The sequence below is a fragment of the Phocoena sinus genome, chromosome 12, assembly GCF_008692025.1.
Source record: "Phocoena sinus isolate mPhoSin1 chromosome 12, mPhoSin1.pri, whole genome shotgun sequence".
In the NCBI taxonomy this organism is placed as follows: domain Eukaryota; kingdom Metazoa; phylum Chordata; class Mammalia; order Artiodactyla; family Phocoenidae; genus Phocoena; species Phocoena sinus.
In genome coordinates this window covers 55,297,006-55,441,184 of record NC_045774.1, presented here as the reverse complement: position 1 = coordinate 55,441,184, position 144,179 = coordinate 55,297,006, and positions in this window count along the sequence as shown.

Below are 144,179 nucleotides of genomic sequence, written 5' to 3'. Positions count from 1 at the left end.
ATTTTTTAAGCTTGTGTTTTCATTGTCATTTGCCTCTAGGTATTTTCTGACTTCACTGCTGACCTATTGGTTTTTAAAGTGGGTGTCTTGTAGGCAGCATATATATTTTTTAAATCCAATCTGCTACTATCTTTTTTTTTTTTGTGGTACGCGGGCCTCTCACTGTTGTGGCCTCTCCCATTGCGGAGCACAGGTTCTGGAGCACAGGTTTTTATTTGTGGTTACCCTAGTTTTCAAGTATGCTAACCCATAACTGTATCTACTTGTTTTAAACTGATAATAATATCAGTTCAAACACATTCTAAGAAAACTACATTTTCTACTTGCCTCCTCCACACTTTGTGATTTTTTTTTTTATGTCCTGTTTTACATCTTCATGTTTATCCTTTTGCTGCTAGTTGTATTTATAATCACTTATACAAAACTTGGGGGGAATGTTTTCTTAATCTGTATACTGGTGTTTTTAAGTGATCTTCATTCCTTTTATATATTTGCCTTTCTTATTGTGATTTTCCCTTCCCTATAGATTGATTCTTCTCTATTTAGAGAAGAACTGTCAATTTAGGTTAGGTTTAGTATTGCTGTTTTCTTTTAGTTTTTGCTTGTTTGAGAAATTCTCTCTCCTTCTATTCTAAATGATCTTGCTGGGTAGAGTATCTTAGTTTGCAGGTTTTTCCCTTTCAGGACTTACATATTTTGCCACTCACTCTGGCCTGCAAAGTTTCTGTAGAGAAATCAGCTGATAGCCTTATGGGGGTTCCCTTGTAACTCCCTTCTTACTGCCTTTAGAATTCTCTCTATATCCTTAAGTTTTGCCATTTTAATTATGATATGTTTTGGTGTGTCTGTTTGGGTTCATCTTCTTTGGGACCCTCTGTGCTTCTTGTACCTGGATATCCATTTCCTTTTGTAGGTTTGGAAAATTTGCAGCCATAATTTCTTGAAATACACTTTTGATCCCCTTCTCTTTCCTCTCCTTCTGGAACCCCTATAATGCATAGGTTGGCATGCTTTATACAATAGATCTCATATGCTGATTTCATTTTTTTTAATTAAAAAAATTCTTTTGGCTGCATTGGGTCTTTATTGCTATGCGTGGGCTTTCTCTAGTTGTGGCGAGTGGGGGCTACTCTTCCGTTGTGGTGCGTGGGCTTCGCATTGTGGCTTCTCTTGTTGCAGAGCATGGGCTCTAGGCGCATGGGCTTCAGTAGTTGTGGCATGTGGGCTCAGTAGTTGTGGCTTGTGGGCTCTAAAGCGCAGGCTCAGTAGTTGTGGTGCATAGGCTTAGTTGCTCCATGGCATGTGGGATCTTCCCAGACCAGGGATCAAACGCATGTACCCTGCATTGGCAGGTGGATTTTTAACCACTGCACCACCAGGCAAGTCCCTTCATTTTTTTTTGTTTGTTTATTTTGTTTTGTTTTTTTGCGGTACGCGGGCCTCTCACTGTTGTGGCCTCTCCCGTTGCGGAGCACAGGCTCCGGACGCGCAGGCTCAGCGGCCATGCCTCACGGGCCCAGCCGCTCCGCGGCATGTGGGATCTTCCCAGACCGGGGCACAAACCCATGTCCCCTGCATCGGCAGGCAGACTCTCAACCACTGCACCACCAAGGAAGCCTGTCCCTTCATTTTTTAAATTTGTATTTTTGTCTATTTCGGTGGCACCTTATTCTTTAACTTTCCGATCTTCAGAACTGTGAGAAACAAATTTCTATTGTTATGCCACACAGAACCCAGAGCTGCCTAAGACAGTATCTTACATGATTATTTTAAGTTCCAAACCTGGCTTTGAACTTCCTAACAGTGTAATGATTCAGTTACATGAATGGTATATCAAAGAAAGATTGCACCCCATGCAGATAAACAGGTAAGGAAGACTTTATTCAGAACCACTGTACTAGGGAGAGAGATTGAGCTCAACTCGGTTGAAAGAGAAAGCAAGATGACTTTTAAGTGTTGGGTTGAGGTAGTGGGAAGGCTGGTCAATGTGGTTAAAACATCTGCATTTGCTAATTGGCACTTTATGAAGTTAGGTTCCTAGGCTCCCACAGAGACTGACAGACAGACAGGGGCAGTATATTCTTGATGTCTTCAAAATTTGACATTTGAAAGGGATGGCTCCCAGCTTTCTGAGAAAGATTTTCTTAGTTATGAAACTGGCAAGAGGCCGGCCCCCTTACATAGCAAAGGGCAGAGAAACAATACGTAATTACAAGTATTCTAAAGTAAGTGCTATAAGAAAATGGAGGTTAGGGCATAAACCCCTTAGTCCGGAAGTATCCTGTCTAAAGTTTAGTCAAGCTGAGGGGAACTTTAAGGCGTTCTTGGTCACCACAAACAATATTAACATAATTATTCTTCCTGGTGAAAAAAGTTTTATAGCAATGCCCATTTTTAAAAGAAACTTATGTGTATTTCAATGAAGAGTCAATACCATTCAGAAAAAGGATATATTTACTTTTATGCCAGAATTTTATGTGAATAAGAAAGTCAATAATTAACCTTCACCTTACTGAACTTGTACAGTCTTTAGTGGCAGAATTTTGAAGTTCCAAGAACAGATTAAAAACTACTAAAATTAGTAAGAAACAAATGGACTACCCTTCTGATTTAGTGAATCATTTATTCAAACAGAATAACTAAGAATGCCACTGCATCTTTTCATTGTAGCTCAGTCTCTGATCTCTAAGTCTTGTTAATACAAGGAAAGATATATCCAGCTCCAAAGCCACTGGTTTCCTATCACTTATTAAATGATTAGAGTCATATAACATTATAAAAGAATTGTAATGTATATAGAAGTGTCTTAGGACTCTTGATAGGTAGGGCTTTCAAACAATTTAAAAATAAGTTTTCTAGTTTATTACTCTAAATCAGTAGAGCACAGATAATTTCCCAAGTAGTTTTGCATATACAGTTAGTATTTTAATCTTCATAGCAGTATTTAAGGTGGACAGGGCATGTATCCACTTTACTGTTACACAAACAGGACTCAGAGAAATAAAAGATTACTTTGAGTGGCTACCAAACTTGAAGAGACAGGATGTGAAACAGTAGAGCACCTAAAAGAAATACTGATGGTAGAAGTTACAGGAAGAAAGGAGTTGCATATCAAAATCTCTTTTATTTGGTCAGTAACATGCAGCAAACATACTTTTGCATCATTTTTTATTCTTGCTTTTTAATGAATGTTTATATCAGCAAAAACTGAGGACAGACTAGGAGTAATTGAATTTAGGCTGTGTCTGTAAATTTCTTATTTGTCCCAGAAATATTCTGCAACCAAGAGACTAAGTTGTCTTAGTCTACCATGGGATATCTGAAGTAGGTGGAATATTTTATCAAATAATGTTAAAACAGTGGATAGCAAAGAATCATGTAATACTAAGACCTGCAGTTATGTTACTGAACCAAACTTGGATCCTCTTGCCCACGAACAGTAAAGCCAATCTACTGACACGGGGTTGTGATGAAGGAAAGCACAGCATTTATTGCAGGGCACCAAGCAAGGAGAATTGGCAGCTTGTGCTCAAAAAGACCTGAACTCCCCCAATGGCTTTCAGGGGAGAGTTTTTAAAGGCAGTGTGAGGGAGGGGGCTTCAGGGTGCATGATCTGCTCATGCACAATTCTCAGATTGGTTGACATCAAGGTGAGGTTTTGAGTATCACCAATCTTCTGGTTTCAACTAGACTGGGGTCTAGGCTCTTGCAGTGAGTAGTTTTCACCTGGTGGGTGTCTGCATCCTGTAAAAAAACAAAAAACACAATGTAGGAGTGTGTGCCAGACCTTTATACCTTTCAGGGAACTGGAAGTTGGGTGATTCTGCTATGTCGCTGGTTTGTAGTCTAAATTGTTACCAGTTTCCCGGTCCAACAAATACTGTTTCTACATCTTCACACTACCTAATCATTAATTCCTGAGCCAGCCTTTTGAGACTTAGGGGATGCCTGGGAGACTAAAGCAAAAGCCTTTCCCTTCAAAGGACAGGGACAAAGGGTCTTGTATACAGTCTTTTTTTTTAAACATCTTTATTGGAGTATAATTGCTTTACCATGGTGTGTCAGTTTCTGCTTTATAACAAAGTGAATCAGCTATACATATACATATATCCCCATATCTCCTCCTCCCTCTTGCATCTCCCTCCCACCCTCCCTATCCCAACCCTCTAGGTGGCCACAAAGTACCTGAGCGATGCAGCTGCTTCCCACTAGCTATTTTACATTTGGTAGTGTATATATAAGCCCATGCCACTCTCTCACTTCGTCCCAGCTTACCCTTCCCCCTCCCCATGTCCTCAAGTCCATTCTCTACATCTGCACCTTTATTCCTGTGCTGCCCCTAGTTTCTTCAGAAACTTTTTTTTTTTAGATTCCATACGTATGTGTTAGCATATGGTATTTGTCTTTCCCTTTCTGCCTTACTTCACTCTGTATGACAGACTCTAGGTCCATCTACCTCACTAAAAATAACTCAATTTTGGTTCTTTTTACGGCTGAGTAATATTCCATTGCATATATGTGCCACATCTTCTTTATCCATTCATCTGTTGATGGACACTTAGGTTACTTCCATGTCCAGGCTATTGTAAATAGAGCTGCAATGAACATTGTGGTACATGACTCTTTTTAAATTATGGTTTTCTCAGGGTATATGCCCAGTAGTGGGATTGCTGGGTCATATTGTAGTTCTATTTTTAAGTTTTAAGGAACCTCCATATGTTCTCCATAGTGGCTGTATTAATTTACATTCCCACCAACAGTGCAAAAGGGTTCCCTTTTCTCCACACCCTCTCCAGCATTTATTGTTTGTAGATATTTTGATGATGGCCATTCTGACTGGTGTGAGGTGATACCTCATTGTAGTTTTGATTTACATTTCTCTAATAATTAGTGATGTTGAGTATTCTTTCATGTGTTTGTTGGCAATCTGTATATCTTCATTGGAGAAATGTCTATTTAGGTCTTCTGCCCATTTCTGGACTGGGTTGTTTGTTTTTCTGATATTGAGTTGCATGAGCTGCTTGTATATTTTGGAGATTAATCCTTTGTCAGTTGCTTCATTTGCAAATATTTTCTCCCATTCTGAGGGTTGTCTTTTGGTCTTGTTTATGGTTTCCTTTGCTGTGCAAAAGCTTTTAAGTTTCATTAGGTTCCATTTGTTTATTTTTGTTTTTAGTTCCATTTCTCTGGGAGGTGGGTCAAAAGGATCTTGCTGTGATTTATGTCAGAGTGTTCTGCCTATGTTTTCCTCTAAGAGTTTGATAGCCTTAAATTTCGGTCTTTAATCCATTTTGAGTTTATTTTTGTATACAGTGTTAAGGAGTGTTCTATATTTTTGTATACAGTGTTAAGGAGTGTTCTAATTTCATTCTTTTACATATAGCTGTCCAGTTTTCCAAGCACCACTTACTGAAGAGAGTCTGAAGTCAGGGAGTCTGATTCCTCCCGTTCCGTTTTGCTTTCTCAAGGTTGCTTTGGCTATTCAGGGTCTTTTGTTTTTCCATAAAAATTGTGAAATTTTTTGTTCTAGTTCTGTGAAAAATGCCAGTGGTAGTTTCATAGGGATTGCATTGAATCTGTAGATTGCTTTGGGTAGTAGAGTCATTTCCACAATGTTGTTCCTTCCAATCCAAGAACATGGTATATCTCTTCATCTGTTTGTATCATCTTTAATTTCTTTCATCAGTGTCTTATAGTTTTCTGCATACAGATCTTTTGTCTCCTTAGGTAGGTTTATTCCTAGGTATTTTATTCTTTTTGTTGCAATGGTAAGTGGGAGTGTTTCCTAAGTTTCTCTTTCAGATTTTTCATCATTAGTGTATAGGAATGCAAGAAATTTCTGTGCATTAATTTTGTATCCTGCTACTTTACCAAATTCATTGATTAGCTCTAGTAGTTTTCTGGTAGCATCTTTAGGATTCTCTATGTATAGTATCGTGTCATCTGCAAACAGTGACAGCTTTACTTCTTCTTTTCCAATTTGGATTCCTTTTATTTCTTTTTCTTCTCTGATTGCTGTGGTTAAACTTCCAAAACTATGTTGAATAATAGTGGTGAGAGTGGGCAACCTTGTCTTGTTCCTGATCTTAGTGGAAATGGTTTCAGGTTTTCACCACTGAGGATGGTGTTGGCTGTGAGATTGTCATATATGCCCTTTATTATGTTGAGGTAAGTTCCCTCTGTGCCTACATTCTAGAGGATTTTTATCATAAATTGGTGTTGAATTTTGTTGAAAGCTTTTTCTGCATCTATTGAGATGATCATATGGTTTTTCTCCTTCAATTTGTTAATATGGTGCATCACATTGGCTGATTTGCATATATTGAAGAATCCTTGCATTCCTGGGATAAACCCCACTTGATCATGGCGTATGATCCTTTTAATGTGCTGTGGGATGCTGTTTGCTAGTATTTTGTTGAGGATTTTTGCATCTATGTTCATCAGTGATATTGGCCTGTAGTTTTCTTTCTTTGTGACAGCTTCTTCTGGTTTTCATATCAGGGTGATGGTGGTCTCATAGAATGAGTTTGGGAATGTTCCTCCCTCTGCTTTATTTTGGAAGAGTTTGAAAAGGACAGCTGTTAACTCTTCTCTAAATTTTTGACAGAAGATGCCTGTGAAGCCATCTGGTCCTAGGCTTTTGTTTGTTGGAAGATTTTTAATCACAGTCTCAATTTTCAGTGCTTGGATAGGTCTGTTTATATTTTCTATTTCTTCTTGGTTCAGTCTCGGAAGGTTGTGCTTTACTAAGAATTTGTCCATTTCTTCCAGGTTGTCCATTTTATTGGCATATAGTTGCTTGTAGTAATCTCTCCTGATCCTTTGTATTTTTGCAGTGTCAATTATTACTTCTTTTTCATTTCTGATTCTGTTGATTTGAGTCTTCTCCCTTATTTTCTTGATGAGTCTAATGGTTTATCAGTTTTGTTTATCTCCTCACAGAACCAGCTTTTAGTTTTATTGATCTTTGCTTTTGTTTCCTTCATTTCTTTTTCCTTTATTTCTGATCTGATCTTTATGATTTCTTTCCTTCTGCTAACTTAGGGTTTTTTGGTTCTTCTTTCTCTAACTGCTTTAGGTGTAAGGTTAGGTTGTTTATTTGAGATGTTTCTTGTTTCCTGAGGTAGGATTGTATTGCTATAAACTTCCCTCTTAGAACTGCTTTTGCTGCATCCCGTAGGTTTTGGGCTGTTGTATTTTCATTGTCATTTGTTTCTAGGTATGTTTGATTTCCTCTTTGATTTCTTCAGTGATATCTTGTTTATTTAGAAGTGGATTGTGTAGCCTCCATGTGTTTGTATTTTTTACATATTTTTTCCTGTAATTGATATCTAGTCTCATAGTGTTGTGGTCAGAAAAGATAATTGATACAATTTCAATTTTCTTAATTTACCAAGGCTTGATTTGTGACCCAAGATATGATCTATTCTGGAGAATGTTCCATGGGCACTTGAGAAGAAAGTGTATTCTGTTGTTTATGGATGGAATGTCCTATAAATATCAATTAAGTCTGTGTTGTTTAATGTGTCATTCAAGGCTTGTGTTTCCTTATTTTCATTTTGGATTATCTGTCCATTGGTGAAAGTGGGGTGTTAAAATCCCCTACTATTATCGTGTTACTGTCGATTTCCCCTTTTATGGCTGTTAGCATTTGCCTTATGTATTGAGGTGCTCCTATGTTGGGTGCATAAATATTTACAATTGTTATATCTTCTTCTTGGATTGATCCCTTGATCATTATGTAGTGTCCTTCTTTGTGTCTTGTAATAGTCTTTATTTTAAAGTCTATTTTGTCTGATAATGAGAATTGCTACTCCAGCTTTCTTTTGATTTCCATTTGCATGGAATATCTTTTTCCACCCCCTCACTTTCAGTCTGTATGTGTCCCTAGGTCTGAAGTGGGTCTCTTGTAGACAACACATGTATGGGTCTTGTTTCTGTATTCATTCAGCCAGTTTTGGTTGGAGCACTTAATCCATTTATAGTTAACGTAGTTATCAATAATGTATGTTCCTATTACCATCTTCTTAATTATTTTGGCATTGTTATTGTAGGTGTTTTCCCTCTCTTGTGCTTCCTGCCTAGAAAAGGTCCTTTAGCATTTGTTGTAGAGCTGCTTTGATGGTGCTGAATTCTCTTAGCTTTTTCTTGGTTTTAATTTCTCCATCAAATCTGAATGAGATCCTTGCTGGGTAGAGTAATCTTGGTTGTAGGTTCTTCCCCTTCATCACTTTAAATATGTTCTGCCACTGCCTTCTGGCTTGCAGAGTTTTTGCTGAAAGATCAGCTGTTAACCTTATGGGGATTCCCTGTATTTGTTGTTTTCCCTTGCTGCTTTTAATTTTTTTTCTTTGAATTTAATTTTTGATAGTTTAATATGTGTCTTGGTGTGTTTTTCCTTGGATTTATCCTGTATAGGACTCTCTGTGCTTCCTGGAGTTGATTAACTATTTCCTTTTCCATGTTAGGGAAATTTTCAACTATAATCTCTTCAAATATTTTCTCAGTTCCTTTCTTTTTCTCTTCCTCTTCTGGGACCCCTATAATTCAAATATTGGTATGTTTAATGTTGTCCCAGAGGTCTCTGAGACTGTCCTCAATTCTTTTCATTCTTTCTCTTTATTCTGCTCTGCAGTAGTTATTTCCACTATTTTATCTTCCAGGTCACTTATCTGTTCTTCTGCCTCAGTTATTCTGCTATTGATTCCTTCTAGAGAATTTTTAATTTCATTTATTGTGTTGTTTGTCATTGTTTGTTTACTCTTTAGTTCTTCTAGGTACTTAAACATTTCTTGTATTTTCTCCATTCTATTTCCAAGATTTTGGATCTTCTTTACTATCATTACTCTGAATTCTTTTACAGGTAGACTGTCCTTTTCTTTTTTATTTGTTTGGTCTGGTGGGTTTTTACCTTGCTCCTTCATCTGCTTCATCTCATTTTGCTTAACTTACTGTGTTTGGGGTCTCCTCTCTGCAGGCTGCAGGTTCATAGTTCCTGTTGTTTTTGGTGTCTGCCCCCAGTAGCTAATTTTCGTTCAGTGGGTTGTGTAGGCTTCCTGGTGGAGGGGACTGGTACCTGTGTTCTGGTGGATGAGGCTGGATCTTGTCTTTCCGGTGGGCAGGTCTGCGTCCATTGGTGTGTTTTGGGGTGTCTGTGGACTTATTATGACTTTAGGTCATAATAAGTCATAATAATAAAGTCATAATAAACCTCTCTGCTAATGGGTGGGGTTGTGTTCCTGTCTTGCTAGTTGTTTGGCACAGGGTGTCCAGCACTGTAGCTTGCTGGTCATTGAGTGGAGCTGGGTCTTAGCGTTGAGATGGAGATCTGTGGGATAGCTTTTGCTATCTGATATTACTTGGAGCTAGGAGGTCTCTCATGGATTAATGTCCTGAACTCAGCCTTCCCACCTCAGAGGCACAGGCCTGACACATGGTTGGAGCACCAAGACCCTGTCAGCCACACGGCTCAGAAGAAAAGATGAAAAAAAGAAAGAAAGAAAGAAAAAAATAAAATAAATTTATTAAAGAAAGAAAAAAATAAAATAAATTTATTAAAATAAATAAAAATAATTATTAAAAATTTAAAAAATTAAATAGTACTAAAAAAAAGAAAGAAAAAGAGAGCAACCAAACCAAAATATAAATCCACCAATGATAACAAGCACTTAAAAACTATACTAAAGAAAAAGAAATGGACAGACAGAACCCTAAGACAAATGGTAAACATATACAGACAGAATCACACAAGGAAGCATACACATACACACTCACAAAAAGGAGATAAAGGAAAAAAAATATATATCATTGCTCCCAAAGTCCACTGCCTCAATTTTGGGGTTATTCATTGTCTATTCAGGTTTTCCACAGATGCAGCGTACATGAAGTTGATTGTGGAGATTTAATCCACTGCTCCTGAGGCTGCTGGGAGAGATTTCCGTTTCTGTTCTTTGTTCACACAGCTCCTGGAGTTCAGCTTTGGATATGGCCCTGCCTCTTCATGTAGGTTGCCTGAGGGCATCTGTTCCTGCCGAGACAGGATGGGCTTAAAGGAGCAGCTGATTAGGGGGCTCTGGCTTCTTCAGGCCAGGGGGAGGCAGGGGTACGGATGCGGGGCGAGCCTTGGGCAGCAGAGGCTGGTGTGATATTGCACCAGCCTGAGGCGCATTGTGTGTTCTCCCGGGGAAGTTGTCCCTGGATCATGGGACCCTGGCAGTGGCAGGCTGCACAGGCTCCCGGGAGGGGGGGTGTGGATAGTGACCTGTGCTTGCACACAGGCTTCTTGGTGGCGGCAGCAGCAGCCTTATTGTCTCTTGCTCAGTCTCTGAGGTCCCTGCTGATAAATGTGGCTCACACCTGTCTCTGGAACTCGTTTAGGTGGTGCTCTGAATCCCCTCTCCTCATGCACCCGAAAACAATGGTCTCTTGTCTCTTCGGCAGCTCCAGACTTTTTCCCGGACTCCCTCCCGGCTAGCTGTGGCACAGTAGCCCCCTTCACGCTGTGTTCACGCAGCCAACCCCAGTCCTTTCCCTGGGATCTGACCTCTGAAACCCAAGCCTCAGCTCCCAGCCCCCACCCGCCCCAGCGGGTGAGCAGAAAAACCTCTTGGGCTGGTGAGTGCTGGTCGGCAATGATCCTCTGTGCGGGGATCTCTCTGCTTTGCCCTCTGCACCCCTGTTGCTGTGCTCTCCTCCGTGGCTCCGAAGCTTCCCTGCCACCACCCGCCATCTCCACCAGTGTAGGGGCTTCCTAGTACGTGGAAACTTTTCCTCCTTTACAGCTCCCTGCCAGTGGTGCAGGTCCCATCCCTATTCTATTGTCTGTGTTTTTTCTTTTGCCCTACCCAGGTACGTAGGGAGTTTCTTGCCTTTTGGGAAGTCTGAGGTCTTCTGCCAGCATTCAGTAGGTGTTCTATAGGAGTTGTTCCACATGTAGATGTGTTTCTGATGTATTTGTGGGGAGGAAGGTGATCACCACGTCTTACTCCTCTGCTGTCTTGAAGGTCTCCTCTTGTATACAGTTTCAATCCCCCCTTTTCTTTGATATTCCTCAATCTTGAGAGGAACAGGTTCGGGACAAGAAAGGGAATAAAATTGGGGATAGAGGGGTTAATGATAAACTCAGCAGAGGAATTGTTTTAAGAGGACTTGGCTTCAGTTATAAATAAAAACTAAGAATTTCTAATTAGAGGTGACCAGGATGTTAGCAAAGGATCCAGGTCTTTGCTGGTACAGATGGATTAGTGGCATTCCCATATACACATGGGAAAAGTAAAGGTTCATTGGAGAAGATGAAAATAAGGGAAGGACATCATGTAATCTTGAATACATGGATAAATGTGTTAGAATGAAGTATAAGCTTAGTAAAGTAGGGGAGAAACATACACACACCTATGTATATACACATAATCCAGCAAGTGTCATAGTAATTAAACAGCTGATTGGATTTACAGAACAGGGAGGAAAAGAAAGTAAGGGCACCTGATAGAGAATATGTATTTTGAGGAAGATACAGAAAATATAGTAAAAGAAAGAAACTTCAAATCTAAGATAAAGGACTCAAGGCTAAGTAAAGCAAATATTTAACTTTGGTCAGATATAAATGTCTTTGTTCCAAAACCCAAACAAATACTTGATAGTATTTTTTTAATTTCCACTTATTTTCATCAGTATATATTTTAAAACTTTTATAGTTAGGTAATATATCTTGTGAGCCATACAAATTTATCTTTGTTAAATGTTTAGTTCCCTGTTGAAACTACATATAATATTCAGAAAAGAATCTTACACCAAAATCTATGATTTCAAACTAAGAATAATAATATCCTCCAAAGCTAACAGCATATAGTAAAATATTCCTTCAAATTTAACACAGAATTAAAATAGGCAGTAACTTAGTATTTGAAATAAAGTTTCCTCTAAAACTGACCATTGGGAGACCATTTGATTTTGAATGACTCATTTAACTTTTAACTTTTTATTTTGAGCCAATTTTGAAATAGATGAATTGCAAATCTATCACAGAATTTTGGTTTATCTTTGCCTGTCAGCACTTTAGAAATGTTTCTCCATCTTCTGGCTTACGTAGGTTATGATAAGGAGTCTGCTATAATTCATATTTTTGTTCCTCTGTACAATGTCTTTCTCTGTCCTCAAGAGTTTCTTGTTGCCTTTTGTTTTCAGCAATTTCTGTGATATACTTAGGTTTTTATTTCATTATTTATTGGTGTTCTGATAAATTTGATCTGTGGCTTGGGAGTTAACATATTTGAAAATTCTTGGCCATCAGTTCTGCAAATACTTCATCTGTCCTGTTTCTTTTTATGAATTCTAATTCATCATGTCAACTATTGATAGTCTTGGGTGCACTGTTTTTTGTTTTTAGTGTTTTTATTTCTCTTTGCGTTTCAGTTTGGATAGTTCCTACTGACTTCAAGTTTGCTAATTTGTTCACCAGTTATAGTGAATCTATTGATAAGTGAGCCCCCCCAGAAGTATTCTTTTTCTGTCACCAATTTTTCATTTGTAGCATTTTCACTTCATTCTTCTCTATAGGTTCCATCTCGCTGAAATTATTCACCTGATCTTTCATATTGCTCATCATTTTCTTTAGAGTTTTTAATATTTTAAACATATTTACTTTAAGTTCTGTGTCAGCTAGTTCCAACAAATGTGTCATATCTGAGTCTGATTCTGATAATTGCTTTGTCTCTTGGGAGTATGTCTCTTGCCTTTTGTGTGTCGAATGTTTTTGATGCAAGCCAGATAAACTGAGTAGAATGCTACTATTTTGGTATCCAGTTTTTAAGCCTGGGAATAGTAACATGTCTCCTTCTGCCATATTTTTAATATGAGGATTTGCATTAATCTAGTTAGGAATTCAGCTGGGTTTGAGGTTTGTTAATATGTCATGCTCAGTGCACCACAGTTTTGTTATTCCTCAAGCAGTACATTGTGTCAGGATAAGGACTAGTGTTTTAAAGGGGTTTTATTTGTTTTTTGTCTCTTTGTTCCACCCGTGGCTTTAGGTATTTCCTCTGCACTACACCTCAGAGAGGGTTTCTTCCCATCCTCATATCCCTCCCCTGTATCTCTCTCAATAATATTTTGCTGTTATTACTCAAATTTGTTAACCTGAGAGGGAGGGGTTGAGCATTAGGAAGACCTTCTCTGTCATTATTTATTAAGGCTCAATTTTTGGAAGGCATAGTATCCCTTGTCTAAGAAGTGTGGCTTCCTCATTGTTCCTGCCCTTCTCCCTGCTATAGTTCTGGGTCTAGCACATGTTCTGGCCTCTACCTCAGGAATAGTTATTTTCTGTTTCCTTCCACATGTTCTAATACGTTTTTCACTAGGAAGAGTGACAGTGTTTTCTGTCATTCCCCTATAGATAAACACTTACTCCACAAGCAAGACAGGGGAGAAGTATCCCTGTGGAGTTTCATGACCCTCCCACTGTGGCTGCTTTCCCACACCCATAAACCCATACCACACACTCAGAAGTTTCTCCAGTGTTCAATGTGATGGGAGCACAGCCTCCAATTCCTGCAGCATCCTGGGTTTACAATCTCTTGCAGGGCACAATTGACCTCCACCAATTCATCAAATGTGCTTTCTGACTTTCTCTATCTGGCACTAATTGCATCTATCCCAGGGATCTCAGGTAAGGCTATGTTTGCTTCTCTTCTATTTTGACATAAATTTCTCTTTAGGTTTTGCCCCAGTTGGCTGCCCTGCTCTTCTGTTTCTGATTCGAGAAACCTCTTGAATTTATAATTTGTCCAGTGTTCCTTATCCTTCCTAAGAGGTGGAAAAACACAATTCACTAGGTTCAGAGGACTGGGGATAAGTAAAGCATAAATAATCAAGGCTGATCTCTAGTCCTAAAAGATTCTACCAACTATTGAGGAATTTTAGCATACTTATAAAATACATATAAAAATTGAATATTTTTATTAAACAATATTTTAAATAAATTTCTTGAGGAAATTGCATTCTGAAAATATTTTAGAAATTAAAATTTGAACAAGACCCATGAAATAAAAAGGGAATATTCCTGGTCCCACAGAGAGGGGTGTTTGCCTCTTAATTTTAATTGTACTTAAATTATTTTTATTGTTGAGTTAGTTGCTATCAAAAAAGATACAAAATATTTGTCAGCTCTAAGCACTACACATGGGTATCTCTAGTGGATTCATGTTTCCCTGTTTTCAAATTTTGCTAGGAAAATATTTTATAAAGGAAAAGAAATGTCAGGATATTGACCCTAAAATAGTTATACAGCTCTAAGTGATTAGTTACATTTTATTCAATTTTATAAATGATAGTTGTAGATAAATGCAAATGTCATTTGTTTACAACAAAGTCTACAAGATTACATTTCCTCTAATGCACACTGGTTAATCTGAAAAAGCTTTTATATCAATATAAATAGGGTTTTCATTTCTCATGATTATCCATAAAATAAAACTTGAATTGCTCAAATATATACCAGTTGGTGTTTTAGTAATGAAAAAAATTTAAAAACTATCACCTTTCTTAATTTTATAAGATTAAGCAAATTGAACATATTTTTTTATGGCTTCCATTTGAATTTTTATAATATTGTTGGGTTTGGATTTACAAACTCCAAAACCCCATTAGACCAATTATCTTGGGCCCAGACCACAGAGACAATGCATTTCTTTTCCAAACTCTCCTACCATGGATTCTGTGAGAATAATAACAAATTATCTTAAGCTACTACATAATTTACCATAAAAGTTAGTAGCTTAAAATATAAGTGATAGGAAAAAGATTTTATACATTATGAGGAAAAACAACTGCTTATAAGTGTGGATGGCTGAGACAATATTAATCAAAACAGAAATTGGAATAGGAAAGTGTTACTTTAAAATTAGATGATGGAAGGAGATGAAGAGGTTAATGTCTAGTAGTTCTTAGCCATAGAGTGGCTTCTTGAATCTTTCCTCAGTAAATACATGAAAAGAGGAGAGGAAGAAATATTCATAGAATTATAAGAGAAGGGCAAGCTGTAGAAAATGAGAAAACCAGGGAATTTACAAATTCCTTGAAAATAAGAGTAGAGAGAGGATGAGTGATAATGAATCAAAAATACTATGGAAAGGGCACTTTTTACTTGTTTTACTGGATGTTTCAAGATAGATAGAGATATATAATGGAAAATTACCACATGTGTTCAAACACATAGAAGTCCTATAATAATGCAATAGAAGTAAATTAAGTCTTCTTGTGTTTTATTGCAACCAAAATCTGTAATATTTACATGCCAGTCACTTTGATAGGTACTGGTGATACAAAACAACAAGCCTATCTTGCCTTTGAGGGATGGAGATTTAAGAAGCGAGTGCATCTATTTGAGTCATACAGTAGGATACTTCAGAAACGAATGAAACATGAGTCTGTTAAAGGGATGTTGCTCCTGGGAAATAGCCCATCAATTCAAAAGTCTCACTTAACATTCAGGGTTTGAACAGCATGCAGCCACTACAGAAGGCAGGCATTTAGCCAAAGTTTTCCAAACATTCCCAATGTATCAAAAAAATGAATCAGAGTGGCACAGGGAGATTTGTCAAGGTCCCATCCCAATCCTACTTCAAGTGAGACAGTTTCTACTTTGGCCCCTCTGTAAAGATTTGCACGTGTGGAAGTTTGCATCCTTATCAGCTGTGCAATCATGCTTTCCATTTTGTGTGGGTGCCTGTGGGTAAATGAGTAAAAACCTTTAAAGAAAGATTACATGTACTCCTTGGTATTGCACGTGTCTGTTGTCTTTCGTTTGTTTTTTGGTGTTTTTTACATCAATCTAGCTCTCAAATTTAACCTCTTAAAAAGCTTGCAGCTAATAGAGAAGGGAGTTAGAGAAGGGAATTCGTATTGAGCCAGAAGTCAAGTCTTATTAAAAAGGTAACTTGACCTGAAATAGCTAATTTGTCCTGTGAGTGGAGGAGATGGTAAATATTTCTGGTCACAGTGTGAAGTTTGTTAAAAATCAGAGATATCTATAACTTGACATTTCTATAGTCTGGAAAATGTCACATATAACTAGCACATAGGCAAAAGGGACAGGAAGGCCATATCAAACTTCTTTACATAAATGGAATTTGACTCAGGAGACTTTTGCAATGTATGTAGGGATCCTGAATTCCACTAGAAATGCCTTAGCAGTCCCTACAGTCAAATACCCACCTCAAGAATGTTATAGGTACTGAAGCTTCAGGCTAACCAAATATGATGATTTAAATATTTTCCCTAGATTTGTTTCAGGATAGAAAATTATAATTAATAAAATTGCTTTAGTTCCTTTTAGGGACAGAGAGCCAGACTAAATGTTTTCATTAATTCAATCTACCTTGCAGACTATTTTCTTTAAGTGCATCTAATTATAAGATTATTAATGTTTTCATAACTAAATAAAAACGATATTTTTCACTTTTAAAGCAACTTTGATTCTTATACATGATTAGGTGTGGGTTTAATTTTTTTCTAAAAACATAATATTACTCCTAATGGTAAATAAATGCTTGGTGAAAACCATTGGGGTGAAAGCCTAAAATGTATTATGGCGAAAACCCAACACATGTAAAAACATAATGACAGGAGAAGGGCCAAATGGTGGAGTAGAAAGACCCTGAGCTCACCTCCTCCTATAAGCACACCAGACTTTTGCAGAACAACCATTGATGGAGATCCTACCCAAAAAGATCTTATGCAACTAAAGACATAAAAGGAACCACATCAAGACAGGTAGGAGGGGTAGACTAAGAATATAGTCAAGTCCCATAACTCCAGGTGGGCAACCCACAAACAAACGAGAGGAAAAAATAAAGAAGATCTATAAAAACAAACCCCAGGGACTTCTGGTGGTGCAGTGGTTAAGAATCCGCCTGCCAGTGCAGGGGACATGGGTCAGAGCCCTGGTCCAGGAAGCTCCCACATGCTGCAGAGCAACTAAGCCTGCATGCCACAGCTACTGAGCCTGCACTCTAGAGTCCGTGCTCTGCCACAAAGAGTAGCCCCTGCTCACCACAGCTCCAGAAAGGCCCGCACGCAGCAAAAAAGACCCCCAAAAATAAATTCATCTTAAAAAACCTCAATTAATAAATGGCAATAAGAACATACATATCAATAGTACCTTAAATGTAAATGAACTAAAATTTGCAATCAAAAGAGTGAGGGCTTCCCTGGTGGCGCGGTGGTTGAGAGTCCACCTGCCGATGCAGGGTACATGGGTTCGTGCCCTGGTCTGGGAAGATCCCACATGCCGCGGAGCGGCTGGGCCCATGAGCCATGGCCACTGAGCCTGCGCGTCTGGAGCCTGTGCTCCACAACGGGAGAGGCCACAACAGTGAGAGGCCCACGTACCACAAAAAAAAGAGTGGCTGAATGAATATAAAAACAAGACAAGTATATAAGCTGCCTACATGCAACTCACAGCAGATCTAGGCACAAAGAGACTAAAAGTGAGAGGATGGAAAAAGGTATTCCATGCAAATGGAAATCAAAAGACAGTTGGGGTAGCAAAGCTTACATCAAACAAAATCTACTTCAAAATCAAGACTGTTATGAGAGACAAACGAGGACAATATATAATGATTAAAAAATCAATCTAAGAAGTTACAACTGTAAATATACATATACCCAACATAGGAGAACCTTAATACATAAATATTAATGGACATAAAGGGAGAAATTTACAGTAACACAGTAATAGAAGGGGACTTTAACACCCTACTTACATCAGTAGACAGATTATCCAGACAGAAAACCAATAAGGAAACACTGGCCTTAAATGACACATTAAACCAGATGGACTTAATTTATATTTATAGAGCATTTCATCTGAAAGCAGTAGAATACACATTCTTTTCAAGTGTACATGGAACATTCTCCAGGATAGATCACATGATAGGCCACAAAATAAGCCTTAGTAAAGATAAGAAAATTGAAATTATATCAAGCATCTTTTCTAACCACAATGCTATGAGAATAGACATTAACTACAAGAAAAAAACTGCAAAAAAACCCACAGGGAGGCTAAACAATACGCTTTCTAAATAAGCAATGGACCACTGATGAAGTCAAGGAGGAAATCAAGAAATGGCTAGAGACAAATGAAAACAAAAACACAATGATCCAAAAACCTAAGGGACACAGCTAAAGCAGTTCCAAAAGGGAAGTTTATAGTGATATACGCTTGCCTCAGGAAACAAGAAAAGTCTGAAACAACCCAACCTTACACCTAAAGCAACTAGAGAAAGAAGAAAAAACGAACTCAACGTTAGTGGAAGAAAATCATAAAGATCAGCACAGAAATAAATGAAATAGAGATTTAAAAAACAAGAAGAAAGATCAATGAAACTAAAAGCTGGTTCTTTGAAGAGATAAACAAAATTGATAAACCTTTAGCCAGACTCAAGAAAAAAAGGGAGCAGGCCCAAATCCATGAAATCAGAAATAAATATGGAGAAGTTACAACCAACATCACGGAAATACAAAGGATCATAAGAGACTACTACTAACAACTATACACCAATGAAGTGGACAACTTAGAAGAACTGGACAAATTCTTAGAAATGTACAATCTCCCAGGATTGAGCCAGGAAGAAATATAAAATATGAACAGACCAATTACCAGTACTGAAATTGAATCAGTAATTTAAAAACTTCCAATAAACAAAAGTCCAGGACCAGATGGCGTCACAGGTGAATGCTACCAAACATTTGGAGAAGAGTTAACACCTGTCCTTCTCAAACTATTCCAGAAATTTTCAGAGGAAGGAACACTCCCAAACTCATTCTATGAGGCCACAATCACCCTGATACCAAAACCAAAGATATCACAGAAAAAGAAAATTACAGGCCAGTAACACTGATGAACATAGATACAAAACTCAACAATGCATTAGCAAATCGCCTCCAACAGTACATTAAAAAAGAGCATACACCATGATCAAGTGGGATTTATCCTAGTGATGCAATAATTTTTCAATATCCACAAATCAGTCAGTCTGATATACCACATTAACAAATTGAAGAATAAAAATCAGATGATCACCTCAACAGGTGCACAAAAAGCTTTTGACAAAAGTCAACATCCATTTATGATAAAAACTCTCCAGAGAGTGGGAATAGAGGGAACATACCTCAACACGATGAAGGCCGTATATGACAAACCCACAGCCAACATCAGACTCAAATGGTGAAAAGCTGAAAGAATTTCCTCTAAGACCAGGAACAAGACACGGATGCCCACTCTCCCCACTTTTATTCAACATAGTATTGGAAGTCATAACCACAGCAATCAGAGAAGAAAGAGAAGTAAAAGTGTCACAGTTTGCAGATGATATGATACTATGCATAGAAAATCCTAAAAACGCCATCAGAAAACTATTAGAACTCATCAATTAATTCCATAAAGTTGCAAGATACAAAATTAATATACAGAAATTGGTTGCCTTTCTATACACTAACAACAAACTATAAGAAAGAAATTAAGGAAACAATTCCATTTACCATCACATCAAAAAGAATAAAATACCAAGGAATAAATATACCTAAGGAGGTAAAAGACGTGTACTTAGAAAACTATTTCACACTGATGAAAGAAATTGAAAACAACATAAACAGGTGGAAAGATATGCTGTGTTATTGGATTTCACGTATTAATATTGTTAAAATGACCAAACTACCCAAGGCAGTCTACAGATTCAGTGCAATCCCTATCAAAATACCAATAGCATTTTTCACAGAACTAGAAAAACTACTATTAATATTTGTATGGAAACACAAAAGACCCAAAATAGCCGAAACAATTTTGAGAAAGAACAACAGAGCTGGAATCATAGTCCCTGACTTCAGACTCTACTACAAAGCTACAGTCATCAAAACAGTCTGGTACTGGCACAAAGACAGACAGATAGATCAGTGGAACTGAAAAGACAGCCCAGAAATAAACCCATGTATTATGGTCAATTAATCTGTGACAAAGGAGGCAAGAATACACAATGGAGAAAAGATAGTCTCTTTAGTAAGTCATGCTGGGTAAACTGGACAGCTACATGTAAAAGAATGAAATTAAAACATTCTCTAACTCCATATACAAAAACAAACTCAAAATGGCTTGAAGACCTAAATGTAAGACCAGAAACTATAAAACTCCACAGGAAAACATAGGCAGAACACTCTCTGACATTAATCATTACAACATTTTGGGGGGGGGGGGGGTCTATCTCCTAAAGCAAAGGAAATAAAAGCAAAAATAAACATACTGTACATAATTAAACTTAAAAGCATTTGCATGGCAAAGGAAACCATCAACAAAACAACAGACAACCTACTGAAAGGGAGAAAATATTCGCTTACTGATATGACCAATAAGAGGTTAATATCCAAAATATATAAACATCTCATACAACTTAACATTAAAAAAAAACGATTAAAAAAATGGGCAGAAGATCTGAAAAGATACTTTTCCAAAGAGGAAATACAGATGGGTCAACAGGCACATGAAAAGATTCTAAACATTGCTAATCATCAGTGAACTGCAAATCAAAACCAAATGAGGTATCACCTCACACCTGTCAGAATGGCTATCATCAATAAGAACACAAATAACAAACATTGGCGAGGATGTGGAGAAAAGGGAATCCTTGTACACTGTTGGTGGGAATGTATTGGTGCAGCCACCATGTAAAACAGCATGGAGGTTTCTCAAGAAACTAAAAATAGAGCTACCGTATGACCCAGCAATTCCACTCCAGGTGTATATCTGAAAGAAAATGAAAACACTAATTTGAAAAGATACATGCACCACAGTGTTCATAGCAGCATTATTTACAGTTTCCAAGATATGGAAGCAACCTAAGTGTCCATCAAAAGAAGATATGGTGTATATGTGTGTATACATACATACACATACACACACACACACACAATGGAATACTATTCAGCCATTAAAAAGAATGAAGTTTTGCCATTTGCAACAACATGGATGGACTTGGAGTTTATTATGCTAAGTGAAATAAGTCAGATAAAGACAAATACTGTATGATATCTCATATATGTGCAATCTAAAAAATACTATGAACTAGTGAATATAACAAAAAAGGAACAGATTCACAGATACAGAGATACAGTGTTTACCAGTCAGGAGAGAGAAGGAGGGAGGGACAATATAGGGGTAGGGGATTAAGGGATACAAACTGTTATGTATAAAATAAACTACAAGGATATATTATAAAACACAGAGAATGTAGCTAATATTTTACAATAACTATAAATGGAGTACAACCATTAAAAATTGTGAATCACTATATTATACACCTGTAACTTATATAATATTGTACATCAACTATACTTCAATAAACTTTAAAGAATGAAGTAAAAAAAATAAAGGATACATTTTAAAGATAAGATATTCCCTATTTTAACTGAGTTAGAAGACTATGTCTTATAGCTAAATTAGCTTCTGTTATAAACACTTTAAATCTTTGCTTGAAGTTTTCTTTTGCTTATGGCTTTGTTCTAATTCACTATTTGATCACTTAACTGTGAAATCATACAATCTGTGCTGAAATCGGTAATCAAGTGTGTTTTATTATTCACCAAAGATATCTCTAATGTTCCTAGGTTAATGGTATGCAGTACTTTGCACTTTATTTTTCTGTATAAAAGTTTTAAAGAAAGACAACTAGCCTAAGTGTTGTGATTTGTTGATACAGAATAGATACATTGTGACGGGAAGGAAAGGTGTTTACTAAGACAAGCTGAATAGTGAACTAAGAAACAAACAGCTTACACATCATCTATTCTAATATTTCTCCCAACGGAGAAATTCCTCCTATATGCCAAGAAGACAGTGTCCTTTACAGGCCCAAATTCTTCCAGCAATGGTAAACTCTCTACTCTGTGTATCCACTCATCCTTTTTTAATATAGTGCTGACTTAGCAGGACTTCATCCAAGTGACCCAAAACCTGCTTGCCTATAACTTCCAAATGTTGATCCTGTTCTTTGGAGATACACAAAATAAGTGTAACCTCTCCCTTAAAGCATTATGGTACAGGGAAAACATGTTTTATTTTGATGAATATTTGCGGCCAAGTTCAACTTATTTTCCTTTCTACAGGAATTTTTTTGTGTGCATAGTTGTATAATTGATCACCCAATGTTTCCTGAGGTAGTTTTTCCCTTCTTTCTTCCTTTTTCTCGAAGATATTTTTGCATTTTACCATTTACTATCTTACTTATGTTTTAATTACTAGTTTAATTACTGGTTTAATTTTTTGATATGTATGTGAAATAAAAACATTACACACACACATAGACATATAGATATAGATACATAGATGCAGAGGTACATATATGTCTATCTACCTGTCTATCATCTATCATCTGTACACACACACACATATCAGAATATCTCTGCTAGAGTTTAACTTCTCTTTTACTGTCTCACTGTTTCAATCATCCTACTATTGATACCTCTCAAACCACTCACAATTTGGTCACCTTCCAGGAGAAAAGTTCTTTATGGAAGCCATGTTGTAAGGAGGGACAGAAGAGCCAGTAAGAAGAAAAAACATTTACCATAAGTGCATAAGGAATTTGTCAGGCTTCATTACCTCTGTGTAATTAACTAATTGCTCATATATCTGCCTTGTCAAAATGCTTTTAGAATAGGAGTAGGACAAAAATACTATTTTGGACATTGCTGACGTAATACAGATTTTCATCCTAATGAACCAAAGCCTGCCTCACTATAGCTTCCAACCACTGATTCTTTTCTTTGGAGATGTACAAACTTAGTGAGTTTGTATATCTTCTTTGGAGATATACAAACTCACTCCACCTCACCATCTGTCATAAAACTCTGTGATACACTTACTTCAACTCCTTGATACAGAAAAAAATTACTGTTTATTCTGGAGAATATGTGGTTAGATTGAGGACTCACAGATAATTCAATTCTTAGTTTTCCTGCTTGAATGAATAGTGATAATATTTAACTTGATGAGGGAGACATGAAGTATGAAACAGGTTGGTGAAAAAAAATCAAGATTTCTGTTTTATACATGTTAGGCTTGTGGTATCTGAATTGTGATCTCTGGAAGACATTTGATTGGAGATATCAAGAAGAGCAGTCAATTGGATATTCAAGTTTTGGGCTCAGATGAAAGGTTTTGGCTGAGGATATGAATTTGGAAGTCATATACATAAATATAGTATTTAAATCTTTGTGAAAGGATGACACCCTTTAGAGAGAGTATATAGTGGGCAAGAATAATTCCAAGGGCCAGTCCCTGAGAAACCCAACAGTTTCAGTCAGAATCAATAAAGGAAACTCAAAACGTTACATTAGAAGGAAATCACTAAGTATGACAAAAATATAAAACTCATTATTTCTGAGCCAAACTCATCCAGCTATTCCTCCTTCATTGTCTACTTTAATATTAACTCTTGAGTCAAAATATATGTTAAGTAGAATCTATAAATTCTGGTTTGAAAACCCTCCTGGGCTAAGCTGACTGGCTTTTCAGCAGGCATTTCTTTGAACTTAAATGGTGAAGAACATACAGCTATAACTCTGAGGTATCACCCGAGCAATCTCTGAAATAAATAAGAATCTTGAGAAGTAGGAAAGGAATCTCAGTGGTATGTCAGCTGCCCTCTTACTGCACGTGGCTTGTAAAAATCAGGCAATACATATTCCACTGAAATAAAAGAATATGGAAAGCAGTTCATCTTCTCAGGATATTTCATACTTTTCTGACTCTTTCATAGGTACTGATTTTATGCTCTAAAGTCAGAGGTGATAGTTTACTATGAAACTAGATTTAAACCATTTTAAATTAAGCTGAAAGAAAAAGAAGAGACTATAAACATTGGACTGAAAAATCTGTTCTTGAGATATGAATGTATGTTAGTGTTACCTGGAAAATTACATATTTTATTATCCTCCAAAATTCCCCTTATAATTTACTTCCCTTTTATTGCTATCCAATTCCTTGGATTCCCATGGGTTTATTTGTACAAGATCAAATTTTTTGAATAAATGTAGGCATCAAGTTAATCCAAAAGCAATGTTGTAAGTAATAATGAAATAATAGCATATAGCTAAAAGCCAAAGCAACATAATACAACACTGTTAACATTAACAATGCAAAATGTAAGCAAAGTAAAAACTACAAACTCTACTTTGTTTAGAATGCAACCTGGGATAGGCTTCAGCGCTATTTAAATCAAGCTTGTTAAAAGTCAAGAATATTGATTGTAAAATTGTCTCCCTAAACAAAACTTTGACATTGTAAAATTTGAACTATTTTATTTTCATAGCTGAAGTTGTTTATGATAAAATCTACTCTGTGAAAATGTGTTTGGCAACAAACAGTAATCCATCAATATAGCATTACAGACAACAAACAAAAGCTGAATGTCCTTATTTCAAGATAAGAGAAAATGTACTCTAAAACTGTTCAGTATTTTTCTTATATTTGAATGCTTTAAAAATTCTGCAACATCAGGAGTACATAGTTTGTTATAGCAAAGAGAAAATATCAATTATTAGCTAGTGCAGACTGATTTACCTCTGATTTTAGCTGTTTATGTGGGAGAATAAAATATTCAAACTCAGACAACTTTATTTGTGTTCTCCTCACTGAGAGAGGGAGGGAGGGAAGGAAATAAGAAAGGAGGGAGGAGGGGGAGATGAAGACAGAGAGAGAGGGAGGGAGGGAGAGGGAGAGAGAATGAATATGAAAAATTGCCACAAAGCAAGTTTAGCAAGAGAAGGAGATACTAATTATTATTGTAGCTTGTGTTTCCTGGCAACACCAACATTAGGTTTAAAATTAAGCAAAGCTATCACATTATCCCATAGTATTTGTTGGCTTATTTCTCCACTTATAAATTTCAAGATCTCTAGCTTTCATTATCTTCTCCCCTACTGTTCCCTGGAGAAAATATCTTTCAAAATAAAGAACAAAATATATTCAGATAAGTAAAAAACTGTGCATTGAAAATATTAAAGGAAGTGTTCTTAGGCAGAAGGAAGTAAATGATTCCAAATAGAAGCACATTAAAATAAGAAAACATAGGAAAGGGTGAATATCCAGCTAAACTGAAATTAATATTATTTAAAACAATACTATGTTGTAATGTGCAAGTATATGTGAAATTAAAATAGATGACAAGTGAAGAAAATGGTGAGGTAGTGGCAAAGGAATTAAAGTGCAGTAAAATTCATAATGTGAGGTAGTAACAAAAGTAATAATTTAAAGTAATAAGTTACGGGTGCATAGTATAATCTCTAATGTAATTTCAAAAAGACTAACAATCTACTAATGGACAAACAGCATAATGAAAATACTTGATTAAGTCAGGGAAGAGAAGAAATTGTTAACTGCATATACATATATGAATATAAATATAATGCATACATTAACAAGAAGAATTCATCCAGGCAATATAAAGATCTTCTACAAATAAAGATCTAAACCCTAAACCCATCATCCTAAAACTGGATTATTTGCTCTCAGCTTATGATATATTTGGATAAAGAAACTAGCAAATTCCAATTCATTGTATCTAAGTAAGTTCTAAAAACATTGTTTCCTTTTTTTTTTTCTAAATTTCCTTTACACTCTTCTAAAAATTGGTTAATAAAATTAAACATTTCCCACTGAGAGTCTTTTTCAAATAAGGTTCACTTGACAAAATTAGATTTTACTATAATTTTTATCACAATTTATATTTGATCTGAAATGTATAACTAGCATATAAATAAACACATAAAAATCATACTCATGCCTAATGTACATAGTCATACATCAGAAAGAGAGAGGAGAAAAAAGGAAATTATAAATAGAAATCAAATTCTTATGAAGATTATATGAGCAGATAGAATGTCGTATTTTAGATCCAATGGATTTTCTAAATAATAGATTTTCTGAACCACCAAAATATATGAAATGATTAAAACTAATTTTAACATACATAATTGAGGATATAACTTAGGATTTAAAAATTATTTTTCAAATATTAAAATTCAACCAAAATACAATAACTTCACATCTTTTGTTTTTTTTTTTACAGTGCAATACACTCATTCTCAAAATCTGACTATTACCTCTGGAATGAAAGCGTAAGTTTCAAGAACAAATTTGTGACACAGAAAAAAATAACTTGGAGAGTAGGGAACCACTGAAGATGGCCAAGAGTGTATTTCAGAAAGCAGTTTTTCTAGATTTCTAGAAAATGTTTTTCTAGATAATCTCTTGTATACTTAGTGGAGCATGCCAGCTTATCATGTAGTTTTTTGTTTGCTTCTTTTCATGGCCTAATTAACTAAAAGAATCAGGGAAGAATTCCAATTTTAAATCGTTATATAAAATGGGAAAGCCAGATCATACATTTATAGAAATAACTAGCTCAGTTATTGACCTTCACATTTCTTGATTTATAGAAGTATCCATAAATAGCTCCTAGAGATCAATAAGGACAAGTTAAAATACATAGTTAAAAATGGACAAATACTATGGAGACAATAAAAAAGATCAGCGGTTGCCAGGGGTGGGGCAAAGATGAATAGGCAGAGCACAGAGGACTTCTAGAGCAGCAAAAATACTCTATACAGTATTATAACAGATATATGTAATCATACAGTTGTCCAAGTCCAGATATAGGTATTCATACATTTGTCCAAACTCACTATGAGTGAACCCTAAGTTAAACTATGGACTTTGATTATGATGTGTCAATTTACATTCATTACTGGTAAAAAAAAAAAAAAAAAAGTACCATTCTGGAGAGTGATGTTGATAATTGAGGCTATGCACGTATGGGGTACATGGGAAATCTATCTCCCTTTCAACTCTGTTACAAAACCTAAAACTCCTCTAAAAAAATAGTCATAAAAAATGGATGAAGAACATGAATGCTTCACAGAAGAAATGCAAATTTAAATCTGATCAAATGAATACATATGTACATGCAAACTGAAACAATAGGGCATCCTTTTAGCTTCTTAAATTGGAATATAATTTTTAAAAATGATAATACTTAACATTTGAAAGTAAATGAGAAAATAATTTTGTACATAAATAATGGAAGTATAATTTAACTTTGCTCTTTCACATATTTTCTGAATTCTGTTTTTACATGTGTCTCTTGTATACAATGTAGAGTTGTGCTATGATTTTTCTAATGTGATCCTTTTTCTTTTTAAATGGGGTAAAGTCATTTTACATTTACTTTATGACAGATATGTTTCTAACCTATTCCATATTATTCTGTGATATATTTCTGTTCTCATACTGTGTTTTATTGTCTTGTTTGCATTTGAATATTTTCTGATATTTAGCAAGGTTTTGTTCTAAGTCTGGTAGTTACCTTTATAATTGTTACTATATAAGGGTACTTCCTAGCTTTCTATTTCTTTAAGGATCATAACTATTAATTCCCTATGAGAAAAAAGCAGAAAAAAAGAAGAGAAAAAAGTGAGTTTCTCTTTTTCTCCTTTACATTCCTTTATTTCTCTAAGATAAGTATATACAATTATGTACTTTCTGTGTTTACCTTTATACTGTTATACTATCATGGGTTTTATAAACAGAGTAATGGTAGCTTTATAGATGTGATAATCAAACTTCTCTGCATCTCTTCTTATGTATCATTTTTCCCTTCTACACCACCTTTCTACATTGTAGAGTATGTAATTCTGATTTTTACATCTTTACAAGATTATATATTAACATCCTACTTAATGATGAGAAAGCTAGAAGCATTTCCCCTAAGATCAGGAACAAGGTAAGGAAGTTCCTCCCTATTACTCCTTTTCAATATTGTACTGGAAGCCCTAGTTAATGCAAGAAGAAAAGGAAAGGAAATACAAGATATACATATTGAGAAGGAAAATATAAAAGTGGCTTTGTTCACAGATGCCATGACTGTCTACATAGAAAACATTTAAGAACTGAAACATACACACACACACCTGAAACTAATAAGCAATTACATCGAGGTTGCAGGATATAAGTTTCTTATACCAATCAATTGCCCTCTCATAAACCAGCAATAAAAAAGTAAAATTTGAAGTCAAAACACAATACCATTTACGTTTACACCCCCAAATTACTTAGGTATAAATGAGGAAAATTACAAAACCCTTATGAAACAAAGACAAACTAAATAAATGGAGAGATATTCCATGTTAATGGATAGGAAGACTCAATATTGTCAAGATGTCAGATCTTCCCAACTTTATCTATAGATTCAATGCAATCTCAATCAAAACCTCAATGTATTATTTTGCGTAGATTAGCAAACTGATTCTAAGGTTATACAGAGAGGCAAAAGACCCAGAATAGTCAACACAATATTGAAGAAGAACAGTTAGTGGATTGACAATGACTTGCATTAGAAAAATGATAAAACTTTTGTCATACTATGTGTTACTGAAACATTTATTAAATAGCAAAATATTTACCAGCTGATAATTTTATAGTGTTGTACTTCACACTAGAATATGAATGCCCTCTTGAAGGACTTTTAATATTATCATATAATATGATCAATAAACATTTTATTTGAAAATGGAGCCCATATAATTTTTTCTGAACAACATAAACAGGAGTTATTTTCCTCATGAATGCAAGTGTGTGTGTGTGTTTTGTTGTTTACAGTAATTAATATGCAAATTCAGGGATTATTTCTCTAAGCTGTTGCGTGGAGTTTAAATTAATGCATTTTTTTAATTGGCACCAACTATTTAGTTTTCAATCAACTTGAAAAATATACAGTTGACTCTTCATATCTGCAGATTCTGCATCCACAGATTCAACCAACTGCAGATTGAATATACTACATGGTCCATGGTTGGTTGAATCTGTGGATGCAGAACCCGAGGAAAGGGAGGGTTGACTGTAAGAGACTTGAGTATCTACAGATTTTGATATTCGCAGTGTGTCCCGGCACCAGTCCTCCCGTGGTTGCTGAGGAATGACTGTATTTTTAATTCAGATTTCCTCAGAGTAAATAAAGCATAGCCCATCCCTTTTCAGCAGAATTATTTGAAGGTCCTAAAATGCCACCATTAAAAGTAATATAATATGCCTCTGATGTATCAAAGGGGAAAAAAAACTTGCCTTGGCTTACTTAGGAATGTGAGAATTGTTTACATTATCAAATATATTAACAGATTAAAAGATCATTTCAGTATACTCTGGATAATGTTTTATTAAAACCATTGATGATAAATACTCTTAACACACTAAGGAAAACGTCCTTGTCCTTATGAAGCATAATCTAAAATGTCAATAGGTAAGATTATGTAATAGCAGTATCTCATTTTGCATAAATTTTTTATAAGGCAGCTCAGGGCTCCAAAAGGAAGTATGCCTGCAAACAAGGTGAAAACTACATAACCTTTTACAACCTAGCCTCAAAAAACAGCAGCATTTATTACACATTCTCTTGGTTACTAATAAGTAACAAGTCTGTTCTGGATACAAGAGGACATAACATAGATCCACCTCTTGAGAGACGAACTATGAAGGCCACATTGTAGAAAAGCATTGGCTAGACAGAATTTTTCACCATCAAAAAAAAAAAAATCTGCCATAGTCTGCTATTTGGCCACAATTCATATCATTTCTATATGCAAAATATTCTCATTCTTTCCTCTAGGACCACCAGTCTCAGCTTATTACAACAGTAGTTCAAAAACTATCTGCCCAAAGTTCAGATACTCGTGAACTGTTTCAGGTCTACATGTGGAAAAGACTCCTCAAGTACTGTTCCTCTGGTAAACTAAAAAGACAATATATCTCCCACTATTACAGCCAACATGCAATTGTGTGAAAGGCATAGAATAGCAACCACAGACACTCTTATTAGTCTGCTTGGGCTACCATCACAGAATACCACAGACTGGGTGACTTAAACAAAAAGCCAAAAAAAATTACTTTTTCACAGTTCACTTAGCTTGGAAGTCCAAGATCAAGGTGCCAGCGGGGTTGGTTCCTGGTGAGACCTCTCTTCCTGGTTCCTCACTGTGTCCTCACATGGCCTTTTCTCTGTGAGTACGCATCTCTGGTCTCTTCTTAAAATTACAATAGTTCTATTGGAGCAGGGCCCCAACCTTATGACCTCATTCAACCTAATCTCCTGGAAGCTCTATCTCTAAATACAGTCAGATTGGGAGTTAGGGCTTAAACCTATGAATTTTGAGGGGATACTGTTCAGTTCATAACACATTTCTATTCAAAAATGTGGAAAATTGGAAGCACATAGTAGTCACTGGACAACCGCAATTCTAAAATCCAGCTAGGACCAGGTTCCCACTTCCTTGATTAGGGTTTATCTGTGTTTTCTGGGTTCTCTAAGTCTCCTGACTCTGTCCTCTGGGCTCTTCCACTCTCTGTATAAGCTCTCTTTTCTATATAAAGTGGCATGGTCTACAAATGAGTATCTTTCTAAGCTTGCTTCTTATTTGTCAAAGGCTTCTTTTCATTGAATACTCATTAACCCTTTCACTTCAAACTGATACAATTTCTTTACAGTGTTACGGACTTGCTGTGAATCAGTTGATAATCTACTTTGTTAAAAAAAAAAAAGTGAAAACAGAAACAAATAGAAAACATGCCAATAGCTTTAGCCATATGTCCGCCTAAAATATAAAACATATTCCTCAAATCCAGGTTTATCTACAACCACATGACTTGAGCTGACCAGAACACAGCTGAATGGATTGCAGGTATTCAACCAAACTAATAGAAATCACCCTACAGAATGACAGAATCTGAATAGATTATTTTGAACCAATGTGAACTATAAAAAAAGACACAGAGGCTCTAGTCAGTTAATTCTAGAAGCTAAATCTAAAAGACCAACCCTGAGTATAGCACATGAAACCAAAGTCATGTGTATGTCAAATTAGTGGTGAGTAGACATCTGAAGAGATAAATTTAAAATCTTTATAATCCTGTTTCAGAAAGGAGAACAGAACAGAGGACAGAAAGGCAAAGGAAGGAAATAAATGAATCCAGCAGACATTTGAATTTTCTAATCCCCAGTAGTGCAGGCTATAATACTGCATCTGGATTCAATGATATTCTCATGTAGACCAAATTACCCACCCTTTCGTTCTTCAGTTTGAGTAATTTTTATCTCATATTTAATCTCTGAATAATCTCTAATGAGAAAAAATTCCCAAACAGGATGGTCGCTTCAGAGTATTGTCAAATTTATTCAACATAGTTGGTTATAATGGAAACTTTAAAGCTGGGTTAAGGAGACTATACATTATAGGAGTGGAATTCTGACTAAAAATGATCTCCTGAACCTTTAGAGAATGGAATTTTATATCCAGGAAATTATTAGTATTCTCAAAATTCATTTCATAAGAAAAACAATACACAAAGGTGAAACAAAACATACACACTGAAAAAGTGATATTAAAAGTTGGGCATTCCAGAGATAAACCAACGTACATATGGTCAACTTATCTTTGATAAAGGAGGCAGGAATGTACAGTGGAGAAAGGACAGCCTCTTCAATAAGTGGTGCTGGGAAAACTGGACAGGTACATGTAAAAGTATGAGATTAGATCACTCCCTAACACCATACACAAAAATAAGCTCAAAATGGATTAAAGACCTAAATGTAAGGCCAGACACTATCAAACTCTTAGAGGGAAACATAGGCAGAACACCCTATGACATAAATCACAGCAAGATCCTTTCTGACCCACCTCCTAGAGAAATGGAAATAAAAACAAAAATAAACAAATGGGACCTAATGAAACTTCAAAGCTTTTGCACAGCAAAGGAAACCATAACCAAGACCAAAAGACAACCCTCAGAATGGGAGAAAACATTTGCAAATGAAGCAACTGACAAAGGATTAATCTCCAAAATTTACAAGCAGCTCATGCAGCTCAATAACAAAAAAACAAACAACCCCATCCAAAAATGGGCAGAAGACCTAAATAGACATTTCTCCAAAGAAGATATACAGAATGCCAACAAACACATGAAAGAATGCTCAACATCATTAATCATTAGGGAAATGCAAATCAAAACTACAATGAGATACCATCTCACACCAGTCAGAATGGCCATCATCAAAAAATCAAGAAACAATAAATGCTGGAGAGGGTGTGGAGAAAAGGGGACACTCTTGCACTGCTGGTGGGAATGTGAATTGGTTCAGCCACTGTGGAGAACAGTATGGAGGTTCCTTAAAAAACTACAAATAGAATTACCATATGACCCAGCAATCCCACTACTTGGCATATACCCTGAGAAAACCAAAATTCAAAGAGAGTCATGTACCAAAATGTTCATTGCAGCTCTATTTACAATAGCCAGGACATGGAAACAACCTAAGCGCCCATCATCGGATGAATGGATAAAGAAGATGTGGCACATATACACAATGGAATATTACTCAGCCTTAAAAAGAAATGAAATTGAGCTATTTGTAATGAGATGGATAGACCTAGAATCTGTCATACAGAGTGAAGTAAGTCAGAAAGACAAAGACAAATACCGTATGCTAACACATATATATGGAATTTAAGGGAAAAAAATGTCATGAAGAACCTAGGGGTAAGATAGGAATAAAGACGCAGACCTACTGGAGAACGGACTTAAGGATATGGGGAGGGGGAAGGGTGAGTTTTGACAGGGCGAGAGAGAGTCATGGACATATACACACTAACAAACGTAGTAAGGTAGATAGCTGGGGGGAAGCAGCCGCAAGGCACAGGGATATTAGCTCGGTGCTTTGTGACAGCCTGGAAGGGTGGGATGGGGAGAGTGGGAGGGAGGGAGACGCAAGAGGGAAGACATATGGGAACATATGTATATGTATAGCTGATTCACTTTGTTGTAAAGCAGAAACTAACACACCATTGTAAAGCAATTATACCCCAATAAAGATGTTTAAAAAAAAAAAAAAAAAAAAGAATCAGGGAAGAATTCCAATTTTAAATCGTTATATAAAATGGGAAAGCCAGATCATACATTTATAGAAATAACTAGCTCAGTTATTGACCTTCACATTTCTTGATTTATAGAAGTATCCATAAATAGCTCCTAGAGATCAATAAGGACAAGTTAAAATACATAGTTAAAAATGGACAAATACTATGGAGACAATAAAAAAGATCAGCGGTTGCCAGGGGTGGGGCAAAGATGAATAGGCAGAGCACAGAGGACTTCTAGAGCAGCAAAAATACTCTATACAGTATTATAACAGATATATGTAATCATACAGTTGTCCAAGTCCAGATATAGGTATTCATACATTTGTCCAAACTCACTATGAGTGAACCCTAAGTTAAACTATGGACTTTGATTATGATGTGTCAATTTACATTCATTACTGGTAAAAAAAAAAAAAAAAAAGTACCATTCTGGAGAGTGATGTTGATAATTGAGGCTATGCACGTATGGGGTACATGGGAAATCTATCTCCCTTTCAACTCTGTTACAAAACCTAAAACTCCTCTAAAAAAATAGTCATAAAAAATGGATGAAGAACATGAATGCTTCACAGAAGAAATGCAAATTTAAATCTGATCAAATGAATACATATGTACATGCAAACTGAAACAATAGGGCATCCTTTTAGCTTCTTAAATTGGAATATAATTTTTAAAAATGATAATACTTAACATTTGAAAGTAAATGAGAAAATAATTTTGTACATAAATAATGGAAGTATAATTTAACTTTGCTCTTTCACATATTTTCTGAATTCTGTTTTTACATGTGTCTCTTGTATACAATGTAGAGTTGTGCTATGATTTTTCTAATGTGATCCTTTTTCTTTTTAAATGGGGTAAAGTCATTTTACATTTACTTTATGACAGATATGTTTCTAACCTATTCCATATTATTCTGTGATATATTTCTGTTCTCATACTGTGTTTTATTGTCTTGTTTGCATTTGAATATTTTCTGATATTTAGCAAGGTTTTGTTCTAAGTCTGGTAGTTACCTTTATAATTGTTACTATATAAGGGTACTTCCTAGCTTTCTATTTCTTTAAGGATCATAACTATTAATTCCCTATGAGAAAAAAGCAGAAAAAAAGAAGAGAAAAAAGTGAGTTTCTCTTTTTCTCCTTTACATTCCTTTATTTCTCTAAGATAAGTATATACAATTATGTACTTTCTGTGTTTACCTTTATACTGTTATACTATCATGGGTTTTATAAACAGAGTAATGGTAGCTTTATAGATGTGATAATCAAACTTCTCTGCATCTCTTCTTATGTATCATTTTTCCCTTCTACACCACCTTTCTACATTGTAGAGTATGTAATTCTGATTTTTACATCTTTACAAGATTATATATTAACATCCTACTTAATGATGAGAAAGCTAGAAGCATTTCCCCTAAGATCAGGAACAAGGTAAGGAAGTTCCTCCCTATTACTCCTTTTCAATATTGTACTGGAAGCCCTAGTTAATGCAAGAAGAAAAGGAAAGGAAATACAAGATATACATATTGAGAAGGAAAATATAAAAGTGGCTTTGTTCACAGATGCCATGACTGTCTACATAGAAAACATTTAAGAACTGAAACATACACACACACACCTGAAACTAATAAGCAATTACATCGAGGTTGCAGGATATAAGTTTCTTATACCAATCAATTGCCCTCTCATAAACCAGCAATAAAAAAGTAAAATTTGAAGTCAAAACACAATACCATTTACGTTTACACCCCCAAATTACTTAGGTATAAATGAGGAAAATTACAAAACCCTTATGAAACAAAGACAAACTAAATAAATGGAGAGATATTCCATGTTAATGGATAGGAAGACTCAATATTGTCAAGATGTCAGATCTTCCCAACTTTATCTATAGATTCAATGCAATCTCAATCAAAACCTCAATGTATTATTTTGCGTAGATTAGCAAACTGATTCTAAGGTTATACAGAGAGGCAAAAGACCCAGAATAGTCAACACAATATTGAAGAAGAACAGTTAGTGGATTGACAATGACTTGCATTAGAAAAATGATAAAACTTTTGTCATACTATGTGTTACTGAAACATTTATTAAATAGCAAAATATTTACCAGCTGATAATTTTATAGTGTTGTACTTCACACTAGAATATGAATGCCCTCTTGAAGGACTTTTAATATTATCATATAATATGATCAATAAACATTTTATTTGAAAATGGAGCCCATATAATTTTTTCTGAACAACATAAACAGGAGTTATTTTCCTCATGAATGCAAGTGTGTGTGTGTGTTTTGTTGTTTACAGTAATTAATATGCAAATTCAGGGATTATTTCTCTAAGCTGTTGCGTGGAGTTTAAATTAATGCATTTTTTTAATTGGCACCAACTATTTAGTTTTCAATCAACTTGAAAAATATACAGTTGACTCTTCATATCTGCAGATTCTGCATCCACAGATTCAACCAACTGCAGATTGAATATACTACATGGTCCATGGTTGGTTGAATCTGTGGATGCAGAACCCGAGGAAAGGGAGGGTTGACTGTAAGAGACTTGAGTATCTACAGATTTTGATATTCGCAGTGTGTCCCGGCACCAGTCCTCCCGTGGTTGCTGAGGAATGACTGTATTTTTAATTCAGATTTCCTCAGAGTAAATAAAGCATAGCCCATCCCTTTTCAGCAGAATTATTTGAAGGTCCTAAAATGCCACCATTAAAAGTAATATAATATGCCTCTGATGTATCAAAGGGGAAAAAAAACTTGCCTTGGCTTACTTAGGAATGTGAGAATTGTTTACATTATCAAATATATTAACAGATTAAAAGATCATTTCAGTATACTCTGGATAATGTTTTATTAAAACCATTGATGATAAATACTCTTAACACACTAAGGAAAACGTCCTTGTCCTTATGAAGCATAATCTAAAATGTCAATAGGTAAGATTATGTAATAGCAGTATCTCATTTTGCATAAATTTTTTATAAGGCAGCTCAGGGCTCCAAAAGGAAGTATGCCTGCAAACAAGGTGAAAACTACATAACCTTTTACAACCTAGCCTCAAAAAACAGCAGCATTTATTACACATTCTCTTGGTTACTAATAAGTAACAAGTCTGTTCTGGATACAAGAGGACATAACATAGATCCACCTCTTGAGAGACGAACTATGAAGGCCACATTGTAGAAAAGCATTGGCTAGACAGAATTTTTCACCATCAAAAAAAAAAAAATCTGCCATAGTCTGCTATTTGGCCACAATTCATATCATTTCTATATGCAAAATATTCTCATTCTTTCCTCTAGGACCACCAGTCTCAGCTTATTACAACAGTAGTTCAAAAACTATCTGCCCAAAGTTCAGATACTCGTGAACTGTTTCAGGTCTACATGTGGAAAAGACTCCTCAAGTACTGTTCCTCTGGTAAACTAAAAAGACAATATATCTCCCACTATTACAGCCAACATGCAATTGTGTGAAAGGCATAGAATAGCAACCACAGACACTCTTATTAGTCTGCTTGGGCTACCATCACAGAATACCACAGACTGGGTGACTTAAACAAAAAGCCAAAAAAAATTACTTTTTCACAGTTCACTTAGCTTGGAAGTCCAAGATCAAGGTGCCAGCGGGGTTGGTTCCTGGTGAGACCTCTCTTCCTGGTTCCTCACTGTGTCCTCACATGGCCTTTTCTCTGTGAGTACGCATCTCTGGTCTCTTCTTAAAATTACAATAGTTCTATTGGAGCAGGGCCCCAACCTTATGACCTCATTCAACCTAATCTCCTGGAAGCTCTATCTCTAAATACAGTCAGATTGGGAGTTAGGGCTTAAACCTATGAATTTTGAGGGGATACTGTTCAGTTCATAACACATTTCTATTCAAAAATGTGGAAAATTGGAAGCACATAGTAGTCACTGGACAACCGCAATTCTAAAATCCAGCTAGGACCAGGTTCCCACTTCCTTGATTAGGGTTTATCTGTGTTTTCTGGGTTCTCTAAGTCTCCTGACTCTGTCCTCTGGGCTCTTCCACTCTCTGTATAAGCTCTCTTTTCTATATAAAGTGGCATGGTCTACAAATGAGTATCTTTCTAAGCTTGCTTCTTATTTGTCAAAGGCTTCTTTTCATTGAATACTCATTAACCCTTTCACTTCAAACTGATACAATTTCTTTACAGTGTTACGGACTTGCTGTGAATCAGTTGATAATCTACTTTGTTAAAAAAAAAAAAGTGAAAACAGAAACAAATAGAAAACATGCCAATAGCTTTAGCCATATGTCCGCCTAAAATATAAAACATATTCCTCAAATCCAGGTTTATCTACAACCACATGACTTGAGCTGACCAGAACACAGCTGAATGGATTGCAGGTATTCAACCAAACTAATAGAAATCACCCTACAGAATGACAGAATCTGAATAGATTATTTTGAACCAATGTGAACTATAAAAAAAGACACAGAGGCTCTAGTCAGTTAATTCTAGAAGCTAAATCTAAAAGACCAACCCTGAGTATAGCACATGAAACCAAAGTCATGTGTATGTCAAATTAGTGGTGAGTAGACATCTGAAGAGATAAATTTAAAATCTTTATAATCCTGTTTCAGAAAGGAGAACAGAACAGAGGACAGAAAGGCAAAGGAAGGAAATAAATGAATCCAGCAGACATTTGAATTTTCTAATCCCCAGTAGTGCAGGCTATAATACTGCATCTGGATTCAATGATATTCTCATGTAGACCAAATTACCCACCCTTTCGTTCTTCAGTTTGAGTAATTTTTATCTCATATTTAATCTCTGAATAATCTCTAATGAGAAAAAATTCCCAAACAGGATGGTCGCTTCAGAGTATTGTCAAATTTATTCAACATAGTTGGTTATAATGGAAACTTTAAAGCTGGGTTAAGGAGACTATACATTATAGGAGTGGAATTCTGACTAAAAATGATCTCCTGAACCTTTAGAGAATGGAATTTTATATCCAGGAAATTATTAGTATTCTCAAAATTCATTTCATAAGAAAAACAATACACAAAGGTGAAACAAAACATACACACTGAAAAAGTGATATTAAAAGTTGGGCATTCCAGAGATAAACCAACGTACATATGGTCAACTTATCTTTGATAAAGGAGGCAGGAATGTACAGTGGAGAAAGGACAGCCTCTTCAATAAGTGGTGCTGGGAAAACTGGACAGGTACATGTAAAAGTATGAGATTAGATCACTCCCTAACACCATACACAAAAATAAGCTCAAAATGGATTAAAGACCTAAATGTAAGGCCAGACACTATCAAACTCTTAGAGGGAAACATAGGCAGAACACCCTATGACATAAATCACAGCAAGATCCTTTCTGACCCACCTCCTAGAGAAATGGAAATAAAAACAATAATAAACAAATGGGACCTAATGAAACTTCAAAGCTTTTGCACAGCAAAGGAAACCATAAACAAGACCAAAAGACAACCCTCAGAATGGGAGAAAATATTTGCAAATGAAGCAACTCACAAAGGATTAATTTCCAAAATTTATAAGCAGCTCATGCAGCTCAATAACAAAAAAACAACCCAATCCAAAAATGGGCAGAAGACCTAAATAGACACTTCTCCAAAGAAGACATACAGATGGCCAAGAAGCACATGAAAGAATGCTCAACATCATTAATCATTAGAGAAATGCAAATCAAAACTACAATGAGGTATCACCTCACACCAGTCAGAATGGCCATCATCAAAATATCTACAAACAATAAATGCTGGAGAGGGTGTGGAGAAAAGGGAACACTCTTGCACTGCTGGTGGGAATGTGAATTGGTACAGCCAATATGGAGAGCAGTATGGAGGTTCCTTAAAAAAGTACAAATAGAACTACCATATGACCCAGCAATCCCACTACTGGGCATATACCCTGAGAAAACCATAATTCAAAACGAGTCATGTACCAAAATGTTCATTGCAGCTGTATTTACAATAGCCCAGAGATGGAAACAACTTAAGTGTCCATCATCGGATGAATGGATAAAGAAGATGTGGCACATATATACAATGGAATATTACTCGGCCATAAAAAGAAACGAAATTGAGCTATTTGTAATGAGGTGGATACACCTAGAGTCTGTCATACAGAGTGAAGTAAGGCAGAAAGAGAAAGACAAATACCGTATGCTAACACATATATATGGAATTTAAGAAAAAAAAATGTCATGAAGAACCTAGGGGTAAGACAGGCATAAAGACACAGACCTACTAGAGAACGGACTTGAGGATATGGGGAGGGGGAAGGGTGAGCTGTGACACAGCGAGAGAGAGGCATGGACTTATATACACTACCAAACGTAAGGTAGATAGCTAGTGGGAAGCAGCCGCATAGCACAGGGAGATCAGCTCGGTGCTTTGTGACCACCTAGAGAGATGGGATAGGGAAGGTGGGAGGGAGGGAGGGAGACGCAAGAGGGAAGAGATATGGGAACATATGTATATGTATAACTGATTCACTTTGTTATAAAGCAGAAACTAACACACCATTGTAAAGCAGTTATACCCCAATAAAGATGTTAAAAAAAAATAATAAAGTACCATACAAATTAAAAAAAAAAAAGTTGGGCATTCATATATTTGTGATTCCATTTGTAAAGCCAACTCTTCAATTTATAATATGATTCAATATTGTTATGATTTACATTCACTGTACAGTTTGAAATGTTTTATTAAAAATACAAAACCCTAAAACTCATAAAAATAATGTTATAAATTATTCCAATATGAAACATGGATAGAAGTTTAATTCAGATATTTTAGAGTTGTCTCAGGGTTATCTAAAATGCCACATCTGTTTACTCAGGGGAAAACTAAAAGCAGAAATTAATAACTTTGTCATTCTTATTCGAATAATATGTACAAAGATCTTTGTTTTTCTCACATAGCAAGAATCAGCTAACCAATACTATGGGTAAGAATGATAAAACTCATATAATTGGAAAACCAAGTAATCATTTCTCTGGGGTACCTTAACCAACAGACCTTAAGAATTATTTAAACTACAATTAATTATATTCAAACTTAAAACTAGGTGACAGTGTTTAAAAGTATATCAAATTTTCTAATTTTCTCACTCTGGGTATTTTCTTTCAACCAAAAATGTCACATATGCAACACAGCACACAGAAAGCAAAGAATTGAATAAAACAATTATTTTTCAGGAAAAATTGATCTGGCATTCCAAAAGTGAAATAACACATCTTCAGAACTCAAACTCATATTCTTAGTGTAAGTGAGTAACAAACCTAAATGTATGTGCAGGAGATAATCACAACTATCATATTTCTAATCCTGCCAGCTGAATCAACTTTGGTGATGTGGAATTAGATTTTAGTTAGCCCCTCATTACTGACTATAAGCAATAATGATATTGAGTCTTGATTCTTATAGCATTTCTCTTTTATCTTTTCTCTTTTTTATATTCTTCTTTCCCAGCTTTATTGAGATATAATTGATATATCATGTCATGTAAGTTTGTTTACAACATGTTGAGTTGTTACACTTACATGTTGCAAAATAATTTCCACCATATTGTTAGCTAACACCTCCATCACATCACATAATTACCATTACTTTCTTTGTGCTGAGAACACTTAAGCCCTTTTCCATCTTCTGGCTTGGTGAGCCTCACTATCCCTATAATGTTCCTATGTCATAGTTTTTTTATCCGATACACTAACAGAGGAAAGCTGCCTGATTGTTGTAGGTATGACTCTTTCTAGCTGCCTGTATGTCATGTTAACTGAAGACTAATTTAAATCATGAGACCCCACTGTAATATGCACTGCAGTAATACACACTGGCATATATTGTTCTAGTAATATAAGAAATAATCTGGACTTTTAAGATCTTTGGCTTAAACTTCACTAACGAGCCATCCTTGAAGTAAATTTTTGAAGGGAACTGCTAAGAATGAGTAATATGAATGATATGAAAATGCAATTAGCATGTGGATAGCAATCAATTTATGGAAACATCTCATATGGATAGAAGCTTGGTTTTTTCCTACATGTTTATTAAATATTTATATGAAGCATAGCTATATATCTGAAGTTTTACTTAATTAGATACAATTAAATACATATTTTTCATGTTGTACTTATATTTCAATGTAAGTTAAGGAACTGTCCTGAGTATGGCTTGAGATGATTTTTATAAGACAGAAGTACACAGTTTGCCAAAAAGAGAAAGGTACTGTACTTTTAGATAACATGGGTAAACTGATGCATTATAGAAATTCTGCACATCATTTATACATGTCTAAACGTAATAGCAAAAAATGCATCATCGTACATCATTTCCCTTTCATTATTTGAAGTATACTAAGGTCACCTGCAAAGTTAAGAAAATATTGGCCATTTTATTTATTATGGGATGGAAAACAAAACCAGTAATCTCTTTTAGGACTGCAAGTACATTTTCCCTTTGAATTTTGTTTCTTCCCCCCTCTCTTTTATGATATCTTGATGCTGATTTTACCAGGGAAACAAAGACCACGATAATGTGAAACATAAATTTCCTGAGCTAAATGGAGTCCAGTAAGTGAAACACTGAATGCAAAGCTGTTAGATAAGGAATGGCAGGTTACCATAAATTAAGCAATAGCCATTCAGGAGAGTATGACAGTAGAATTTTAAAAACCTCATTTATCAACTACTAAGAATATATCCTGTTTACATAGACAGAATGTTTAAAGAATGTGAAAAATAAACTTTATAAAATCCTTCTTTCCATCTTTGACAATACATAAGAACATATTCTAATCAGATAGGTGTTAAGTCCATTATGCCTATTGACAGTCTGATTATACAGTGGCCAGGAAATATGGAATCTTTTTATTTATTTTACGTAAGTTAAATCTATTTATAAGTAATTCTGAAGGGCCTGGGCTATTGTGAGAAGTCAAGGAAGGGAAAGTTTTTGCGTGCTAATATGGAAAATAAGAGTCTAATTCTCATATATTGAATGATAAAAAAGGGATATAGACTATAGATAAGGTAGTTACAGAGATGCATAACCAGTTCATACTTTCTTTTATACCAAATGTTACATTTTAACTCTAAAAAGTATGTGTATTGAGATTATGAAGGGAGTGACAGCTACGTTTAAAGATCTCATATTCCAAAAAAAAAAAAAAAAAAAAAAAAAAGATCTCATATTCCTTAGCTACAGTGGATAGAAAATCCCTCTACCCTAAATGTTGAGGTTTTGTTGGTGATGAACTTCCCCAAGAACTGCATTTCTTCTCCAAATTGATCCCCCCCAAAAGAGAAATTAGAGGATTGATAAATGGGCTTAATAAAGACACATGCAAATGCTTTTTTCATAATCCTTATTATAACTCATTACTATCACTCCCACCAACTTGAAGGTTTATAAATTACCAAACAGCCATAGCTGTTTTTTTCATTATTTGACAATTACAGTTGAAAACATTGCACTGGCACCCTCATCCTATTTTGCTCAATAGTTTTGGCACCTGACATCCATTTAATGAGCATAAGTTCACAGGTGGAAAAACATTTTAAGTAAATTTATAAAGAGAAAGATTCATCACAGTTTTTAAATCACAAAAATATATGTTAAAAATTAGTAGCTAAAGTTGTTTCATATCATTGGCAGGCACTATATTTACTGTAAACTCATCGATGGATGTCTGGTTAGGTGACAAATAGCTTGAACTCTATTTCAATTTCATACCCATCAAAATCTTTTCTGTTTATTTCTACTAAGCTGGAAAATATCAACAGCCATAAGTCATTAGGATTCAATATTTTGTAATCTTATTTGAAAAAATTTGGTATTTCAGAAACAGTAAACTCATACAAATTAAAGAGGATTCTCACTGAAATATCCATTGTTTAGAAAAGAGATGTGCATATCGCAACAAAATCTAGAAAGTCAACTGTTTTAACTTTGCAGATAATGCCATAGGTCTGAATCACAGATTTAAAATAATAATTATCTTTTATTATCTTTATTATCTTAATTGATCCCCTTTTCCTCACGCAAGAAACAGACCCTGAGAGAAGGATTATGTACATGAGGTGGAGGGAACACTGGAAGAAGACAGGAGAAATGATTAAAAAAAAAAAAAAAAAGTTTGGGCAGCCAGTATGGGGAGTTACTGAGCCAACTTTACAGTGAGTGACTGAAGTTTAAACTCTTAGAGAAAATCTTGGAAATAGTACAAAATACCTGCTTCAAAATTATCCTCAGGCAAGGGAGCTGCAATAATTATAGTTTTATATCCATCAGTAATTCGTTGGGTAAAGGCTGCCTCCAAAGAGACATTAAATCTTAGCCAATTCTAATCACGTATGCTCACAGGCAAAGCATATGCTAGCAACCCAAGGGTGACAATGACCATGACGTATGTGTTGACCACCAGAAATCAGGCTGAGGGACACTGAAATGGTATGTGGATTTGAGGGTAATTGGCTGAGCACTGAAAGTGTCTGCTACATTTCTTTTTACCAGTAGAATTCACATTCTATATCAACACGACATATGTTTATTATGAGCACTTATTAAGTTCTTACCCACAGATTTTGTGTTACTATTTTTTCATTAATTTTGTATTTCACTTATTCAGTTTGGAGGCAATGGTCAATCTCTGTATTTTAGAGATAAACTATGCAAAGCAATATTGACACACAAGAAAAGTCCATGGAAATTGTATGAGAATGCATTAACAAAACACACTGTATTCTATTAACTAAACATTACCTGAATAAATTAATATATCTATAACATATTTAACATGTTTACAAAGCATCAAAATTCTTGTGCTGCTAGATGAAAGGTATATGAGAGTTCTGTATTACTTTTGCAACTTTTCTGGAAGTTTAAATTTAAGTAGGTAAAATAGTTAAAAATTTTTCTGGAAGTTTACATTTAAATAGTTAATTTTTTCTTTTAATATCAAGAAGAACCTGGTTGTGACAAGTGGGATGATAAAAGCATGAAAAATATAAAGTGAATGCTAAATATTTAATAATAATTAACCATATATTTCATATCTGTCACATAAATGCATCATTGCTTAACTCCCTTTTCACCTTAAAACTGTTTGACACCTGATAGACTTTCAGAATACACCAGTTTTTCATAGGTTTTATTGTGAAAAACACTACCCAAAAAATATAGCATGCAAGTCAGGCTACGATGTATCTTTAAGGTGAAACTGTAGGACAAGAAATTAGATGCTCTGTATTTGCCACTTTTCCAGAACTTAAAACAAAACAAGATCTTGTTGAACCAAAGATCAGATACGGACTGTTTACAACAGCTGTTATTAATTACTTTCTTCCCTGATGACTAAAAAGCAGATGTGATAATTAAATGACAGAAGTGTCATATATCAGTCAGAAGGAATAATATCCTCATAGTACTACTTGTTCACAAGTAGAAATCAATCGGTTCTTTAGAGCAAATTACAAAATCTTATTTGTGTAGACCCTGTTAGCCTGGAAGAGCCTCCTTTGGTTGAAGCTGGTCTTCTGTTGTCACTAAGTCTGATTCTCTGTTGATCAGAGGATGCCAAGGCTCAGCTTCACCTTCACCATCTGGCTGTCATGGAACATTCAAGGGAATGTTCCTACCAAAGAGGATTCCTACCAAATATAAGGCCTAGAAATGTCTCAATTAAAACTCTCTTTCTCATTGTACACCCTTATATATATGAGAATGGCTAAAACTTTTAATAATGAAATATTTCTAAAAAGCACTAAAATAACAACATCCTTAATTTTTCAAACAAATAACAAAGATCCCTCATGATGTTAAAATGATCTCTAAGTAGCTTCTCTTGGATATTTTCACCATAGGATAAAGAGATGTCATATAGATAGGTATGAGAATAAAATCTTATGGTAGGTGACATAATTTATATATTGATTGAAGACATAAGGACACATGCTTAAATCTATTATATAATTTATAGTACAATAAATAAAAAGCAAGTCCCCAACATTTCTTTATTTAATATAGATATGTCAATGTATTTATACACTGAATTATACTATAAAGCTCTTGCAAGCAGTAAATAGCTCTTAGACTAGTGCTCTCTTATTTTTTTTCTGTCACAATACATTTTCTAAATAAGGCATTATGTTTATAGTAGTTGAATATATGAGTCAATAAATAGCTCTTGAAGGTGATGGAATGCCAAAACAAAGCAGAGATGTTTGCTAACCACCAAGCCATCCGTTTGTAATATATATCAATATGATGGACATTATTCCCACTAGTCTAAATATTCACACAATAAAGGAATCAACAATTTAACATAGTCTATTCCAAAGTTGTACTGTTTTGAATCAGTATATTATTTTGTCAGTGAATAAAATAAGTAAAACACATTACAGCAAAACTCATTAAGTATTTCCTATTGCAAATCTGTAGATTAGGGAATTGATCCTTTATATAATATTTAATGTTAGACAATTTCCCTTATTTTAATAAATATGTCTGTTACACCGTTTGCTATTACATGAGTACATAGTCTATCCTTTTGACTTCTATTGCCACGTTTCAAAATTTCACCTATGGACATTTTAGCAACAACTCATGCCTTAAGGACAGGTTAATATTTCTACTTTTATAAGTCACCAAAAGCACAGAAACCTCTAAAGGGAAACCAAAATGAGTTGTTTCTTAGCCTACTGTGGGATCTAAATAGTAAATACAAATTAAATAATGTTTTAATTACATTAAATCCTCATTGTTATTTTACTTTAAATTTTGTGGGAAATTTAAAAAAATACAATCCCAGTTATGTGATATATTTTTCACTCAAACAATCATCTGTAAATAGACCAGTAAATACATAAAGCTTTCTTTATAGATTAAGCATGATCAAAACTTACTGTTCCAGTAACATTACATGTATTTTAGAGAATATGCAGCCAATACTAAAACAGCCTTGAAAATAATCTGGAGAGAAGGAAGAACATATGTATTCCTGTGGATAGAGAATTTCAGAGAAAGGAAGCCTAGAACATTGTAATGCAACATATTAAATGCTGATAAAAGTAAAAAATAGACAGAAATATAATATTGTTTACTAGAGATGCCATTTTTCTCTTGCATTGGTATGTAGCACTACACGTGAAAGGGTAAAATACGAATAGAAATTAAACCATATGATCCAGCAATCCCACTCCTGGGCATATATGCAGAGAAAAAAACATGGTTTGAAAGGATACATGCACCCCAATGTTCACTGCAGCACTATTTATAATAGCCAGGACATGGAAGCAACCTAAGTGTCCATCGAAAGATGAATGGCTAAAGAAGATATATACATATGTACAATGGAATATTACTCAGCCATTAAAAAGAATGAAATAATGCCATTTACAGCAACATGGATGAACCTAGAGATTATCATACTAAGTGCAGTAAGTCAGACATAGAGAAATATGATATCGCTTATATGTGGAATCTAAAAAAAATGATACAAATGAACTTATTTACAAAATAGAAACAGACTCACAGACTTAGAGAATGAACTTATGGGGGGAAGGGTGGGGGGAGGGATAGATTGAGAGTTTGGGATTGATATGTACACACTGCTATATTTAAAAAAGATAACCAACAAGGACCTACTATATAGTACAGGGAATGCTGCTCAATTTTCTGTAATAACCTAAATGAGAAAAGAATTTGAAAAATAGATACATGTATATGTATAACTAAATCACTTTGCTGTACCCATGAAACTAACACAACATTGTTAATCAACTATGCTCCAATATAAAATAAAAATTTTTTTAAATTATAGTCATCCCAGTGGATGTGGAAAAACAAATAAATGAAAGATATAAAATAGTAGCAGAACTGAACAACAAAATCAGATAATCTTATAGCAATATTGTTAGTAAACAGTCCCATGATCTCTTCTAAGACCTTGTCATTAATGAATGTGTAAAACAACCATATTTGTACTTCCATTTTACAGGCAAGAAAACTAAGTTACAGAGATGTTGAATTCCTTTCCCAGAATGAGATATGAATCTTTAGGCTATGAAAATGTTTATTTCAAATTGGAACTACTATGCTATATTTACCCCAGGTGTGTGTTTGTGCTTATGTTTAAATACATTCCTTACTTTTTAGAATTCCAGAGTTAAATCGAAACATCTGTACTTAAATGGCACCAACTCATCTAATTGATCATTCTTTCCACTGGCATACCACCCTGATTATAGGAGGAGGGACATAGCTCTTAGTAATTGATTGATTATTCTTAACATCTTCAAATTAAAATTTCTAACACTCTAAACCCTCAAACATATACAGAACACTCAGTGCTTCCTCTCTTGGTGTGAGACCCTGTAACATTTTGAGGCAGCATTTCAACCTAAAATGATAGCAGTAAACACACACTCACACAGGCATATACACCTAATTAAAGAGACTTTAAATAAAAATATACAATCTCGTAGGAAAGGTGCTAGTATAAGAAATCACAGTATATTGATCTGCAGTTGACAATCAACATAATTTTTGTAGTGTTATATTGATCGTTGCTATTTGGTATTCTATATTCTCCATCTTTATAATTGTGTCTTACGGTTTTCAAAAAGAAATGCAATTTAATGTCCATAGTATTAGCAAACAAGATTTTCTCTTTTTATCCTCCTGCAATATTCAATATTCCTCAATTCAATATTCAATATGGGGAACTATATTTTTGTCTTCTAAACATAAGGCAAAGTGTCTTTTTTTTTTTTTCCTGTTATAGAGACACCACACCACTCTCACCCACGAGAATAACAGAGTAGAAGTCCGTAAGGATGCAAACAACTCCAGCTACTTGTGTTTTGACATTTGTTTACTAGCAGGTGGTCTGTTTCTTGGAATTTTTTTCAAAACAAACGTTCTGGACCAGAAAATTAGTTCACACTAGATTACAATATGATGGGTAACTGAAGCATTTATAGCTAACTGAAGCATTTATAGCTACAGACATTAAAGGGCAGCTTCATCAATTAGATTCTCAAACTTCTGGCAGAAAATCAGTGTTCTGTTTACACTATTTCTTTTCTTAAAGTACTAATCTTCCTGTTCAGAGAGAGCACTATATCTTATATGTTTTACTGTTTCTTTTGTGGAACTGTTTTTAAATAAAATTTTAAATAAAATAAAACTAAAAATAGAACTACCATATGACCTAGCAATCCCCCTACTGGACATATATCCTAAGAAGACCATAATTCAGAAAGTCATGTACCACAGTGTTCACTGCAGCACTATTTATAATAGCCAGGACATGGAAGCAACCTAAGTGTCCATCAAGAGATGAATGGATAAAGAAGATGTGGCAGATGTATACAATGGAATATTACTCAGCCATAAAAGGAAATGAAATTGAGTTATTTGTAGTGAGATGGATGGACCTAGAGTCTGTCATACTGAGTGAAGTAAGTCAGAAAGAGAAAAACAAATACCGTATGCAACACATATCTATGGAATCTAAAAAAAAAATGGTTCTGATGAAACTAGGGGCAGGACAGGAGTAGAGATGCAGACATAGAGAATGGACTTGAGGACACAGGCAGGGGGAAGGGTAAGCTGGGACGAAGTGAGAGAGTAGTACTGACATATATACACTACCAAATGTAAAATAGATAGCTAGTGGGAAGCAGCTGCATAGCACAGGGAGATCAGCTCGGTGCTCTGTGACCACCTAGAGGGGTGGGAAAGGGAGGGTGGGAGGGAGGTGCAAGAGGGAGGGGATATGGGGATATATGTATACATATAGCTGATTCACTTTGTAATACAGCGGAAACTAACACAACATTGTAAAGCAATTATACTCCAATAAACATGTTAAAAAAAATCAATTAGGTTACACATTTTATAAGGCCCACTATTTCCCAGCACTCGCTGTATTAAGTAAAGTACCAAGTACCGCATCTAGATTCAGGGTATGGACTTTGGAATCAGACTGATCTTGGTTCAGTTCTATATGTGACCAGTTGAGTCATCTTCAGCATTTACATCATATCTCAAAGCCAGAATTTATTTATAAAATGAAGATAATAATGGTACTTACCTTATAAGTTTGTAAATAAAAGTGATTTTTATATTTTTAGGTCTGTGTCTTACAGCCTTGAAATTTGAAATGATAAGCTCTTTCTTATGGATAAGGAAATAGTTTCAAAAAATAATGTGGCTGAGTTTTCATCGCTACAAAGTGGAAGAGATAAAACTAAATCCAGGTGTGTCCCATACCAAAGCCCCAGTGCAATTCATTAGATTTGGTTGTAGAAACCTTTCTACAAACAAAAATTATGGAGGGGCTAAATATATTTGGGATATATTTTAAGGTGGAATAGCTCTGGTTGAAGGTGGTGCTTCTAGTTTATTGAAAAGATAATCACACAGCCCTACTCTCTCTACCTATGGCCCTTCTCTGCTGCAATAGCAATGAACAGGGCTCTGCACAATGCCAGGAGCCTGACAGCCACTACATGATACAGTTCTATAATGACATGCAATGGATGAGCCAAAGGGGACCACACTACAGCAAGTTTGCCTAATGTATACAAGTTTGAAGTGTGGCTATAATCTGAAAAAAAAAATACCAGTTTACCAAAGCAGCATCTAAAATCCCCATGAGCCACACTGGATTGAGACTGAGAGCATTATACCATTCCTGGGTATCCCTGAGATTTTGTGCGGTGAAAAGAGACAGGCTGAAGAATACAGCACCCTATGTTTTTGCTCCACAGACTGTTCATTTTGTCTCCCAAGATGAATTTGAATGACTTCAGGAAGTCAAGGCCCAGGATAAATGGATATATATTATCAATATTATATAGATCTATAAATACCATGATCCTTATCACAGGTGTGTCACCATTATAAATAATGCTTCAGTCAACTCATTTACCAAAGTAGATTCAGCGAATAGGTAAGTAAAAATCAGAATGGTTAAGGACTGAAGTGTAGATAGATCCTGAGAAAATGAAGACAATTAGCACAGACTTCATTTGGTTAGAGTTTGGTTGTAGCAGGAAGGAGTGAGAGCTTGAAGGAGAAATAGCTGAAGGTTTTTTCTTTTCTTTTTGTCTTAATGGAATACATTGGGGTCTGTTTATTTCAAGGAAAAGAATCGAACAAGGGTGATAAAGTAGCTTTCCAGAAGGGACAGGAGAGGCCAGGAAAAATAAAATCACGTGGATGACTTACACTTCAATAGGTAGAGGGGCACATTTTCCTTCATCTCTGAGAAAATAGGAAATACCCATGAGATCAAGCGTAGATGAATTTGTAAATAGCAGATGTTAGGAAATTTAGGAAGTTGACATTAATTGTTTTTATTTCATACTGTAAAGTAAGAAGAATATCTCTGGATAATGGGAGAAAAAAAGGCGGTAAAGGAGACTTGAGGAGCACAGTGAAGACTTTTAATAGCTACCAAAGGGAATAATAAGGTGCTGGCTAGTGACTTACAATAGAATTGCCAAAAAGCGTTGAACTGGTAGCTGATATTGGGAACCATGAATTTCTAATGACTCTAGCAGTTTTTGTCTCTGATTTTTCTTCAGAAGCATGGGTATAGAAACAAAGAATATGATTATTGGATTAATTTATTATTGGAATTTTGCTGCAAGGGTCCAGGAAAAGGTAAAGCTGCTGCAAGTGTCCAGGAACAGAGCAGGTGAACATACAGGAAAAAGTGCATATAAACACTGAAGAACTTTAGTGAAGGAAGGAAGGAAGGAAGAGAAATGAGGAAAGGACAAATTTGAAAAACAGACAAAACAATAATAGAACAGCAATGATGATATGAATAGTACAATTAATGTGAATAGCTAAGAAGTATTTAGTGATCACTGTGTGTCAGGAACTGTTCTTACTGTTCTTATTGAATCTTTATAACAAATATAGAAAGTTGATGTCATTATTAACTCATTTTACAGATGAAATAGCTGAAGTTCAAAGGATTAAGTAGCCCAAGACCACTCAAATAGCAAGTGGTTAAAACAAGCTAAAGAGACTGAATGTCAAAATGTCTTTGAAAATATGATGAGTCAATGAGTAAGAGGATGAAAAGATATATGTTAACTGTCAAGTTTAATATGAGAGTCTAGGATTTCAAAAGTAGAGTTTTCAATTAAAATACGCATACAGCCAAGGGCTTGTGTTGGTAAAATGGAAAGTGTTACTATATTAGCGGCTTAATAATGACTATTTTGAGTCCTAAAATTATAAAACAATTTACAGTAACTGCTAGGAAGATTGGTTTTTAAAATCGAGATCTTTTTCCTTATCTCTCAGTTCAAACCAGATATAGGTTTTTTCCTCCGTTTGTTTCATTTTCTAATGGCTCTCTTTATAACAGATTCTACGAGGACAACATTATCTGCATTTGTCCTCGTTGTTTAAGGAATGTGTGTGGAGCATTCTCATTCAGGTTTAATAAGATAATGAAGTTAACAGTGGGAATGTCAGGAACTTATGATAGGTGGAAGAAAGCTCATTTATATGAGCATTAATAAGTTCCTTGAAATTTATGTGTAGAGATAAGATGAGCCATATATTAAAGTCTTCAAAATGCAGGGCAGTGGTCAGGAGGTAGATAACAGTAACCAAGTAATGCAGTAATTAATAAATAAGATAGCAAAGGGATAGGAGCAGCAGTGAGGTAGTCTGAAAACACCTTATTTACATGCAAGATTTTACTAGATGGTGCCAGCACAGTGAACAACCCCAGGGAAGCAGTGCCTACACAGAGAAGTCAGAATTTGGTCAAGGCAAAGAAGCAGTGAAAATATTCTTCCAAAAAATGAGAAATGTGAGGTAATGTTGTTTACTAATTGGATGTGATGTCCTCATAGTATCCAGTGAAAGTTAGAATGGCATTAAAAAATGAGAAATAGAGCTCACTAAAAATACGCAATTGGAGAATCTCATCCATGTATAGACATGGTGATCTGTATATGTATATACTTTTTCTTCAAAAGGGTTTCTTGTCTAGTAGAAGAGAGAAAAAAAAAAAAAAAGGCTTTTTTTTGGAGGTGGCCAAGCATGACAGGAATGAAATATAAATTTAACCAGTCCAATGTCGATTTTTTGTTTTTAATGGTAGTATGTTCTTTTGTATTCATTGAAAGCTCTGAGTATTGGGTCATGTCTGATTATTCCAGCCACCCTCCTGCCTGTAAAAATGCTAGCAATGAAGTCAGACCACCAGTTCCTGAGAGGAACTAACCACCACCCTTGTGCAATAGATTTCAAAGATGCCAAACATTGGTACAAAATGGACTAATCTGTGCAACAGATTAGAACATTTTTCTGTGTACTCTCAAAACACCATGTGGTCTGTTATTAATCATGACAATAATGACCAAATCTATACTTCATAATTGTGAGGATAAATTTGGTGATTTGTCCTTCAAATTTTCAGTCTGTGATTTGTATAAATGATGAAGTACAAGCCATTTGTTAAACAAAAATCAACAACGGTGTTCTTACTATTATGTGCTTAACACTTGAGTTATCTAGGCACAGGTTTCCTTTCGTTAAATGTTTCCTTTCATTAAACAAGATTTATTACCTCATTGATATTTTCAAGGGTCACAATTAAGAATCAGATTTAGTTATATGATAAATCAATCCTTGGGACACCTGGATCTCACCCTGACTGTAAAGGGTTGGAGTAATTGCAGACACGAATTTTAATGCTATTTAAATGACTTGGTTATATAATCATTGGCTCCTGAACTTCCTTCCTTAGGTGATACAGACAATACTAATACTTATTTCATAGTAGGTATTATAATAAAATGATAAATGTAAAATGTTTAACAGCATCTGGTACATAGTAGGCTCACAAAGATGCTATTTGATATTATTAATCTTGTTATTCTAATTTACTATAGGTGTGCTCACAGAAACACCACAAGAATAATGCAACCCATGTGACAAGACTCCTTGTGAACTCAATTTGACTTTAGATTTTGTTAGATGGATGTGAATCGCCCGGGAAGACACTCTATGTTTGCAAGAATTCACTGGGGCTCAGAAAATCTAATAAGGCCAGTATTTCAGAACAGTGAAAGAAAATTCTGGGAGCTCTTTGAATATGATATATTCTATCATGGCAGTTTTTTATCTCTGTTAAAAATGTTGTCTAGGACTCTTTGACTATGTTATTTGAAAACATGGAAAGGCTTTATCCTTGTTACCAAAAAACATAATGAAAATGGATCTTCTGCTTGTTCTTGCAGTATATTACAATACAATAATGAAGCATAACAGTAAATTTCAGTAAAGGTAAAATTAGGCCTATACAAAAGATTTTTCATGGTAGGTAACAGAATCATCATTATCAGAGGTTATAAAGTCAAATAATATGATATGGATTCAAAAGTGGCTGCTTAATTAATTACACAAGCCATGTAATTGCAAACTAAGGCAATTTCACGAAGGGTGAAATTTTTAAAACTGAATATTAATTGTACTATACAATATTAGTATATTAGAAGTTCCAGATAAAACCATTCATGTTAATGATGAGAGAAAGGTGAAAACATTTACATAGACTATTATAAGGAGTTGAATTCTCTTTATTTGATTCTTGAGGATGTTGGAAATGCTCCCTCTGGAGAAAGAGCTAGTTACTTTTTTTTTTTTTTAATTATTCTCTCCCAGAGTTCCCCCTTCATTAACATATTCAGCAGACTATAGGACAGAATGACTGTTGAAGCTATTACCAAATACAAAGAGCAACAGGGATTTAGAGAAGAGATTTGCAGGGAAAGTAATGTGTAATTGGGTAAATGCAGGCTACATAGATCCAGAATATTAGCTTTAGGTAATCCCCTTTCACTCAGTCTTTCAACAATATAGATGATAGCTGATAGAGTGATGATAGATAGATGACTGCCAGAAAGAAAGATATAAATATATATATATATATATTTTAATGTAAAATATATGTGTCAATATTTTTCTAATTATTGGTGATACAATATGCTGCAAACAAGATAGCATCCTTGCTCTCAGGAAGCTTCCTTTATAGTGTGAAAGAGACAGAATAAATCAATGTATAACACAATATAACATCAAGGGATGATTTCAGAATCTGATCATTCCTAGTCTCTTATAGAGAGATAGAGAGAGACATGTAAATATAACTTTCACTTGAAGATGGAGTGTTTTTCATATACGACACTTAGGGTTCAGAAAATCATAGAACACATATGATAGGCACCTTAGGTTTTACCGTCAGTTATTGCTTTATAGTTAGGCATTCAATTTGCATAGGAACCTCCAGCAAACTAAGAGTTGTTTCTCAAAAGAAAAAAGTCATTTACTGAAATAATATATAATTGTGTGTCCTAAAACCCTCATGTTCCTCCTGTATTTCCCCTATCAAAATATGCCATAGGTTTCATAGACCTTCCCGACCTGAAAATGTCAAAAAACAGGGATTCTTGCAATGCAGTCTGAACAGCTTGTAAAACCTTCTTTACCAAGGACCCAACTGGAAACAGGCAGACTTTGAAGTCACTTAGTAAAAAGGTCACAAACATGTTATATTTTGCATTCAAAATTCATAGAAAATCCACCATAAGTCATGCCTCTTTCTGAGTGGTAGTGGATATAAGGAATAACAACTTGTCCTTTACATGATTTTTTTAATCAAAGCATTTAAAGAGCCCAAGATTTGCCCTTCAGATATGCGTGTCAGCATATCTCTAAAGGTCCTCAGATTTGAATCTGCCATATCTATCAGTATGTCTTGGGGCACTTAACTTTTAGTAGAGCAAAAATAATCAGCTTATCTCTAGACTAAATTGCAGCCTTAAATCAGAGAAGTTAGTAAACCTCTTAAACAAGAGAAAGTATACTTCTATCCTGACCAGGGCAGGCCAACATCTGTTTTTGCTATTCTGTGTTTTTGTAATAAAGAAACAAACATTTTCCAGATAAATAGCTGTATATCTGGTGGCACGTGCTGTCGATTAGCTATAATAAAGGGATGTCATATAGAACAGCAGTGGGAACCAACTAAACAACATGAAGCCCATACTGGGAATAAGACAATCTTCCCCTAGAACCTCTATCTCCAGTATCAAGTTTGGGCACAAGGATTAAGATTGCACTTTCCCAGACACCTCTGCCACTATTAACATATGCCTAGGGAGAGTGATAGAAATCACCTCTTCTATGTACAGCCTTACCACCACAATCAGCCTTGAACCTATCAAGATTAATTTAAATAGGACCTGGGACTTCCCTGGTGGCACAGTGGTTTAAGAATCCACCTTCCAATGCAGGGGACATGGGTTTGATTCCTGTCCGGGAAGATCCCACATGCTGTGGGGCAACTAAACACACGCACCACAACTACTGAGCCTGAGCTCTAGAGCCCGCGTGCTGCAACTCCTGAGCCCTCGTGCTTAGAGCCCGTGCTCCACAGCAAGAGAAACCATTGCAATGAGAAGCCCGCACACCGCAATGAAGAGTGGCCCCCACTCGCTGCAACTAGAGAAAGCCCGTGCGCAGCGACGAAGACCCAACTCAGCCAAAAATAAATAAATGTATTTTTAAAAAAAGCTTAAAAAAATTTTACATAGGACCTTTAATCTGTTACGTTAGTCATCACAGCAGGGCCCAGACTTCTAGGTCCTCTCTCACCTTTTCACACTAATGTCCATATGGCCCTTTATTGAGCCATTCATCCCCGATTCCTGAAACCCTTCAAACCCTCTTTAATTTCTGAAACACTTCAAGTAGAACCCTATTCAGCCCCATTATTTCACCCTTTCCCAACTCCTAAAACACTAAAAATTAATGATACATCATCATCAAACTCTTTTTTAGATATTCTCTATACTTTCTTGCCCTAAAGGAAACCTAATTCTTCCCTGAGGACTCTGATTTTTCTGCAGGAGTACTTCTCCAGCCTCCAAAGGTCTGCAGTTCATTGCTGTGTTCATATAATTCTCCCTCCTTTATCCCCAAATCCTCCAGTTTTGAATATCATGTCATCAAATTGGATCATCAAATACACTTGATTGTTGTCATACATATATCCCTAAGATGTTAGTCCTGATTTCTCAATGATTTTATACCCCTCTCACCAACACTAGATTCTACATGTGTTATGCTTAAATTCTTTGTTATTTCAAAATACACCTACATGAAAAAAAAAAAAAACAACAACACCTACATGGTCCTTCCAATGACTTTGGCCTTTCAGGCCCTCGAGCTTCTTTTCCCCACTGATCTGGTATTTCTCTGTATGTCAGCTACCCATTTCCACAGAAATATTTAGACCATGCCATTATCAAGAACTGCAAATACTCCATGATCTCATCTCCAAGTATCCAAACTCTGAGTACCAATCCTTTGACATTAAGATGACCTCCAATCCATGGATTCTATTATTTTTTCACTGTCTATCTTCTGTTGAATGGCCTTTTCCCCCTTCTTCCCAAGCTTAAATTATATGGCATTATGGGCTGAACTGTGGGCCCCTAAAATCCATATGCTGAAGGCCTAACTTCCAGTATCCCAGAATGTGACTGTATTGGAAGATAGGGCCTTTTAAGAGGTAATTAAGATTAAATGAGATCATATGTGTGGGCCTTAATCCAGTTTGACTGTTGTCCTTATGAGGAAATTTTGACGTACACAAATGACCCCAGGGATGTATATGCACAGAGGAAAGACTCTGTGAGGACACAGCAAAAAGGTGGGCCATCTGCAAGTCAAGGAGAGAGGCCTCAGCAGAAACCAAATTTACCAACACCTTGATCTTAAATTTCTAGCCTCCAGAGCTATGAGAAAATAAATTTCTACTGTCTAAGCCACCTCGTCTGTGGTACTGTGTTATGGCAACCCAACAAACTAATATAGATTTTGGTATCGAGAAGTGGGGCACTGCAGGAATAAATCCCCAAAAACGTGGAAGTCACTTTGGAGCTGGCTAAGAGGCAGAGGCTGGAAGAGTTTTGAGTTGCATGTCAGAAAAAAGTCTAGATTGCTTTGAAGAGACTGTTAGTAGAAATATGGAAATTAAAGGTGATTCTGGTTAAATCTCAGATGGAAACGCAGAACATGTTTTTGGAAACCGGAGGAAGAGCAACTTGTAATAAAGTGGCAAAGAGCTTGACTGAACCGTGAGAGAGGCCTCAAGAGAAACAGAACTTGACTATACCTTGATCTTGGACTTCTGGCATCCAGACAGTGAAAAAATAAATTTCTGTTGTTTAAGCCACTCAGTCTGTGCTATTTGGTTACAGCAGCTCTAGCAAGCTAATACGCATGGTAATTCATAAAACTTACTCTTTCATACACTTTCTTCTTCCTTACCCTCTCACAGTTTTATCATATTTGCTTGCAAAACCACAACTCTGGTTAAATCCAAAGTCTGTCTAGTCTACAAATGCAGCATACCTCTCAGCAAGCTTGGAGGAAAGAAAAACCTCATACAAAACCACATTGACTGCTCTTGCTTTAAAATTAAAACCACAGATGTCAACTGGGCCCTTAATTGCATTGCAATTATCCTATACTTGCCTTATGCATTGATTTTTCTACTCTTAGATTATTTCATATATTCTTTTCTCATCTCAAAGTTCTAATACTTAAATATTCCCACTCTGAGATTAAAACTTTCTACTAATCTTACTGAAAAATTTGAACCAATCAAAACATAATTTCCACTATCTCTCATCCTCATATCTCATTTATCAGCATCTACACCTGAATGTGATTTCCCAACTCTTACCAGAGATCTCCGCTTGTATCAGAAGATAATCCCTCCTTTTCTATTTAATATTTTTATAATTCTATGTTTATTTTTTCATCCTTGAATAGTAATTTTTTGAGCAGTTTTAAATTTACAGAAAAAATACTCAGAAGTTCCAAAGAATTTGTATATATACTCACCACCTCCCCACAGTTTCTCCTATTATTAACATCTTGCACTACACTGGTTCATTTATTATAACTGATGAAACAACCTCAATGTACTATTATTAACTAAAGTTCATGGTTTACATTAGAGTTCACTCTTTGTGTTGTACAGTTTTATGAGTTTTGACAAATGCACAGGCCTATATGTACCATCACAGTATCATGTTTCCAAGTTTTGGCAGTTATGAATAAAGCTGCTGTAAACATTCATGTGCAGGTTTTTGTGTGTACAGAAGTTTTCACCTCCTTTGGGTAAAAATCTAGAAGTAAGATCGCTGGATCTTATGGAAGCCTATGTTTAGCTCTGTAGAATTTGCCAAACTGTCTTTCAAAGTGGATATACCATTTGGTGGTCCCACCAGCAAAGAATGAATCGCTCAATATCCTCACAAGAATTTGCTTTGTTAGTGTGTTGAATTTTAGCCATTCTAGTAGGTATGTAGTGGTATCTCATACTGTTATCTTTTCATATGCTTATTTGTCATCCATTTATCTTCTTTGGTGAGATGTCTCTTCAGACCTTAATCATTTCACTTTTAAATCAGATCTTATTTGTTTTGCCAACTCAACAACATTATCCCAATATTTCCTACAATTCCTTTTTGTTCCTCTCTACATAATTACCTCCCTCACCAAAAAAAAAAAAGTATTATTTTTTCCAGCTTAAAAAACTTTTCTTCTTCTACAAATCCTGATAGCTATACTCATTTTTAGTTTCCTTTTGCAGTTCCTCTTTTTAAAAATATTTTTTATTGAAGTACCGTTGATTTACAATATTGTGTTAGTTTCAGGTGTATGGCAAAGTGATTCAGGTATAGATACAGATTCTTTTTTTCAGAATGTTTCCCATTGTAGCTTATTACAAGATATTGAACATAGTTCTCTGTGCTATACAATAAATACTTGTTGCTTATCTATTTTATGTATAGTAGTTTGTATCTGTTATTCTGATACTCCTAATTTATCCCTACCCACCTTAAAATGGTCATACTACCCAAGGTAATCTACAGATTTAATGTGATCCCTATCAAAATACCCATGACATTTTTTTTTACAGAACTAGAACAAACAATACTAGAATGTATACTGAGCCAGAAAAGACCCAGAATTGCCAAAGCAATCCTGAGGAAAAAGAACAAATATGGAGGCATAAACCTCCCAGAGTTCAGACAATACTACAAAGCTACAGTAATCAAAACAGCATGGTACTGGTACAAAAACAAATATATAGATCAATGGAACAGAATAAAGAGCCCAGAAAGAAACCCACATACCTACAGTCAATTAATCTAAAACAAATGAGGCAAGAATCTACAATGGAGAAAAGACCGTCTCTTAAGCAAGTGGTGTTGGGAAAGCTGGACAGCCTCATGTAAATCAATGAAATTAGAACACTCCCTCACTCCATATACAAAAATAAACTCAAAATGGTTTAAAGACCTAAATATAAGACATAACACCATAAAACTCCTAGAAGATGACACAGACAAAACAGTCTCTGACATAAATTGAAGCAATATTTTCTCAGTTTCCCAAGGCAAAAGAAATAAAAGCAAAAATAAACAAATGGACCTAATCAAACTTAAAAGCTTTTGCACAGCAAAGGAACCCATCAATGAAACAAAATGACAACCTATGGAATGGAAGGAAATATTTGCAAATGATGTGACTGACAAGGGGTTAATATTCAAAATATACAAACAGCTCATACAACTTAGGACCATTGAAGAAAGTGGAGAAGGAGACTTTAAATGAAATTTTTGGTTATTACATTATTATAACATGTTTTATGAGAAAAGAAATATCTCACGGTAAAACATTATATCTGTAACATTAAAAAGCCTGTGTGCCACAACTAAGACCCAGTGCAGCCAAATAAATAAATTAATTAATTTTTTAAAAGTCCAATAAAATATATTTGCAGAAGGTTTTAAAAAGTGGACTATAAATCATATCTTCTAATATAAAACAAGCAAAAAAAAATAAGGAAAAAAAGAAGAAAACAGGAAGTTTGTTTTTGGATATCTGAACTTGTGGTAATTTTATTTTTATTTCTCCTTTTTATATGCATTCTAAATGTTCTATAAAGATTTTATATCAATTTTATATTGTGAAAAAAACCTTTTAAACATAATTATGTAATATATCCATCCTTAAAAAAATTGCAAACCAATCTTTCCCCCAAATTCCAACAGTTGACTCTCCTTAATCCTTATTATCTCACCCACATCTTATTTTTCCATTGCACTTATTGCCTTTTTACACAAATTCCTTATTTTTATATTATGGTGTCTTTGTGTTTTTAGGTATATATCCCAGAAAACTATGACTTTCACATAAATACTTAACTGGTATTGTTTAATTAATAAAAATGTGTTGTCATTCTCTAGGACCTATATGTCTTCTGAATTTTAAATGGGAACCTGATTGGCATCCCTCAAGTCTTTGATGATTTGCATTATTTTTTTCCCAGACACATTGTTATTGCATTGGGTTTACCAAGTTTGGAGTGAACCCTGGGAAGCTCCAGGTTTTTTCTTTCATTCCATCCTACCCTAATATCCCTTATCATATAGGTAAGGGAGCCAAATATACCCATTTAAACAATACTCCCAGGGACTTGAGAAATAACTGACCCTGTCTTGCCTCGTTTCTCTGTTTTATTTTGTTTTTAATTACTATTCATGTTCTTCACTTTGGTCTGCCCTGAATTCCAGTTACTTCTTGGGGGCCCTGAAAGTGCCCTTTCAAAAGCCACTTGCCCTAGTAGTCTGAGTTGCATTCCTTGATTTGTCTACAATTTGAACAAGTTGTTTTCCTAAAAGCAGCCCACACACAATGCCTCACTTTGATTACCAGATAACTCATGAAATATTTAAGCCATACCAGACCTCCTGCACCTCTCCCATATCAGTACCTGCAGAATATCCCTCTTGGGCCTTTTCACTGGCTCTTTCCTCCATCCCCATCAATATAATCTAATCAGATCCCAGACCCCATTGCAAATTGAACTTCCCTTTCCACCCTCCCTAAAAACCAATGGTTTTGAGCCATGCTTCATATTGAAACAAAACTTCTACTCTACATTTAAGTCCCATTCTAACCAACCACAATTTATGTTTGTTTACTTACACCTGGACACACCTTTTCATTTGGTGTGGGTTGGAAGGGAGGGCATTGTTTCTCAGCTGGCCGTAACTCTCTTTTCCTTGATTGTAACTATATAGAATGATTGCTATATTCTTTCACACTCTTGAATGAGGTATTTAGATGGCATGGGATAAGCGAACACGACCTATAGTTGAGTTCTGGAAAGACTACGTTACCTGGAGTTGCAGAATCTTCTATATTCAAGAAGTTGCTGTTCTCTGTATAACCGACTCAGGTTGCAGAGCTCACAAAAAGCACTAAACATAAAGAAAATTATTGATGAAATATTTTGTACATGTCCCAAGAGAAGTCATTCTTTTTAGGAAGACTTTTCAATATTTGAATTACAGCTTATCAATATAAATTATTTATAGAGAAGTTAATGTGTATTATATACGTATCATATACATAATAAACAGCATAAAAATACAGCAAGATTGTTTTTTGACTTCTGTATATCATTTAGATTCCAGAAATACTGAAGAATAAGGAGGTAGAGATAAATCCCTGAAGGTCCCTAGATATTGCAGGTAGAAATCAAACTAATTTTAACATACTTAAAACACAAAAATACCAATTTAAAAACTATTTGGAACCATGAAAAATGTTACAAAAACGTAAACGATATAAACACACACGGTTTAATAGCATGTCTAATACTTGGTATTACTAGTGTTCGCACAGCCCAGATATACTTCCACAGTCAGGTTTCTCTCAGAAAAGGAGGATTTTTCTTTTATTGAGATTACACAGTTTTGTTTAGAATTACGTTCAGTCAGTATAGGATATATTCACTAGCAGTATTAATACTAGGTGAGAGTACTGCAGGGCATGACTTTGATAGCATGCTCTCCTTAATAGTCATAGTTTTACTTACCAGATAGGTTCAGATCACGTAATTTCCTAAGAGATATTAATAAGATTTTTACCAACAAAAATTAATAAGATATTTTAATAGGCAAAATTTAAAATGTAACTATAGTCAGCCCTATTTATTGAATGCTTCTGAGGATACTCTAAGAGTACAAAAAGTAATACATAGCCTCTGTCTTCTATTACATACATCAGCTGGAAAGATAAAATATATGTTGTACATTAGAAAAAGCTGGCAAACTGCTACAGCAACTTCTTATCGTGTAAACTGATAGAATCACAGTCAGAGAGAGTCAGAGCAAAGGACTTAAGTACTCTGTCCCGTTAACACAGGCTTTATTCTACATATGTATTTTGATCAGCAGAGGAAAACCTCTCCTCATGGCAGACCCACTGATGCACAAATTATTGGTAGTTATCCTTGCTGGTTCACAAACTGGCCCTCGTACATGGAGGGCAAAGAGAAACCAAAGGAAGAGGCAGACCACTCCTGACTGGTAGGTGGCAGGTTTCATAAGCAAGGAAACTTACTTACCAGGCTTGTCTTGGGCGGCCTCAAGATGAGTCGATCTCCACACTCACCTGCCAGAGTCTTAAAACTTTATATAGAGGCCTTAAACGGGCTCAGTCACATATTCAGTCCAGATGGTTTCAACATCACGTTGCTCTCTCAGGGCTGCATCCTTGAAAACGACTCCCACTGTGGGAACCACAGGCAGAACTTACATTCCAAGGGGAGGGAAGGGGTGAGGAGCCTCTGATTGCCCAGGTCCATCTCGCATGTCAACCAGTGGTCACGTCTTCTTGATGACCTCCTCCAACAATCCTCTCTAGGTCCATTCATATAGTATTTAAGATTATTCACATGTCAAAACTCCTAAGGAAATAAAAAGGATAAGCAGATTTTTTATAAAACCACAAATTTTAAAAAGATAGCTAATATAGAAAAATATATACGAATTAGTGATTTATCTTTCTGATGATTTAAAGGTAGAAAAACAGATTTGGGATAGTTATGCATGCAGTTATATATGGAGTTTCCAATTTTAACACATAACTGAGCAAAACTAAAAAAATTATATGCAGTTTGATCTGTGCTAAAATTCATCCAAAACTAGAAACAAATTCAAGAGGAAGAAACAAAATTTAGAGATTAAAGGTTAAGAGTAGACTTGAGCCAAATAAATCTTGTACAAGAAACAGAGAAGAAAATAGATGAAGTATATTAGGATTTACACCAAAACTAATGCATTATTGTTCACGTTTTTCTCTTCCAGTATACAAATTCCAAATGAGCATCAAAAGTACGGCTCTGTATCCTGACTCTAAGTGTACTCTTTTAAACAAAACAAACAGAACTAGTTTTTCAGCTTAGCGAAGCAACCTATTTATTTAGCACAACAGGAATGCTGCCATTTTAATAGGAGAGGAGACAAGTGGATTTATTCTCAATCCTTTAAGCTTCTACTTTGGGAGGCTAAAATGTGCTAAAAAAAAGTTTCTGATCCAATTTTAGAAAATATTTCAAATCCATTGAGATTCTCCATTCTCCCCCACGTCTGGAACATGATTATTTTGAGAACATCTGTACTTTCAACAAGGCTGCCTGCTTCTGTGTTGAGATATAAAAACAGAAAAAAATATTGAGCAAGCAGATTCATGTGGTTCAATGTGTAGAGGCTAAACAAGGGAAAAAATAATTTTAGAGTGCTAATTACTTAGTTGAAAGATAGAAATTGTCAAGGAAGTTAAAATTTTGCTGAGAACTTTATTTAGCAGTCTCAAAGAGATTTCTGCTTATTACGCATCAGACAACTGTGGTTTTAAATAAATTCTAAAAATTCTTAAAACAACACGTTGATTTTAGTTATAAAAATATAAATATCCTTATTACAAACTTTTTCTATAATAGAGCATTTAAGAAAGAAGAGGGGAATACCTACTCTCAGTCATCTCAAATAATTATATTCTGATGTATTAAGCAACGATTTATAGCCTTAAAAACCTTTGTAAAGAGCTGCTATAAAATATCTATATTGTTTCCTGAGAACAGTTTAACTGAAATATAAATTATAATTTTTGAATGTTGAAAATAATCTTTGATTTTTCCTTTTTTAATGCTTTATATAAATTCTATAAGGAATAACTGGCTTTGATTTTTAAAGGAGTTGCTTCACTCGTGCTATTTTTAGAACACATATACTCATTTATGATTTTATTGCTTTTGGTTTAAATGGTACCCAGGGGCCAATCAGCAAACTCAACCAACCAAGATCTGAAAACTTCATAATGCACTGAAGGAAACAGAGTTAAAATGTTTGACAAAAAGAAAAATGTTGCCACAATCTTTTGGCACTTGGTTTACTATGAGAAGGTCTAGGCCGGTTCTGAGTTGTTCTTGAATTACCCCAATTCTGAGATGTGGTCATCTGTTCTCTACTATTAACTGTCCACATTTTAGTTTTTCCTTGAAATTAAAAAGGGGGGAGGGAAACTACAGTTAACAGCATACTAGCAGTGAGGCAGCATGCATGGGAAGTCACCGAGATATAAGCGATAAGAGTGGGAAGAAACAAAAAGCCCTAATAGACTTTGGTGGAAGTGTCACTGTGTGCCAACTCACCTCAGCACTTCCTGGAGTTGCCCAGTAGTTAATATTCCTCCTGAAGCTCTTTAACTATACTACTTAATTACAACAGGGACATATGTAAGATATTTTGGCAAAGTGTCCATTCTGGCTCACACATGCAAAATCATTTATATATATATATATATATATACACACACACACATATATTATGACATACTTATATGTCTGTGTCTATGTTTTGTGTACATATATGTATATATGCACACATATCTACGTGTGTGTGTGTATATATATATGTATACATACATAAACATATATGTCTCTAAGTATTTACAGTGTTACCACTGTATTTCTAAAACGTCTCAATGGCATTAGACCCTCAATCACTTCTCTGATTATTCCCATCATCCTTTGGTACATGACTTCCCTGATTCTTCCCACTTGTGGCCTTCTCAATTGGTGGATCATTTTTCCCACAAGTCACATACTAATGGTCCTGGATTTTGAGGGTAAGTGCTCTCTTTGCTTCCCATTGCTGCTCTCAGACCATTCTTCTATATTTTCAAAAGTAAACAACGGTGAATTTCATGTCATTGGTCCATATCATTACACCCCAAAGATATTTTTTTCTTTGCTCATGGACCATTCCCAGTTATATTTTTAGCTTCCACTTACTGTCAATTCTTCTGACACTGTTCCTGTATTAATTATAGGCAACTTCATTATACACAAAGAAGACCATTCCTTGAACACTTCTTTTCCAATGATCTTGCCCTGCATACCACCTCAGCTCTTCTCTTCCATAATCACAACCTAGACCTTGCTATTTTATAATAATTTTCCTCCAGTCTTAATTTTAAGCACCCCTCACTATTATGGGCTGAATTATGCTCTCACCACCCACGTTCATATGCTGAAGTCCTAACCCTCAGTACTGTATTTGGAGATAGGGCCTTTAAATGTGACTGTATTTGGAGATAGGGCCCTTAAGGAGGTAGTTAAGGTAAAAGGAAATCATATGGGTAGGCCCTAATCCAGTATTATGGCATCCTTATAAGAATAGATTAAGACACAGATATCTGAATTTCAGAAAACACACCATGTAGAGACAGAAGAAGATGGCTATCTGTAAGTCAAAGGTCTCAGAATAAAAAAAAACAAAACAAAAAGACCCTGTCAATAACGACCTTGGACTTCAAGCCTCCATAACTGTGAAAAAAATAAATTTCTGTCGTTTAAGACATCCAGTCTAGTATTTTGTTATGGCAGCCTTAGCAAACTAACACGAACACTATCTACAACTGCTTACCTTTACAATGCAGTTCTTTTATCATATAATCTTCAACAAGTTTTCAATCCCACTATGACCTAGATCTATTGATACAGTCCTCATCTCCCTGATTTCCTCCTTGCCCTCCTTTCCCAAGTTAAATTCCATATTTAATTATTTTTAACTTTTTATTGAATTATAGCATGCTTACTAGAATATACATACTATATACGTACAGCCTGGTGAATTATTACCAATCAAGTGAATGTTCTCATGTAAAACCCATAACCATGTAACCAGGTACATAATCATATAATACGGTTAATCATTTGATCCCTCCTCGGCCTTCTCTTTCTTCGTTGTACTTGTTTGGCACAAACACAGTCCTGGTTAAAATCAATTCTCCCTCTACTCTGCCTGGGCACCTGTATAGGTAAATGAATCTAGGAAAAAGTCTGCAGCCATCCAGACCATTCTCACTTGAATTCAAGAAGTGCTTTGATGTTGATTAGCATGGTCCACTCTCTAAGTTTCTAGACGAGGGGTCAGCAGACGTTTTCAATAAAGGCCAGATATTAAATATTTTATTCTTTGTGAACCATATGGTCTCCGTCATAACTACTCAGCTGAGCCATGGACAATATGTGAAGAATGATCATGGCTGTGTGCCAATATAATTTCGCCTACAAAATCAGGAAACAGTCTGGATTTGGCCCATGGCCCACAGTTTGCTGACTCCTGCTCTAGGCTATTATGTAAATTCTTCTTTTCTTTCCTCAAATCGATAAAACCTCCTAGCCAGTTCTGATTCTTAAATGATGGCCTTGATTATTAATCCAATTAGAAAGCTGAGGCAATCTTTAAAAGAACATTAACTATCTCCTTCCATCAAATCTAGACATTTAAAAAAAAAAAAAAAAAATCTAGACATTTGCCAGCATCTAGACACATACTGTTTTCTCTCTTCACTATAGGTTACCTTTCTATACCCCAGTCTAAGGCCAACACTTTCAACTGTGCAATGGATTCTATATCTTATCATCTACTAAAAAACATGGCTCAAGCAATCTTCTTTCTTTCTCCCAACTCGTCAATTTTTCTCTTTCTACTGGATCATTTCCATCAATTGCAAAAACCAGAAACAACAACAAAAACCTTTTTTTTAACTCCCACATTCCCTTCCAGCTATACCCCCATTTCTCTGCTCCCTTTTGTACACTTTGACAGGTTTTCTACATTCCCTAAATCCAATTCCCCCTCTCTGTTTTCTTTTTAATCCCCTCTAATGAGGCTTTTTCTCTCACCACTTTTCTACAACTGCTGTTTTAAGGCTCACCAATACTATTCCAATTGCAAAATCCAAAGATCAATTCTCAGTTCTGACCTTTCAGTAGGACATGGTGTGATTGACCCCCTCCTCCTCCCATGCTCCTTCTTCATTTGGCTTTCAGGACACCTTACCCTCCTGATTTTTTTCTCCTAATGCTTCTCCTTTCTGAGCTCCTTTGTTGGGTATTCTATGTGTGATCACATTCACATTGGGGGAGGGCTCAGTGCTCAGTCCTTGACTTGTTCTCTCTTCTTATCAGCCCTCATTCCCATGGTTTGTGGTTTTTAAATACTATTCACCTGATAACACTCCAGATTATTTTGGTTTATAGCCAGAGGTGTCATTTCAACTTCAGAGTCACATATCTAGCTGCTTCCTTAATAAAGTTAGTTTACATTTAAATAGTGCCAAAATACTGTTACTAAGTAACGTGACTAAAACCAAAATACCAATGATTGAGCTAACACTGCTTTACGTACAGCAATTAACTACAGCTCCATTCATCTGGTTGCTCACATCAAAAACGTATCGTCATCGTTGCCTTACCCCTTTTTCTTGCCTTCCACGTGAAATCCATCTGAAAATCCCACTGATTATATATTAAAAATACATACAGAATCCAACTACTTCTGAACTCCACTGCTAACAACCTGCTTCAACCCAGCATAACGTCTCCCGGAATATTGCCAAAAAAAGTTTTTTAAATGATTTTTTTAAAAACATTTTTTAACAGTCTTTTTATAAAGAAGTCAGTACAGGTTTCACTCTGCCACAGATGCATCTGTGAAATCAGAGCCCCTTGTCATCCCACTGGTGGATGTCTGAACAATGTCCCACCTCTTATCCCAGCCAGAGCACCCACCTTCTGTCATCCCTGTTCACTGAATGTTTCCAAATCCAGGTGACCAAATAATCGTTTATCCCCAAAGTAGACCGGACAAACCCCAAGAGGAATAAAGCCCCACCAGATGGCAAACGACCACCCTCGAAGAGCCGCTGCAGCCTCTGCTTGGCCTCAATTTCACTCAGCTTCACCATGGTGATGGCCCAGGCAGCACAGAGAGGACATGCCACAACACTGACTACAACGGGAATCCAAAGGGAAAAGGAGGTGCGCACAAGCCACACGAGGCCTTTAGGGCAGGAGTCGTAAACTGTCGTCCCAAAAGCCATTTAATTAATTTCCCTCTTTCCACTCTTGCGCACGTGTGGTCAATGTGAGACAGGCTGGGACCTGGGGTCTGGGACTCTTTGCTGCAGTGCTTGCAGCTGGAGGAATGTCTCCTCGAGGAACAGAATACAAAGAATCTATAAGGGACTGAAAACAACTGTGTACATATGCAGTTAGGGCAAATTATGTACAAGATATAAAAAGACCAAAAAACCAACTGCTACTTCTGAGGTGTCAGGAGCAAAAGCAGGGTACTGCACATGACCCCTACATGCGGCAACACTAAGCGGGGGTGGGCACACCGCCTACGCTACCCCTCAGGATCTGCCCCTACAGATGGACCAGTTCCATCTGTAGCACGAGTCTCAATAAAGCATTGCCTGAATTTCTCTTCTGGCCTCTTATCAATTTCTATTGATTAAGGAGGCCAAGAACCCTGGTCAGTAACAAATGCTCTGCCTATCTACCAACGTTATTACGGTATTTAAAAATAATCTACCTCATACCACGCTTATGCAGAACCCAAGAATGGCTGCAAGGATAAGAGCTGATGTACTTACAATGGCCTGCAAGAGCCTGCAATGGCCTACTTACTACTCTCCTTTCCTCTCACAGGACACTTGTTACACAAGGACTCCTTGAGTTCCCTTAATATCCATGTCCCAACCTCGAGGATCTTTGCACTGGCTTCTTGCTCTGCGTGGAAATATCTTCCTTCAAATACGCGTATGTCTCTTTAAAGTCTGCGCATTTCACACCTTCTCTTTTGGAGGTCTATCCTGACCACATTGCAATGCAGTACTCCATACACTCCCCCCCACACACAACTTTAGTTTTTTATTTTATGGTTTTCCTTAGCACTGGTCTCCTTTTAACTTACTATATAACTCAAAAATTTATTATATTCAGTGGCCATCTAACCTATTAAGAATGCAGGGGATTTTTTTTAATGTATTTTAATTTCTACAACTAAAGCAGTACTTAGCACATGGACACAGTCAAAAATATATGTGTTAAGAAAATAAATATGAATAAATAAATGTGATAAATAGGAAGACTATCAATATCTGGGCTTAATTTCTGAAACCTTGCACTGAAACTTTAATAAAAGTGCTTTGGGAAGAATAAGAAGTCAAATTACATTTAACTTGATCACAGTTTTAATAATTTCAAAGTTGTTTTTTGTTTGTTTGTTTTTTAACCACTTAAATGGTCTGCAGGTCTATTTTAGTGGAATAATTAAGAGATTCCTGGAAGCTTGAAAAATTTTAATTTCTTCACCATATGCCATGGTGTCGACTCAATTCCCTAATTATCAGGAGACCAACTCTAGCAGGGTTTTACATAAATATACGATTATTCTAGTTGTTTAGTCTGTAGATAAAACTATATATCTACCCCGAAATTTAATAAAGCATCATTTTCAAATTCTTATCCAATAAGCCATTCCTCTCACATCTATGATTTCTCAGTCTCCTACCTCAGCTTCCACTCCTACAAACACATTAAAGTTCAAAATCACATACGTGCTTTAATCACATATACAACTACATATACATGTAGTGATATTATATTATAGAGGCAGAGAAATATTATAGAGGCAGAGGCAGAGAATCTCAACTACATTTAATTTCAAGCACCTGATAGATCATCACAAACAAAATAAACAGTTACCGATTTACCCTTAAGGTACTAATTTAAGAAAGCATTTGATATACACTTACATATATTATAGTAAATATGTAACTACCTTCAAATTTTTAAAAGGAATATACCAGCAGAATCAAAGATGAATCAACATTAAGGAGTTAGAAGTGTGCATGTTTGCAGAAACTCATATTTGAGCCAGAGTAAAATAAATGCATATATTATCAGGATGTTTGATCAAAAGTTTGATTTTGCAAGTAGATATAGTTTTAATGTTGGCAGTTCCAACTCTGAATGAGTACTAATTTGGGCTCCATCTACAGTGTTCATGTAGACATGGAAAAAGAGTAAATCAGTTGTTCATTTCTAATTTTAAGACATGATATTGATTTAGCTAATAATATTAGTATAACGTTTGATCTCTTGGATATATAGTTTGAATTTGACTACTCAGCTTTGTGGTTTGAGGTTAGATTTTTCAAGGTTATCAGAGATTTTATCTGACAAATACTAGAAACCTGGGCTTGATATTCCAATATGTAGATATTAACTATGAATGATATTAACTATTAACTATTAATAAAGATATTAACTATTCTTCCTGAACACTCAATATATTTTCTATTCATTAGTGTTTCAATTATACCAATAATACATGTAAAAGATTAATACATTGAAAAGATTAATCAGTTCAGAAATCTATAAAATAAAAAGTGAAAATTATTTTTAATTAGGTCTACTTTTACCTTATTTCAGAGGTAGTTTGTCATACTTTGGTATATATCACTCTGGTTCTTTCCCTCTACATTGGCATAAATATATATTTGTATACACATATACATTTAAATTGATGAATTCATATTGAAAATATTATCCTACAAACTTAAGAGTTTTTTTTACCTACCAATAGTTCAGATATTTTTTCCAATTCATTCTTAGGGATCTATAATATTCCATAGCCATGGGTCTATTTTGAAGCTAGGCCATATTACATAAGAAATAGTTTTACTCTTTTGAATTTCTGAAACAAATATGATACAAGCCTTTAGAAAAGTTTAAGGTAGAAATGAGATATAATTCCATTTCTGAAGGGACTTCCAACATTACATTTTTTTTTCTATTTTAAGTAAAATCAGACCAAGTGAAGAACCTATATTTTATTTCATTTTCTAATGAGCACATTTAAAGTATATGTAAACAATATTTAAAGAACTCTTTTCACATTACAAAATATTTTTCTATAATTAACCTCAGTAAGTTAAAAATTATAACAATCTATTAATTTGCTATTATTTCTATGTAACAGATAAGGAAAGTAAACCTCTCCGAGGTTTAGTGAGTTGTTCAAAATTTCACAAAAAGCAAAAGGCAGAACCTGAAATTAAGGGTTCACATCTTGAGACTCCAAGATAGAATGCAAATTTTTCTTTCTCTTTAAACTTGCTGTGGATGTTTTTCCACAGTTGACTTTTGAATAATAAATATTAAGTGATTTCTTTGTACTTTAGCATTAGGTGTTCTAACACTTCTACTTCCAAAAATATTAAAGGTGGAATTTAACAAGCATTCTAAATATTCCCAATTATGAAATGTATTGTGTTTTGATATGTGAATTTTTCCCAGTGAATGCATTTATTTATCATTTAAGATGAGAAGATTTAAGCTTAAGCTATACTTTTTAAAAAGCATTTGAAAAGAGATAAAAGTATGAGTTTCTGTTTGTTTCAATGGAAAAAATAATGGGTAATGCATACTTCACATTCACTATATGCAGACAGTGTATTAATATTTTCATGATTACAGTATTTATACTAACAATGTTCCTGTGATAGATTCTATATTGTACAAGAAAAGCCTAGATTAAGGTTAAGAAATGTATGCAAGATAATATAATTAGTAAACAGTAAATCTACAACTCAAACCTCAGCTATCCAATTTAAAAAATTTGTTCTTAACCTCTAAATTACTACACTACATATTCATGTTCACTTCAGTGATTTATCCCAATGTTTGAATAGAAAAAAGTAGTGTATTTTCCAGTCTTTTTAAGAGATCTAGAAAATATCCAGCCTCATTAAGTTTATTCCCTACAGTGTTATTCTTCAGAATGCTGAAAGAAATGCTGCTTTTACCTTTCTTTTCTTAGCTATATAGATTTTGGCATTCAGGTCCATGTTAGGGCTTAGGATATAAATTTTATGCCTGTAAAATTTTCCATTTTGTTAGCGTCTTTTATGTGGCAAATTCCTCTTGTTCCTTATTATGGTCTATGAGTATAATGATTGGGTAATGATATCCAATATTCTGAAACATTTTATGTATATACACCATATGCATGCAAATTCGATTTGCCTAATACTCTGCTCTTTAATTTGCATTTTCATAGAACTAGTTGCGTATTATGTGGTAAAATTATACTGACTGGTTTCAATATCTTAGAAAGTTAAATCATCATTATATGGGAAATGTTTGAAGGCATTAATTATAAACGAATCATGAAAAATATTCTCAAGGCACATATCTTGAGTTATAATGTGATAATAGCTACATGTCCTAAAGATTTATTTTAGAGTTATGATACATACCCAATGTTTTGATTAAAACAATTAAACTGAGTGATTTCAGGAGGAAAGTATTCATTTTCTAACTTGAAATACTAATGTGAATGTTTATGTAATTCTAAGCTGGTACAAATTAGATACAAATGGCGTAGGTATATAACGGCATAAAAAATTCAGAGGCACCAAGTGCATACCAATGCAAAACACATTAGAGGTTTTAATTCAAAAAATATATTGTATTTTTTAATAAAAATAATAAAGGCTCCTAATCTGAATCATTAGCAACCATACATGCCCTAGCATGAGACTTTGGTTTTTTAACTTCTGGTTTAAAATGAGAGCATTTTCAACCCAAGAGGCTGAGACCAGGTGATAAAGCTTGAAGCTAGAACTATATTAGCACCCTGGTACTATACTGAAGTCCAGTTAAACATGCACAGGTGTCTGATTTGAGGAGTTACAGATGAAAGAAACACAATGGACCAAGATCCTGAGGCATAAAAGAGGATAGAGAGGGTGGAAGTGTTTTTTGATCAGTGTTTCTCAGTCCTACCTGGGCATTAACATCAGTCTTGAGTCTTCTTAAATATACAGATATCTCAGTTGAAAATCAGTATTATTAAATCAAAATCTCCAGAAATATCAAGGGATTTGTATTTTTAAAAAGTTTCACATGTGATTTCTGGTTAAGGTCCAAATCTTCAAAAAATGGAGTAGGAAGCAGATGAAGACAAAGCTGAAGTACACTTAGCTATGAATGAGACATCTGTACCAGAGAAAAATCTAAAAAGAGGGTGGTTTCACAAAGAGAAGACTTTTGTTTTCACATGCACGGTTAGTGTTTTATTCTTTGGAGAATGGTTCTGAAACATCACAGTAAGTCAGATTGATTTTTTTTTTAATAGAGGGAAAGGTTAAGTAAGATGAGAATGGAATAATTTTATTCTAATTTGGTAACTGGCAGGTAACACCTGATTTCCAATAGAGAAGTAACAGTAGAAGAGTTGCACTGAAGGATGCATAGAAGGATGTAACTAAACTTCTGCATGAGGAGAACCCAAAGTTAGCTGAGTAAAAAAAAAGAGACAAGTGTGAGTCTGCATTTTGGATAGTATTTGGATAAACTGGGTGAACGGAAATAGCATATTGAAATATATTTCACCCATTTATTTTTACATGATTTTATGTACCTACTAGAAAATTTCTATTACATATGTAGCTGCCATTATATTTCTATTGAATACTGCTGCCCTAGAATTCATCTATGGCCTGATTAAATCTCTGATTTTCATGAGCACAAACATATTGATGGATCAAGGCCACTGTAGACAGAGAGGCTATCACTGTTCCCCTACAAAAGCACTGCATGCCAAACATCCCGGTGCTCTTTTCACAAAGACAGAGGGAAAAATTAATAATAAAAAGGTTTACCGGACGTGGTCCTGCCCACCAGGAAGACAGGATCCAGCCTCATACACCAAACTACAGGCACCAGTCCCCTCCACAAGGAAGCCTACACAACCCACTGAACCAACCTTACCCACTGGGGCCAGACACCAAAAACAATGGGAACTATGAACTGCAGCCTGCGAAAAGGAGACCCCAAATGCAGTAAGCAAAGCAAAATGAGAAGGCAGAGAAATACACAGCTGATGAAGAGGCAAGGTAAAAACCCACCAAACCAAACAAATGAAGAGGAAATAGGCAGTCTACCTGAAAAAGAATTCAGAATAATGATAGTAAACATGATCCAAAACTTTGGAAATAGAATGGAGAAAATACAAGAAACATTTAAGAAGGACCAAGAAGAACTAAAGAGCAAACAAACAGTGATGAACACCACAATGAATGAAATTAAAAATTCTCTAGAAGGAATCAAAAGCAGAATTACTGATGCAGAAGAACAGATAAGTGACCTGGAAGATAAAAGAGTGGAAATAACTACCACAGAGCAGAATAAAAGAAAAGAATGAAAATAATTGAGGACAGTCTCAGAGACCTCTGGGACAACATTAAACACAGCAACATTTGAATTATAGGGGTCCCAGAAGAAAAAGAGAAAAAAAAAGGGACTGAGAAAATATTTGAAGAGATTATAGTAGAAAACTTCCCTAATATGGGAAAGGAAATAGTCAGTCAACTCCAGGAAGCACAGAGAGTCCCTACAGGATAAATCTAAGGAGAAACATGCTAAGACACATACTAATCAAACTACCAAAAATTAGATACAAAGAAAACATATTAAAAGCAGCAAGGGAAAAGCAACAAATAACATGCAAGGGAATCCTCATAAGCTTAACAGCTGATCTTTCAGCAGAAACTCTGCAAGCCAGAAGAGACTGGCAGGACATATGTAAAGTGATGAAAGGGGAAAACCTAGAACCAAGATTACTCTACTCAGCAAGGATCTCATTCAGATTTGACGGAAAGATTAAAACCTTTACAAACAAGCAAAAACTAAGAGAATTCAGCACCACCAAACCAGCTTTACAACAAATGCTACAGGAACTTCTCTAGGCAGGAAACACAAGAGAAGGAAAACACCTACAATAACAAACCCCAAACAATTAAGAAAATGGTAATAGGAACACACATATCAATAATTACCTTAAATGTAAATGGATTAAATGCTCCAACCAAAAGACACAGACTGGCTGAATGGATACAAAAACAAGACCCGTATATATGCTATCTACAAGAGACCCACTTCAGACCTAGGGATACATACAGACTGAAAGTGAGGGGATGGAAAAAGATATTCCATGCAAATGGAAATCAAAAGAAAGCTGGAGTAGCAATTCTCATTATTAAACAAAATAGACTTTAAAATAAAGACTATTATAAGACACAGAGAAGGACACTACATAATGATCAAGGGATCAATCCAAGAAGAAGATATAACAATTGTAAATATTTATGTACCCAACATATGAGCACCTCAATACATAAGGCAAATGCTAACAGCCATAAAAAGGGAAATCGACAGTAACACAATAATAGTAGGAGACTTTAACACCCCACTTTCACCAATGGACAGATCATCCATAATGAAAATAAATAAGGAAACACAAGCTTTTAATGACACATTAAACAAGAGGGACTTAATTGATATTTATAGGACATCCCACCCAAAAACAAAGAGAATACACTTTCTTCTCAAGTGCTCATGGAACGTTCTCCAAGATAGATCATATCTTGAGTCACAAATCAAGCCTCGGTAAATTTAAGAAAATTGAAATTGTAACAGTATCTTTTCTGACCACAACACTATGAGACTAGATATCAATTACAGGGAAAAAAATCTGTAAAAAATACAAACACATAGAGGCTAAACAAAACACTATTAAATAACCAAGAGATCACTGAAGAAATCAAAGAGGAAATCAAAAAATACCTAGAAACAAATGACAATGAAAACACGACAACCCAAAACCTATGGGATGCGGCAAAAGCAGTTCTAAGAGGGAAGTTTATAGCAATACAATCCTACCTCAAGAAACAAGAAACATCTCAAATAAACAACCTAACCTTACACCTAAAGCAATTAGAGAAAGAAGAACAAAAAAACCCCAAAGTTACCAGAAGGAAAGAAATCATAAAGATCAGATCAGAAATAAATGAACCAGAAATGAAGGAAACAAAAGCAAAGATCAATAAAACTAAAAGCTGGTTCTTTGAGAAGACAGACAAAATTGATAAACCATTAGCCAGACTCATCAAGGAACAAAGGGAGAAGACTCAAATCAACAGAAGCAGAAATGAAAAAGGAGAAGTAACAACTGACACTGCAGAAATACAAAGGATCATGAGAGATTACTATAAGCAACTATATGCCAAAAAAATGGACAACTTAGAAGAAATGGATAAATTCTTAAAAAAGCACAACCTTCCGAGACTGAACCAAGAAGAAATAGAAAATATAAACAGACCTATCCAAGCACTGAAATTGAGACTGTAAAACTATAAGACACTGATGAAAGAAACTGAAGATAATACAAACAGATGGAGAGATAGACCATATTCTTGGATTGGAAGAATCAACATTATGAAAATGACAATACTACCCAAAGCAACCTAAGATTCAATGCAATCCCTATCAAACTACCAACGGCACTTTTCATAGAACTAGAACAAAAAATCGCACAATCTCTATGGAAACACAAAAGACCCCGAATAGCCAAAGCAATCTTGAGAAAGAAAAACGGAGCTGGAGGAATCAGGCTGTCAGACTTTAGACTATACTGCAAAGCTACAGTAATCAAGACAGTATGGTACTGGCAGAAGAACAGAAATATAAATCAATGGAACAGGATAGAAAGCCCAGAGATAAACCCACACACATATGGTCACCTTATCTTTGATAAAGGAGGCAAGAATATACAATGGAAAAAAGACAGCCTCTTCAATAAGTGGTGCTGGGAAAACTGGACAATTACATGTAAAAGAATGAAATTAGAACACTCCCTAACACCATATACAAAAATAAACTCAAAATGGATTAAAGACCTAAATGTCAGGCCAGACACTATAAAACTCTTAGAGGAAAACATAGGAAGAACACTCCTTGACATAAATCACAGCTAGATCCTTTTTGACCCACCTCCTAGAGAAATGGAAATAAAAACAATAATAAACAAATGGGACCTAATGAAACTTCAAAGCTTTTGCACAGCAAAGGAAACCATAAACAAGAGGAAAAGACAACCCTCAGAATGGGAGAAAATATTTGCAAATGAAGCAAATGACAAAGGATTAATCTCCAAAATACACAGGCAGCTCATGCAGCTCAATATCAAAATAACAAACAACCCAATTCAAAAATGGGCAGAAGACCTACATAGACATTTCTCCAAAGAAGGTATACAGATTGCCAACAAACACATGAACGAATGCTCAACATAATTAATCATTAGAGAAATGCAAATCAAAACTACAATGAGGTATCACCTCACACCATTAAGAATAGCCATCATGAAGAAATCTACAAACAATAAATGGTGCAGAGAGTGTGGAGAAAAGGGAACCCTCTTGCACTGTTGGTGGGAATGTAAATTGATACAGCCACTATGGAGAACAGTATGGAGGTTCCTTAAAAAACTAAAGATAGAACTTCCATATGACCCGGGAATCCCACTACTGGGCATATACCCTGTGAAAACCATAATTCAAAAAGAGTCATGTACCACAATGTTCATTGCAGCTCTATTTACAATAGGCAGGACATGGAAGCAATCTAAGTGTCCACTGACAGATGAATGCATAAAGAAGATGTGGCACATATATATAATGGAATATTATTCAGCCATAAAAAGAAATGAAATGAGTTATTTGTAGTGAGGTGGATGGACCTAGAGACTATCATACAGAGTGAAGTAAGTCAGAAAAACAAATACCATATGCTAACACATATGTATGGAATCTAAAAAAAAAAAAGGCTCTGAAGAACCTAGGGGCAGGACAGGAATAAAGAGGCAGATGTAGAGAATGGACTTCAGGACACAGGGAAGCAGAAGGGTAAGCTGGCACGAAGTGTGAGAGTGGCATGGACATATATAGACTACCAAATGTAAAACAGATAGCTAGTGGGAAGCAGCCTCATAGCACAGGGAGATCAACTCAGTGTTTTGTGTCCACCTAGAGGGATGGGATAGGGAGGGTGGGAGGGAGACGCAAGAGGGAGGAGATATGGGGATATATGTTTATGTATAGCTGGTTCACTTTGTTATACAGCAGGAACTAACACATCATTGTAAAGCAATTACACTCCAATAAAGATGTTAAAAATAAATATTAAAAAGGTTTAATATAAATACTCCTTTATGTCCAGCACCCTCTACTTAATGAGCTTTGGTTTAACTATCTCAACACATGGTACCTAAGTGTGAGAGGTATTGATTTCAAAATAATACTCTCCATTTTTTCCTTTCCCCCTTTGCCCCATCTCCCATCCACCACTCTGCATTTTCCAAGCATGTTTGCCTGTTTTCCTTGCCACTGGCAAGATAGTGATAATTAAGTAGTGCAGAAGGAAATCCTAGTGACCTTAGCTCTCAGGTAGAAAAATGGAGTTGTTTAGAGGGGATGCAGTGAGTTTTTAAAAGTTGATGGGTCCTGGGGCTTCCCTGGTGGTGCAATGGTTAAGAATCTGCCTGCCAATTCTGGGGACACTGGCTCGACCCCTGGTCCGGGAAGATCCCACATGCCACGGACCCACTAAGCCCGTGCGCCACAACTACTGAGTCTGGGCCTTACAGCCTGCCAGCCACAACTACTGACCCCATGAGCCACAATTACTGCACTTAGAGCCCGTGCTCCAAAACAAGAGAAGCCACTGCAATGAGAAGCCCGCACACCGCAAGAAAGAGTAGCCCCGCTTGCCGCAACTAGAGAAAGCCCACGCACAGCAACGAAGACCCAACGCAGACAAAACTAAATAAACAAAAATAAAATCTATTAAAGAAAAAAAAAGTTGATGGGTCCTCAAGAAAAGCTGCGTGAACCCTGCTCCCTGAAATAAGCCTAAAGAGTGGCAAATAAACAATCGTAACTAGACAACATACAGAAAACAAGACAAACAAAAAATAAAATGGCCTGCTTTGAGTGAAGAAGTTCCCACAGGGCTCCAATCGTCACTTGCTTTGCTGGGCAGGGCATGGGGCATCAAGAAACAGAATCCAGTTTTCCTCCTCAAACACAGTGACCACTTAAGTTGCATGAACACTCAACATTTAGAGAGGCTGGGTTAGAAAGCAGCTTTCTTAAGAATAAGGCTGAGAGTAAAGCAGAAGCTGGACATCTCACAGAGGCCCAAAACTTCAGCCCTGGGTCCAACCAAAAGCAAGTGACTCAAAAAACTCTTTGGCTTTCAGAGATGATTTTTCCACTTCATAAAATTCTGTACTTGATCTCATTCTATACTTGTAGATGATATTGCCACCTGGGATTTTTAGTGATTTTTGACATTTTACTCAGAAGCACAGTCTATTGTCATTTTTGTTTTATTTCTTTTTGCGTAATATACCTCACTTACAATTCATGACTAAAAGAATGTACTGTCAGCACAACCTTGTGTTGATGGAACAATCGTGATGTAGAGATAAAAAAGGATAATGAGAAGCACTCTATCCCTCACGAAAGATCGTGCAAGGATAGAGACCTACAACTACTACCATCCTCCCCGGGTGTACACAAAAGACCTAGAAGTTGATCTTACTGCCTAGAAATTTGGTTTTAACAGTTGCACTTCTCTGTAACTCTAAATGTGCAAAAGTAGCAGGGGCAAATGAAGTGCATGGTTCCTCTGGTAGGCAGAATTCTAATGATGTCCTGCCAAGACTCATCTACTCTGCTTATTCAAGTAAACACTAATCTACGTATTTCTGTGAAAGTACTTTGCTGATTAAATTGAGGCTTCAAACCTTGAAATAGGGCAATTATTCTGGATTATCCAGATGGGACTAATCTATTCACTTGAGCCTTTCTTAAAGCAGAGAAATCTCTCTGACTAGTGTGAGAAAGATAAGGAGAAAAAGAAGTTAGAGAGATTCAAGGTGTGAGAAGAAGTCAACTCTCCATTGCTGGGTGGGAAGATGAAGGAAGCTACATGCTAAGGCATGAGGTCTACCTCCAGAAGCTGAGAGCAACCTTCAACTGACAACCAGTGAGAAAATGAGAACCTCATTCTTAAAGTCACAAATTGCTGAAATTCAGCCAACCAACTGAATAAACTGGAAGCAGATTCAACCCCTAAGCCCTAAGCTTCATTCCTAATCAAGACATCTTGATTTTTGTCTTATGATACCTGGGGAATAGTAACCAGTTAAATGATGCTGACACAAACTTCTGACCTACTGAACTGTAATATAATAAATTTGTATTTTTTAAGCCACAAAGTTGGTTGGAATTTGTTACAGCAGCAATAAACACCACTAACATAGCACCATCCAAGAGTCTCAATCGGTTAGAGTTGAAAAGACCCCAAGAAAATGTGTCCTCATGTTAGTTTTAATCAGGATTATGGGAAAAGGTTGAGATCCTCATAATGAGCCTTCCTACTTCAAAAAGGAATATAGACAGATGACCATGCTTTGTTGCTGTTCTTTGCTTGGGTACCCAAGAAAGATATCATGTATGAGTACAAATCATTTTTTCTGGGAGTGGGAGAAGTAAAATTCAAAAGTTCAAGTGCAGTGATTTACTTGACAGGTGGAGGGTACTCTAGCAGGGAATTGGGAAAGTCCCAGAGTGAAGGGAATACAAGCAATAAAAGGGTGTGAAATAAGACAGCTGTCAGAATGGCTGGCTAGGGGTTAATCTAACGGGGAGACTGGGAAATAGAGTTAAACCCATTCCTCACAACTATCTCAACTTTGCTACCCAGAGGTGTTTATTCCCAGGCACTTCTGGCCTGTCTTATGTGTGAATGGAAAGATCTTCCCATTCCAGAAAAAGCCCTGGAGTCCAGTGATGGAAATATTGGCAGGTGGAGATTGTATACGTCATACTGAAAATGTTCACGCCTAGTGAAAACAGGGAGGGCATCAACATTTCTGCTATACCATGTGGAACTGGATAGAGCAATGTGGGTCACACAAAGCAAACCAATTTTAATTTCTGTATTGTGATACATATAGAAAGGTCTGTCATAGACAGACTAATATATATTTTCATTTATGAAAAATTCTGGGAACTCAGGGCATGGGAGCTGTCTTTGGACCATGAACTGATTCTCTTTAACCTTATTGTGGAATGTTGAGAAATTATTATTTTCTTGACATTACCTAACTTGGAGGTTGCTAAATTCAATGGTGAATGATAAGTCCTTATCTTTTCGACCTTTTTAACACAGATGATTATTCTTTTAATTCTCTCTCAACATCGTATCTTGGTTTCCTCTGTTGAATTAGATCCTCTTTCTCAGTCTCCTCTGCTGATTGAACTCCACCACTCAGATTCATAAATGTTAGAAAGTCTTAGGGCTCAGATGTTGGCATTCTGCCATCCTCACTGACTCAACAGGTAACTTCATCCAGTCACATGGTTATAAATACCATCTATAGGTTGAAAAGCCCCAATTTGTATCTGCACCCTGAACCTATCCCCACAGCTGCAGACTGGTTAATTGATATCTTCACGTGGATATCTAACAGACTTTTAAAACTGTATATGGATGAAAGCAAAGCCTGGCTTATGTCTGTTCACCAAAAATGTCTCCTTCTTTATTTTTTGGTTGCTCTGGATGATAGCTTTATAGATACCTTGACTCCTTTTACTCACACCTTTTACCTCTAATCCTTGTTACCTGTTTGATCTCATCACCTACTCTCTCATTTTCTCATCATACCTTTCTTTTCCTCATGATGACAAAATGAAATTATAATGGAGTAATCATAGTTCAGGCATACAAAAATAGAGTAGGGCAGCCATTGACGATCTGGTCTCAGACACGTCTGTACCACTGAGAACTTGAACTTTCTTTGAACTGGACCAGACTCAAGGACATCACTAGACATATTCAGAAATACACCTGTCAGCTGCTACCTTATGGTCTCAAGATCTCCCCTTGTAACTATGCAACCATTTCAAACTCCATTCAATCTTTACTTAACAAGCACCCTTACTCTTTGCCAGCTCCAATTATAATTTTTGATAAATAACTTGTAATGAACTCTAATCTTGCAGTTTTTGCCTTTATAAGCCTCCCCCATTTTGTAGTCTGGCAGAACAAAATTCAAATGCTTCTTGAATCTATGCCTCCCAGACTACAGTCCTAACAAACCCCAAATAAACACCTTTTTAAAATTTCAATCAGGTCTCTGTTTCTGAAACTTTGGTTAACACTCACATACGCAGGGAATGATCTAATCTCATGGCGTTTGCACTTGATCTTCTCTGCTTGGAGGACAGTTCTCTTCATTCCTTAGATATCCCTAGGATTTGTAACTTTACCTTCTTTATACTTTTGCTCATACATCTTGCCATCAGTAAAGCCTTTCTTAAACATTCTACTCCCACCCCTTCTTCACGCCAACCCTCCTCATCTCCCTTCCCTGCTTTGTATTTTTTCTCTGAGAATACTTGTGTGTGTATATTTCATGTGAGAGAATATATGTATATATGCATATAAAATTGTGTGAGAGAATATATTTTACTAATTCACGTGAGAGAATACATGTTAGGATTTGGGGCTGGTTTTGGTCACTGCTCTACACTTGTAAAAGAGGGCTGGGACCCATATTGCCCAAAGGCCAATGAGTGTGTCTGCTGGTGGAGTATCTTTGGGGGATAAGGGAGGGAGGGTAGCTTACTTAATCTCTACCTCCATATTAAACAACTATTTATTATCATCACTTTTAAATTACTGCTTAAAAATAATGGCATCTTAGTGTAAGTGTGACAAGAATGTACTGTTCACTAAAAGTGAGCCACTGCACCCTGACAGTGTAGTGTCATGTCACACACCCTTGACATAAAGGCTTTCAAAGACAAAAGATCACATGTGATCTTATCTATGGCTACCTCTCCCTCATCACAACATTCTCTCCCTGCTCACTAATCTCCAATTTCACTGTTCTTAAGCCCTTTCACACAGCATTTCCTCTACCTAGAGCCCTCTTTGCACAGGTCTTCCCATGCCTAGTTCCTCACTCTTTAGCTATCACCTTAAATGGCAGTGCATTAGGTGTACTCCCTCTAATTGTCCAATCTTTTTTTTTTTTTTTTTTTTGCGGTACGCGGGCCTCTCACTGTTGTGGCCTCTCCCATTGCGGAGCACAGGCTCCAGACGTGCAGGCTCAGCGGCCATGGTTCAGGGGCCCAGCCGCTCCGTGGCATGTGGGATCTTCCCGGACCAGGGCACGAACCCATGTCCCCTGCATCGGCAGGCGGACTCTCAACCACTGCACCACCAGGGAAGCCCTAATTGTCCAATCTTGATATCCTTTTCATTGACTTCAAGACACTTAGCACAACCTGGAATTTATCTTATTAATTTGGTTACTTATTTACTTATATCAGCTACTAAAATGTAAGTTCTGTAAGGGAATGAGCCTTATGCGGTGGAGTATTCTTAGTACTTACCCTACTATCTCCCGTGAAGGAGGTGCGTGACAAATAGTATAAAGCAACTTACTTAATTAGTAGCCAGTAAACACCCAAAATCACACTAGGGGAAGAGAAGTTGTATTAATATTGAGGTTTTATTTACCACAGCATGTACTGCATATTCTAAGGGTGTGTTTTTTGAATCTCAGTTTGAGAAGAAGAAAAGTAGTAGAGGGGGCTACCTAATTTCAAAGTTCCCTTTGAATACTATATATGTTGTTGTCTTGTTAGATATAAAGAAAACCCTTCGACTTAAAAAAAAATGGTAGAATACCCTTCACTTACATTTCAATTCAAATGTTATGAAACCTAGGCTTGGTATCTTCTGAAGGATGCTTGTATGTTAGTGGCCTTTCTTTGTCATAATAGTATCAGAATTGAATTGTAATGTACAAATTTTTTTCCTACTGTATGAATCTAAGTTAGAACTGCATTATCCTTCTCTACTAACAATGACCCATTATGAGTACATTCCATTTGCACTGTTGATGCAGTCAGTAGTATCTTCTTTTTTTAAAGAGGCTATTTTAATTCTCTTGCAATGGAGTCTATAGTACTACTTAATATTGAAAAAACTCAGTAAGACATAGAGTTCCTGTGCATTTGCCAATGCTGAAAACAGGGAAGAATTATTTTAAAACAGGAATTCATCATTTAAGAATGGCATCCTGAAATGGAAGTCAGCACCTACATATTCTTGACTAACATGTGAAAACTCTTAACAGCTAAAAATATAATTTATTTCCTCTTAGAAGAATAAGAATTGGTCAAAATTTTTTTAAAAAATTAGCTACATTGTAAAAGGAGAATGTAAAATAGCTTTGTTTGGAAGTAACCTGGGTACAATGGTAATCATGTTCATATTTTCTTGACATGGAACTGGATTTTTCAACTTCTTTAAGCACATTCTTTCTTCAGTCCTTAACATTAAGCCTGATAATTGAGCTACTGAACAGAACAAGGCATGTAGTGTTATTTTACTCATTCCCCTTTGTGGGAACCAATACTTTATAAAAGAATAATTAAGCAATATAATTAAAATTTTACAAACAAGTTGCAGTTCAGAATTTAACTTCTAGTTTATTTTGTCTCCAAAATTATAATTTTTTTTTTTGCGGTATGCGGGCCTCTCACTGTTGTGGCCTCTCCCGCTGCGGAGCACAGGCTCCGGACGCCCAGGCTCAGCGGCCATGGCTCACGGGCCCAGCCGCTCCGCAGCATGTGGGATCTTCCAGGACCGGGGCACGAACCCGCGTCCCCTGCATCGGCAGGCGGACTCTCAACCACTGCGCCACCAGGGAAGCCCCAAAATTATAATTTTTAAGTAGAACAATTCGTTTTCCTCTGTTTGTTCCAAAATATTTGAGCTGAGTGTTTCAGGTTACTTGTCAATACAATTAGAGATACAATACAATTAGAGATAAAGTAACCAATACAATAGCCCAGGAAATACACAGCTGAGGGTGGGGCCCTTGATCCTTTGACTGATATTTATTTCTTTTTATACTATATTGCCAGTGTTTCAAGTAGCTTAACAGGCTTTTTATCTCTTTCTTATGAATATTTTTCTTTTAATTATACAATATGTGCATATGATTTAAAGAATTGATTCAAACATAAAAGAAGTGTATAAAATAGAAAATATATGATCAATTATTTTCCTTCACTCTCCTCCCAGTGAAAAACATCCAATTTAGGGCATACTATTTCAGACATTGCTACATGTGTAATTTTATCCAAAAGTAACTAAATAGCTTATATATTTAGCTGCTGCTTTTTATGAAGGCTTTTTGAACATTTTATTGTAAAATAAAACCCAAATAAAACCAAAAAAGAATGTAGAAAATAATGAATTGTTATAAAGTGAATAATCTTTTAACCATCACCCAGATCAAGAAATGGAACTTGAGTAAGCATCCCAAAAGTCCCTCCATTTTCCCATCTTAATCATGGCTCTTCTCCCTTCAAAAGCACCCCTATCCTGACTTTTATACTATTCACTTCCTTGTTTCACTGTAATTTTATCACCCAAGAGTGTATGCCCACTTTTTAAAACTTTATATTACTTTTAAGTCTCTCTTTTTTTCCCCCCTGTATCATCCTTTCCTTTTACTAAATGCCAAAGCACAGCTAGAGAACTTAATTTTGGGGGAATGTAAATTGGTGCAGACACTAGGAAAAACTGTATGGCATTTCCTCAAAAAACTAAAGCTAGAACTACCATATAATCCAGAAATTCCACTCCTGGGTATTTATCTGAAGAAAATGGAAACGCTAATTTGAAAAGATATATGCAACCCAATGTTCACAGCAGCATATTTACAATAGCCAAGGTATGGAAACAACATAAGTATCCATCAACTTTTAAGTCTCTCTTAATCTACAGGTTCTCTCTTCTTCCTTTCTTTTTCATTGCAATAACTTATAGGGGTTTTCACAGTTCACTGTATTCCTTTGTCAACTACATTTCCTGCAAATTGGTAACTGGATCCAGATGCTCGATCAGTCTCAGATTTGATTCCCTTACCAAGACCCTAGTAGTGACGTGTTCTTTCATCCAGAAGCACATAATTCGTATAATTCATGTCTCTTTACACTTTTTTGAGTGTCAGCATTCACTGATATTCAACACCTAAATTAAATCATCAAGGGTTCTAAAATGTTAATATTCAAATTCTCTCATTTTGTTTTCATTCAATAGCTAGAACAAAGTTATAAGAAGATGCTTTCTCTAGTCTACTATTTGGTTACTCAATGGTACAGTTAATAGGAAAGTAAAGACAAATGCTTCACTCTTTTATTTAACCAGTTTTTAATGTAATGAATTTGTTACCCAACATTGTGAGGTTGTCAATAATTAATTTTTCTGCAATATTATGAACTCATGGATTTAGGCACATTTGATGGCTTAGGTTCATTGCAATTCTTACTCTTATTGAAGCCTTCTTTAACATGACCCTAATAAGTCTCTGAGAGTCCTTCCTATCTGGAATGTAATCAGCCATTTTTCAGGAAGCTCTGGCTTTTTCAATGGGAAATATTATTTTACGTCCACAATATTGGCACTAGGGATGCTTACTGGGAATTGTTTCTAGAGTTCCTGAATGCACAAAATTTAAATACACTGAGAAGTCATACTAATAACTCCAATTTAAATTTCAAGACTAAAGAGTTTTAACATAACACCTTACATATTATAGCCAAATCTTCTTTCTGCTACACAGTGAATCCTGATTCTTAAGAAGAGGAATAATAATATTGAAATATTTCATATCTAGTTTGTTTGCCATACAACAGCCTCAGACTCACAAAACTAATGCTATCCCAACCAATTATGATTATTAGGAATAGTTTTTAATTATATTTTGCATGACTCATCCCCAATTTCTCCCCACTGTCTGACTGTATAATCATTATATGCCATAATCTTTCCCTTTAAAGACTCATTTTGTCTTAATTCTACAAGTAGAATTATATATTTAATGCTCACCAGTACTAATTATGTTGATGTCTGTAGTCATTTTTGTTATCAACTCTTGTTCTCTAGTGGATTCCACAGGAAGGGCTCCTGAGAAAAGTATTCTTTCAGATATTGTGTGTTAATAACAGTTTGTACAGGCCTTTTATATTTGAATGTCAGTTTTTTCAGATATAAAATCATTGCCTCATGTTTTCCTTTTTTTAAAATATGTTATTTCATATTTTTCAGGAATAAAATGTTTTATGGTTTGATGTTTTGATTTTATTTCCTTTGTAAATTGCATGTCCTTTTGTGGCTGATGCTCAAAGCATTTTTTTTCCCCTTAATTCTAGGAAATTTACTGTTTGTTTTGGTCATTCTGTGTAGATATTCTCCAACATAAGGTGTGTTCTTTCAATATCTAGTTATAAATCTTTAAAACATTAATTAAAAAATGTTTTGCCTTTCCATCTTTTTTCTCTTAAGACATTATTTGTTGTGCTGATTTGCTTATTTGGCCCTTCTCATTTAGTCCTCATGTCTAAAATGATTTTTTCTTTTATTTCAAATTATTTCTGAGTATGTCACCTCATTCCTGAGTGTTTTCCTACTTGTATTATATTTTGTTCATTCATGTCTTGTATCATTTGCTTAATGTCTTTCGGTTTGTTTTGAAATATTAGAGTTTTGATACGCTTGAGAACATGTATCTCATTGTGATGTCATTCTGCTTCATAACTGTTTTTCCTGTAGAAATATTGCATGGAATTTGACACTAGATGTATTTGTCATTCATTTTAAAAGGAGGCTTGGTTCAGATAGCTTCTACTACTTCACAGAAACCTCCTTTCCTATTCTTTTTGTGTAGTATTAAACATACTGCATGTTGCTTTGGGTTGTCCTTGTTCTGTTCCTCTTCTTCACTTCCAGTAGTTTCTCCTCAGTGCAGGGGTCTTTATTTCGAAGAGATCCTGGTGAGTCAGTTTTGAGTGTTCACAGAAGCTTGTCTGCTTCAGCCCTTGAGGACTTATCACAGGCCCTTTGCTCTCCGTTGCTATTAGCGTGAGCACCTCCCCACCTAGGTGTAGCCGGTGTTCTCAAATTGTCTCACTGTGTACATTGATGAATAACTTTGAACTAGTCGGCCTCTCTTTCTTCATGTCTGTCAGCTATCCCTTCATTTTCCTCTGTCCTCTATTGCCTTCATACCAATAACTGCTCTATCTGTGGCTATAGCTGCTGGTATTTTGAAGTCTCACAGGGCTCCCTAGTCACTGATGTTTATGTGAATGTTGTCCCATTAGACTTTTGATGTTTTTGGTTTTTTGTTTGCTCGTGTTTTGTTTGCTCTCTAGTTGCTTTGCATGGTTTTATATGAGGATTCGGAAAAAGCCAAAAACTATGCCGCCATATTTGACACGAAATTCCCAGAATCTTTTCATAAAGTTTTCAAGTACGTGATTTTCAATTTAATTATTGATATAAGATGCCTCTCTTTAGATATCTATTTATTTATATAACATTATGAAAACCTTTCAGCCAAAATCTAAATAAAATACTGGGGAATGAGCAAATATATCAAATACTTATGAAATTCAGGCACAAGGTTTAGGAAGGAGCATGAACTCCTATACTGTTCTTTCTTTAACCTCAGTGAGTTTATAAAAGCAGCAATACCTTTGTAACCAACAGCTTATCCTCCCAGAGGAAGTCCCTGGTGACAAAATGATAACCCCTGGGTCTCTGCTTATCTTCCTGCTCCAGGAAACGACAATCTGGCTCATGCCCTATCCGGCTTGGCAAACTGAGCCTGAGTATTAGACATAGACGTTTTCAATCCCACAGAACAAAGGGAAAAGGATGTTTGCAAATATATTCCCATTATTCCTCCCATTATTCCTCCGATTATTCCATCATAGATATACCTGATGATCCCCAAGGATAAAGGACTGGACCCTGTGCAACAAACAGTACTATGTAAAAAGGACCCTGGAAAATAAATCACTTTTCATTGACCATGCAGAATCTCTCTGGGGTGGATGTCTTCCCTTCTCACTACCAGAGGGATTCTATACCTGTTGGGCATTCCATGTGTCCAAAGGTCCTTAAGTACCAGGCATCAGGATTTCCCAAAAATCCTTATGAAAATTCTCACATTCCAATTCAGACTACCTGATACGAAGCAGATTATTTATTTTCCCACTCATAAGATTGCTTTTATGCTTGCCCTAGAAGAAAGAAAGAAACATGGTGACACGATCCTTTCCCTAAGATGTATAGGTAAGGCATGACCAGCAAAATACACTAAACTCAGCACACGGTGAAAACAGGAGGATGAGGATATCATTCTTTCACTCTCTACTGCTCTTCACATCTAAGTTTCCACACAAGCCTTTTCCTTCACTTATGCAGTACACTTTGTGGATTTTGTCTTCAGCCCTGCTGAATAACAAGTCCCACCTTCAAAGAGACCCATGCCTGTCATATCATAAGCATTCAAAATATAATAAAACTATCATTAAAGTACTTAGCCAATTTTGTGGCACAGCAAGAGAGTTTAATACTTATTTTACTCTTGTTCAAGGTATAAAATTATTATCATTTCAATATAAAAGTTTACAATGTAATTTTTACAGACCTTAATTTTTAGGTTCACGGAAAAATGGAGTGAAAAGTACAGGGAGTATCCATAGACACTCCCCACCCCCCCGCCCCTATATATCCACTGCCTCACCCACTATTAACATTTCACACTGGAGTGGTCCATTTGTTACAATTGATGAATGTACACTGACACATCATTATCACCCAAAGCCCCTAATTTACATTAGGGTTCACCCTTGTAAACTCTATGGGTTTGGACAAATATATAATGACATGTGTCCACCATTACTGTATCATACAGAATAGTTTCACTGCCCTACAATTTCTCTGTGCTCTTTCTCCCTATTCATCCTTCCCTATGCCTTAACCCCTGGCAACCAGTTACATTTTTACCATCTCTATAGTTTTACCTTTTTCAGAATGTCTTACTTGGAATTGTACAATATGTAGCTCTTTCAGATTGGCTTTTTTTACATGGTAATATGCTTTAAAGGCACCTCTGTGTTTTTCGAGAGTGAGATTTCCTATTGCTCCACACCCTCAATAGCATTTGGTGTTCTCCGTGTTTTGAATTCTGGCCATTCTGTTTTGTTGTGTAGTGATATTTTATTTTTGTTTTAAGTTGCATTTCCATGATAACTTATGATGTAGAGCCTCCTTTCATGTGCTTATTTGGCATCTGAATATCTTCTTTGGTGAAGTGTCTATTAAGGTCGTACCTAATTGGGTTTTTTTTTTTTACCACTGAGTTCTTTGTATATTTTAAATGAGTTCTTTGTATATGTATTTTATTTCTGTCTTTTTTTTAACATCTTTATTGGAGTATAATTGCTTTACAATGGTGTGTTAGTTTCTGCTTTATAACAAAGTGAATCAGCTATACGTATACGTATATCCCCATATCTCCCTCTTGCATCTTCCTCTCACTGTCCCTATCCCACCCCTCTAGGTGGACCCAAAACACCGAGATGATCTCCCTGTGCTCTGTGACTGCTTCCCACTAGCTATCTATTTTACATTTGGTAGTCTATTTATGTCACTGCCACTCTCTCACTTTGTCCCAGCTTACCCTTCCCACTCCCTGTGTTCTCAAGTCCATTCTCTACGTCTGTGTCTTTATTCCTGTCCTGCCCCTAAGTTCTTCAGAACCATTTTTTTTCTTTGTAGATCCCATATATATGTGTTAGCATATGGTACTTGTTTTTCTCTTTCTGACTTACTTCACTCTGTAGGACAGACTCTAGGTCCATCCACCTCACTACAAATAACTCAGTTTCTTTTCTTTTTATGGCTGAGCAATATTTCATTGTATACGTGTGCCACATCTTCTTTATCCATTCATCTGTCGATGGACACTTAGGTTGCTTCCGTGTCCTGGCTATTGTAAATAGACCTGCAATGAACATTGTAGTACATGACTCTTTTTGAATTATGGTTTTCTCAGGTATATGCCCAGCAGTGGGATTGCTGGGTCATATGGTAGTTCTATTTTTAGTTTTTTAAGGAAACTCCAAACTGTTCTCCATAGTGGCTGTATCAATTTACATTCCCACCAATAGTGCAAGAGGGTTCCCATGAGACCTTTATCCCAGATTGTGGCTTGTCTTCTTATTCTCTTAACATTGTCTTTTGCAGAGAAGAAAATTTAAATTTTAATGAAACCCAGCTTATCAGTTGTTTCTTTCATGAACTGTGCCTTTGGTGTTGTATCTAAAACGTCAACCACAAAACCCAGTTATCTAGATTTTTCTCCTATATTATCATCTAGGAGTTTCACAGTTTTCTATTTTACATTTAGGTCTGCAATCCATTTTGAGTTAATTTTTGTTAAGTGGTATAAGGTCTGTGTCTAGATTCATCTTTTTTGCATGTGATGTCCAATTGTACCAGTGCCATTTGTTGAAAAGATGAACTTCTCTCCATTTATTACCTTTGCCCCTTTATCAAAGGTCAATTGACTGTATATTTATATGAGTCTATTTCTGAACTCTTTATTCTGTTCCATCGATACATTTGTCTGTTCTTTCACAATACCACACTGCCTTGATTACTGTTGCTTTATAATAACTCTTGAAGACAAGTAGTGTCGGCTGTCTTTCTTTTTCTTCAATATTGTGTTGGCTATTCTGGGTCTTCTGCCTTTCCACATAAACTTTAGAATCAACTTGTTGATATGCATAAAATACCTCTGTTGGATTTTTGTTGCAATTTCACTGAATTTATACAACAACCTGGAAAGAACTGACATCTTGACAATGTTGAGGCTTTCTATTCATGAACCCAGACTGTCTTTGCATTTATTTAGCTCTTCTTTGATTTCTTTCATCAGAGTAGTGATATCTTCTTCATATAGATTTTATACATATTTCATTTGGTCTATGAATAAGTATTTCAGTTTGGGGAATGCTAATGTAAATGATATTGGTTTTTTGTTTGTTTGTTTTAATTTCAAATCCCATTTGTTCATTTCTGGTATATAGGAAAGCAATTGACTTTTGTATGTTAACATTGTATCTTGCAACCTTCCTATAATTACTTATTAGTTCTAGGATTTTTACTGTTGTTGTTGAAGCTTTTGGGTTTTCTACATAAACTATCATGTCACCTAGGAACAAAGACAGTTTTATGTCTTCCTTCCTGGAAAGCCTCTTGAATCTTACCAGTTAGTATGATGTTAGCTGTAGGGATTTTGCACATATTCTTTATCAAGTTGAGTGAGTTCCCCTCTATTCCAAGTTAGCTGAGAGTTTTTATCATGAAAGCGTGTTGGATTTTTGTCGAGAAGAAATTGTGGAAAATTGGTATAATTTTTCCTTAAATATTTGGTAGAATTCACCACTGAACCCATCTAGCCCTGGTACTTTGTGGTTTGGAAAGTTACTTATTATTGATTCAATTTCTATCCAAATTGTCTATTTCATGTGACTTTGACAGTTTGTCTCTTTCAAGGAATTGGTCCATTTTTTATTTAGGTTATCAAATTTGTGGGCATAGAGTTGCTCATAGCATTCCTTTATTATTCATTTAATGTCCATGAGATCTAACCCTCTCTTTCATTTTTGATATTAAGTAATTTGTGTCTTCTTTCTTTTTTTCTTAGTTAGCCTAGCTATATAATGCCCTTTTAAAAAACATAATCCAACAACCCTTTGGTGATATTTCATGATCTACCATCTTATTTACAAAAGAGGAGAATCAGGAAAGCCCTTTCCTTTCTCTATTAATGGACTTGCCTTTGGTCAAAATTATGGTCTACAGTGACAGAGCACATACCTGAATCTGATTTTTTAAAATGCTGAATCGAGATATTATTTTACCACCGTATGACTTATTTCAATGATTTGAGATTTTAGCAGTTTTTACCTAAGGCATATAAAAATGGTTTTCTGTGAACATATGAACTTAAGCATCTTGAGGCATGCCTTATGCTAGCGTCTGGAATACAGTAACCAATATATAACCATTCCCAGGGAACCTACCTAATAGTGGGAAAATGGCAAATTAAATATACTCTGTCACTTTACCACAGATAACCTCAGTACTAAAAACAGTATTATGAAAAGACTAGTTGTCCACTTTACTGATGGAAGCATCAGAGCTATGATGAAATGAAAAATGATACTAATCCCATGATTTTTCCTAAGTAAGGAGTTGTTTTTCAGTTAATCAAGTTTGACATTATTAATCCTTTAATTCAAAAATTGGGTCTAGATATTTAAGGTATGACTCTGCTTAGAACCCCTTTCCCACTTCAGTGGCCTTGGTTTTTTCTATTCTCTTTGCCAGGAATGCCATTTTCCATGATATTTTATTGACCATTAGGTTTCAAATCAAAAACTGTCTTCTCAAAGAATCCTTCCTTAAAAACCTAAAGCATCCCTTGCTCTAGTCCCTAAGTTATTCTCTATCCTAATGCCCAACTTTCATACCTTTTCCTATGTCAAATTTCTATTTATTTAACTCTTTTACCTGCTTATTGTTATGTGCTCCCAACATGACGAATGCTCTGTGAAGGCAGATGTCAACTCTTTTTCACCACTATATGTGGCATTAAGCAGTTTCTGGGTCATAGCCAAAGCTCAGTGTATATTTGTTGCATGTCTAAATTGTAATGAGAAAAACTAAAACCATAAAGCACATTGTGTAAAGCAGATAAATTTGATATGAGATTCTCTTATCAATTTATATGCAATTTCTAATTAATAGGGTTGCATCTCTCCTTTCTCTGCATGCCTATTACTTTCCTAACTCTTGGGGTTTTTATTTTATTTTATTCTATTAGTCTTTCTAAGCCTTATTCTTATAGCCATCACCTCCAAATTTTATATAACTTATTTCTACTGTAAACACATTTATATCCATTGAATTGTAATGTTTAACCTGTTACACAGAAGCTGATAATTTCTTAAAGTATACTTTAAATGGGTCACTCACATTAGCGCCACCCTTTTGTAACTTTGCCATTGTGATAATAGCCAACCACTGGTATTTCTGCATAGTGTAAATAATCTGCATACATATATCTTGTTTTTCTAGAGTCAAGAAGACATATTTAGGTGACCAAAGTGGATAATTATCTCCCTTGGATGTTCACAAGGTTGGCCCTAGGAGTAGATACATTTTGCCAACAGCTGCTGACCACCCCCCCCCCCCCCACCCAGTCCTCCTCCACAACCACTCACATACTATCCTGAATCTCTAGGTAATGATTTTTAAATGAAGTCATAGCAACTTAGAACTTCCTGGAACTCAGATATTTAAATATATATTCACTGAAGTGCAATTTGGTTAAGAGACCTCTTCCTCTTCATCAAGCAGAGTAATATTCTCAAAGGCTAATGACAAATGTGTTAATCACCTGCGTTAACCTCCCATGCCTTCCCATTTAATTTAGACTAAAGTCTAAGCCCCCAAAAGTCTCTGCAGACTAGGTCAAGCTAGAAAGAGGCAGAGACACAAATTCATACTTTTTCTAGGCCCCCAAAGCATTTCTAAACAACTATTATTGAGCATCTCTGAAAACCCCAAAAATGTAAAATCAAGGAAGACAGAGTTTGGAAATGTATGTCAAACTTTGTCTAGAAATGTTTTGAAAATACTGGTATAACGGAATGAACAGTAGGATGTGCGGCAATACATTTCAATGCTAGTCCTGAACACGCCACAAATTTATTATCTGTATGACCTTAGGGAAGTTACTTTATTTTTCTGAGGCCAAATCTGTCATCTGTAAAATGAAAGTTTGCCTCCAGAGTACCTTCCAGCATTGCAATAGCTAAAAATGTTATTATCATGGAAAATGATCTTTTAGAACTAAAGTATTCACAGTAGAAAGGCCTTAGGGTGTCTATGGGTTATGATGCTTTAACAGTTGAAAAGAATTCACTAACAGCATTAAATGTAAGAACTGACCATATACTGAAAAAAAATACAGGAAAAGAATAACACAATATGAAAAAAATTTCAACAATGCCTTTTCTTTATGAGCAAACGAAATGAGTCACCTTACGTGAAAAGATGCTCATCATTGCTAATCATTAGAGAAATGTAAATCAAAACAACAGTGAGGTACCACCTCACACCAGTCAGAATGGCCCTCATTAAAATGTCTACAAATAACAAATGCTGGAGAAGATGCAGAGAAAAGGGGACCCTCCTACACTGTTGGTGGGAATGTAAATTGGTGCAGCCACTATGGAAAACAGTATGGAGGTTCCTCAAAAAATTAAAAATAGAGTTGCCATATGACCCAGCAATCCCACTCCTGGGCATATATCCAGACAAAACCATAATTCAAAAAGATACATGAACCCCTCACAGCAACGCTATTTACAATAGCCAAGACATGGAAACAACCTAAATGTCCATTGACAGATGAATTAATAAAGAGGTGGTATATATATACAATGGCATATCATTCAGCCATTAAAAAGAATGAAATAATGCCATTTCCAGCAACATGGATGGACCTAGAGATTATCATACTAAGTGAAGTAAATCAGAAAAAGAAAGACAAATATCATATGATATCACTTATACGTGGACTCTAAAATATGACACCAATGAACATACCTATGAAACAAAAACAGACTCACAAATATAGAGAACAGACTTGTGGCTGCCAAAGGGGAGGGGGGTGAGGGAGGAAAGGATTGGGAGTTTGGGGTTAGCAGATGCAAACTATTATACATAGGATGCATAAACAACAAGGTCCTATTGTATAGCACAGGGAACTATATTCAATACCTTGTGATAAACCACAATGGAAAAGAATACGAAAAGGAATATATATATGCATAACTGAGTCACTTTGCTGTACAGTAGAAATTAAACACAGCATTGTAAATCAACTATATGCCAATAAAACTTTAAAAACAAATGAGTCACCTTTGAAAGAATAAAACCAAATTTCTTCACCTTCCATGAGAATTTATAATATTACTTACATAGAAAAACAGAAATTTCTGATCTTTATACATGTGAGATGAAACTTTTCCCAGGTTTTGATAAATGCATAGGTGAGCTAGTATGCTAATGATCCTGTATCTATCATATACTTTGGTGGAATTCAAAGAGGTAGAAAAACTGGAAATATCATAGGGAATAGGAAAACTACACCATTACATTTATAATTTTGTATTGAAAAAATGAAGTGATCTCTATGATCATGTAACCTGATTCTGTTTTTTCTTTATTTGCATTTATTGTTTTCCATTTATCATTTTCCTGTGTCTGTAGTCTGAATGCTACCCCTGGCAAGAGAAAGGCTCTCTAACTCTCTGACAAAAGGGAACTCACTGAACAATGCCACATTGTACAATACTTTTCTAACAGTTGCACTAAGACACATAAACATAAGTACCTCCATTCTGAAGAGATTGCTCTTTGAATATTTTACACACAAAATTGCCAGTAAGCACTTGGGTTTTTGTTTTTGTTTTTTAATTGAAGTTTAGTTGATTTACAATGTTGTGTTAGTTTCAGGTATACAGGAAAGTGGTTCAGTTTTATATATATATATATATATATATATACACACATATATTCTATTATATATATATTCTTTTTCAGATTCTTTTCCTTTATAGGTTTTTACTGTAAACTGATTCTTTAATAGTATCTCTTATACTCCCATCCTAAAAATAAATGATTCTGGTTGACTGAGTGACATTGCATTTGAGAGAGGCATATCATTTTCCCAACACCCATGGAGAATTACAGTACTAAGATGTCATTACTGGGGGGGGGGGGGGTCATAATAATCAAGAGTAGTAATATTTTAAATATTATTATTGTTATAGAAAAAATTCTATGTATGGAAGAAATTCGAAGTCACCTTCCAATGATAAGAGATTATTATTCTAAATTGGGAAAATAAAAATTTGCTATCTGATAAAATCATACATTAAAAAGCAGATTGAAGGAATGATGTGTATAAGAATATTTTTGAATAATGAAGGAAAGGAATAGATGGTAAAAAAACAGTAGGAGATGACTCATAATGGAATTGAGAACTATATTCATCCTTTCCATGTAAAAATGCTGATGAGAATAGAAGACAAAGATACAGAATCTGAAATTTGTGTGCTACATGAAGCTGTACCCCAAGCATGAGCTCATACCTCGAGAGCACCTTAATAATGCACTAGTCATATAAACCGAGTAATCAGCTCCCCCTTTGTACTCCCCACTCTGCAAAATGCCTTGTTTGAAATACAGGTTTGAACACAAAAGATAACTTGTAGTTGTTTGTTTACTAATTTTTTTCACTATGTTGAAATTTTCCAAGGTCACCCTTACCTTACCTGCTTTTGCTCAATGACCGTAATTGTGAATCTATGCACATAGACAGTGCGCAGTAAATAGCTGCTAGTGATGATAATTTTCACTGGTTCTCTTGTAATCTAGATTTATTGTCTTTGTCTTTCCATAGGAAGGTAAAAATAAGTTCAATATCTCAAGCTGCTTAGAAACCACATTAAATTTTAACTATTCTTCCTATATTCTAAATTTTATCACATAGCTTATTTGTAAAATAGGTTTCTCTTTTATACAATTTTATAACTTGATTCACTATTCCATTTTCCTGTCTCCTCCACTGTCTGGCTTAAACAAATAATTGATTAAGTTCTTTTTATTTTACTAGAGTCATTGAATTTTACTTATTTATATGTGAAGAATATAGTGATAGGATTAATAATCCAATTTCTCTGCTTGATGGGGGTTAGTGTGTGTGTGTGTGTGTGTGTGTGTGTTTTGCGGTACGCGGGCCTCTCACTGCTGTGGCCTCTCCCGTTGCGGAGCACAGGCTCCGGACGCGCAGGCTCAGCGGCCATGGCTCACGGGCCCAGCCGCTCCGCGGCATGTGGGATCCTCCCGGACTGGGGCAGGAACCCGTCCCCCCCCCCCGCATCGGCAGGCAGACTCTCAACCGCTGCGCCACCAGGGAAGTCCTGTGTGTGTGTGTTTTGCATACTCTGAAATAGATACCTCTCTTTCGTGTATATAATTTGACATAATTATTGGAAGAAAATAAAGTGCAAGGTCACTGCCTAATCGGTTCAGAAAGTCAAAGGAAAGAAAATGATTAAGGTACTATGACAGAGGTTGTTTATATTGCTAGCAAACAGCAATTCTCTGCTCAGCGATAGCAAAAAGGAAGAAAATGCAGGGTCTCATATCAATTATTACAGCAGGAACTTTCAGTTTAAGAACTACTTAGTGGTAACAAGAATAATTTAATGTGAAGGCTGCAGAGTATAAATATTTTGCATAAAAGAGTTACATTATGCTGGTTGTATAAAACTGCATTTTAAAGAAGTTCTGTAAAGATAAACTTATGGTTTCAGTCATTGAATATCTTTACAGATTTCTGCCACTGTTTAGTGGACTGTCACTCTTAAATTTTCATGTGTAAATTCTTTGCTGAGTGCTTCATAGCTCTATAACTTACTACCTTTTACACATTGATGAGGACAATAATGCACTGGGGATGAGCTGTGACCTTCTGGTAAAAGGACAGCATACCTTTATCATATATTCTTACACCTGACTTAAAATATGTCATTACGAAAGGGATTTGGCAGTTGTTAAAATTTTATTAACATATTCATAAAAATAATAAGTGAATTATTATTGCATTTACCCCAAAAATGATAGTTCAAATCCCATTTGGTACTGGGACTTCTCTTTTAACACTATAATTTGTATACTTGAAATTAACTGTAGCATGCTAGCACTTTCTTGAACAATGCAAAATTTCTTTTGTAAACACTAATCTTGATTGTTTCATATATTAGTTTGAGAGTTTGGAATTTTAAGAATTCATTTAGTTATTCCATTTCATATGTTATGAATAAGTGGTTTAAATTCGTTGCTGATTTGTGTGTATGGGTGTGTGTTTATGTATCTTTTTGTAACCCTGGTTTCTATTGCTGAGTTTCTACGGAGATTTATCTTAGAGTTAGCACAATCTTTTTTTCTTTTTTCTTCTGTCTTAATGTCATACCAACATAGCCCTAGTCAATCAAGAGGAGAAAACTAGATAATAGCTGGTAGAATAAATACACTCAGTTAATACCAGTAAACAACTGAATATGCTCTCCACTCAAAAGTTTGATAGGCTCCATACTTATAATATTGACAGCTTAGAGTAACACATTAAAAAATAATTTGTTCCTAGGATAATGTATACTGAAGGGTGTTGTGCATTTTGTACTTGAAAGGGTATTTCAAGATAATTTTTAATTATTTTTATCATAAAAGAAAAATGTATTTCTTACAGAGAAATCAAAGAAGAAAAAAGCAAAAGGAAAAGAAATAACAGAAAAGTGTATTTTATCCCCAAATCACTGAATACCAAATGTGTATTCAAATTCTGTAAGTGCATTATACCACCTTTCATTTTTAAAATATACTTGAGAACACGTCCATGACAACAGATATGTTTCCGCTACAGAACTTCTAATGGTTTTATAATATTCCACTGTCTAATATCTCATTTTAGTATGTTCCTATTTTGACATAATTTTTAACTTACAGAAAAGGTGCAAGAGTATTATAACTCCCATAGACTTTTTAACCATATTAGCAGCAATTGTTCAAATTTCTCTCTCTCCTCTTCCCTCCCTCCCTCTGTCCCTGTCTCTTTTCCTCTCTCCTCCTATATACTCATATATATATGTTATTATATTTTGCTGAGCTATTTGAGAATACATTAGAGAAACCAAACCCCTCTGTCCCTAAATACTTCCATATGTATTTCCTAAGAATAAAGATGTTATCTTTCATAAAGTACAGTTTTGAAAATCAAAAAAGTTCCAATGATACAAAATCATTGTCTAAAACATAATCCATATTGAATGTCATCAATTGTTCCAATAAATTTTCTTTATGGCTGTCTTTTCCTAAACCATGTTCAAATTCAGGGCCAACCCTGGATTTATTTGTCATGGCTCTTTAGTGTCCTTTATTATCAAACGTGTTCTCAGCATTTACTTGTTTCTTGTCATGGACACCTTGTGAGTTGGGAACATGTAGTCTGTATAGAATGTCCCTCAACTTGCATTTGCCTATTCCTTGTGACTAAATTTAGATTTTGTATTGTTGGCAGGAATAATGCAGAAGTATATTTCTATGTGCATTTATAAGAAGGCACTTTATGTCATTTTGTTCCAATATTGGTGATTCTAGATTTGATCACTTTTTTAGTGGTAACCCCCAGGTTTCTCCACTATAAAGTTACTATTTTCCTTTTGTAATTAATAAGCAATTTAGGAGGAAATCATGTAAATATCACATTCCTTAGAAAAAAATTATGTTTTAGTGTCCATACTCTGTGTATTTATTAGTTGGCATTCTACTACAATGAAAAGCTTTTCCATCTCCCCATATATTTATTTGTATCAATATGGCTCATGAGTAATTACATTTTTAATGAGTTTTTATCATTATTATAACTATTTTTTGATGCTCTTATTGTCCTAGATTTGGCCAGTGGCAGTCCCTTCAAGATGGTTCCTGTGTTTCTTGACATGCTCATGATTTTTTCATTCATATTTTCAATGATATCATTGTAGATTCACATACAATTGTAAGAAATGATATGGAAAGATTCCATGCACATTTTACCCAGTTTCTCACCATGGTGACATCTTACAAAGCAATGGTACAATACCACAACCAGGATATTAACATTGATATAATCTACCTATTTTATACAGATTTTCCAGTTTTACTTATACTCATTTATATGTGTATTTAGGTCTATAAGATTTTGTCACATGTATATGTTTGTGTAACACAAGCACCTCAGTAAAGATACTGAAAAGTCCCATCACCACAAGGACTTCTTGAGTTGCCCTTTTATAACTACTTTCACCTTTCTCTGTTCTGCCTTGTCCCTAACCCCTCACTAACACTAATCTCTTCTTCATTCCTAAAATTTTCACACTTCAAAACTGTTATATAAATGGAATCATATATCAAGAGTATGTAAACTTGTGGGATTGTTTTTTTTCACTCAGCATAATTCCTTGGGAATTTATACAAATTGTTGCATGTATCAAATAGTTCATTCCTTCTTATTGCTGACTAGTATTCCATGATATGTATACAACACAGTTTGTGTAATCTTTCACTCATTGAAAAACATATGGACTGTTTCCAGTTGTTAGCTATTAGAAATAAAACTGTTATGAACATTCATATACAGATTTTTATGTGGATATAAGTTTCATTTCTCTGGGACGAATATCCAAGATTGCAAATGCTAGGTTGTACGGTAATTACATGTTTACTTTTATAAGAAACTGCCAATTTTCCAGAGTAGCTGTACCATTTTACATGCCCACCAGCAACGTATAAGTGATTCACTTTCCCTGCCTCCTTGTCATGATTTGGTGCCATTACAATTTTTTATTTTAGCCATTCTAACAGGTATGTACTAGTGTCTCATTTTGGTTTTAATTTGCATGTCTTTGATGACTAATAATATTGAACATCTTATTTGCCCTCTGTACATCCTCTTCCTCAAAATGTCTGTTCATGTCTTTTGCCCATTTTCTAATTGAATTGGTTGTCTTTCTACTATTGAATTTTATAAGTTTTTCATATATTCTAGACGCTCGTTTTTGGTCAAATATGCGGTTTGTAAATATTTTCTCCCAGTCTGCAGCTTTTCATGCCTTTCATACTGGCTTTCACAGAGCAAAAGTTTTCCATTTTTATTGGGTCCAATTTGCGAATATTTACTTTTATGTATAATACTTTTGGTATCAAGTCAGAACTCTTTATCTAGTCCCAATTCCTGAATATTTTCTCATGTCTTTTTCTGTAAGTTTTATATTTTTACATTAATGATCCATTTTGAGTTAAATTTTGTATAAATGTAAGGTTTAGGACATTTATTTTCCACTATGTAATGCACAATACCATTACTCCAGTACCATCTGATGAGAAGCCTTGCTCCACTGAATTGCTTTTGCACCTTTATAAAAACATGGATTGAGGATATTTGTGGGGGTCCATTTCTAGGCTCTTTATTTTGTTCCATTCACCTATATATCTATACCTTCATCAATACCACACCACAATATGTGGATTACTGTAGCTACAGAATAACCTGAAATATTGGGTTGACTAATTTCTTCCATTTTATTGTTATTTTTTAGCTCTTCTATGGCCTGTGCCATTTTATACACATTTTAGAATACGTGTGTGTATATTTATTTTAAAAAACTTGCTAATAAGATTTTGATAGGAAATGCATTAAACCTGTAGATGAGTTTGGTGAGAATTTACATCTTTCTTATGTTGATTCTTCCAATCCATGAACACATCTCTCTCAATTTATTTACGTTTGTCATTTCTTTTATAAACAATTTTTAGTTTTCAGCATACAGATTCTATACATGTTTTGATACATGAATACCTAAGAATTTCATTTCCTTGGAGAAACTGTAAATGGTACTGTGTTTTTAATTTCATTTTCTTCATGTTCATTGTCAATAATATAGATTGTGAATAACTTTTATTGATCTTTATTCTGAACTAATTTATTAGTTCTAGGAGTATTTTGTAGATACCCTGGGATTTCTTACACACGCAGTCATACCATCTACAATAGTGGCCGTTTTATTTCTTCCTTTACAAACTACATGCCTTTTATTTATTGTCTCTTGCCTATGACAATGTCTAAAGCTTCCAGTACTATGTTGACTAAAAGGGGTGTGAGTAAACATCCTTATCTTGTTCCCTATCTTAGGGTCTGTCCAGCTTTCAGAGTTGAACATGGGTCAACTAAAATGTTATGCCAGATATTATTCTTGTTTTAAGGATTTTGATTGTTTTTCCAAATTAAACTTCAAATTCGCACTAAGCTATATTCTCGCTGATAGGGCATGAAAGTATCCATTTACATATAGCTTTATCAATAAGTATAGGTTTTTAAATCTGTACTGAGCTGTACAAGTAAAAATAGTATTTGATAGGTTTAATTTGCATATATTCAATTTTTACTAAGGTTGACTCTTTTCCATACTTATTGGTCCTACATATGTATTCTTTTATAAATTCTTACTCATGTCCATTGGCATTTTTCTATGCTAGTGTTTGTTCATCTTTTTCTTATTGATTTGTAAGAGCTCTTCATATATATAAAAAACTTTATCACACATTAGATTCCTGTCTGTTCTTTGTTTCAGAATTTCTATTCTGTTTCACCAATCTGTTTGTCAATTCCTGGGCCAGTAAGTATTTACTTTAATTCCTAAAACTGTATAATATATTTGGACATTTGGATTTAAAGTCTTTTATTTAAAGTTGAAGCAAATGATAACCAAAGGGCATGAACAAAATTATGCTACACTCTTAAGTACTTCTGAGACTCAAGCATATGCAAATTAAAGCCTTCACTTTTTTTATGCTTCATTTAAAGCTCAATCATTCCACCAAAACCATAAGTTATATTTTTGCACAATAATTCCAAAAATAATTCAACTGCTTACTGAATGCACTGTAGAGCTGTAACATCTAATATTGTAATATGAGAAATCTTAAAGATGACATAATGCTACATAAAATTATCTTAGGTCAGTGCTGGTCCTAGAATCCATCCAGGTTTGAGACCATACTTTGTTTGCATGTAAAGCTAGTTACGAGGAGAATATAGAACACAGAAGCTGAGAACTGTCTCTGTAGGTTTCATCTGAATCCTACACCAGACAAAATGCATGCTGAATGATAATCTCTATTACTATTGTTTACTGTCATTTACCCTGTAAGTTTGTCTTTGGCGGGAATTATATCAGTAACTACAAGCGAATTGTAGCCCAATACCTGCCCATAAGTCCCACATCAAATATTATCTAGGTACAGATGGATGAAGCTGCAGCAGTCAACTGTGAAGGTGTTCACCACTGACAACAGCAGGATGTTTAGAAACTCCACAGTTAGAACATCTGATATTTTATCTCACAATATTCTTGAATTGCAAAGTAAAGAAAGCAGTAAGCCTTCTCTGACCACTGTAACTGCTAAATTGGAATTATCTAGCTCATGCATGCCAAGAGTGTCTTGAAAATAAATCCCTTGACTCTCCCATTTGCTTATCATAATGTTTGTTTGTTCTCGTTCGGTGGCTGTCAATTATGTTAGCAAAGGTTATTGTTTAATCTTAGTGTTTTTAGCTTGTTTTTCTTTTGACATTCTGTTCATGCAGAAAAACTGAGATGGAGTTCAAATTTCACTTTTGGCACTTACTTTGGCAAGAGATTTATTTTTCTCTGAGCTTCAAATTTGTTATAAGAAAAATACAAATATATAAAGTGGTTGTGAAGATTAACTGAAACAACACATGGCAAGTGCCTAGAATAGTGGTTGGCATGTGCTGGGTGTACCAAAAGGTTGGCATCTGGTGGAGTCCTCATTTTATATATAGATATTATTTTGTTTTGAGGTGAGACAAAGCCAAAAATTTTTTTTTCAAAATAAAATAGCTATTGATCCATTCCAAACCCATTTCTTGATGCCAAATAGAGCTCCAGTAACTCAGACTTCCTAAACAGGTTTCCAGAGCTCTTTAGTGGAAATAGTAGCTTGCCCTAGTTTGTATTTTCCTGGCTTACAATGATTTAAAGAAAATTAAAGTGGCAGAAAATACGAGGTCAAACATTATTTATTTCTACTGATATTTTTTAAAGATTGACTAGTTATTAATTATCACATTTCATTAAACGTAACAAAACCTATCAGAATGCAGTAGAACTAGAAGCAGCTAGATGGCATGTTCTGGAAAAGAGGTAGAGCTCCCATTTCCCCTCTATTCTGAGTTTTCTTTAAAATACAACTTGATCAAGAAACAAAGGATAGAATAAGGGATAGAAATAGAAATATTGGACCTACCTTTTGGCAACTAAAGACACAGTGAAAGGAGTAAAATTCACATGCCTTAGAAATTCCTGGTCTGCCACGAGAATGAACACAGGGCCCTCAACATGCAAGGCAGCTCCATCTTATTACCTCCAGCACCTTCCTGCCAGCTATTATAGGAGGCACCCAGCTGTGGACAAGGATTCCTGGACTGTTGGTACAGCTATGCCATTTAAATACTGTTTGTCCTCCACTTGTCTTTTTGGGAGCTGATAGCTAAAACCAAGCGGTTGTTATCCATGGTCCATTAGAGCTCGAAATGCCCTAATTGTTGACTTAGCTCAGTCACCGGTTGTGGAGGGAAACAGGTAGGTTCTGGCTGAGAAAGTACTTATTGACTGCTTTTATGGGATTTAAAATTTTCATTTTTATTTAGGCAATTAAATGAGATAAAGAGATCGAATTAATATTTTTGAGCAAGACCACATAGCTGCCTAGTAGATGAGGAAAGAAGCAAGTGCGAAAACAGGTACAGTCCTGACCCTGAGGAGCTTACAGTTTTGTTGAGGAGAAATATGAGAATTAAAAAACTGAAAAAAGAAACTATGGCTAATCCTTCAAAATAATGGTGCTGGATGTTATGAAACTTTATAATGAAACATCTCCCTTGTTATACAGACAAGATTTACCTGAAGAAGAGATATCTGAGCTGGAATCTGAAGTACAAATATAGGCTCACTAGGTGAGGAGGAATAGAGGGGAAAAGTGTTACAAGAGAGAACAACATGTGAAAGGCCCCGATACAGAAGAGAGCTAAAATGCACCTTAAAATGCCCTTAAAGGAAGCCCACTGGGGCTGGAGCGGGGGGTGGTTAGAATGCAAAGAGAGAGGTAATTATGGTCAAGGGCCATTCATCTGTCATTCATTCATTTGCTCGTTAGTTCAGTGAATATACAATGACCGCTAACTAGACTGCTTTTCATATGTTGGGACTAAGAATAGTGAACATAACCGAAAACTTCTCTGGGCAAGTCAATGTCAGGTAATATTAGCTATGTTTCAGAGAGTTAAAACAGGCTGAAAGGATGGATATGGCAAGTTCTCTAGTGAAATTGAACGTCCAAGGAAAACACAGCTTTCCTGAAGAAGTGATTAGTGGAAAAAAAATAGGTAAGAAAGAGCTATTTATCGTGAGAACAAGGGGAAGAGCATTTCATGCACTGAAACAGCTTGTGGATGACCTTAGGAAAGTAACAAGCTTAACTTACAAAGAACAGAGAAAAGATCAATGTGGCCGAAACATAATGAGCGGGAGAGAAAGGGGCAGGATGTGACACTGGAGAAAGAGGCAGGAGCTGGATCACACAGGGACGCGCAGACTGGGGTAAGGAACTCAGTGTATTCTCAAAGTGATCTGAAGCCTTTGAAGAGTGTGGGCTGATGGGTGGGAGTGGGGGTGAGAATAAGGAATAGAGCAAGAAATCACCTAATTTTATTTTTAAAACATCAGCCTGGCTTCTTGATATAAAATGGATCCTGTAGGGGCAAGATCAGAAGATTAGTTACAAGGATGCTAAATCAGTCTAGGTGGGAAACAATGATTGTTTAGATTACAGTTTCGATGAACACACGGAGATTGATCTCAGGTTGATAGAGGGCGTGCTGATACCTCAGGATGAAATGAAGGAGGAAACAAGGATGATCCCAATTTTTTGTCTTGAAACATGACTGAAATGTGGAAAATGAAAGAGAAGCATTTGAAGAGAACAACCGAAGCTCTGTTCTGCACAATTAAAGTTGGAAATACCCCTAGGATGTTCAAGCAAAGATGTCCAGTGTATAGCTTGATAAACAATCTGAAGTTCCAGGAACAGGTCAAGGTTGAGCATATAACCTTGAGAGTCATCAGCATAAATGGTACAAGATGAGAGTCCAGAGCGTGAAATGGAGATATTTAAGGTAAGAGGACGAAGAATCTGGCCTTGGGCTGGTGTAGGTCAAATTTAGGCTTCACACTCTAGAAACAAGATTTCAACTCCCTTAAAGCTTTTACTTGCATCATTTGGGATCAAGCAGGATATCCACATACAGCTTTCCTCACAGCAACTTGTTTCCATTAACAGGAATGAAGAGGGAGCCTAGACATCCACAATTCCTACCCCTCAACTGTCAGTCTGAGTACTATTCTCAGCATTGAACCTACTCGGAAAAAAATCTCATTACGCCCTTTTTTCCTATTATGCATTCACCCTTAGAAACTACAGACACCCAGATAACCTAATCAACATAAAGCTCTGAGCATCTCCTATTTTATATCCTTATCATACCTCTCCTCAATTTCAGAAATTCTTCAACTATGCCCTATGGAATTCAAAGACTGTCAGCAGCAAAATATTCTGCTTTCTCAACCTCTTTGAAAGTTTCTATTATTTTCTTGTGCTAAAAAAGTACCTGGCTTCTTCCTGAGGACATTGTTTCCCCCACAGTGCTCTAGGGAGGTAGAAGGCATTGATGTGATTGTAGGGCTGGGAGGTGTGCTAGTGATCCTTTGACCCTCCTTGCTGTTTTTATAAGATTCTACAATCTGTCTTTTAAAAACACCCAGCTTTGAAGCTCACATCCATTGGGTATGTCACTTGCTACTCTTCATTTTTTACAGTCATTTTCAGATCCCAATTATTCAACCTGTGTGTTCCAAAGATGTCTGTTCCTAGCTCACTGTCACTCTATCCACACTACTTCAGTCTTAATTCTTGGCGACTTGGTTACCTTGATCCAGATAACTCCCAGGCTCCTCATTTCCTTAATTTACCTTCGAATTATCTTGGCCTGAGTCACATACTCACATGATCTTACCCTTATTATTATCAATCAAGGCAACCCCCCATAATAACGATGACATGCATTTCACTTACTGATCACCACTATCTTTTTTTTAAAATAAAATTTGGGTATAGACCATTATAGTTGAATAGCTGTATACACTCAAGAGTGCTCACCACCACAAGTCAACTATAGTTACCATACATCACCATACAGTTGACCCATTTTACCCACCTCCCAAAACCCTCTTCCCCTCTAGTAACCACTGATCTGTTTTCGGTATCTATGAGTACCTATGAGTTTGTTTTCGTTGTATTTCATTTCTTTTTAGATTCCACATGTGAGTGAAATCATGATATTTGTTTTACTACACCTGACATAGTGTAATATCTGAAGGTCTATCCATGTTGTCACAAATGATAGTTCATTCCTTTTTATGGCTTAGTAGTATTCCAGTGTGTGTGTGTGTGTGTGTGTGTGTGTGTGTGTGTGTGTGTGTGTGTGTGTACCACATCTTCTTTTTCCATTCATGCCTCAGTGGACATTTGGTTATTTCCTTATCTTGGCTATTGTAAATAATGCTGCAATTAACATAGGGGTGAATATATCTCTTTGAATTAGTGTTTTCATGTTCTTAAAGTAAACAGCCAGAAGTGAAACAGCTGGATCATACTGTTCCTAATTTTTTGAGGAATCTCCATCCCTTTTCCATAGTGGACTTTCAATTATTTAGACAAAAGCCTACTATATATCTTTGATTGCTCTTTTTTCTCACATTCCACATCCAATTCATCAGTAAATGTTTTGATTCTATCTTCAAAATATGTCCAGAATCGGACCATTTCTCAATATCCCCCAATGTTATACCTCTGGTCTCAGAGGCAATTATTTTTTAACTGGATAAGAGCAATGATCACCTACCTGGTTTCTATGCTTCCCATCATGTCCACAATACTTCCATCAAGATGTAGATTTGAGCAGAGGATGGCATGAACTGATACAAAGTATCTCTCTACATGCTTTTATAAAACTAAAGTGTATTTGTTTACGCCATCCTCTGCTGAAATTCCTCCAATGGCATCTAATTTCCATCCCTGTAAAAAGCAATGTCTTTTCAATGGCCTACAAGGCCCTACATAATCTATATCTTTTTTTTTTTGCAGTACGTGGGCCTCTCTCACTACTGTGGCCTCTCCCGCTGCGGAGCACAGGCTCCGGACGCACAGGCTCAGCGGCCATGGCTCACGGGCCCAGCCGCTCCGCGGCATCTGGGATCCTCCCGGACCGGGGCACGAACCCGTGTCCCCTGCATCGGCAGGCGGACTCTCAACCACTGCATCACCAGGGAAGCCCATAATCTATATCTTTATATGGATCTGTATAATCTGGCCAATCATGATATCTCTCCTGCTATTTTCCCCTTAGTAACTCTATACTAGCCACATGGGTTCTTCTAACACATATGAATGCTCAGCCTCAGAGCCTTTGCCCTTACTGATCCCTCTGCTTAGAATACTCCTCAACCCAATTTCCACATGGCTAACTCTCTCACCTCCTCCAAGTGCTCAAATCTCACTTTATTGATCAACATATCATGACAATCCTATGTAAAATCACAGGCTCCTCACATACCCCTTACCCCTCGTTCTTATTTTTTTTTAATAAATTTTTATTTTAGAATAGTTATTGATTTGCAGGAAAATTGAGAATATAGTATAAAGAGTTCCCTAAAACTCCACACCAAGCTTCTCCTGTTATTAACATCTTATATTCTTATGGTACATATGCTAAAAGTAATGAGCCGATATTGGTACATTATTATGAATTAAAGTATATAATTTACTCGTATTTCCTCAGTTTTTACCTAATGTCCTCTTTCTATTTAGGACCTATTCAGGATACCACATTACCTTTACTTGTCTTGTTCCCTTAGGTTCCCCTTGGCTGTGACAGATTCTCAGATGTTCCTTGATTTTGGTGATCTTGACAATTTTGTGGGTAACTGGTCATGTGTTTTGTACAATGCCTCTCAATTGGGATTTGCTTGATTTTTGTTCTCACTCTTAGACTGGGGCTATGTGTTTTTAGGGAAAGACCATAGAGGTAAATGCCATTTCATCACATCATATCGAAGGTATATACTATCAACTTGACTTACCACTATTGATGTTACCTTCTTCGCATGGCTGAGGTAGTGTTTGTGAGGTTTCCTCACTATAAAATTACTTTTTCCCTTTTCCATTTTGTACTCATTAGAAGGTAATCATTATGTGCAACCCGAACTTAAAGTATGGGGAGTTATGTTTCACTTTCTTGCGGTGGAGTATCTACATAAAATGTCTGGACTTCTGCACAGAAGATTTGTCCTTTCTCCCCTATTTATTTATTTATATATGTCATCATTTTTTTATATTAGGATGTAATATGGATATTTAATTTATACTTTGGGTTATATTCCAATACTAGTTTTTTATTTTTTTCTTCAACTTGTTTCAGCTTTGGCCATTAGGAAATCTTTTAGTTAGCTTCTTTTGTCTCTTCCTTTGACGTACCCCCATTGTTGTGTTTTCCTTTTCTTTTCTTCTTTCCTTTCCCTCCCTCCGTCCTTCCTTCCTGCCCCCTCCCTTCCTCTCACATTTCCTCACTTTCTAACACTCAAAGATGCACCAGGCTCATAATGTATTGATATATTCACAGCCCCAGTACTAGAATCATCCATCTCTCCAAAGAGAGATGTTATTGCAGAATGGTATTAGTAACCAAAATCTGTGTGCTAAATGCACTCATTGTTACTGGAATGTTGTTGTTTCTAAGCCCTCTTAGCTGACAGAGCAAGCAAATATATACCAACCCTTGTATATACACATAACTATAAATATTTCTATATGTAGCCAGGTGTATTTATATTAAGCTAATCCTGAGTTCATGGTGATGTCTCCAACTCTAATCCATTACCACATGGGTCATTCTAAGCTCTCCCTATGCTTTTTTGTAATGTCTTATCTCAACAGTGAAAAACCTGGCTTCTACCATCTGTCACACATTTACTTAATTTTTCAACTGCAGTATGAATTTCGAGCAGTATTCATAATGTTAACCCACATTCCCATGGGAAACAACTTTATGAACTAGAGTACAGAACTTATGTACAGTTTCTTTTGCCCTAATCCTTACAGACTCCTCTCATTTCCAAATTTACTTAGGTCAGCATCATTTTCTCCCATCCCCTCAGTGAGGCATTTTTAGTACATTTAGATCATTTTATCACACTCTGCATCCCATCCTGGGATTCCTTGACCTCCAAATTATTTTTTTAATTTGCATACATTAAGGTTAAATCTTTCTTCTGTAGAGTTCTATGGTTTTCACAAATTAATATTGTCATATATCCACCATTACATCATTATACAAAATATTTTTGCCACCCTAGAATACCCATTGTGCTCAATCTGTTTAACACTCCTCTTCCTGAAAACTCCTGATGACTACTGATCTTTTTACTGTCTCTACAATTTTGCCTTTCCTACATTTCATATAACTAGAATTATACAATCTGTAGCTCTTTCAGATTGACTTCTTTTACTTAGCAATCTGCATTTAAGTTTCATCCGTGTCTTTGTGTGTCTTGATAGCCATTTATCTTTATCACTGAATGATGATATTCCAATGTATGGATCTACCACAATTTATTTTTTCATTCATCTTTTAAAGGACATCTTGGGTGCTTCCAGTTTTTGATGACGATAAAGGAGCCACAAACTTTCATGTATAGGTTTTGGGGAGGACATGCTTTTCAAATCATTTGAGTAAATACTTAGGGGCACAATCACTGCATTGTGTGGTAGGATTATGATTCATTTAGCTCTGTTGCTGTCCTTCAAACTGATGTGCTGGTGATACGTGGGAGGGAAGTTAGAGTTACTGCAAGGAAATTCATTAGAAAGCTACTGCTAAACTCTGAGGAGAGATGATGGTAAATTGGATCAGTGTGGTCCTGTTGGAGAAAAGAAGTGAACTTCCATCAGTCATAGATTTGGAGGAATTGAGCGAAATTTTCCAAAATCTTGAAAATTCAGGAGCCCTCCTTGACGAAAGAAGGAAAAATGGATAAGTTTATACATCTTTGTTTGTATAGTAAACCTGTCTATACAATCACAAACTCTCTTTATATGCCTTTCATGTTTAATTAAATGGTAATGGTTGTAATAGGCACTCTTTAGTATTGTTTTTTCTTTATATTTAATCATAAAGCTTGTCATAAACTAAGATTTATAAATTTGTCTTATGTATGATCATAATTTTAATATTCTTTTTTCGAATTTTTCGAATATTCTTTTTTCGAATTTTATTTTATTTATTTTTTTATACAGCAGGTTCTTATTAGTTATCCATTTTATACATATTAGTGTATATATGTCAATCCCAATCTCCCAATTCATCACACCACCACCACCCCCGCCACTTTAATATTAATTCTTATTTAATGATATTAGATACAGATAGCCACGTAACACCCTACTAATTAAGCCAGATCATCTATGGTTTTGCTTCTTTTGAAACTGATCCTTATGTATAAGATTGCTTCATTGAAATTGTCAAAAGTATATTTATCATGGCTACCATTTAACTTCTTTCACAATGCTTAAATTAATTAAATATAAATCCTGTACATCATGTGAAAGAATTTTACGTTTAACTTGATACCTTGAAGATAATTCTCACGTGTTATTAATGAGTTCTTAGAAAGTGACAAACTCATTCAGTACATTTATTTCCTTTTTACTACGTATATATCATACACTATTTTAAGATACACATACACACACACACATACACACATGCACACACACACTAGTCTTTTTACATACCTTGTAGTAACAAGTCACAAGCCAAAGACCTCAGTAGAGGTCTACTGGAAAGTGAGCACCCCCTTGGAATATTTCCAGTTCAAGCTTTCAACAATTCCTATCTGAACTAATGTGCATGGTATAAGATCCTATTATCATAGGAAGGTTATACAGTTGACCCTTGAACAAGGCAGGGGTTAGGGGCGCCGACCCCCATGCAGTGAAAACTCCACGTATAACCTTACAGTCAGCCCTCAGTATCCATGGCTCCAAATCCACAGACTCAATCAACCATGTATAGTGCAGTGCTGTAGTGGTATTTATTGAAAAAAATCTGTGTATAAGTGGACCCACACAGTTCCAACCCATGCTGTTCAAGGGTCAACTGTAATTTGTTAGGTATGGAAATAGAGTGCTGTAAAGATGTTTGTGACTTTGTGATCTAAAATACAAGAAAACATCTCCCACTAGCATTTATTTTCCTCAGAATTAAGAATTCTTAGTGAATGAATTCCTTTCCCAGAAGTGCAAGGGAAAATATGAGGACAATTTTGATTAGCAATGGCAAAAAGGCCATCAGACAGGACCAATTGAAATTGCCAAAGCAACAAAGAAAAGGGAAAACAAGACAGTGTTTCTCCACAGAGGTGACTTAAATGAACTACTAAGGCATGCCCTGTCTATATTACAGACACAGCATGCACAAAATTTCCATAGAATATTCTTGTTATGAAATTCTATGTAAGCTTTAAAATTTTGTCATAAAAGAAAGATAGCAAATATTTTGATATAAATTGGTAAGTGAGAAAAGGCAAATTTTAGGAAAGAGTATGTAGTATAATACTTTAACAAAGACAAGGTTACATAGTATGTCAGTTATCACAATTTACTGTCTCTCAGCTCCAGAGCTACCCATCATTGCCCTACTCGTCAAAGTGGAGCTGGTGTTATAAATATCTTTCCATTGTCAGTAGAGGTGCTGGAGGGACACTGCAGGATGAAAGGAGTTTCTCTTGCTGATTTCGGTGTGTTTTTCTCAGTTTTCTCCTATGACACTCAGTAGCCAGAAATCCAGAGGCCATTTAATGATGCTCACCGCCCAGTAGTACCCTAGTTTTGGTCCATCATCTGGAGACCAGCTCCATTCCAGGGTAACCCAACAAACTTCTTCACCATCTAGTAGACTGCAGCCCTGCCTTTTCCAATGGAGTCTGAATCCCATCTTTAGAAAAGGGGGCCCACTTTCAAGTTTATGCCTTCCTTCTTTACTCTCCCTCAGCTCTAGGCTCTTCTTCAGAGTTCTCTTTTATTCCCTCTCAGTAGCTACTCTCCTGTAAATAGTTAGTCTTTTTTTTTTTTTGCTGTACACAGGCCTCTCACTGTTGTGGCCTCTCCCGTTGCGGAGCACAGGCTCCGGACACGCACGCTCAGTGGCCATGACTCACGGGCCCAGGCGCTCCGCGGCACGTGGGATCTTCCCAGACTGGGGCACGAACCCACGTCCCCTGCATCGGCAGGCGGACTCTCAACCACTGCGCCACCAGGGAAGCCCAGTTAATTAGTCTTTATAGGAAGCCTGCCCTGTTCAGATTACTGTGTTCTCTCTCTCCTGGCTGGACCATTATTCACACACACACACACACACACACACACACACACACACACACACGGAGATGCATGCACACACACACACGGAGTAATGGAAAGATATACTTGAAACAATTAGCAGTGATTATTTAGGGATGCTTGGCTTTGGGGTACTCTATTTTTTTCTGTATATTTTCTGTATTGTCTAAATTCTCTACAGCAAACATGCATTACTTTTGAAGTCTGAAAACATAAACGTTTCAGAAAACATTAGTAAACTTTCCTAAGCTTAAGAAATAAAAATATATCCAGTACATTTAAACTGTATTGGGAATCTAAAGTCTAAAAACCTTAGGTTGAGAGATTTTTTGAATCATCCCAGTTTTTTACTGTATTTTCTAAAAGGCTTAAAATGACATTAGAAAAGAGTAAACACAATGAAGTCAATTCAACCAAAAAAAGAAAAAGACACTTATGATATTGCAATTGTTATTATAAACTAACTGCTGTTGCAGACAAGAAAACGAAAAGTGGAATTAACTTTTACAAACTTGTCCTAGATAAAAACTGCTCTATTTAGTGCCCTTTAAATGGGAAGTGACAGAGTATAAACCGACAAGACAGTACAGTGGCTGCATTATCAGTGTGCTGACACGGAGCCTCCTTTGCCTGTTCTCCCTGATTTAATGTCATCAGACACAAGGTGATTTAGAACATTCTTGGTAATAATGGAGGGACTGAAAGCAGATGTGTAGATATTTTTAATGCCTTTTTCCTTCCCTAAGGTTTGTTCTTTAGTTAAGGCTATATTGTGGAGACAATCAGTATGTTGCAGAATGTAGAAAATGAATATAGAGAACAGATTACATTGATGGGGGAAAAAATCTTTTTATTCTGCCAAAAATGGATTGCTGTCCAGTAACAGTAAAAGTAAAAAGCAAGTATATGTGTGTATGTGTGTTATTAGCTTTTAATATCTATATTAGCTTTTTCTCTATCAGAGTTTTAAAACTTGGCAACTAGTGTGTCACTGAAGCAAAAGAATAATGACTAAGTTACCAGAGGACTAGGCAACTCATATTTCAGTTTTATTAAAATGTTTCAAACAAGGGTACTTGGGAAAACTATAGGAATTTACTAATTCATAGCTCTATTTTATGGCACAAAAATGGTCTAAAAACTAGAGATGGTTATAAGATTCTTTTAAGCAGCCTTAGGTCACCTGTTTTCCTGAAGTCAGTGTACTCAGGGGTCTTCACATATAAAAGGAGAATGATAGTTTACTCAATGACTGTAACGCGAGTTTAAAACTTTACCTAAAATTTCTTAAGGTTTGTATGGGTGGCAAATGAACACATATAAATATTTACTCAGATGTACGTTATAGCAGCATGTATTATCACACATTTTTATCAATCTCTGATAGCTTAACCCTTCTTTTCTTATCTGTACAAACTCAGAGTATCACTAAACACATTGAATCACACTTGCTCAGCTACAGATCTACAAATGAGCCGTGACTGTGAAACAAAATCATCTGTGTTGAGGGAAATGATAATGTATTACTCGTTCATCCATATTGTTTCCCAAGGATTTTTTCTTTCTTTTTTTTTTTTTTTTTTTTGTGGTACGCGGGCCTCTCACTGTTGTGGCCTCTCTCCCGTTGCAGAGCACAGGCTCCAGACGCGCAGGCTCAGCGGCCATGGCTCACGGGCCCAGCCGCTCCGCGGCACGTGGGATCTTCCCGCACCGGGGCACGAACCTGTGTCCCCTGCATCGGCAGGCGGACTCTCAACCACTGAGCCACCAGGGAAGCCCCCAAGGATTTTTCTTATTCAAGTTTGCCTTTAGCGGTATCGCAGCCCCTTCACATACGCTGTGCCTTGTCTTGCATGCCAGAAAGCACAGTAACTTTAAACACACATGAACTTCTATTTTTCTCCATCTGTGAGCAGCCCTGAACTAGACCTGAGCAATACAGGAGGACATAAAAAGTCCTGTTGCTTCTTTCTGGTGGGATCTCAAATTAATCTTTCACTTGTAGCCTGGTATCCTAAATGCCTGAAGCCAGAGCAAGTCTACTTCTTGATTTCCTCATACACTTGGGCAAGGGTGCTTTTTAAATTCTTTATCTTATTGCTTACCAATAGTTGCACCTGTCAACTCTTCAGAGACAGTAAGATCAGGATAGAATTGGTCCTTCAGCTACAATTATTTAAGCTCCATTTAACTCCCTCCAACACCCTGAACCCTTCATCTTCTGAGGAGGGGAAGGTGCCTGCAGCTAGCTTAGATAGATTCTCCATTTTACAACTTTCCATTTATTTTATTATTTTCATACAACCATTATCAAAGACCTTTTTCAATCTTTTACTCTTCAACTGGCTCTACTGCCCTTTTCCTTTCTCAGATGAGTCCGAATTGAAAGAGTCTGAATTATCTTTTGCATCTATGGTTTGGTACCTGCACATATGCTTACAAAATCCAATTCAATTTTAGTTCTTTTACTTGAAAAAATTGAATGTCTCCATTATTACACCTCTTCTATCAATTATCTCTAAATCATTACTTCTGCTTCAATCAACTACCCTTTACAATTCACAATTTATGCCTCATTTATCCGTGCTGAATTCTAAAACTTTCTTCCTTGGAAACTTCCCTGCATGTTCTCTGATGTTCTTTAATGGATGCTTAATCACATGTGTAATAAACACTGTCAAATTCCCAACATAATGCTAGGGCAGGGGTTCTCAAACTTGGCTACACATTAGAATCAGTTGGGAATGAAACACAATTTCTATGTCTGATTTTAATTTAACGGATCTTGGGTGGGGCCCAGGTATAGGTGATTTTAACCCTGCACTCCCAAGCCCTCCTCCTTCCCAAAAGATGATTCTAATGGGCAGTCAGGGAGGAAGAATACTGGGCTAAACCATGTCAGATAGAGACAAACTGTGAGAGGTGTGGTTCCTTCTTAGTGACCATATAATATAGAGAGACCCAACTAACAAACACAAAATAATTAAAGCACAATTAAACGTAAACTGTTTTGAAGTTCATATTAACACATAGAGAGTGACAAAAAATTAAAATGGCAATTATTATCAGAAAGAAAAGGTCTGTGTAAATAAGAGTAACTAGTAAAGGCTGTATAAAGTATATATGACGTAAGCTGGATGCTGTGGATGAATTAGGATAATTTCATCCTAATTTAAAAATCTTTAAAGGAGTATATTAAAAATTAAGGGAATAGTAGTGACAAATGACAAAAGCACTGAGTCATATTTACCATCATAGGAAAAAAGTACACCTGTTGGTGTACTTTTGTATGTGTGTTTGAAAATTATGAGAAAAAGAGGTAATAAAGTGGCAAAAATCAGAGAAATCTATCTGCCCTTTTGCCCCATTTCAAACCATTCCTAATGAAACAAGCACCAGGTAGTCATGATTAAAAGAGTGGTATGGAAAAACTGGTTCTACTTCTATCATTGGAAGATAGCCTGAAATGATCAACTATGCATATAAACAGGAACAAATTTTCATTAACATAGAGAACTAGGAATGTTCACATCTGTACAATAGAAAAATTAATTAATTATTTGGAATGCATAGAGGACCAGATCAGAAGAGACAAGGGATGAACTCTCATTTTTCACTCCAGTGAAAGAATGTCTGGGAAATAAGGCTAGAGCACCTTAATAAAATCATATTCTGAGTCGTCATTTGGAAGTGTGAATATAGCCTGGGGTATGTAAGAAAAGAGGCAGTAACAGCAAGTGTTGTCGTGAAGATTTTTTTCATTAAGAAAGTGACTACAATAAGCAGAAAACCTGCAGGGCACGGTTTTGTCGGAGTGGATGATAAATAAACATCTAAGTCACAGAAACTGACCCCTCCCCCATATCCTAGCACACAGAGTCAGGTATACAACCCTACAACCAAACTATGTATGAGAACACCTACTACTTCAGAACACTGTAATGAGGCAATTTGAGACTTAAGTGCAAGCTCCACTGCTTACAAACAGAGTGAATTTGGCAGTTTAACTTTTTAAACTCAGTTGTCTTATCTATAAATTACCACTAGAAAAGTGTCCACCTTATGGATACGTTGGGTGGAACAAGTAAAATAATGCAAGTAAAGCAATTAGCACTTTTTTTTTTGCGGTACGTGGGCCTCTCACTACCGTGGCCCCTCCCGTTGTGGAGCACAGGCTCCGGACGCGCAGGCCCAGCCGCTCCGTGGCATGTGGGATCTTCCCGGACCGTGGCACGAACCCGTGTCCCCTGCATCGGCAGGCAGACTCTCAACCACTGCGCCACCAGGGAAGCCCGCAATTAGCACTTTTTATATCCTAGAAGGTGGAGCTACAGTCACAAGAAACATGGATGGAGTTGAAGAACTTCCTCACTGAGTTAGCCTCCACTAGGTAGAGGAAGTCAGTGAAGAATGCCTTCTTCCCAGAGTGACAGACAACCAAGACTGGAAAGGCACTGTGACAAGGAACCTGCACGTCTGGGCTTCATCTGACAGTCAGAAACTGCAATAAGCAACTCTAGCTTAGTAAATATTCTCCCGGAGTAGATGCCTAAGAAGAGGGCTAGCCTGCAGAATCTCAGTAACTGCCACTCTAGAAACATTTATTTACCATAAACCAGAGACATTTTAGAACATCACAATAAAGGTGTTGATGGGCAAAACTAAAACTTGAGAAGCAGAAGAAAATTCACTTTGAACTCAGAAGACACATAAAAGCTTTCAAATTCAGGTAGAAGATATGATAGGCATGTGTTTAGACATTCAGGCTATACAATCTATTTAGGAAAGGTCTCCCTAAAAGAGATATGATATCAGACATAATAATTAAATTAATAAACAGAAATAATGATACATGGAAGAATATTTAAATAGAAATAAGTATAAAATGAAAAATAATCAGATAGCAAAAATACGTTTAGATAAACAAATATATAATTTAAAAATTGGAAGATAAGTATCAAAATCAGTGACAAGTTTTTATCTTTTTGGATAGAACTGCGCACAGAGGGATACTAGTGAATTTTCTTATACTTAGCACTATTTGCCTTTTAAAACTATTTGTGTCATATAATGTGAAAGAAATAAAATTTAAAATATGATTAACAAGAAAATAAAATATTATGAAGCCTGTGTAAAAATTCTGAAAAAAATTAAAAGGCAATAATGCAATAAGGAAGGCAACAAAATATTTGCTTGGGAGAAGATGTATTCATGAAAGAGAAGGCTAGAAAAAAAAGGAAAGAATGATTCCTGTCTTATAAGTTCTAGGAAATTTAATATAGACTATGTAAGACTCTTTTCAAGAAAATGGGGGGAAAAAAAGTTGATTCATTAACAGAAATGAAGAGAAAGATACCTGAAAAAACTGAAGAGAAAACGAAAATAGCAATAGTTAACTTATACCAGAAGCAGATATAGCATTGTGATAAACTGCAACATTGAGCTGTGTAACAGTCATGGTAAATTTATACAAAATTCAGAGGAAAATAAAAAATAGAAGAATGAAAAAATGATATTAACTCCTAGCAGGAAGAAGTTAAAGCTTCTGGTCTGGGATTCAGTCACTACTTTTATAGGAATGAAGCCCGCAAGATAAGCAGATAACTTAGTATAATCTTTCTGTCAACTGGACCTGGGAAAATAGACCAATGCTATTTTCTAGGAGGAAGAGACTTTATCTCTGAATTGCCCTTAACAAGATATATCCCTAAGAATCCCCTGTAGTAAACCGTACTCAGGACCTATGAAGTACGTGTTCCCTGGAAGTCTGTATGATTCTGTGGTTAAAAATGGAGATGGTTCAAAATGTAAATGTTCCTACAGTGGGAGATGACAGTATGAGCCTTACCTATGGGTTACATCTATTATTCTGGAATAGAAGTGCAAATCCAATGCAGAAAGACAGGCTCTGAGGAGTTACCCCTGATGTCCCAGAACTCTCTGCTTTGAGCTTTTTGATTTCTCTTATACTTGACAGTAATTATTAAAGCCTGATATTGGGTGAAATCTCTGATCCAAATGAGTCTGATTGGATATTACCTGTGTATTAGCTCAATTATGAATGACCTAAAATAAAGAAAGGCAGTAGAACTGCAAGGCAGTTGAACTTCAAGATGATAACTGAACAAATGCCAGAAAATATATTTATATTTCAGGACATTTTAATAAAGAAAAGCTGAAAATAACAAATAGAAAAGCTTCATTGTGTTCTAGTATATATGCTTATATCCATTATTCTATTTCTGGGTCTTCACACACACACACACACAAACACACTCACAAACCCTAGTAGGTATACAGAGATGATACAGGTATAGATATAGATACAGATATAAACATCAATGTAGATATATGGGTATATAGATATATAGATATACATGGTAAATCACATGTTGCAGATGAGAAAACTAAGTCCAAATGCTCAGGTTACTTGTATTAGAATTCTTTCATTTGAACTGAAAAAGTAATCTGCACTTCTAATTTAAATTCTTGGATTGGAAGTCATAGGTCTTCAGGATTTAGGCCATGCTTCAGTTCCATCCCATTCCACAATAAGTAATTTTATACTTCTCATTGCATTTCTTTATTGAGAAGATTCAGTGATAACAACCACTGGTTTTCACTTTCCCTTGGTTAATCTACAGAATCTAAATAATTTGGGGTCTTGGCTTAATCACTTATTTAATACTGGACACGGGGAATAAAATAAATGAAGATATCTAAACTATTCTTGATTCTTAAGTTTTATAAAATTCTTAATCTTTATAAGATTCTTAAGTTTTAAATAACAAATATGACAAATATCAAGGACATTATTGTTTTGTTTTTGTTTTTATTTTTAGGAGGATACTGTAAGAGAATACCTGCCAGGACAAAGGGAAAGGATATAGGTAAACATATTGCCCATTTCAGCTTTCTCTTACCCAGTCAGAGAATGGATACTGGTAATTATGATTTTATGTTAGAGGTAGAAAAATTTAGGACAAGAAATGGAAAATTTTGGCTTATAATAGATTTGTGAATTATTTTAGTTGTGTTATTATTGGCACTGAACTGATTCCAGACCACACAGAACATACTTTAACTAGTAAAATAGAAAATTCTGCCCCACCAATGTTGTCTTCAGTACTTCAGGACCCCAGAAGTACTATGATCACCAAGAGAATGGGTCCTAATATTCACAGCAACTAACTTGTCAAAGGACATTACAGTATTAGTTGTAGGAGCCACCAGAGATATTATCAGCTTCATTTTAAATAAAAGGGAAAAGAAACACACAGGAATTAAATAATTTGCCATGATACGTAGAAATGAAGATGTGATTTCAACCAGAAATGTCTGATTCAAAATTTCTTTCTTTACATTTCCTCCCCACAATATGTACTTGTTTGTTACCTTAGTGAGTTACATTTTGAGATGTCTTGGGGTAGAAAAATAAGCACAGACCTATGCCAATCAGGGCAGAATCTGCAACTTCACAATTGTTATCATTGCTTTCATAGGTATATGCAAGTTGTTATGAGTAAATCAGTCTGAGAAATTGATTCCCAGTCCAGAAAAACTTATATGAGTGAATCCTTGTTAATATAGATATGTTAAGTGATTCACTAGATTTCAAATCAACATGAGTCAAATATTCTATTCTACTGACAAGTTCTTACCAGGAACTTTCTATCATATGCTAGCTACTCAAGTAAATTTCTTAGATTCTCCTATCTGAACTCTAGCAAATCATATGAACATTGAAAAGAAATCCTAGGGCCTTCATGTATTGGGCTGTTACTTATTTTATATGTTTACCACTTCCATAAATAGTAGAGAACTGGTCCTATTATGCACATTAAAATATAACAGTAGAATAGAGATGAACTGTACTTAATTCTGTTAGCTATTCTATGTGGCACTGCAAAAAGTTCATAAACATGCTGATTTTCCTGCTTGGAGTATATCACCCACTTCACACGGCCAACTCTTAATAATTTTCCAGTTACAGCCTAAATATCAATTCCTCCATGACATTCATCATTGTAAATATCACTTCTCATTAGGTATCAAAGCCTCTTGTTACGGAGCCTCGTAACACTCTGTGTATTCCTTTATAACATTTTTCAAAGTGTAATTATAGAATTTTCTGTGTTTATGTGTTCAATTCCTATTTCCTCCAGTTGACAAGTGCATCCATTGCAACAGAAACTTTTTCCTGCTCACAGCTATTTTCTCAGAGATATCTCTTGGCCTAGAACAAAGTACCCATTCAGTTATATTTGCTGAAAAATTGACTTATTTGCAATATTTCTGAAGCACAATCTTGAATCATATATACTGAGAGGCTAGTAGATGGGAGGAAGAAACTAAGATAATAAACTTGGTTGTCTCTTCAGGCTCAATATTTTAATTCAGCTTTGCCAATTATATTTCATGCATGATTCAATTTAATGACTCAAACAAGCCTATAAGGGAAACATCACCACGCGTTTAGAGTTGAGCACACTAAAGAAAATACACTCTATAGTTGAATACATGAAGTTCAGATCTCACCAAGGTTATACCAGGGCTCCCTCTGAGTATAGAGGAAGCACCTGTACCTCAAAAATATGTCTTCTGTTGAGCATATCAATTATCATTCAGCAAACTGACTCAATTTCAAGGCCTGCCTATGTTCCCAATAGGGGAAGCTTGCACGGACTTGTGCACACGCGTGCGCCTGCACACTCACTCTCTCACTCACACACACACACACACACATTTCTAACGTGGAACTGCCCTTAGCTTTGAGTGCTTATTTATAGGAAATGAAATGCTATAAACCTCAGACGAAAAGCCACTTTTATTAGTTTATACTAGATTAATTCAACTAACATTTTTCACAAAGAATGAAGCATCTTTAGTCCTTCTGAAGCCTCAATTTGTTATCTATCTGTCTACTCCAAATTAACAACTCCAGTTCAGGCAGATTGTGACAAATGTTCCAATATAGGAGCAACAATTTATGTATCTCATGTAACAATTTTTGTTAATATGCTAAAAATGTAGCATAGAAACAACAAATAGACCGTTTCTTCTTGTTTTCTTTTCTTTTTTCTCTGTTAAGAGGAGGTAATGGAAGGTAAAACTGGAATGATCTGTTAAAGTGGTATTATGAGAAGTCACAAATAGCACCGTGCAGAGTTTAAATATTACGGAAATTTAACAAATATTTCCTAAACACATGTACTAAGACACTATTCTACACATTCAATGATAAGTAAGTTTTGGCCCATGTCTTCCTAGAACATATCATCAAATGTAGTAGTAAGTACATGAATAAACTATGCATTAACATATATATATATACACACACATACATATATATGTACATATTTTTTAAGTAGCAGTAATAGAAGAAGTATTAAATTTGGTCTGACAGGTGGAGGATAAAAGGTAAAGAAAGGCTTTACAAAGTTAACTGATTCCTTGGTTTAAAGGATAACCAGGGTTTACCAGCAGAATTAAGAGTAGGAAGAGAATTCCAGATGTAATAACACGATAATAGCATGAGACATGTTGGAGATTGTCATTGTCTTGGCTAATAAGTAATACAGAAATAAAGGATTTTTGTTGTGGTTTTGTTTTAAGTAACTTATTGAATTGGGAAGTGAAGCCCAGAGAAGATAAGTCACTTGCAAATATCACACAGGTAGTCATTGAATAATGAGTAATACAACCCCAAGTATTATGGCTCCAGACCTTGTGCTCTAATGAATATATGGATTTAGTCCTTAGAAAAGGTAAGTTCTAGAAGTAAAATAAGGAGTTTTATTTGGAATATGTTGATTTTGAGGTACCCACAGAGTAAATCTGTGTGGAACTCTTCACTTAGAGATTTTGTATCTGAATGAAAAAGATATTTAAGGCCTAATAATATAGATTTTGAAGTCAGTCAAATGAGGATGATAGCTGATATATCCTAAAGAATGCGTACATTCTAAGATAAACTAAAAATGCTAGAACAATGAGAAATACCATCTTTTCCTTTTTTTTTTTTTTTTTTTTTTTTTTGCGGTACACGGGCCTCTCACTGTTGGGGCCTCTACCGTCGCGGAGCACAGGCTCCGGACGCGCAGGCTCAGCGGCCATGGCTCACGGACCTAGCCGCTCCGCGGCATGTGGGATCCTCCCAGACCGGGGCACGAACCCGTGTCCCCTGTATCGGCAGGCGGACTCTCAACCACTGCGTCACCAGGGAAGCCCGAGAAATACCATCTTTTAAGGAGAAACCAATGAAGGAGAGAGAATGAAAAAGGGCCACAGAGCCAGAGAAAATGGAGAGTACATTGTTAGGAATAAGAAGGAAAGTAAATGTTAAAAAAGTGGAATTTGTCAAGGTTTGATTAAAACCTTCATAAACCTTTTACATACAGACATATACAGTAGTTTCTTTAAACTTTTAATAAAATTTTAACACGTTTTCTGACTGTTCGTTAATAGATGTTGCAAGTGAAATGCTGGGTTTGTAACAATGTTTAATAGCTCCTACCTCAATGTTTCATTTGTCCTTTTGTTTAAGATTATTAAACTTTATGAACTCTTGCAAAAATGAAGTAGTTAATCTTTATAACATCCCCTGCAGGTAGTTAGATAGCTTCATTATGATAAAAGAAAGAGAACATATATTGGTTAAATGAATGTTGCAGTATCAGCACCTTAGCATTTCTGATAATATTTTCAACCCACAAGATTATGTTTTTCTTTTCATAGTCTCCTTTAAATATCAGAATGATCCACATATTCTTACTTTTATTTATTCTCCTTTAAGTATTCTGAATGTTGTAAGAGAAATCTACAAGTATAAAAGACCTTTATTATCTTTTTAAAAATAATTTAAATTGTTTTTAATAACTTAATTCCTCATTTAAAATCTTCTGAGTTCCCTATAACTTATGTCTTATCCTAAAATAGAGTGCAGAACATTATAAATTATGTATACTCAAAAAAGATTTGTTAAAAGTACATTTTAAAATGGACTCTAAAATAATCTATGCGTGGCTCTGACTTTCATTTTATGTATTGCAACATCTACTTTATCAACTTCGGAATTTCAGGTCAAAATTAAAGAAAATTCATCTACGGTTTTGAGATTCCTCATCTGCATTTCGATTTTGATTACTGCTTTCCAATACAAGGGAAATTATTAAATCGCTTCGAGTTGTGTCTGACCATTGTTCAAAATAGTCCAAAAATTGGTATTTCTCACTTTTTCAACAAATTCAATTCTCTGAACTTCTGTTTATGTGCAATCCATGCATTTGTATGAATTGTTAAAACAACAGGACAGATACACTGCAATTCCCAAATAACACCATTAGCCACCTCTCCAGCTATCTTGAAATTGATAAACACAATATGCCAGCCACTTTTGAAGATACAGAAAACTCTAAATTATCTTTTTCCAACTGGTCTTCAAGAATATCGTATAGGCCTGTGGCAAATGGCTTAGTAAAATATAGACAAAAATTACCTGCAGTAATTTCCACATCTGTAAGAGTAGTAACCTTACAGAAAAAAAAAAATGAGTTTAGACTGACTGGGCATTTTCTTGAGTGCCCATATTGGCTTCTACTCCCCACCTCCAAATCCAGCTTGTATTTCTGGGTGTTTACGACCTTTCTATTTATAACTCTTCATTTGAATTTCTCAACATTTATATTATGCTTATAACTTTACAGCATCCACCTCTTCAATTATGCAAATAGCTATTTGAATGTCAAACTGTCTTCTGTATTTTTTTTGCCATTCCTCTAAGTTTTTCCATAGTAATTGTTCCAATAATTATATTTTACAGTATTTGACATCTTGATACTTTAATATCCAGATTACTTAAGCAGACTATGCACTTTTAAAAACACCTTCCTTGGCTTCAACTCCATTTTTAACAAAAATCTCAAAAACAAAAGTAACACCAAAACAAAGTAACACCAGCGTGATTTCCAAAACAAAGTAACACCAGCGTGACGTGCTTTAAATTGTACAATAGCTTCTGTTGCTGCAAATTTCAGTTATTTGAATAGCTGTCTTGCTTGAGCCGTGCATTTCGGTGATCATCACCCCTTGAGATTGATTACCATTGACTCTAAGCACGTAGGAAAATTCAAAGAATTGGTGAAAATTAGTCTGTATTTTCAATTAAAGAACATGATTAGACTTACTGATATCAAAAAATAAATACGTGGGGCTTCCCTGGTGGCGCAGTGGTTGAGAGTCCGCCTGCCGATGCAGGGGACGTGGGTTCGTGCCCCGGTCCGGGAGGATCCCACATGCCGCGGAGCGGCTGGGCCCGAGAGCCGTGACCGCTGAGCCTGCGTGTCCGGAGCCTGTGCTCCGCAACAGGAGAGGCCACAACAGTGAGAGGCCTGCGTACCGCACAAAAAAAAAATAAAATAAAAAAATAAATACATGGCAATGGGATATTTCCATTTGCTTAATCTTTCAACATGAAGCTATATCATTACTTCTTACTTATCAATATAGTTTCTCCTCTGCTCTCCATTTATTGTAGCAGATTGCTGATCCAAGTAAGCCTTGATATTTGTATTCAGACAACCAAAAATTACCTATAATGTAGATAATTTCATTTTCTAAAAAAGTGTTCAAATCTTAGTTGATGAAAGGTGCTAATAAACATGTCGATAATAATGGTTCATAATACTTCAGAGTCACTGAAAATAACATGTTTACCGGAACAATTTTTCAAGAATATTGCAACTTGCAAGTTAGGAAACCACAACATCATTCTTGTTTATGCTCCACTTTAATCAGACTGAAGTCACATCCAACTGCATTTAGGCATTAGAAGACATCCCAAAATGCTTTGCCAGGTTCTCTTTGAAACATGCTAGTCTCTATATTTTTGAAGAAATCTTCATTTATATCATAATCATCTTTAACTTTTTAAAGAATGTTTTAAATTATATTTCAGCTTTGCTTTAGGGTTTCAAAACATTAAAAATATAATTGAAATATTAAAATTGAATAATTTTATTCCTACTCTCTCCTATACTTTGTAAATAATTAATAACAATGAGTTTGACATAACCAACTGTACTTTTGCCTTTATGCTAAAGATTTTTTTTTTTGGTTACTCAGGCCATCTTCCTATGATCTCTTTCCTGTAGTTGCCTTTTTTTATTGCATTATCTAAAGTCTCATTTTTTATTTCCTCCCACTGATACTATTAAATTCTTTTCCATATTTGCTCCTTATGTATAGTGACAATATATGACTTCTTGTTAAAATGAGACCTTGATCAGTTTCAGCTGAAAACTCAAAGGTTGAGCAGAATACAACGGATGCCAAGTTGACCTCACATTCCCTTAACGAGGCCACTCGACCTGCTAGACCACTGACACAGGACTTGTAAAAGGAACTGCCTAGGGCTTCCCTGGTGGCGCAGTGGTTGAGAGTCTGCCTGCCGATGCGGGGGACACGGGTTCGCGCCCTGGTCCAGGAAGATCCCACATGCCGTGGAGCGGCTGGGCCCATGAGCCATGGCCGCTGAGCCTGCACATCCGGAGCCTGTGCTCCGCAACGGGAGAGGCCACAACAGTGAGAGGCCCACCAACCGAAAAAAAAAAAAAAAGGAGCTGCCTAAAACTGACTTAGCCACCCTCAGCCCGTGATCTATCTAAGGAGCCTAAACATTTGTGGCTTATGATTAAATAATGTATGCTTCCTCTAAAAATATGCACACAATTGCTTTCTTCCTCAGGTTTAATAAAAGGTGTTAAAAGCACCACTTGGAGAGCTTGTTATGTGTCCCTCAGAGTCTGAAGCTAGAAATGATTACAGTCTGACTCAAGCCTGGGAAACAGGGACCATTTGTCTGAGACAACCAATTCAAGAGAAAGAGATGCATTGGGAGCACACTGCCCTTCCTCCACTGACAAGGGCAAGAACCTACACTGAAAGTCATCTCATAAAAGACTTCACCCCAGAACCCTACCTGGGGAGGGTAAAAGGCTTCAACAGAGAGAGCTTTTGTGAGGCAGACATCACATAGTGAAGTACAAACAGGAATAACATTACTGTGTTCTATCTTGGAAGTTGTACCACTCAGAACCGCTCAGCCCATACCACAAGCATTTCTCTTGAATATTCCTTGGGGGAGTCACTAAGAAAATACAACATGCATTTTTCTGCAAAAGACTGAACTTTAAATATCTGCCAGGGAGTGACACCTAAACATGGCTGCAGTGGCCATATAAGTGGCCATACGTCCTTTCTTTTATTCTTCTCTCCTCTTCACACCAACCCTAGAGAGGTCAGAAACCACAGTAAGCTAGGGGAGAAGCAATACAAACACATGATGGAAAAGTAGAGCAGAAGTCTCTTGTAATCAATCACTTACCCCATTGCAGCCTTCCTAGAGTAAATTAGGGAGAGGGATAAAAAAGATGTGACTTGTAACTAACATGTTTTGCATTTTGATAATTACCCTGGGCAGTAAGAGTATTCTTGGGCTGAAAATGTTTGGAGGACTTTTTATTATCCAAGAATGATGAGAAAAGTTATGATACCTGCCTAACATTTTATTCAAGGGAGGAGAAAAGAGTCGTTCACAGAGCAGTTTTAAAGAATGAGTAGGAATAAATAATAGTATTTTTCTGTTTGAACCTTACTGAGCACAGCTCAAGCCGTTAAGTTAGTCATTAAAAAAAAACAAAATCTCTTTCCCTTTCTTATTTGAAATGGGCTACAGAATGATTAGGGTAGTCAGTCAGAGGCCTTGATAAACATTCCCAGGAAGTCCAAGTTCATATCTGTGTATTATGTCTCCAAATTCCTAGGGGTCAGAATTCTACATCTTCACAGTCAAACAATTTAAGAACCAGCCAGAGAAAAAAGGAAAATCAATGATCAAATATACCCTGTTATCTATGTCCTTGATCAGAATAAATCTGCAGAGCATATCATATCACTGACAGACACATACTAACAAGACACTCTGAGGCAACCGTCAGCCCCATCCTGAGTGTTAGCGAAGTAAGACTTGGTGCTACTGATCGCCATGCCAACTTGGTTTGAGAAGCAAGTGACACTGGCTGAGAGCAAGGGCACTCCTATCTAGGAGAGGAGACACACAGCTAATGCATAGCATCACCTAAACTGAAAAACAAAGAAATCCATTGTGCTTATCATGTAAAAATGAATATGGCAAGAGGCTGCCATACAATTTTTTTTCACATCCTAACACAGCATTTTCGTTGGTTAAGCAAGGATCTGCACCTTACGAGCTTTTACCGCACCTGACTTCCCTTCTAGTGCCTGCTTGTACAAGGGTTTACCACAGGATCTTGTTCTGTAAATGGGAGACGATGCCAGAGTTTGATAAAAGGAGGGTACAGGGTCTAGAAAATTAGGAAAGAATTAAAGGAATGAGATGGCTTCTGATTTGCTCGGACTTGTTCTGAGCTTATTTGATTTCAAGATGAGAGCCAAACAATGAAGGTAAAATTTTCTTGAGAAACATAAAATTCTGCATAATTATTGATGCTGAGAAATGTTTGCTAAGAGGTCTTATAAACCCTGAGCACAAGCAAAGCTGTCATGCATACAATCCAGAAAACTGCATAGGATACAAGCAGGAGCAACTCTCCTTCCGTATGGAGAAACTGGGGCAAGAGTGCCAAAGCATGATGGCAGCTTTGGTTGGCGATGAAACCTTAGAGCTCCATTAATATTTCCAAAGTAACTGACACACACTTTGGGGGAAGCTAATCTTCTCCTTGACAGAGGAGTTCACAATTTGAGTATCAAATAAATAAGAAAAGACTTTGAGCAGAAAGTGAAACTCTGGGGGAAACTCTATATTTGGACTTTGCTTAATATCTAATCTCCTTCACTTCTGCTTCTCTGGAAGACAAGATACTCTGGCTTTCCAACAAATTCCCTTATTTGTCTATCTTAGCTAAGGTTAAATAGATTATGTGCAGTCAAAGGATTTGTACTTCAGACAAGAACTCTTCTCCACAGAGTCAAGCAATATATGATAGACTGAACAGAAAAAAAATTTACCATTAATTAACTGGTTCATAAAAATATTATCCTTATTAAACTCAATTTAATATTACCTCTCATAAATGTCTTTCTATGTTTCCCTTATATGGAAAATGTTTATACCCAACAGAAATATTCCTTCACTTTCAATAAACTCTAAGAAAAATTTCAAGTTTACTAAAATTTTCAGATAACTGAAGGTATAATTAATGTGTAACAAAATTAATTCACATGAACTACTATAAATTACAGGAAATTAGATTAAGATTCTAATTCAGGGGTTCTAACGATGAGTGCTACGGTTCTTTCTCTACCAACATATTTACTAATATTCCTCCTTTCTAAGTGTCTGCTCCTGAGAGACAAATACACTATCTTCTCCCCTTCCTTTCTGAAGCTTTTCATGGTCAGTTTCCTCTCTATGCCTCCCAGGTAAAACATATCAGCTCCCCTGGGAAAGTCATCCTTGATTCTTAAGCGCATCCTAGGCAGAATCTGTATCCTACGCCACAGGCAGTGTCACTTCCCGCTTTGCCCAAGGGGCTGAAAGGGTTCTAGCTGAATATGCAAGCTAAAAGAAGACATGTTTCTCTTTTTAAATGATGCTTACAATTATCATTATTACACCAATCACTGTGAATTATACAATCATATTTGTTTAATCAAGGTACAGGATATACTCTAGTGCAATACGATCTGATGCATGGGTCTCAAGAATGTTACCTTAAAGAGTATTTTCTGAAGATAATAGTATTTCAAGTTTCATTTAAGCTGGTTGACCATTTGTTATTGAGAAGCCAATTGCTGAATCTTAACATGAGATATATGCGTTTTCTGAAACAGCTCTCTTGTGTCTGTAAAGCTCTTATTCGGAGATCACCAATATAGGAGATTAATCATTGATATCTCAAAACTATTGTGATTTCTGGTTTCCCAGTTCAGACCTTCTCAGGAATCTTCCAGTGGATCTCCTGCTTCACTTCAAAGGCCACAGAAGAGTGAGGCTAGCCGTAGCTCACCAGTTTCTATGAGTCAGATTCTGGCATCCAAATTATTTTGGGCAAGAAATTTAAGGGTTCTTCTCTGTGTCTCCTGAACATTCACAGGCAAATTAGAGCATAATTATAAACTCCCAATAGAAGAGGATTGGTTAATTTTATCCTCAAACTATAGTCTAAAAGAAAATTCTAGTCTCTAACAGCTGGAAGGACTTTGGAAAGTACAGAGTCATCTTTATATTTAGTACAGCTGGGATGGATTCAGGATCTGTCCTCAGCCTTGCAAGTCCACAACTTACCCAGAGCTGGTCAGGAACTAATTTTTGTATCTTTTTGATAATTATTATTCTCCATAAGAAGCTAATTCAAAACAGAGGAATCTATACATACTTAGAATATTTCAAATAAACAATATATGCTACTCGAATTTTACTTAAGCATGTTGTGTATTGTATGGTATTTTAATGCTTTCTGTATTAAACTGACTTTAGAATTAATCTCTAACACAGCATCTAGTGACCATGATTCTCCTAGGATTCCATTTTATGTTTTCAGCACCGTCTCCAGCTGACCATTTCAGCCAAGAGTTAGCTCAGTCTGTCAGCGTAAATAACAACTGCAAAGATAACCAGTTCCTCTACTGTACCGTGAAGACTTTCTAAAACAATTTACTAATGTGTTTTCAAATTCTGAGTGGTGAAGATAAAGGAGATTTTTTTGTTCATTTTGTTTGGTCTTAATTTCTAATCTACAGCAAACAATAAGTGAATTATTATAAAAATTAAATTAAAAGGGCACAAAATATGTCAAATATTTTTTACCTAAAATTTCTCCATCAAATTGTATATAATTTTTAACATGCTCACTTTCAATCTCTATACTTGTTGCAGACTGACAGCAGTTTTCAGATCAATATTGGTCCTCAGACCACACTATGAATACTACTGTAACAAAAAGAATGCTTAAAGGTAAATTTAGGACGGTGAGAACAATTTCTACTGAGCATAACACGGAAGAACTCTAAAGTCACATATTCACAGTAATCTAAAAAATATGTAACATTTTGTTCTGCTAGACAGTTTTACCCTCATTTCCTTGGATCTACTGGGACTTATTTCACATGGGAAATGAAGATCATTTAATAGAGAAATGAGTTCTTATATCTGGAGTTAAATAAATTGAAGCCAGGCTCATTATATGAGATTTTATTTATATATTGTTATGTTATATATGCCTTTGCTTCACTCTGCTCCCTCTGCCTGGGGTTCCTTTTTCTCAACTCACATAGCAAATCTAAAACCTGACAATCCTATAAAATCCAGTTCAGTTGCTAACTTCTTCATAAAACTATCCCAGATTCCAATAATTGTAAACAATCTTTCTCTGCTTCCAAAGCGCCTTCCCCTGTCTTCTTTTATGGTATACAACTTAAGAGCTGAGCCAAATGTGTGACATATTTTACTTCTGAAAAAGTGTGTTCCATTCAGGGGAAGCCTGCAACTTATCCAGGTTCCTATTCATTATAATATTTTTTCCTTGCAACTCCCTATTCTTTTTCTTCTCTATACCCCTATTTACAATTTAATGTTTGAATTCGTTTTTTATGTGCCCTGAAATAAACTGTAAACTCTGTGACATTAAGAACCTTTTCTAACTTTTTAGCATTCTATTATAGGTGAATGTAATAACAATAATAAAAAAAAGTTATGTGTTAGGAATTATTCTAGGCCATTTAGTCCAGCAATGCAATGAAGAAGCTATTATTTTTATCCTCATTTACTGATGAGGAAACTAAACACCCGTTTTAAGTAACTTACCCAAGGTATGACAGTTACTTTACTAATTAAGATGCTGGGAATGACTGACATTCAGAGGTATGTTTTCAGAGAATGTAAGATTAAACCTATATCTTATTCACCCTTAATGTAGAAGATCAATACATATTTATGAAGAAATGAATCATTTAGCGAAAAGTACTGGTTACGCTCTAATTAAGATAACAAGTTATTTCCAAAGACATGGACATTTTTTTCAGAACACAAATTAATTACAATTAATGTGATATTTTGTAAAAATTTTAATATTACATTTTCATAAAAATCAATTATTGCTAATTAATACATCTTTAATATATTTAGTAAGCAACATTTTTGTGGTTCATAAAGGACTAAGAGGTAAAAGAAAAGCTGCTTATCAATTTGTAGTAAAGTGGTATCAATATAAGACTTTTAAAATGGATTTCTGTTGGCTATTTCACTGAATAGATAAGTTGGCATTGTTATGTAAAATTCAGCTAAGCAAAATTTTTGAAAAATAATAACTGTAAGAGAACAAATACAATTTGAAAACCTTTGAAGTGTATAAAAATTAGTACAATAGAAAGGTAATTTAATAATAAGTTGTTTATGAACAGAATACCACTTAACAAAGGTTTTAAAAATAATTTTTATAAAGACTCTAAATATACTTTAATTCAGTGCACCATTCAGTGTCTCTGAAATAGGAAATAGTTTTTTACTAACAAATGTGTGCCGACTATCAATATCCTTAAGCAAAAAAAAAGACATTTCTTTTTTTCTAATAGCAATTAACCATGAATGATAGTTTGCCCAAATGTCATCCTAAAAAAGTACAGACAGTGTTTCCAGAAAGAATAATGAACTTAAAATCCAGAGATGCTCACTGCCAATTCAGGTTCAGGCTGAAAGTTTACACTCTGGGGTCATTTATATGTTTCCAGAGAGAAAGGCAGGAGAGTCAAGTACAATTGAAAAGGATGTGATGTTATCATTAATATGAGTGAGATTAATGTTGAAAAGATCGTCAGCAGTTTATGCCCCTGTTCAGAACGGTGAGGATTGGATTTTACTCAAGAAAGTGAAGGGCAAACAGGACAAACATAATGGCTATTTAGGAGAAAAAGGGAGGTGACAGATCAAATTATCCAATATAAGTGTAATCTTACATGAGACTAAACATGCCTGGGGAAAACTGTGAAAATAATATCTGTAGACTATTACAGCTGTTCTTCTAAGGTTATCCAGACTATACACATACACACACGTGCACGCACACACACGGCAATCAGGAAATGCTAAAATTTCTATTTTCTTTTCTTTAGTTGTTCTTTAGAATATTTATCCAAAATTAGAAAACATAATTGGGAAAGCAAACAATGGAATCTAATCTTATAAATTAGGAAATTATCATTTCATTCTTACTTATAATGAGACATCTTTTAATATTGCTCTTTAGGGCAATGATTTGCATGGAAGAATTGCACTGCACAATGCAGTTTTTTGTCTCAACTTCATCTGACTCTTCTAGTTCAAGAAAAGTGCTGGAGTTTAGGTGGCTTCTTCATGTGCCCTCAATTTATCATAAAAATTAATTTAATAAACTTAAGCACACTTAAATATCTGTGCAGAAAACAGTTGCTAAGGTGTTTTACAGGGAAGTTTGACCAAAAACCATCAGTTCAGTAACCTAGCAATAGATTAGATGCTTTACTTTCAAGATTTTATCTCGGTTTTTTGATTTAAAAAACCCCTCAGACTACAATGAAGTTGATAGCTTTTATGATTGTAGGATCAGAGAAGGTGCTCGTTTCTTCTTACCTCCAGGCATTGTTGTCTCCTTGAACTATATAGAAGTGCTTGTGAAACAGAATTATAGTCCTCTAACTTGGAGACAGCTAGTCATAAATTATTAGGTCATTATTAGAAAGTCAGTGTGGATCATCCCATGTCAAAACAGATGGAGATGGAGCTGTCAAGATGCTGGACAAAGGGGCTTCCCTGGTGGCGCAGTGGTTGAGTCTGCCTGCCGATGCAGGGGACACGGGTTTGTGCCCCGGTCCGGGAAGGTCCCACATGCCGCGGAGTGGCTGGGCCCGTGAGCCATGGCCGCTGAGCCTGCGCGTCTGGAGCCTGTGCTCCGCAACGGGAGAGGCCACAACAGTGAGAGGCCCGCGTACCGCAAAAAAAAAAAAAAAAAAAAAAAAGATGCTGGACAAAGAGCATTCAGGGAACTCTACAAAGAAGAATTTGTTTAGTGGCCTTTTAAGCAAGCACAGTTGGATATAAATCAACATGTTTATCCTGATAATTACTTTTTAAATTATAGAAGACATATCAAATGAATGGGGAATTGTCTTTTCAACTACATTAAATACAGGAGAGCAATATTAGAGTAGTAATGAAATATACTTATTATTAGCCAATTAAAAGGTTTCCCAGTGATTATTCTAATAAAGCAGGTTATAAAAACAGTCAGAAGCTCATAAACATTAAGTCAGTTGTTCAAAGGAAATAAAGTCATTCAAAAATGAGAAGCTATATGAAAAGAATTCTAAATGAAATCATTAAAAAATGTGAGAGAAAACCATGCATGTATTAATACTTATTCTTAAAAAGATAAACAGAATTTATAAATGATATTGTCATTTGACAATAATGATAGAACTCAAAGGACAATGATAGAATAGAGTGAACACCAAATCTTCAATAAGACAAATAGATTTCAACTGTATTAATACTTCATTGTATGAAATTTCTGTGATAGTTTTCAAAGTAAGCATGGATTCATTTAGTGCCAAAATTATCAAAAAATACTGTAAAAGCAAAAGACACTGAAAGATATTATCTCTTAAAAAATAAAATAACATATCAAAAGAATGCTTAAACTGAGGAAAAAATCTGCATAATTTTGATTGGGGTCATTAAAACAATGAATTTGTGAAATAAGTGTTTGGAACTTTTCAAGATTAAGTACCACAGCTATTGTGCTGATTAGGGAGTTTATGATTATTATTAAGATAATGGTTATTATTACTCTTTTTAAATGTTCTGAGACCTTGATATTGATGCAAATTCTTTACCTTGAGCCTGACCAATATGCCATCATACACCTTGCTTCCTGGATCAAGGTAATGTGATTTTATTTTTTTAGAGCTCCCAATTTATTGTCTTCCAAAGAAAAAAAAAATCAGGAAAATAAATGGCAAGCTCAATAATATTCATAAAAGACAAATTTCTGCCAATCTTCTGTTAATTCATTGGTTTACTCATCAAAAAATTTTCGAAAAACATCTAAAAATCAGACACTAGGTTAACTGCTGGGGGATACAGTGATGAACAAAACAGACAGGGTCTTAGGGCACATAACTAAATGTTGGACTAAAATGGTAATGAGGGTGGCCCTAATGATGAGATGCATATAAGCAAGTACAGAAAATATCAGTGGAAATATGATGAGTAAATGACTGCGCTCTTACTGCATGATGAAGTTGAGGTTGCTCATGTGACCTTAAGGCAGTGAAAAAGTATTACAAAGAAATTGACAGTATATACTTCAAAAAAATCATGGAATTATTTTGAATAAAATTATATAACCTTCATTTTTATTAATTTGTAGCAACAAATTAAGTAGTGCAGATAAAGCATGAAAAATGTTATCAATAGTTTGTGTTATTATAGGCCAACTGATGATAGCTAATCCTCTATGGTCTGGGAATTTATAATCAGCATTTCCAAATTATTCAAGACTCATTCCCACACTGATGGAGTTAATAACAAATAACAATCGACCTAGTGGACTTTGGAGTAAAGTACAAATAGTAAACACTACTACTAGTATAAATATAAATATCGATATAAATAAAATACTAGTAAAGGTTACTAACGGCATGTCACTAAGTACCATATTAAATCACTAAAACCCGGAGTGCTTCTTGTCGTCTGAATCAGTGTTCTTTAAATAAGATATTTAGAAACCTGGATTTACATCTGGATCTTCACAGAAGCAGTAGGTAAGGGAGGGAGTTTTATGCAAATCACTTTATCGATGTTCATCTTACAAATATATTCCATTTTTAAAACTGATCTACTTGACAATGTGCCAACATTTCACACAGCTCTCAGGCTAGCTCTCTTTTCCATCTTACTTTTCACAAGCTGCATTCTCTCACTCCTACAAAAGAACGGAGTTACTAGGACACTTCTGAACCTTAGATTAACGTATTTGCTTCAAGATGCGAAGACATCTGTGTGCTTGTCAGAGGAATATTTTGAAAAATTTAACTTTTTCATCCCTTTCTTGTCAAAGAATGAATGACATCTAAGGGTGAGTCATTTGAAACAAAAACAAACAGAACATCCTAAGAAACAGTGAAGGCAGAGGTGCCTCCGAGCCGCTCATCTTTTTATATTAAAGTTCAGAAATTAGAGGCGCGGGTGTGACTGAGATGCATATTAACACGCTAATTCGAATTGAAAAACAAAGTCAGACTTTTATCCCTAATGGAATGAGTTGACCGATAGATTTGACAATAAGGACTTGCCTTTCCTGGTTATTTCCCACAAACTGAATGAATTAAATTCACAGCTTCAAAGTCCTCACAAAAATTTATTAAAGCAGGTGATATGATAAATATTTTTTCAAAAGATACTGCATTTTTCATGCTGTACTGCAATTAACAATATTTCAATTTTTTGACTTTTTCTGTGGACATCGGGGATAAAACTCAGAGCTTTTAAATAAAATACTTAGAAACAAAATTAACATTCATTTTATTAACTAGTACATAAATTGTGTGTTTATATGTGTGTATATACATATATTATGCACTTCAGAAAAGAAACGTTAGATTTTTGTCCTATGAAGAAAGTAATGTAGTCCACTGTTATTATATATTTTCCTAAGTAAGAATAAATATACCTAAGAAAAGCTGAGAGGATAGGGGAATAAGGTCAGGAAGGTGGCAGATTATAATTACTTTATAAATATATAGTATTATAATATCCCTTCTTATTCTTGTTACAGTTATCTAGCATCTTTATCATATCATCTATAACAAAAAATTATTTTGTTTTATATTTTAAAATAGTTTTCTCAGAGTCCTTGGCTTATCTTTTGTTTTGGACTTCTTACTGTCTGGGTCCACTTTGCATATGCTTCTATTACATTCCTTGGTTTGGCACAGAGGTTTTTACAACACAATGTTTTGAAACTCATTGAGCTTTTTATTTTTGAAAGCTGTTCCATATATGTAATAAACATATATTACTATGTTTTAAAAAAAGAAAAAAACTACCATAAACTTAATGGCTTAAAACCACAGCCATTCTAATTTAATCTCACAGATTTTGTAGGTCAAAATTTGGGCAGGGCTGAGCTGTGCAATTCTTCTGTTCCTCAGCCCCTTCTGGCAGGGCTGAGATCACTCCTGGTACTCAGCTGGTGGATGCACTGGTCTGAACAATCCATGAGGGGTCATATATCTAGAGATGGATAGAAGGCTGTGCTTAGCTGGTCTGCTGACTGGAATGCTGCCTTAGGACAAAGGGACTTTGTACACATCAGCCGACTTTCCCCAGAGTGAGAGTCCCAAGTAAAGCAGGTGGAAGCTGTATGGCCTTTTATGACCTAACCCCAGAAGTAATATAGCATACTCTGTTGGTTGAAGCATTCATGAACTCTCCTACCTTTGAGAAAAGGTCTAGACCTTATAAATCAATGGGAAGAATGGCAGAATATCTTTTTTTTTTTTTTTTTTCTCGGTACGCAGGCCTCTCACTGTTGTGGCCTCTCCCGTTGCAGAGCACAGGCTCCGGACGCGCAGGCTCAGCGGCCATGGCTCACGGGCCCATCTGCTGCGCGGCATGTGGGATCTTCCCGGACCAGGGCACGAACCCGTGTCCCCTGCATCGGCAGGCGGACTCTCAACCACTGCGCCACCAGGGAAGCCCGGCAGAATATCTTTTTAAAAACAGTATTTTGGGTGAAAATTATATGAAGTTCAACAACCTTTCTCAATTCAAATTCTTTTCCGTATTCAAAGTGAATACAAATAAAACTAATACTTTATATTATTTAAAAACTCAATTACTATGCATTGTGACAATTCTATAAAAATATTTTGTCCAAATATCAACCTATACTTTTATCGACATAAAAACATAGAGAGGTGTCTAGAATTATATTTACCCAAATCGGAAGATAGACTCCTGTAGATAAGCCTAATCCACGGAAATAAAATAATATACATCAATATCCTCTTTGTCTACCTGTATGTGTATATTGGGCTCGTGACATATATCCACATTGTGCTAGGTGCAACAGGGCATACAAAGGCAGAAAGGCTACTTGTTTTTCTTTATGAACTTACTTATAGGTGACTTATGCAAACCACACCGAAACTCCTATCTAAAAAACATTGATCTGTAAATCCAGGTTTATGGAGAAGGAGTAACAGGTAAACTCTATCTTACGATATTAGGATCACTGAATGCTTCCCACTTAATAATGTGGGCTTTTGCTTGTTTGTTCTAGACAACAGAACCTTGCACCCCCAAATCAGAAAAAATGCTAAAATAGTGAATATTGAAGAAGGAAAATAATTGTTTTATAATAATTTGCACTCATGCTGAACCATTTTTTGAAAAGATTTTTAGAGAATCTGAGGCAGAGGCTTCCTACAAAGAGGAAAAGTATACAGAAAGCAGAGATAAAGAGGCCCTCAGACAACCCTTTGGGAACTAACAATTTTGCCTGGAGCCAGCACTGAACAAGAAAACATGTAATGAGTTGCTAATTTTCTGTTCCAGGCAAAAGTTACAAAAGGAGCTTTTGAAGGAGGAAATCAATGTGAAATCAAATAATCAGGGAAAATTAGCTCCTTTACATAAACACCTTCCAGCATTGCCTCAAAAATTACCAGACGGCTCAAGATGAACAAAGTTGTGTGATTTCTGTAAAAAGGAAGATCTTTAAAAAATGTACATCATCAAAAACTATGGATAAGAACAATAAAATAATTTTTTTCATGTTTATTCTACTGTAGGATACACATGAATATTTTTTCATGTTTATCCCTTAATAGCTTGTGTTTTGCAATTAAGAAAAAAAGCTGAGATGATCAGTTATGACTACATTTTCAATATTTTCAGATCTCCTAGGAGGTATATATTTTAATATTTTGATTAAGAAGATAAAGAGAAATATTCATTATTCAATCCATCGTTTGTTCCTAGACAAAAAAGTAACCAACGCAATTTGTAGAGAAAGACATATTCACTATATAATCATTTAATATTTTTAAAGTTTACTTAATCATATTATTAATTTTAACCTCTGGCCAATTTTATATTATATATATTTTTATATAAAAATATTATTGAAATGCAGAATCCCAACTGTAACCCAACTCCTTATTTTACAGAACATATTAAATTACATATAGACAATTGCCACACTGGTGGAGATATCAGAATTTAATTACAATTCTGCCCTATAACATACACAAGTTCATGCAAAGATGTTTATCTATATTTTGATGTCATATATGTATACATATATGTCATATATATGCAGGATTATATTTGTTTTATAATTTGGTAGAGAAATTATAAAACAGAGTCACAGAGTCACTTTGTCATTTGGTCACATATCTGCTATCTAACTTTCACTTCTTAAAAAGAGATTAGTATTGAGCATTAATTGTATTTGCATTTAGAAAAAAATGTGACTTTAAAATGTTCATACCCTCTGATCCATCACATTTCCTTATTGGATTTATTCTAAAACACAAACTCATTTAAAAGATTTTCATTCATGCATTATATCTAAAAGTATAAAGATTAACTCCAATAATCACTGAATGGTTAAGTTAGCATTGTGCTCATTAAAATGCTTAAAGAATATTTTAAAGCAAAATCACTAGAGTACTAAATTAAAAATAATACAAATATATAATGGTACCCTTTTACATAAATTTTCTCCACAAATATATACTGAGCACTTTATATTGTCCTGGTTGCATGAAACGCCTTCATGAGCCAAAGATCTCTGCCCTGGTGGAACTTATGTTCTGGTGGGTGGAAAAACATAAATAAATAAAAAAATATAAATTTTGTATTGTTAGAAAGTCATAAGTGCTGTGGAGGAAAACAGAAAAATTAGAGTAGGAGAGGGACACGGAAAAGGCTGCAGATTTAAGTAAAAGTTATCACTGTGGTCCACAATGAGAAGGTGATATTAAAGCAAAAGCCTTTATCTGATGAGGGTGTTGAGGGTCTACTGGGAAAAGTATTAGGGGTAGAGGTAATAGCTATAGTAAAGGCTTGCTTGTCTGGCCTGTTTGAGGAGTAATCAATGAAGCCAATGTGAACAGTAAAGGGGCAAGAATATCAGTAGAAAAAGATAAGTCAGCACGATAGCAGGGGACCAGATCTTATCAGTCTTTGATCCTACTCTAAGTAGGATGGACAGCATTGTCAAAGGTTGGAACTGAGGAGTGATTTGACATCACCTTTTGAACTTGGCCAGGCTAAACTAGATGATTCGTCTACTGGACCTGAGTGGCCCCATTCATAAGTCTGCAGTCAGCTCCTAGCACAGCTGGGGTGCTGGAGGTGGTGGCGCTGCTCAGCGAAAATGATTTATCTGTATTCTTCATGTTATCTAATCTTCCAGCAGGCTGTCCTTTTGTTCACATGTCATCCTATGGCCCCAAGAAGCAGCAAGAGGAAGGTCCAAGGGCTTTTCAGGCCCAGGTACAGAACTCATATGACTTCATTTCTACCACACTCTGTTGATTAAATCATATTAGTACAATGCCAACCCAAATTTAAGGGGTGACTCTACCTTTTGTTGAGATGGGGCGCAAACTGTTGTGACATTTGTACCCTAGCCTTCTGTCCTCTGACCACAACTACTTACAATCCTCCCACAAGCAAACTACATTCCTCTTTATTTCAAGATGCTGAAAATCTCATTCACTTACGGCATCAGGCTTGAAGCCTAGGATCTTCTGATCTATTGGATTAGTCAAAAAATTCGTTTGGGTTTTTCCATAACATCCTATGGAAAAACCCAAAGGAACTTTTTGGCCAACCTAATAAAACAGATCCAGTTGCAGCTTTGTCTCCTCTTTATCTAGAAACATATAAACTTAAAAAAAAAAATCTGCCTCCCGCATATTTAAATAGAATGCTAATACAAGGAATGATAACCGCAATAGGTATTCCATTAATTTTTACTGAATTTAAACTGAAAGTTCAGTTGTAAAGAATAAAGAATGAGTGTAAGCTGGATATATTGTATATGTGGATATATATATATATATATATATAAATAAATGAATTTGGGGGATAGATATGAAGACTTGGGCAGAGAGAGAAGCATGTGAAAAGTGCTAGAGGTGAGAGTTTAATGTGCTAGAATCACGTAAAGGGAAAATAGTAAGAAATGAAAGGAAGTACTAGATTACTAGAGCAAAAGGTCATGAAAAGAAGTTGCAGAGAGAGTCATTGTAAGGTGTTGATCACAAAACTTACATGAAGAGAGTTGTGTTTAAGAAGATATTTATGGTGAAAGAGCAAAAATCTATGAAGATTTGTAAGTCAAGAGGCAGCAAAAAACATTAAGAAGGCTTTTGTAATTAATCTAAGCTAAGGTTTAGATGATTAACCTAAACTAAGAAAGTAGTAATAAGAACGAAGTACAAGTGGATATAATCAAAGACATGTTTGGTGAAAGACTGATATGAACTGATGGATGAGGTTGAATATGCAGATTTTTCTTTTTTAAACATTTAACTTCAATCAAATTAGAAGTACTGCTCATTGAGGCAGGAATACATGAGAAACAATCTTTTGGAAGAAGAGTAACAAATTTAATATTGGATATGTTGAACTTTAAGATGCCTGGAAAAGACTTTGGTAGATGAGTCTAGGATGCAATCAGGTCTCTAATCAGTGAAGACCCTGGAGCTATAACCAGGCTGTGACGATATCTCCAGTTTAGAGATGCTTTCTGGAACCAGGAGATCAGCTGAATATAATGGGAAGAAAGTATATACATAGAGAGGAAAAAGTTAACAAACTTTTAAGTCTGCTGATATTTAAAGGTTTGGGAAAGGAGAAAGGAATAATAATGGCATTATAAAGAAGCAACTACAATTGTTGACATTAAATTACAATATAGGAACTTTGTCATATATCACACAACTAGTAAACAGGGGTATGATTAAAATACAGACCTGTCTGCTTCCAAAGCCCAGGCTCTTTATAAACCACAATGTGGACTTTTATAAGTCATATCCTTTATACAACAAGAAAATGGAAGAAAACTTTACTACCATTTTTATACCCCAGCGGGCCTGTGCTTTCATCTTCCCTTATGACTATTTAAAATACTGGGGAAAATAGTGTAGGGCATTAATCTTGCCCAAGACCATATCAAAATAATTCAACTGCTAAGAATCACTCACATTTAAAAGATTTTTATTACTAACTGCCAACAACCTAAACAGTTCTAAAATTTTTGTACTTAGTATTAATAAAATAGTTTCTTATTGGGCCATTCCCTACACACACACACACACACACACACACACACACACACACACACAAACACACACCCCATAGAATTTCTACTTCAAAGAGACTGAGTGTAAGTCTCCAGTATTTGAAAAGAAATTTGCTGTCCATAAAATGACTGTAAAGAGTTAAAGCACGCATTGTGTAGTCTTCAGTGAGTTTATTTTCAGGAGCCTGGTACATATAGACTATGGTCAGCTTTTACATTTGAATAAGCCCCTTAATTTTCTTAATGTGATTGTGTTAAAATAAACTTTTCTTGGTTCTTTATCAAAACCAAAACCATTGATTTTCTCGCTTTGAGGAGTAATCAAGATGGTACAGTGGCTAATGAT